A 144,179-nucleotide genomic window follows, 5' to 3' on the forward strand; every position below is an offset into this window, starting at 1 on the left:
TAAATATGGCCCCAAGTTTAAGGATACAACAGAAGCCGCTGAGTGGAATCTAAAGACACTGCCATGCCTGTATTTTTAGCTACCTGGGGCCTCATTGATGAGGCTGTGCGTCACTTTTACGCTGCCAGTGCGTCACTTTTTGTGACGCACCAGTGGCGTAAAAAATGCGCCTTCTTGGGCCATATTTACAAAGTGACGCATCTAGGTAGATGCGTCACTTTGTAAACCCCTGCGCCACATTATACCTGCGCCAGGTATAATGTATGCAAGGGGGGCGTATTGACGCAAGGAGGGGTCGTAGAAGTGACGCAGTGAAATCTATGAGATTTCACTGCATCACTTTTAGGACGCCGTTGCGTTAAAATCTTGCGCCTGCCTCACAGCAGGCGTAAGACTGATGCAGGCCCTTTCGCATGGGGCCTGCCCCATGTGAAAGGACGCATTGCTGGAGTTGCGTCACTTTTGTGACATACTCCAGCAATGCGTCACTTTTGCGCTTAAAGATACGTCAGAAATACTGACGTATCTGTAACTCCTTGCAACATGATGCGTCATACATTAAATATGACGCATCAGGAATGTCGCAAGGAGTGCGCAGTGAAAAGTGACGCATCGCTGCTTTCACGCAGCGATGCGTCATTTCTCATAAATGAGGCCCCTGGACTCTCTTTTAGGAAGATGCTGGTCTTATTGACTTGAGAAGTCCCAAAAAATCTTTCTCTGAGTCTGCGTGATAACTGTTCTTATATCCGGTTGGATCTCTGACCAGCATATTACATAGCACGATATATAAAACAATGCACAAAGATGGATATTAGTCATTAAATGAACCACTTACGTCACGAGTCGCTTCCAGTGGGTTGTGAAGTGTTTGTTGTTGGACTTCGTTTCAGCCAAAGTTGTATGACTCACAAAGTTTGCGATTAACAGCACACTAAAATAGGTTTTTCTCATGGAACACTTCGAATCCTAATCCTAACTTCACAAGCGTCACGAAATTTGTATAATTTCGACAGCACAATTTTGGTCCCGCACCCTAAATCGGATACAACTAACTTTATGCAGTGAAGAGGCTGGCAGCTTCGTCACCCCATCCGTGAGTATAACAAGGATTTGCCCACAGCAGGGCCGCTCATCGACCCCTGGAGGATGAAACTTCATTTCAGTGCTGCCCAACATGTGCATGTCATGGGCACTTGTTTGAGAGCAGGCTTAGCTTGCAATGTCCACAATCTTAAATAAAATAAATGTGTGTTCCCCAGTGGAAAGCGAAAGCGCCACTTCACCAGTACAACACGAGCTTCTTTCAATGAAGGAGACAGAAGTCAGCACTCTACAAAAAAGCATTTAAAAAATCAGGACATTTATACTAGTTCTGATTGCAGCTAATTACCAGAGAAAATGAGACTAATTCTACCAGGGCCTTAAGAGCCGGTCGCTCTGGTCCCTTACCCTGACTCTGAGATTAGCTGCGTTTTCCAAAAGCTGAGGTTTCCCCAAGTGCACCGAAAGCTCGCTCGTCAGTAACCATAATTGTGACGTTGTTAATTAGGTAGCAGAGTGCTGCGCATTACTTAAACACGTTTTATTAGGAGGAAATTGACAAACTGACTCGTAAAAGTACAAGAGACATCGTTGGTTTTATAACTTTACAAATATATTTTTGGAAGGGTTTGAAAAGCTCAAACATTCACCCAACGTTGTGTCCCCCGGCGCTGGTCGTAATGACAGATATACAAGCTGCACAGAAATAAAGAATAATGGTGAAACACTACCAAGCATGTGCAAATAACCCATTCATCCTTACATAGATGTTAGCTGCAGCATGAGCGTTCCCATGCATTCACCCATGGACGTTGGCTGTGCGTTCCCATGCCTCCACCCATGGACGTTGGCTGTGCGTTCCCATGCATCCACCCATGGACGTTGGCTGCAGCATGAGCATTCCCATGCCTCCACCCATGGACGTTGGCTGCAGCATTAGCGTTCCCATGCATCCACCCATGGACGTTGGCTGCCGCATGATCATTCCCATGCCTCCACCCATGGACGTTGGCTGCAGCATTAGCGTTCCCATGCATCCACCCATGGACGTTGGCTGCAGCATGATCATTCCCATGCCTCCACCCATGGACGTTGGCTGCAGCATAAGCGTTCCCATGCATCCACCCATGGACGTTGGCTGTGCGTTCCCATGCCTCCACCCATGGACGTTGGCTGCAGCATAAGCGTTGCCATGCATCCACCCATGGACGTTGGCTGCAGCATTAGCGTTCCCATGCCTCCACCCATGGACGTTGGCTGCAGCAGGAGCATTCCCATGCATCCACCCATGGACGTTGGCTGCAGAATGTGCGTTCCCATGCATCCACCCATGGACGTTAGCTGTGCGTTCCCATGCCTCCACCCATGGACGTTGGCTGTGCGTTCCCATGCCTCCACCCATGGACGTTGGCTGCAGCATTAGCGTTCCCATGCATCCACCCATGGACGTTGGCTGCAGCATGTGCGTTCCCATGCATCCACCCATGGACGTTGGCTGTGCGTTCTCATGCATCCACCCATGGACGTTGGCTGCAGCATGAGCGTTCCCATGCATCCACCCATGGACGTTGGCTGCCGCATGAGCGTTCCCATGCATCCACCCATGGACGTTGGCTGCAGCATGTGCGTTCCCATGCATCCACCCATGGACGTTGGCTGTGCGTTCCCATGCATCCACCCATGGACGTTGGCTGCAGCATGAGCATTCCCATGCCTCCACCCATGGACGTTGGCTGCAGCATAAGCGTTCCCATGCATCCACCCATGGACGTTGGCTGCAGCATTAGCGTAGTGGGCGGAGCCGAGCCGGGCGGTCGTGCTCCATCTCGGCTCCCGGCTCCGGCGCTGCCCGGGAGCCTGGATTGGCGGTGCCCCAGTGGCCCGGGGGCTGTATTCGGCACCCACAGGAATCGGAAGGTGCAGGACACCTTCGGGGCTGCTCCGATCGCCCCTGGCGCCACGGCAGCTAGATCGGGAGGAGACGCGAGTGGAGGACGGCCGCGGGAAAAATGGCGGCCGGAGCGCCGAGGACCTCAACTATCCACAAGAGGTACGCTGATGGGCTGACGGGCGCAATCTGAGGAACGCAGGGGCTATCTCAAGATAGTCTCCGGGGGCCTCTGAAGCGGCAAAACACCGAGGGTGGCCATGGCTGGAATCTGCCTTCCCCCGCCTGCCTGACTCTAAAATGGCGGCCCGATGTGACTCCCAGCCAAAGATCGGCGCCTTTGCCTGCTTGCTGGACTATCTGGCCCCAGCGCTTGATGCCACTCCCTGGGGCGACTCCGCATGCTCTCTCTGGGGCTCTTGCCTGTGGGGGTGAGCCCTCTTCATGGATCCCTTGGCGGTGAACATCGCCTACATCTGCCTCTGCGATCGGCCACCCGATGACAACATCCCGGGTGGTAGGATCGCTGGCTGCTCGCTGTTTCCGCCCGCAACAGACATCAGAATGGGGTCAGAAATGTGCCCCTCCCCACCCCCCCTCACTGACCACGCTGCCTCGCGCATAAGGTGCCTGACTCCAAGATGGCGCCCTGGGGGACACTCTCCCGATGACCGGCGGACACAGGAGACACTGGCTCAAGGGACACGAACGCATGCCAGGGGAAACCTTTGCCTAAACCTAACTTTGTTGCCTTCCATTTCTGCCTGGGCGCCGGGGGTCTTTCTCCCCTGACCCTCCTCTGGTCTCCGGATTGAACTCCCCTGCCCAGCTCCTCATGATCTATGTGGCTGCGACTTTGCTGCGGACTGCCTGTCCCCCCCCCTGGACCTGCTGGCTATGCTAGCCCTCTCTCTGAACCTTCGGACTCGGACCCTCACGCTCCCCCGCCATTATCTCTATAGGACGTGCCTCTTCTACCAACGTTTTTCGTCCTCCATTTTAGTGACCTCTCACTGTCCTTCTGACTTTCCTACTGTCTCTCTTATTGCCTCTGACCAGTATAGGCCTAGAGTATATCCATTTGTATCTCCCCCTCTTGTGATTCTACCGCTTGTACATTTGCAATTTTTCTCTTTCTATTTGCACCTTTCGTATGGGCCTAGAGTATATCCATTTGTATCTCCTCCTCTTGTGATTCTATCTCTTGTACATTTGCAATTTTTTTCTTTTCCATTTGCACCTTTTGTAACGCGTGTGATCCTAGGTCAGCTGAAATTCCTGGAGCCTAGTCCCGACAGCTCGACGACTTTCGGAGGGCTGGATGAGGTCCCCCGCTACACGGCGGAGGAGGGCACTGGACATCGAATGCTGTCTTATGTAAATCGCTCTGATAACATAAACGGGTCAAGATCCTGAAATGTGCAATGTAACTGATTCTATGTAAACTGCTGTGACAATATGTAACGGAACTGGTGCTATGTAAAGCGCTCTGATAACCTTATCGGTTCAAGTTCGCGCTATAGAAAACTCTAAAAATAAATAAATAAATAAATGCCTCCACCCATGGACGTTGGCTGCAGCATGAGCATTCCCATGCATCCACCCATGGACGTTGGCTGCAGCATGAGCGTTTCCATGCATCCACCCATGGACATTGGCTGTGCGTTCCCATGCATCCACCCATGGACGTTGGCTGCAGCATGAGCGTTCCCATGCATCCACCCTTGGACGTTGGCTGCAGCATGAGCGTTCCCATGCATCCACCCATGGACGTTGGCTGCAGCATGAGCGTTCCCATGCATCCACCCATGGACGTTGGCTGCAGCATGAGCGTTCCCATGCATCCACCCATGGACGTTGGCTGCAGCATGAGCGTTCCCATGCCTCCACCCATGGACATTGGCTGCAGCATAAGCGTTCCCATGCCTCCACCCATGGACATTGGCTGCAGCATGAGCGTTCCCATGCTTCCACCCGTGTATTTCAGAGCATTCCCTGATTTACTAAAGCTAGGAAAACTTGCAAATGCATAAACATGCTATGCCTTCCCAAACGATTGGGGAGAAATATAGTTATTTCTCCTTGTTATTTCCCCCTTCCACATTTTTTTATTAAGTATTTTGTATAGAGCGAACTTGACCCCGTAGGATATCAGAGCGAATCACGGTACAGGACATGATAACTTTTACAGTACAATATTCTGTATAGCATTTAATATAATAGAGTCCAGTTCAAGGTTGTCACAGCCACTTCTCTTGATAAATACTTTAGCACATTTGCAGAATATAAGACTAGAGGAACCATGTCATCGGGGGGAGCAAGAACCTGTAATGAACACATGAAATTAGTTCTTAGCAAAAAGCGCTTGTGCCTTTAAGGGAGAGGATTTAGGTGAGTCTTGTGCGGATGCTCTCTAATGGTTACCTTAAGAATTTGCTCATTACAAAGATCTTAGTTTCTTTCTTGATTCTTGCGTGTTTGGGAAAACTTCTGATGTCTGGAGGTAGCGAGATCCAAATTCTCGGTGCAGCACCTGAGAACGCGCTGTAGTAAGTTTGTTTTTGTGGAAAATTGGTGGCTCCAACACTAGGTCTCTGGCACTCCTGTATTGTCTGCTTCCTCCCAAAATCTCCAATTTCTGCGCTAGATATCTTGGTGACTTGAGGTGTAGGGCTTTGTGTGCTATACATGCCAGTTTGAGCTGAGTTCTGGCTTCATAAGGTAGCCAATTCAGTGCTTTCAGGTGAGCAGAATTATTGTGGTCGCATTTTTTTGAATCTGTTATAAGCCTTGTTGCTGCGTTGAAGCAGGCTTTTAGAGGTGCTGTTGCAATTTTGGGGAGCCCAGAAAGTATTGTGCATCAGTATTTGATCCTCGAGATTACTAATGCCTGAACTGGAATTTTGAGGTATGCAGTTTTGATGAAAGGTTTCAATTTCTTAATATAGCTCAGTTGAAAACTTGCATTTCTAGCCAACGTGTTGATGTGTGACTGCATGTTTAGGCTTTGGTCTAGAGTGATTCCTAGAGATTTGCTTAACTCTACGATGATTGGGGTGCAGTTGAGTGCGGTGATCAAGTTGGTCCATTCTTTTATAATGGGCGGGCTTTTGGTGGGGAAATTCTGTTTTTTTCCGTTTAAATTAAGCTGACTGCTTGTTAACCATTGAATCATCACCCTTAGAGCCTTGTTCATTGTTCTGATCTCCTCCAAAGAAGAAATCTTGATGTAAATCTGGGTGTCATCAGCGTACACGTGGAAAAGGATGTTGGCACGCTGGAGTATAACGGGGGAGGATGTTGACAGGTTCTTATTCACCAGAAATCTTTGTGATCTGTTCCTCAAGTAGGACTTGAACCATTCCAGAATGTTCCCTGAAAAGCCCAGCCTGTTCTGCAGTCGTTCTAGCAACATTTCGTGGTTAACTGTGTTGAACACAGATGATAAATCCAGAACGAATAATAGACATGCTTTGTTTTGGTCCAGAGCGAATAATGTGTTTTCTTCTCCGTGCAGAATTGCTGTTTCTGTACTGTGATTTGGTCTAAATCTTGATTGGCAATCGTCTAGTAGTTGGAATTTAGATTTGTGCTGACTTAGTTGTTGCTGAACACATTTTTCTATCACTTTAGCTAATAGGAGAATGTTGGATCCTGGCCGAAAATTGCTAGGTTTAGCGGGATTCTCTGTCATTTTTATGATGGGAATGACCTGTCCCATTTTTAGACAGTCTGGGAAGGATCTTTGAGATAGGGAAGCATTGACTATCGATGTCCAACTGGGGATGATCTCCTGGCCTATGTATGGCACAATCTTTGCAGGGAGTGGATCGTTGAAGTGATTGTTAGGCTTAATGGCTGATAAGGTTTTAAGGATGTCATTCTGGTCCAATAGTTTAAAAGTGGACCATTGAGCTTCGTTTTTGGGTATTGGAAGATTGGGCATTGATGAATCACTTGGTTGTGAGCCTACCATGCAGATGCTGCTGTCTTAAGCTCACATTCCAAGGACGTGGCCTTGGATGTAAAGAAATTTGCGAATTCTTCACAGCTAATTTGCAATGTTGTTGATTCTACGTTTTGTTTGATTGCGGTTTACCCAATTCAAACAGTTTCCGAGGTCTGTTTTTCGCATTCTCCAATTCAGTTCTGAAGAAATCTTTTTTTTACTTCAGAATATTTTTATTGTAGGCGCTTCTGGTTTTTCTTAGACGTTTTAGTTGTGGGGATGATGGTAGCTGTCCCATTTCCGTTCTGCTAGTCTTAGTTGACGACTTTCTTCATTTAGTGTTCCGCTAAACCAGGGTTTTTTATCTTTGTCCGACTTTCACTTTAGTTTTAATGGTGTAATAGTGTCCATTATCTCTGCCATCTTTGCATTGTAGTGCTCCGTGAGTTCACTGGTGTTTGTCACATTTCTGGGAGGGTCAAGATCCCTCCTGCACATTGATGCAAGTTTCTCAATGTCCATGTTCTTTGTGGTCCTTACCCATTGTTTGGGTTTGATTGGTTGAGTGTTTTTTTTCTTTAGGACTTCAGGAATTTGGAAGGTTATTATGTGATGATATGCCCAGTCACAAGGCAGGATTGAGGTTAAGATCACAGCTTTATCTTTGGATATGATCCAGTATAGCGTGGAGCTTTTCACGTGCGTTGGAAGTGTGCAGGCTTGTACTAGGTTTTGATCTGCTAGGAAATCTTTGATGATGTTGACCTGGCTGTCATTAGCATTGTTCAAATGTAAATTGAAGTCGCCTAGGGATATGTCATTGGAATGTGGGGAAGCGTTTGCTGTGATGATCTCCATTAAGTGGTTGATAAAAGGTTCATTCTTTCCTGGAGGGTGATAGAATGCATGGACCTTGCATAGCTGTTTCTCTGTATAAACTATGGAGAGTGCAAGGTATTCACATGAGTTAAGAGGGTCGGCTGGTGATGCAGTAACCAAGAGTGATGAATAACTGCAATCCCCCTCCCATTTCTCTTTAGCCTGTCTTACCTCACAATGAAATAGTTAGGGGGCACCAGAAGATCCAAACATGGCAAGGAAGATTCAGTGAGCCATGTTTCCATTAGGATCGCAATGTCAATCTCCTTACTCAGGATAAGGTCAGAGATGTCTGACGTGTGTTTCACTGCTGAGAGGCAGTTGATTAGTAGCCCTGTGATCTGTTTCTGAGAATCCCGGATGGGTCTTGATTTGATGTGGTTAGCGTTATTTGCTTCAGGTTATTCGTATTTAATTTTCTGTCACTCGGCTTGACTTTTCTGAATGAGTTGATTGGGACTGAGTTGATTACATTTACATTGTTCTTGTTACATGGGTTAGTTGTGGTCGGAGACGACTTGTGGGATTGCCGCAGTGCTTGCATTTTCTCGTCCGATAGGTAGCTAGGGAGTTTGTGAGGCTGATGATGTCTGTTTGATAGAGACGTTGGTGTTGCTTTTATGTTGTTATGTAGTGAGAGTACTGCCTCTTGCATATTTTTTAATTTGGAGAATGTGTTTTCTGTGAGGCACGCAATATTCTTCAGATCCAGTATAGCTTTATAAATGGTTTGTAGAAGGTTACTGGAGTTTAGATTCTGAGTATCTGGGATCATGGCAGGAGCAGGGGGGATGAAGGATGAGCTCAGGAGACTTGACGATATATTGTTTAGTAATTCACTCTCTAATGACTAATTGACCTTTATTTTAGGTACGGTGTTCATTATGCTTCATATTTTTCTTCGACCTCTGGGGGAGATGCTTTAAATTAGATTAGGAGGTGGGCTCCTACTGTCTGGTGAGAAAAATGTACGTGGAGCATTGAAAGGTGGTTGGGTCGATGTTGTAGAAAAATCCCCTTTGTTTGGTGGCATAGCAGGCTTACTCTACTTTCTTCCCACTATTTCTTGGTGAATATGGCAATGGACTCCTAGCTTGGACGCCGACATGTTCATTCATGCTGGAATTTGACTTTTGTTGAAGGATTCATCGTGAATGTAGGTGACAGGTGTGTTAATTGTGAAGAGCGTCTGTTCGGCTCTGTTGTGATTGTTGGGGAAGGGTTTGACCTCTGTGGAACAATTGTCTTCCCATGTTCCGCTTTCTGTGCTACTTTTATGTGGTGTGTAATTGAACTTGCGCAGGGGCTTTGTTGGTTTCTCGTACGAGTGGAATAAAATATTTTTTCTTTAAGCGTGGAGAAGTTTTCATCAAATTTGTCTAGACCCTCGTCCTTGCTTGAATGAGCGGGAGACGCTTCGGCACAGGAGACCATCGGGGGGAATTAGAGGGAGCACGAAGGAGTACTAGCCCCAGGACCATACGGGGCACGTATCACCTGGCCTAACCTTGCTCCGCCCTCCCTCAGCTGCACAAAAACTTCTCGCGCCTCCCGCTTCGCGGGAGACGCGTTGGCACAGGAGACCATCGCAGGGGCATTCGAGGGAGCACAAAGGACTACTAGTCCCAGGACCATACGGGGCACGTATCACCTGGCCTGACCTTGCTCCGCACTTCCTCAGCTGCACAAAAACTTCTTTGCGCCTCCCGCTTTGCGGTTGACGCTTCGGCACAGGAGACCATCGCGGGGGCATTCGAGGGAGCATGAAGGACTACTAACCCCAGGACCATACGGGGCACGTATCACTTGGCCTGACCTTGCTCCGACCTCCCTCAGCTGCACAAAAACTTCTCACACCTCCCGCTTCGCGGGAGACGCTTCGCGGGAGATGCTTCGGCACAGGAGACCATCGCGGGGGCATTTGAGGGAGCACGAAGGACTACTAGCCCCAGGACCATACGGGGCACGTATCACCTGGCCTGACCTTGCTCCACCCTCCCTCAGCTGCACAAAAACTTCTCGCGCCTCCCGCTTTGCGGGAGATGCTTCGGCACAGGAGACCATTGCGGGGGCATTCGAGGGAGCACGAAGGACTACAAGCCCCAGGACCATACGGGGCACGTATCACCTGGCCTGATCTTGCTCTCCCCACAAGTACTGGCTATTTAACTATTTGCACTTTCCGCTCCGCGGGACACGCGCGGGCACGCACTGGGCCAAGCCCGGGCCAAGGGCGGGCCCGTCTGAGCCCGTCCGAGACTGTTTGAGGCTGGGCTGGGCCTCATCTCTTGGCCTTTATTAGTAACTTGACCGGTGTGCTCTTAAGGATAAGCTGCAGAAACAGAGACAGTGAGTAGCCTTTTGTGCCCAGTATACCTAAGTTCTTAAGCATCTCCCCTTGGTATAAGACTTTTTATAGTCTTGTAGGATTTTGTTGAACTGTCCAACTGACTCTTTATCCCGGTTCGTGGGTATGCATTGTTCAATATTATTGTTTAATACGATTTTATTTCGAAAATGTCAAAGCGCAAAGGAATCAAAACTCCTGGTGAGCATGCTGATGCAACGATTGGCACTTACCTTGTCAAAGCAGTGAGTGCCATCAATGTCGAAATTGATAGGGCTTAACGCCGGCTCTCTTTAGGTTTGGGTAGTATGGTGACCACATCCCCTGCATCCCTGATTGACCCGCCTATAGAGCTTAGTCATTCCACTAGCTCAGGCCATACATCTATTAAGGTATGTGGCAAGGTTGCATCTAAACCATCGTGTATAGAGTCTGTAGATGCTTCTAGTATGTCTGCTAATGACGCACCCGCTTGTAGAGCGAAAAGAGGGTGTAGGAAGCCTCAGATAAAAAAGGGAGCGATTAGCGCTGGTAAGGGATCTAAACCTACCCCTGCTCCAATAACAGGAGAGGGATTAGTTAACATCAACTCTGGTACTTTAAATGATATACAGGTCGACCAGATTATCAACACCCTGGCCACTTAAATCGAATTTATTTTAAACCATTACATGATAAATTGGACTTACTTAATGGAGAGGTCACCAGGTTAGGTGAGGAACTAATACCCCATAAAGAGTTGCTTAAAACATTGAAAGATACCTATAAGGAATGCCCTAAAAATGTATACGTTATAACTCCACCGATAGAGGCTTTCTTTCATTGTTTGCATTCTATTCTTCCTTCGCTTTCTCACTACATTTACCTTGTGCTTCTTTTTGATTTACCATTATTATAATTTCTCATTCTGTTGCCGCGTTTGGCTATTCCGCACCCTCTGCCCCTCTGCACCCACCCCCCACACACACAGCTGCATCACAGTGAATATTCTTGCTTTATTTATTTGTTTGTTATTTTGTCCTGTGCTGATATGCGCGTCACAGAGCAAAGTTGTGAAGGGCCATGAAACACTTCTCTGAACCTGGGTGCTACCCTACTCCTTTGGCCCATTGTCATTCTTTAGGTGATATTCAGCCACATCAGAATGAAAATGGGCCTGGACAAAGACTGAGCGAGGTCAGGGAGGGGCTCCTGCAGCCTCAGAAAAGTGTGAGCTGGCTCCAATTGTCACAGGGGAACAGCACAGCTTGCTGCCAACCTCAAAATTACAGACAAAAGGCGTCCCTGAAAGAAATGCTCACGGGCAATGGACAAGGGGCCCAAATATCAGGCAGTCCGTGAAATTTATGGACAGTTGGTCACCCTAACTGGTGCAGACTTTTAGAAGTAAAGGTTGAGATAACCGACTGCCCCCTTGAACATTATTACACCTAACGTGGCTCAACAGGAGCTGTGTCTCAATCCTAATTCCCATTGTATAGATTTTTATATATTTACAATGTTTCAGTTTTGCATTTGGGTGATTCCTGAAATAACAATTGTGCATTACCTTATATTTCAATGTTGTCAGACCAAAGTAGTAGACATAGAATTTTAAAATTTAGGATTAAGGTAAACATAATATTTACCTGTACAGGGTTAGCAAATGTGATACAGGCAGCAGGAGGCCATTCAAATACAGTATGCATATGAAATGCTGCAATGTAAACATTCTACTGAATTGTCAATTTTATTGAGTGGAAAGGTGGAAAATGTTAAAACCCATTTGACTCAAGTATGATGTAAAAACATGTCTGATATTATTGAACTTTTTACTCGCTGTGTATTAATTGGAAGTAAAAAGAATCTTCAGAAAGATTATTATTTTTTTTGTTTAAGAAATTTTTATTAATCATTTTCAAGAAAGCAAACAATACATATGTCATAAGTTGAAGGAAAAAGAACAATCAATATGTAGCATATACATATGTAATAATGGATATGTGAAAATGTAGGAGAAGAAAAAGAGAGAAAAAAGAAAGAATAGGAGGAAACAAGGCGAAAAGAAATGAGAAAAGAGGAAAGAAAAGAATATGAAAGAAATAAGAAATAGAAAAAGAAATACTTAAGCATGTGGGAATAAATGCACAGCAATCAACTATGAGATTTAGAGGAAAGATAAGTAGTAAAGGGAAGCCAAAGGAGATCAGATTTGATTTTCAGGGGAACAGAGTGGGATGAAGCAATAACGATCCTGTGTTCATCACAAAAAAAGTTCCACCATGAATGAACAGAAAGCTTAGAGTTATCCTTCCAGCACTTTAAAATAACTTTAAAGGCAAGAGCAATAAATAGGTCCAATAATCTAGTAGAAGTAGCTACAACATCAATATCAGTTGCTAACGAACCTAGAAAAACATTCAATAATGATAATGAGGCGGATCAGTTAAACATTGGCATGCAAATATTCCAAACATCATTCCAAAAGGACAAAACCGAAGGGCATTCATATAACAGATGTTTAAGCGTACCCATTTCTTTGGAGCATGACCAACATAAAGGAGAGGACGTTAGTGAAAACTTATTAATGCTAATAATAATAACTCTATGATATATAAACAATAAAGATTGAGTAATACGAGCAGCAATAGAAACTTTAAACAATTTGGACAATAAACGTTCCTACGTCGAGACAGAAAGAGAAATATCAAGATCATTTTCCCAAGCAGTCTCAACATTTGATTTAGGACGATCTTTAACATTTGATAACAAAATTGCCTAAACAAAAGCAGCCTTAGGCTGTTGAGTAGAGAATAGAGGATAGAGTGGGGTGGTAGGAGAAAAGGAGGGGAGAACATCTGGTAAGGAGAGAGATGATAAGTATGTTTGAATGGCAAACGTTATGATGTTTTATTCATTCAGAAACGAAAAAGGCAAGCGAAACAAATTTTGCAGTACAGGAAAAGAAATGACAGAGTTATCTGCAAAAAATTGATAAACGAACAAAATACCCTTTTCTTTCCAATATTTGAAATAAAACGATTTGCCTTTGTATTTAAGGAATTTGTTGTACCACACCACGGAGGATAAAAAACACTGAAGAGGGGAAAGGTTGGAAGAGAAAACATTATGTAACAATGTTCGGGAGTAATTTAAAATAGGATATTTAGTCAAAAAAGAACAATTTGACATAAAGACTGTATGGTGGAATGAAAAATCCTTTAAGAGAGAGCGTTCCAGGAGAACCCATTTAGGTACAGGATTATCAGTGAAATCATAAGCTAAGGAAAAGGATTGTTTGATCAAGAAGGCGGAGTGGTATGTTTTAAAATTGTGAAATCGAACACCACCTTCAAGTTTAGGGCGAGTCAGTTTATGTAAGGCTATTTGAGGATGTTTGTCATTCCACAAAAATTTAGTACAAATAGAATTTATTCGAGAAAAATATGAATTAGGGATTTTAAAAGGAAGCATAGAAACAGTATAAAGAACATGGGGAGTAATCATCATTTTAACCGTATCTAATCTACCCCACCAGGAAAGAAACAAGGGAGACCATATTTGAAGAAGGGATTGAATTTTCTTTAAGAGGGAATCAAAAGTAAATTTTAGGGTGTCCCCCAAAGATGACGAATACCATATACCAAGATATTTCATTTTTGAACAACACCACACAAATTCACTATTACTAAACATGAATTGATAGCACACCGAATTTAGGGGAAGGACTTCCGTTTTGGTTAGATTGAGCTTGTAACCCGATATAGAGGAATACAGCCGTACTTCCTCCAAAAAATGTGGAAGGGACGCAGGAGGGTCGGCCATATAGACTAGTACATCATCCGCATAAGCAGACAATTTAATCTCCATTGATGGAAGTTTAGCCCGCAATTTTAGGATTGGAAGGAATCCGTTCTAAAAATGGCTCAAGACACAAAATAAATAATAAGGGGGATAAATGGCACCCTTGACGCGTGCCCCTAGACAAAGAAAAAAACTTAGAGAACTGGTTTTTAACAAAAATGCTGGCTCGGGGAGAAGAGTACAGGAGTTTAACCAAGGATATGAAGGAAGGACCAAAGCCAAACCATTGTAGGGTGCGAAACATAAACTGCCAATTAATTCGGTCAAAAGCTTTCTCAGCATCTAAGGACAACGCTGCCATCGGAATTTTGAGTTTTTTACTTTGAGCAATAAGATTACAAAACATGCGAGCATTGTCAGCAGCAAGTCTACCTTTCACAAACCCCACTTGGTCCGTTTTAATCAACCGGGGAATAATGGAATCAAGACGGGAGGCCAGAATTTTAGCAAACATTTTACAGTCATAATTAATTAATGATATAGGGTGGAAATATTTACACTGTGAGTGATCCTTGTCTGGTTTGGTAATAATGATAATTAGCGCATCCAAAAAGGACCCAGATGCCTTAGCATAATTTACGTGCAATGTAATCGGCAGCATTCTTGTTCTTCGGAAAAAACAAATATTTGCAATATCATACACAGAGCAGGAGAAAACAAAGCAGTGATCAAATAGCTACCAGTATTCACCAAGCCCAGGGATCTCCACACCAAGCAGGTCGAGCAGGTTGTGATCCCGGTCCAGGATGTCTGACCACCGGTGCGTCGCCTGGTTGTAGGTGCGCCGGACTCCAGACTCCCGATACATGACCCGGCACACCTTCTCCCATAGCTGGCGACGCTCCCGGAGCCCGTACCCGGTACCGGGCCTGCCGCGACGGTCTTGGGGAGGTGGCGCTGGACAAAGAAAACCAGTGCGGCCACCTCCACCGCGCTGAAGATCTCCTGGGCAGTTACTGCCTCCCCCTTTAAGCGCCCGCAAGGGAGCTGGGTACGGGGTGCGGGACCCTTCCCCTTCAGGTTCTTCCCGGCTCCCTTTGCCATAGTCCTGGACAGGAAAGGAAAATAAAATAGGAAAGAATAGGGAAAAAGTAAATAAAAGAAAAGAGTTAAAAAAAGTAGTTTTAAAGTAACCAAAAGTAGAAAAAAACACAAAATATAGATGTAGAAAAATAAAGAGATAGATAATGAGTAAAAACAATTTTTAAAAAGTTCAAAGAAACAATGTATTGCAAAGATTAAGGGAGGATTGAAAAAGCATGCCCAGAACCATAGCAATGAATGAAAAACAAGATGGCCGCGCCCATTGCGACCGCGTGGGTAATATCGCGCGATATTTCCCCCGCGAGCACACAAAAACAGACACGAACACGCATTTGCAGCCCGCACGTAGGATGTCTGACCACCGGTGCCTCGCCTGGTTGTAGGTGCGCCGGACCCCAGACTCCCGATACATGGCCCGGCACACCTTCCCCCATAGCTGGCGACGCTCCCGGAGCCCGTACCCGGTACCGGGCCTGCCGCGACAGTCTTGGGGAGGTGGCGCTGGACAAAGAAAACCAGTGCGGCCACCTCCACCACGCTGAAGATCTCCTGGGCAGTTACTGCCTCCCCCTTTAAGCGCCCGCAAGGGAGCCGGGTACGGGGTGCGGGACCCTTCCCCTTCAGGTTCTTCCCGGCTCCCTTTGCCATAGTACTGGACAGGAAAGGAAAATAAAATAGGAAAGAATAGGGAAAAAGTAAATAAAAGAAAAGAGGTTAACAAAAGTAGTTTTAAAGTAACCAAAAGTAGAAAAAAACACAAAATATAGATGTAGAAAAATAAAGAGATGGATAATGAGTAAAAACAATTTAAAAAAAGTTCAAAGAAACAAGGTATTGCAAAGATTAAGGGAGGATTGAAAAAGCATGCCCAGAACCATAACAATGAATGAAAAACAAGATGGCCGCGCCCATTGCGACCGCGTGGGTAAGTTCGCGCGATATTTCCCCCGCGAGCACACAAAAACAGACGCGAACACGCAATTGCGGCCCGCACGTAGGAAATGCACAACGCGAGCATGCAACTGGTGCCCGGAAACGGAAATACGCAACGCGAACACTGGAAACATGATGGCCGTGCCCATGTACGACCGCATGGGTAACTTCGCGGTCGCCGCGCTGAAAAAAAAACCCGCGAACACGCAAAAATAAAAAAACACCAAATTCGCACAAATTTGCGAATTTGCAAATTTCACCCATACTTATTCATAAGTACTATAATTATTAGTTAACAAAGTTGAGAATTTCCATGTTTCTTGAATATACACTATACAATGATCTCTTAGTTGCTGTTCTGGTAGACAGATGTTTTACTAAGTTGGGGACAGAAGTTTGACTTTGGAGCGGAATGGGTCACATCACCTTGTTGGCAATGGTGGCACTGTCTACATATTGGTATGCATCCGCCAGCAAGCTATTGTCAACAGATTAGAAGAATGTTTCTCTCTGAGCTATTCCAATGGCACATGAGGATGGCAACAGAAGGGTATGGACAGGTTCAGTTGGCATAGAATAGACAAGTGTCACTGAAGAAGAGGAATATTGTTGATGTTCTATCTCCACAGCAAGGATGAGTCTACCCTAGCTTTTGGATTGGAGTGACCTGTGTTGGTAATTGTAGCTTTCTACTGAATCCTCCAATTTGTTTGTAGATTTTTGCTGAACCCAAGTTTTGCAAGCTATAGAACTCTGTTCACTTTACCCATGATAAACAGTGGTAAAGTGTTCATGGCTCCCTTATTAACATGATGAACTGGCAATATTCCTGAGCGGCCTATTTCACTTACCTATACGTCTCTAGTAAATGGTTCTTCTCACGGGATACCCAGGTTCTGTAAGTTAAATGTCACAACTTCAGAACTCATTGTGCCACCAACTCAATGAAAATGCAAACATAACGGCAGGCCTGCCACCATTAGTCCGGCTGCGTCGGTTTGAACGTCAAAATGTATTGTGTAAAAGTAACCACTTTTGACAGGCCTAAACCCTCCTTTTAACATTAATGTCAACCCTAAGAATGCCATTCTTCTCAATAAGGCAGGATGCATTGTATTTACTGCAAGACCTGTAGAATATAAATGTTAACATTTTCCTAAAGTGAAAAGGCACAAAAGATTATTTTCACTGCAATAGGGTTAGCTGTTCCATAGGAAAGCATTGGGACACAATATTACATTTAAAATAAATGTTATCTCCACTCAGAAAAAGCAGCTAGGTAACTATTTCAAGGACTATTTTTAATAGCTAAACAACATCCATGCATACTTTAGAATTATACCTTTTGCCTGCCTAAACCTTCTTAGGCCTTCAGTGTCTTCCACCTGTCTCCTGGCAGCTGATGGCCCCTTTATGGTGAGGTGTAAATCACTCCCAAGGCTTAACAATAATCTGACCTAAATGGGGATCCATCTTTACCAGATACAATATCCAAGGTAGTATTGCAGGCTCTGTTTGACATTAAAGTATCGAGTCATGCTTAAATGTCACATCCTGCTTGACAGGTCTGCTTGGGCTTTTCATAAGACACTTGGAGGGTCATTAGGATGGCGGGCGGACTTTGCCTGCCCGCCATCCTCGTGGTAATAGGGACCATCCGCCATAAGGGTGGGGGTCCCGTGGGGGGCATTAGGATGTGCCCGCCACAGTGGCGGGCACATCCTGTATTTTTAGCATTGTGGCGGGCGGTGCTCTCTGCACCGCCCGCCACAATGCTAAAAATGCATTTCAGCATTTGCATTTACAAAGCGGCAGGCACCGCGCGGAGCCTGCCGCTTTGTAAATGCAAATGAAGGGGGGTACCACAGGTACCCGCCGTGTGCACCCCCCACGTCTCCTTCACTCTGGGGGCCTGCAGGGGCCCCCCAGATTGAAGACTGCATGCCTTTCCGTGGCGGCATCGACTCCGCGGAAAGGCACCTAAATACAAACATCATAATATGGCTGGCGGTGTCTGATAGACACCGCCACCATATTATTCCTTTTCCGCCCCGGCGGTCCGTCTTTCCGCCCGCCGAGGTCCCCCCGCCATACTAATATGGCGGGGGGAAAACTAGTGTGGATGTCTGACAGATTGCCTCCGCCAGGACGGCGGTGGCTACCGCCAGCCTGGCGGAGGCGATCCGCCAGACATCGTAATGACCTCCTTGGTGTACATTTCTAAGAGGACTCCCTGCCAAAGGAAAATGTTAATTGAAACTTTTGCAGGGCCCTTCTTACTCTTCTTCAAGCAAGTCAGGCCCCAATCACAGTTGGATTATGTTTGACATTGCAGCATTACAACCTGTTTCATAGGTGTGGATTTTCATACAACATTTGAGGTACACTTCAAAAGAGGAAAACAGAATGCAAAACCACTTTCTGAATATCCACTGTTTGGTTGTTGAATGCTCAGCTTAGTTTTTTCCAGTCTTCTGTCTCTGAGGTTGTTGGGAGTAGAGGGACTGCCTAAATTAGGACTGGTTTTACCTGGAATACACTAGTACACTCCCCACATATGCACTAGCCCTTAGAGCCCATGTTTAGGATAGCTAGAGGCTTCAGCCAAAAAGAAAATTCGCAAAATGGGTAGTTTTAATCCCGGGGACCTTCACTCTATTTGTTAAGGCACCCCCAGGGGTCATTTACATCAAATTTCTTGTGCCAGGCATAAATGTTGCACCTCATGGCACCCACTTCAGAAGAGTCCTGAACCTGAGAAAGTTTAGAAGTGGACTGAACCTGCTGGTGGCAAGCTGAGAAGTGTGCCAGAGGACTAAAACTGCTCTCTCTCTCTTGTACCCAGGATACAGAAGTGGACTCTTTGTGTTATTAGGCTAAGCTCCTGGGACAAAAAAAAAAGCAACAAGAGTCATTTTCCTGCAGCAGCTCAGCAGACCAGCGGCCACTGGGACTGGATTGGTCTGCTGTTGGCCTCTGCCTGCTGGCCTGTGAGTTTCTAAATGCCTCCTTGGATTTCCTGGGGATGTTTAAACGTGTACTCATGTAGAGGATTAAGATTTGAAGAATTAAAGTCAGAAGGTAAAATCTTTGATCATGATGAACCTGGTTAGTGTATTTGACCCCGACTCGAAAGCGGTCAGCATCAAATTGTACCTAAGTCCTCTTCTACTGCGACCTATACTGTCATTGCCACTTTGTTCTTCTTCACACTATTTCTAATTAAAACTTTAAAACTAGGTATCCGTATTTATTTGGATTTTTGCCACTGTGGTGCTGTTTTGTTTGTTAAATTTGACTCTATTTTTCTAATTCATTTTGGGATTTTCATTGTTTTTCATTCCAAAAATATTACTGTTTTAGACCCAAAACAAATATTGCATACACTACCTCTAAGTTAAGACTGTCTGCTGTGTTTCATAGCTACCAGGTTGAGCTCAAGCTTATTTGATACATTTTGCTGTTAACCCTGACATGAATTGCTAATATTTCCTGAGGTGGGCTCTTATCCCCTAATCTAATAACCCAGGGCCAGATGTACGACGCGCAAAATATCAACTCACAAATTGTGACCGCAATTGCGGTCGCTAAACATTTGTACATGGTGTTGCGGTCGCTATTAGTAAGGAAACGCTTCTTCCTAATAGCAACTCGCAATTCCTAAATAGCGAGTCACGAATACATTGCTTTGCTATTTAGGAATTGTACTTAGCCCTTTCACATTTTGCCTGCGCAAACCGGTCGCAAACCCATACAGCATGCAAAATAGAGTCGTACATCTGGCCCCGAATCTCTAATAAAACTGATAGACCGTGTGCATGTTTCTAGTTCTCAAACAGGGATAGTACACCAAATACTTGTGTCTGTTTTTCATGTAATAATGCTTACATGTGGTTTTACGATGAGACACTAACTGTAAAATATATAGAATTGTGCATTTAGGTGATTTTGCAATGTTATGGACCATGCATGGCAGAATACATGCATCCCTTTATAACCCGTAATTTGAAAAAGGAGCATCTTTGGTAACTGAAGATTTGTGTGCATCTGGATGTGAAATCTGTGTTTTAAAATGTGTTAGATGGGGGCGTGGCTTACGCATCCAATAAGATGGCGGCATCCTGCTGAGCTCCGTCCATCCACAGAGTTTAGAATTTAAACTTCGCCTACATTGAGACCATGCCCAGCGCACTCAAAGCAGGACTCCAACGTCTCTTCATTGTGGCAGTCTCCAGAGCCAGAGAAGCTGTAATTACACATGTGTTTTTATCGCATTCTGCATAATGCGCAACTTTCCTTCAGGTACCGAGAGGCCGCCATTTTATTCATTCCGGCGCTCGCACTGTATATCTTCCACCTGAATTACTTGACATTGGTAGTGCATATGCTAGGCATCTTGTACCGTTTGCAAACCTGAACACAGACTTTATGGAGCTTTTATTTTCATGATATAATGAGCAGTTTTCGTGAAGCTTTTATTTTCATAATACAATGCATTTTCCACAAACTTGCAGGGCAAGAAAAGTGAGTCATGATGTCCTTTGACAATGGGGCAGATTTACAAGCCCCTTGCGCCACTTTTGTGTCACTTTTCCCATGTTAAAAATGACGCTGGGGGCTTGAAAATCTGCCCCAATGTTCTTACGTGCAATATGCGAAAGGTCCCAAAATGGTCTTTGTCTGCCCTCTATTGGACTTATAAAGCATTGCGATTCTACAATATTTTAACAAATGACATTTTCAACAAACCTCTGACTTTTCTTCAACAGTACAATTATTCCTGGATCTATTTGTCACAGAAAGTAAGATTTCATTTCAGTCTCGGTTCACTTTTTGTTTGTGACTGTTAGGTCTTGGTATTTCAACGTGAAATTGCGCACTCTAGGCCCCAAGAGGTCCCAGGGCACAGAAAAATAGCCTTGCGCCACTGCGATACCAGAAAGTACCAGTTTAAATAAAAAATGCAATGTGAGGGACGTAGCCTACTCTCCCGACAAGAAGGCGGCATCTTGCTGAGCTCTGTCTGTCCGCTGAGCGAAGAATTCAAATTTCACCCAATTTGAGACCTTGCCCAGTGCACTCAAAGCTGGTCTCCAGCAATTCTTCACTGTGGCAATCTCTTGAGCGAGCAGTGCTGAAATTATTCCTGCTTTTATCACATTTCAGCACAATGCGCAAATCTCTTTGACATACCAAGCGGATGTCATCCTATGCATTTTGGAGCCCGCGCTGCATTTCCTCCACAGAATCCACATGTGACTTTGTGGGGGTTTTTTTTGGCTCTCTTCAGGACTGCAACTTTCCTTCATCCTACAGATCCCGCATTAATACCACATTATAATGCTCTAGTTTATTGTATTAAGCACCTGTCAATGGAATTTGTATCCTTTTGTCGCTTACTGCGCAAATTCTTTCAGAACTAGCTTTTTAGTGACTGCATTTACTGCTATACACTCTTCATATCTCTCAGTAACATAAAATGTAGTGGGATTATTTATACCTCTAATTTCTTCTGTGTACGTTTTTGAGGTATTAGCATATATACATTTGCAGTGTGCTTCTCTCTTACGATTCTTTCATTACACCATTTTTTATGGGCAGAATTTCTCCTACTAAAAAGCTTCTTCAGCGTCAGACACACATTTTTAAAATGTCTACTGCATCATTTAGCCTCTCTAAGGCTTCCTCCTCTGGCACCAAACCAAAAAGTGTCAAGAATGGGAGCCCGTTTTTCAACTTACCGGTTGGTGCTTGGGGACCGCAGTTCTTTACCCACTGACTCTGGGGGACACTCGACCTGTGGAGCCACAAACCTGTAGGCAGGTGCAAGGTGTCTGTGATCCGCCATTGTTGCCCACCAGCCTGCCTTGAACTACAACCCCCAGGGTCCTGTGCGGCGCGCATGCCGCGCACCGCACCGTGAGCACCATGAGGTGCTCAAAAGGGGCTTCAACTTACAGGTTGGTGCTTGGAGACTGCTGTTCTTTACCCACTGATGCTGGGGACACTCGACCTGTGGAGCCACAAACCTGCAGGCAGGCGCGAGGCGTCTGTGATCCGCCATTGTTGCCCGCCTGCCTGCCCTGGACTACAACCCCCAGCATCCTGTGTGGCACACACGCCACGCACTGCACCGTGAGCACCAGGAGGTGCTCAAAAGGGGCCAAGGGCTCCCGCAGGCAAAGCCCGAGCCAAGGGCGGGACCGTCCTTGGCTGTCATCGGCCAGAGGAGACTGGGCTGGGCCACGGCTCCTAGCTCCTTGCCATAACCAGTATACTTGAAGGTACTGTGCTTAGAACTACAAAGTGCAAGGATACTGTTTACATTGTGCAAAAGACTAACTGAATAACTGATATACATTAATAGTCACGCGGGTACTTTAGAGATTTTTTGCGGAGTCATTGCTTGATATTAACAGTGTGACTGACCTAAGTACCTGGCTAATAAGAGGTTTATCTTGAACTGCTTCCACTGCTTTTTATAGACATCCATAAAGAATCACGAATTGGAGTAATTATGGGAAAGAGGAAAACATTGACCGTATTGTACAAGAAGAAACAGAGTAAAGAGGGGGAGGGACCCTGTTTGTCATTATTGAAGTACTTGACAGGCACAATGGGTGCAATAGAAAAGGAAATGTTAACGGTAGAAGAGGCAATGAACCCAGAAAAAAATGGTACTACAGAACGTTCTCCTCAACCTGTTGCTGATAAAGGATCACTGGCTGAAAAACAGAATAGAATAGATAAAATTAATGGTTGTGTTGTGAATATTTCTGGTCACATTATTGATAGCGATCCCGAGAGTGATCCCCAACCACCATAAAAGCGCCCTGGAAATCCAGATACTGCACGTTCAGTGAGTAAGGAATCATGTACAAAGGGTATGGTAACCCCGTGTATTGCACAAAAACGAGCGCCAAAATAGGGTAAGGTCCCACCAGGGAATAAACTAACTGGTTGGGAGAAAGCGCTAGCATGCTCTGATTCCCGAATGCAGAAGAAGTTTTAAAACTAAATAATACATTGAATTCACTTGATGGCTTTCTCAGGGAATCTCTAACTAACCTGATTGAAAGAGTGGGGGCAATGGAAAAAGTTGTATCTAAATACCATAATAAATGTGAACTTAATCCATCCGATCATAATGATGTTCAGAGTAACAGTGGACCAAATATTAATCCCTTTAACCAGTCAAATGCCTTTACCCCCACTGAACCCTCGCCTGTTTGTAAAAGAGTTAGGGGGATATCTCACAAGTTAACTGCCCAGAGTGGGATTATAAATTACCAAGAGAAGGGCCCTACAGTGATGAAGGAAATGATACGTACGGTGGAACCGGTGTGCGAACATTTGAGTACATGCATAGATCTGCCCCTGGCGTCAACCCCGTACACAGTGATATTAGCCAATGTCCCTAGACTGCAACAGGGGATGACTGAAACCTGTGAGAGCCTGAGAAATAAGTTGTTATCCTGGCTCAGGAATAGGGTAGGACAAACCGATAGACTCTTTCAAGAGTTTAAAATGGCCAGAAGGGTGAGTTGGATAGGAAAAGGGAGTAAGGACCTGGCTGGTGATTGTGTTATATTAAATTTTAAAACCCCACAATTGATTGAAACGATTTTGAGTAGGGCGGGAAACTCTTTGATCTCACCACAACATATCAATATTGTCCCATTGGCTTTTTTTTTATAAACCCAGTTACTATGAACATAGTTGACAAAATAGAGAGGTTCCACTGGCAATCCAGAATTTTAAGGCTGGAGTATCTGTATATAATCGCTATAACACGTTAGCTAACTTGGAAAAAGTGGACTGACTGAAGGGAATGGATATTAGAGTAGCTAAATCGAACAATAGAAGTAGTGAGCAAGAAAATAATACAGATATAACAGCACCAGATATAGGGAGAGGGAGTGATAAAGTGAGTAAACATAGGGTTGAGAATATCATTGGTGGAAGGGGTATACTTGGTTTGTATGATTATGTGGGGCAATGTGATATGTTTACTAATAACTCTGTGAATACCCCTCATGAAGGGCTACTCTAAATGATAAAGACAAAAGATTCATTTCCCCCATATCAGTGTGGTTGCCACAATATTATGTATTACGGTGGAGGATAACCATTTGAGAGCTAATAGAGGGGAAATCCTAGACTCCAATGAAGTTGATGTTACTGAGAATGGAAATTGTAACTTTATGTTATAGAATGTAGTTGGTTTAAAATCTAAGGTGGGGAATTCGGAAAGGAACAATTTTGTGCAGAAGTTTGAAATTGTTAGTTTACAGGAAACCTGGGCAGTGGCACCCATATATATAAATGGCTATAAAACATTACATACACCAGCAATAGCCTCATTGCATGGAAGAGCGAAAGGGGGTTAATGTACCTATGTTTCAAACTTGGTAAACTTTGATAAAGTTAATATGGTGGCTGAAGATTATTTTTATAAGATCATTAGTTTGCTTGTGGATAAAACCTGCACAGTAATATTAGTAAATTACTATACTAATGTCCCTCACAATCAGAGAGGATTGTTAAAACCATACATTGCCATCTTCAAAAGCAACAGGAGTCTATATGTAGGGATTTATTAGTGATATGGGGAGGGGATTTTAATTTGGGGTTATGTCAAAACTCAGAAACCGGGAACTGTGGTATTGCATATGATATGGAGATGACTCTCCCTCATTTTCCCCACTCAATGTATGGGGACAGTTTGAATGATATAGTGTTTCAACTTGACCTGGGGTTTGCTAATACTCTGTGTCCCCCTGTCAACTTCGGTCACACTTTTAATGGTCGCGGTATATTTTCCACAATAGATTGTTTATTGGTTACCAACAGGCATTGTGCAAGAATCAATAACTTTTGTACATATAAGATCTCTATAAGTGATCACTTCCCACAGAGCGTAGGTATTTTATTATTTAGGAATGAAGTAATGAGGGCTAAAAGCCCCAACCCCATACTAGGAGACAATGCTCTATCTAGGCAAAATGGATATGTGCTACGATGGGACCAAATAGACCCACATGAATTAATGAGTAAGGTCGTAACTGAATGTAATGATAAGATTGGTCTGTCTGGATGAGAATTCCACATGCAAGGAAATTATGAGTGGTTTTATTGCCATCACAGACCATATCAAGAAAGCCCTTACTGGTAAAATGAATAATAATAAGAACATATTGAGGAAACAAGGGTGGTTTGATTCAACTGCACAAGGGCCCATAGGAATCTCAAGAATATTCTGCACGCGGGAACTAGAACAAAGGAAAAGATCAGAGACGCTCGTAAAGAGTACAATCGTGCCTTAACAGAGAGAAGACACACGTTAAAATTGGAGGCTTGGACAGCCTTACGTGAAGCATCTCTTAACAGAGACTCCAGGGCCTTTTGGAAGGCAGTTAATGCCCCTTTCTTGATAGACAAAGATAGAGCCACTATTGAGGTAACAATCACCGAGCAGGCATTGATAGAGCACTTTTCCTCCTTGTATAATGATCCACACCTAGTACCACAAATTGTTATAGATGGAGAAGCCGAGCAAGCAAAAACCTTAGAGGTTCAAGGGGAACAACTGACATTTGATCTTAACGAGATAAATCTGGCCATAGCTTCAAGTCTCAGTGGGAAGGCTGCTGGCCTGGATGGTGTCCCTGTTGATATCTTTAAAGCGAATACGGCATTATGGAGCCCATTGCTGATGCAAGTTTTTAATGCCTCTTGCTCTGCTGGCTTCTTGTCTACATGGTATGTAAATATCTTGGTACCAATTTTTAAAAAAGGAGATAGGGCTGATCTGGCTTGTTATCGGCCAATATCCTTGTTTTATTCAACGATAAAAATTGTGGGGCGAGTGATATTAAATAGATTACAAGACTGGGCGAAAATTGCAAAAAACACAGTTGATGGACAGAATGCAGAACAATGTCTTACATTCACCCCAGTACAAAGATCTGGGCCTAAATCCATCGTTTCTTTGCACTCCACACCACCCTAGGTCAGACAATGGCTATTTGCAAATCAGCCTTGACCCTGTGCCTCATGGGAACAGTCCAGCCCGAACTACCAAGCCATGTCTTTCCTGGACCGGAATCAAGCATCCAAGGACCGGTTTCTGGCTATCAGCCTTCTTCAGCCTGGATAGCTTGACTCCAGTGATGTGGAGAGCCTGGGACTCACGTCTGAGCATACCCAGCCCACTCGGGGTGAATATTGCAAAAAACACAGTTGATGGACAGAACGCAGAACAATGTCTTACATTCACCCCAGTACAAAGATCTGGGCCTAAATCCATCGTTTTTTGCACTCCAGACCACCCTAGGTCAGACAATGGCTATATGCAAATCAGCCTTGACCCTGTGCCTCATGGGAACAGTCCAGCCCGAACTACCAAGCCATGTCTTTCCTAGACCGGAATCAAGATGGCTGGAATGTCAGAAACCGGTCCTCGGAAGCTTGTTTCCGGTCCAGGGAAGGCATGGCTTGGCAGTTCGGGCTGGACTGTTCCCATAAGGCACAGGGTCAGACTGATTTGCATATAGCCATGTCTGAACTGGGGTGGCAGAGTGGGCTAAAGAACGGTGATGGATTAAACCCAGATCTTTTGACTGGGTGTGAGTGTTTGATTGGTTCAGATGCTCCGTCCATTACCACCCCCTTTTGTACCGCTTTTGACCACCATAAGTGTGGCAGGGTATGCTCAGACGTGAGTCCCTTGCTCACTTTGCTACTGGATTCAAGCAAGCCGTGCTGAAGACGGCTGGAATGTCAGAAACCGGTCCTCGGAAGCTTGTTTCCGGTCCAGGGAAGGCATGGCTTGGCAGTTTGGGCTGGACTGTTCCCATAAGGCACAGGGTCAGACTGATTTGCATATAGCCATGTCTGAACTGGGGTGGCAGAGTGGGCTAAAGAACGGTGATGGATTAAACCCAGATCTTTTGACTGGGTGTGAGTGTTTGATTGGTTCAGATGCTCCGTCCATTACCACCCCCTTTTGTACCTCTGTAAGAAGTTAGGCACTATTGAGAAGGGATTAAATCTTAATATTTTATTGAACAAGTATAGCAAAGCAAAAAAAGGTACCCTACTCATGGCATTCGTCGATTTATCATCGGCGTTTGACTGTGTAATGCATAATAAACTGTGGATCATTTTAGAAGAGATAGATGTGGAAGCGGTTTTAATTTCTTTACTGAGGTAGCTATATTTAGAGGCAAAGGTGTGGGTCCGATTTGGGAAGGGGGGAATGCACTAGACGCTTTAAGGTGAGACGTGGTGTGAGACAAGACCGTGTCCTTGCACCCTTTCTGTTTACATTGTACATAAATAGTCTAAAGATGGTTTTAGTGCAGGAATACAAGGATCTACCGGAAGCGGGTAAACGACCCATTCCTGCATTATTATACGCAGATGATGCAGTACTCATGGCTCGTACATCAATAGGCCTACAAAGGGTCGTCAACAATTTCACAACTTTTATGTTGGAGAGGGGGTTAACAATTAAATCATCCAAAACTTTTATAATGAATTGTGGGCCGGGATCTTTAAAATCTAGACCAATTTTTATTGATGAAAAGCGGATTACAATTTCTAAGACTTTTTCATACCTTGGAGTTTTATTTGAACGAACGGGATCATGGGTGGAGGCAGTTAAAACAAGGGGATTGCTGTTCATAAGGACCTTATCAGCCCTATTTAACTTCAGTAAGAAATTAGGCAGACGCCTAACGGTCGAATTATTAAATATTTATGGAGCAAAATGTGTCACCGTCGCTTCATATGGAGCTGGTATTCGGGGGCATGTGGACGGCAGCGCTATTCAGGTTGCTGATAATATGTTCCTGAGGTTTTTATTGATGGTCCCAAACAGTACTTCCTCTTTTATATGCCATACAGAACTAGGGCTGCTGTATCTGGAGGATATTATAAAAATTCAACTAGTTCTGGTATGGCATAGGGTATGGACAATAGAGGAAATTAAGTTTAATCGCTGGATTTTAACAGATTGTATGGGCCTGGATGGGGTGAAACATGTTAGCTGGCTGCTAGATGTTAAATCGTTTTTATGTAATCTAGGTCACCAAGATTTTTATGATGATCCCACGACTTTAAATAGGATAACAAGGAAAGATCTTAAAAATGAATGCTTAAGCTACTTGAGTGAACACAGGTTATGTGTGGAAATGAATAAAATAACAGTGCAAGCACATAACCACACACTAACAACTTTTAACACCTTGGCTTCTAGAGGTTTTCCCCTCCTGCGCTGAAAGTCCTAAAATCCTATTCTTCATGACAAGGTCAGCTCGTCATAAGCACAGCTCCAGTGTACTGCATGACGAGCTGACCTTGTCATGAGCACCGAACAGGTTAAAATGCAGCCGTACTTAGGGTTACAACATGTGACTTTGATAGATTTTTATTGATGCGTTTCCGCCTGGGCATTCTACATAGATCATTAAGCTTCCCTAACATAAATGATTGGTCTGAGGAATTGAGCAAATGCCCATGTGATGATAGCTCTTGTCAATCAACTATACATGTGGTATTTTTCTGTAAATTCTATTCTGTACAGAGGAAATTATGGATTTTCCCTGTTTTAAAAACTTATGGTGTGAGGCAATGTTGCCCAGCATTTATGGCCCTACAACAGTTGGAACAGAACATGTGTTAGCCTCTGTAACTACCTTTTTAAAAAATGTTTTTAAGTGTAGGAAATTGATCATGATATAACAAAATGAGAGATGAAATAATGTGTTTGGTACCTGGTCCATTATTTTACTGTAAAGATTTTTATATGCTTTTTAAATAATATTATCTTGTTTTTTTTGTTATGTACTTTTATGGTTATGTATGTAACCGAAAAAAGTGTTATTGATTGATTGAGTCCAGAATGATCCGCCTTCTCCGATTCAGTCATCCTCAAATCCAGTCCTGGATACAATTTTGGATGAATTACATGCACTTATACCCTTCATGAGTGCTACCAACAAGAAACTGCAGTTGATTGAAGACAGATGGATCAGAATGGAAGGTAAGATCACCGAAATGGAACAACGAGTGGGCCACATTCAGGACTTGATGACCAAGATTCCTATGTTGGAACAAGAAATCCAAAAGCTTAAGCTTCATACTGAGGACCTTGAAAATCCCAACAGAAGGAACAACTTACGCATTTATGGTCTGCCGCAAAATATTTAGGGCCCTGACCTCCTTTCCTTCCTGAAGAAATTTTTACCTGAACTCTTGAACCTTCAGTCTTCTGCACCTCTAAACATTCAAAGAGCACATCATCTTGGTCGCCTTGTACCTCATTCCACCAGACTGCGGGGTATCATATTGCTCTTCCTAGAATTTACTGACCTAATGCTAGTACTGAAATGTGCTAGAGAGAAGCGTCGCCTTGATTGGTCGGGTTATAACATCTTTATTTCCCACAATCTTTCTAACGTGACCAATGCTCGATGTAAGGAATTGCTGGCACTACGTCCTTGTTAGAATTGGGGGTCTCTGTTTGGCACAGGTAGGCACCTGTGACAAGCAGGGACCCTCTCTTCTACTTAGGGCAAGGGAACTACCCTTTCAGAATAACCCCTGCTCACCCTTTAGGTTGCGTGGCGCGAGCAGTCAAGGCTAATCTTCAGGGCGCTAAGTCAGTTAAGCATTTATGACCACATACAGTAAATTCAATGACCCACCACAAACGGACACCAGTCGTAGAAGTTGTATCAAAAATACATAGCTTTATATAAAAATACTTCAGTTTATGCAGAATTATCACAAGACCATATAACGTTTAGCAAATGAGGCCACCAGATTTAAATAGGCAAAAGTTCGTTAGTGTTCTTGTCAGCAAGGTACGCCGGGGGTCGATGCGCGCTTCGCGCTGGTGAAGCGACCCGTTGGTGAATGATGGACGACAGGGAAAAAAAACGTTGCAGACCCTGGATCCGATGTGAACTCGAGATCGAGTTCAAGTGTACCTTGTTGCGGGTGTCCGAGGCGTTTCAGGTGCGGCCACAGGTAAGGGCGGACCCGGGACGGGGCCGGCAGTTCTCAGAAGAATTATCCAGCTCGAAGCCCCCTCGAGGTGGGAGGCTGGTGACCGGGACGATGTGGAGGGTTGCGGGCGATCCGGGGTCTAGAGCAGCTCACGGGGCGAGGCGCCGTTCAGGCCTGCGGGGCGTACTTCTTCTTAGTACGCAGGGTCGTACCTGTGGATCTGGAGGGGGCGGTGCATTCTCGGGCATGCAGGTGCAGTACCGGGCCTCCGCTACCGGACGTACTAGAGGCTTTCTTGAGGTGCGGCATGGACCTTGGTATGCAGGAGGGCAAAGCAAGACAGTCGGGTACGTATCAGCGTACAGACAGTTCGGGGCTATCAGATGCGCTCCGTGCAGATTCCGGCGGGAGAGGGTGAGAGGCGCCCAACACTCTCCATAGCAGGCGAGGTAACAGGAGAGCGGGCGGCCCGGCCCGACGGGGAGAGAGCGACTCGAACTCGAGCAGGGCTCTCAGCGGGCAGGGGCGGCCAGGCTCCGGGCTGTCACGACCTTAAGAGGGGGCGAGGGCACCCGAGTCACGACTCTGGCGAGGGAAGAGAACGCAAGGGCCCAGCAGGAGACGGGCACAGGCAGAATTTAACCCACTGGTCCTGGGGTTCAGTTCAGGGGGCAAGCTCAGATCAAGCCCTTGGAGATAAGTTTAAGCACAATAAAGCAAAGTCCTCTTTGGTCTTTTCCTCTCCTTCCTCAGCAAGGCACCACTGCAGGCCAGTCCTTCAGTTTCTTCTTGGTCCTTCTAGTTGGGCAGAGGTTCGTTGTGGTAAAACAGGATCTGATTTGTTAGGAGCAGGGCTCCTACTTTTATACACAGTTTCTTTTGTCTTGGCAGGCCTGGGGGACCTTTGCATAGCTCATTTCAGCTCTGGATTACTTTGTTTTGGCAACTCTGGTCCATCCTTTCAGTGAGTGGGGCAGGCACATCAGACGCTCCGCAGGAGGTGGAGCCAGTATTGTGATGGCAAGTACAGTCTGGAGCACTCTGTTGACAGTCTTCCCTCTTCCTGGACCAGGTGCAGGGCAGAGTCATCAGTCGCTCCCCAGGGGGCGGATCCAGCATTGTGGTGGCAGAGCACAGCCCTATTCAGAGTCAAGGGGCACTCTTCCCGCCCATCCTAGTGAAATCCCTCCATTCACCACCTGTCATCCCTATCCATGTCACTCACAAGACCCAGACAGCAGATACACCTACGAGCAGAGGCGGGCTGAAATGGTTAGGCAAGCAAATGCTAACTTTCTAAAAGTAGCATTTGCAAACACAGGATATTAAAATAAACTTTACTAAAAGAAGTATTTTAGTATTCTGAGTTCAGGCATACTAAACTTGACTTTCTACCATGCTCTCTGAGTCTGTTGGGATTATATAGTGTAATAATTCCAGCAGCCCATTCTGGCCTATGGAGAGCAGGTAGCCTTACAATAGTGAAAAATGAAAATGGCTCTAATTCACTATTAGGACATGCCACACACATCAGGGCTTGTCCTACCTTATGCTTACAATGCACCCTGCCCTCGGGCCTACCATAGGGGTGACTCAGTAAAGGGAAGGTTTGGAGGCTGGCAAGTGTGTGCACATGCCCAGCCAGCATGACAGTACCAGAGTGCACAAATGTTCTGCAATGGCAGACCTTAGCCATGTTTTGCAAGGCTGCTTCTGTGGGTGGCACAACCAGCGATGCAGGCCCACTAGCAGTATTTGTATTTACAAGCCCTGGCACTCCTGGTGCACTTTACTGGGGACTGACAGTAAATCAAATGAGCCAATCATGCAAATCAATCACAGCTACACTTTACATTGGGAGCACTTGCACTGCGGCACGGGTTGGCCGTGACGCAGTGCCCCGAGCAGCTAACACCAGTAAAACATCTGAGGCACATCAGCAAAAAGTGGAAGGGATACTCACACCAAGGTGCCAGGTCTAACAGTCCTCAAATGAGATCTCTGAGTATTTGCTATAGTATACCACATGCCTGCCTCTGCAAAGTTACTCACAAGGGTGTTTCCCGGTCTTTTGAAGATCCGAACAAATTAAAATTGTTCCTGCAATCTATTTTCATTTTCAGATGTAGAACAAAAGGAGGAAAAACTGTGGCTGTGCTTGGGAACAAAGCCTGGAATGCATTACCAATCAATCTAAGATTGCAGAATACCAAAACGCAATTCAGGAACGTCTTGAAGACATGGATATATAATATCCCGGATGCACTTTGTCTAGCATTGATTTAGCATGTCTTAGATCTATTACATCTAGGATTTAGCATGTCTATTACATCTAGGATCCTCCCTCACCTCCAAACCACCTTGATGCATAAAAAGCATTTGATCGTGTAAATTGGCCATTCATGTTCAAAACTCTTCATTGGTTTGGTTTCGGTCCTAAATGTATTTCACTTATTAAATTATTATATCTTGAACCCCGGGCATCTGTTTCTGTCAATGGTCTTTTGACCCCATATTTTAATATACATAGAGGTACTAGACAAGGTTGTGCACTTCCCCTCTTTTATTTCTTTTATGTCTTGAACCTTTCCTTGAACGCATTATTCATAACCCCTTAATAACTGGTTTTCAACATAAATCATATGAAATCAAATTATCTGCCTATGCAGATGATATCATGTTCAATCTCTCTAACCCTCCTATCTCTCTGCCTCCTTTTTTACAAGAAATGTATTTATACTCTAAAGTTTCTGGCTATAAACAAAATTTTTCCAAAACTGAGATCTTACCTTTAAACTCCACCTCTTATCAATACATGTTTCCTGACACCAATTAATTTCAAGTGGTGTCCCTCTAAAATTAAATACCTGGGTGTATGGTTTTCCTCTAATATTCCTTACACTCTTTCACACAATTTTAATGCACTAAAACTTAAGTTTCAAAATTACTTTAATTCTTGGTCTCCTTTTTTTCTATCTTGGTGGGGTAGATTGAATGCCATTCTTTTTTTACTTTCTATGTTACCATTTAAAATTTAAAATTACTATTTTAAACAACTTGATTCTCTTTGTATTAAATTCTTGTGGAATAATAAACCATCTCGTATTGCCTTATCTAAATTAATTAAACAAAAAACTGAAGGAGGTGTACGATTTTTAAATTTTAAATTATATCATACCGCTTTTTTACTTAGACAATTCTATGCTTTTAATAAGCAGGTACTAAATAACTAAATAATTGCCAATACTGCGAACTCTATTTTATCTAAATGGCAAACCACTAATTGACACTTCTTGTTCCGTCTGAATTAATGAACTTAGGATTCTTGTTTATTCAACATCATCTTTTTCTTTCAAATTTTTGTTACTTTTAAAAAAAAATTCAAAATTGCAACAACAAAAATATACATATATATATATATATATATAAAAAAATTTCATCAATATACAATACATTCACACGCACACCAACTTTAAAACTGTGTCTCACTCTCAGTCACTCCCACTCCATACATTCACCACAAAACAACACACCATGTATTTACAATGTCAAAAATACTTTTTACAATGTTCTTTTTACAAAGCCATAGTATATTCAATCAAACAAATGAATTTAAAAAAAAAAAACGAGAGTGAGATTTCCCACCTTGGTTCGAACCACCACCAGTCATACATTCGGAAAACCCGAAAATAATTTTTACACATCAATAATGAAATCGTGCAAATTCTTAACAGACTAATTGCACATTCAAACAGCAAATCCTCAATAGAACCATGAAGTCAGGACAATAAAAATGCGTATCTAAATGCTTGAATTGACATAAAAAACGACTGGTCCCATGGTTCCTTGATAAAAAACTACAAATCCCGAGAGCCTCTGCGACGCCACCCTGTGTTCACTTAGAAAACCGGCAGTAAACAGTTAACGATACTGACACGAGGATGAAAGAGCCTCGAGGAAGAGACGGCGAATTTGATTAACACGAAGGTAAGTGCCCCTCCGCTAGCGACTGATAACAAAACCCTGCTCTCACAGCACTCCGTGCCAAATTTGCCTGATACTTAGTTTTCAATGATTTTTTTCAGAATGCCAAATCGTATGCAGCTAAACTTTTGAGAAGCTAGCCACGATAAGCCTCAAGTATGTCCTCTTCGTTCTTTAAGTAAGTCTACCAAGCCCATGGCAAAAAAACGAGTTCCTAGCCTCGTGTCTTTTCTCTTCCAGGAAGCCACAACTGCAATTAGCTCGTTCCACCACTCAAATAAGGCACAGTTCAATTCCCAAACCCCAAGTAAGCTTAAAGTTAACTGGGATGAATGAGTCATGTAAGGTTGTTTATTCAAAAGTGTGGATCGTTAAACCCAGGTTTGTTTTCCGTTTTCATTCGCAGCATTTTGCAAGTGGGTGTTTCACAAGGAAAGCCAGGTAAGAAAGACTCTTGACGCACAGAGAGGGTAGGCAGGCAGCTAAGAGACCCTTGACTAACTAGGTCATTCTTTTCCGTTCCCCACAGCTTACCTTAATGGTCCTGATGAGAACTCACTAACTTAGTTAGAATTCGAAACGCGTAGACCAATCATCAAGCCATAAGACAGTTTGACCTTAATAGCTAAAGCTTTAAATTTAAAAATTCATTTGTTTGATTGAATATACTATGGCTTTGTAAAAAGAACATTGTAAAAAGTATTTTTTGACATTGTAAATACATGGTGTGTTGTTTTGCGGTGAATGTATGGAGTGGGAGTGACAAAGAGTGAGACACAGTTTGAAAGTGGGCGTGCCTGTGAATGTATTGTATATTGATGTCAATTGTTTTGTGTATATATATATATGTATATTTTTATTGTTGCAATTTTGAAATATTTTTGAAAAGTAACAACAATTTGAAAGAAAAAGATGATGTTGAATAAACAAGAATCCTAAGTTGATTAATTCAGACGGAAAAATAAGTCTTCCACTTTTTGTTTGGCGTCAATTAGTGGTTTGCCATTTAGATAAAATAGAGTTCGCAGTATTGGCAATTATTTAGTTATTTAGTTCATGTAAGCTTGGCCTTACTGTTGGGAGCCTAGACCCAGTGGTGTGTCTTTAATAGGCAGGATCATGACTCACAGATACCCAGATGGATTGCTTTTGAGCGCTCCTTACTACATGAATTTGCCTTTTACGACATCTGCTCTATGTCCAAATGTAACTTCATTTCTCAGCACCCCATTTTAAAATACTCCCAACATTTGATACATTCACTGTTTACAGATGGTGCTACCTTTCAGCAAACATTTCTTGTCTCTTCCATTTGGAATATTAAATTCATACAATTCAGACACAAATCATTCTATTTCAAACATTGGAAAGAAAAGGGTATTTTTTATGTTCATCAATTAGTATCTAATAACTCTGTCATACTCTTACCTCATTACAAGAATGTTACAATTTACCTCTAGCCTACTTTCCCCAATACTCACAAATATCCAATGCCCTACGGCCATTTGTTTCATCCCAAACATTTTCTGATGACACCATTTTATTTACATCCTTGACCCCTTTGAACACAATTCTACCCGACTCTACTCCCAAAGCTTCTGTTATATATAAGCTTTTGCCTACTCCCATATCTGATAGACCAAAATCCACTATAGAATTAGCTTGGGAACAAGACCTCTCTATATCCCTTTCCATTAACAGATGGAATAAACTATGGCATAAAATTTTCACTAACTCAAAAGCTGCTAGCATCACTCAATCTTTGTTTTTTTCTCTACAACAGAGCGGTTTGCACTCTGGTTCATATTCATAAGATTAATCCTTCTTATTCTCCCCTTTGTTGGTTTTGTCTCTCCGTGAATGGCTCATTGTTACATTTAATGTATTACTGTCCAATGTTCTTAAATTTTGGAAATCCACTTGGTCTATATCCTCTAAGGTATTTAATTGTAATATCCCCTTATCATTTCAAAATGTATTTCTTGGGTCCATGTCCGATGATCTTTCAGACTCCTCACCAAAGTTGAAACTGTTTGACCTTTTCATTTCACTTAAAAGTTATTTTAACTTGTTGGAAAGATAATACTAAAGTTTGTACGTTAAAGTGGTGGAACCCTATTTGTAATGAACATAGAATCTCTACTGTCTAATCATCAACGTTATCTCAGAAAATCAAGTCTGACGTACTCTGAATTCCCTTTACTACTTTCCTATTTTCCAACCCTTCCATACATTAAATACTTATCTCATCCTTCCCCTTCCCCTCTTCTCTCCTTTTCATTTCTTATTTTCTTCTCTCTTCTCCCCATTTTTCTTTCTACTTACTCCTTACTTTAAAAATTTGTATTCCATTACCACCTGTTTTAATATGTACCCATAACTATTCATACTATTTTCTCATTCATAAGATGGTTTCTTTACCCCTTTTTCTCATTATCTCTGTACCAGATTGTTCCTTGCTATAATATGTTTGATGATATACGTTTTGTCACTCTACTGTTCCATCTTATGTTTTTCTGCTAACTTATACCAATAAAAAGTATTTTTTTTTAAAGTGTTAGCTGTGCAAAAGGATTTGTGAATCAGTCCTTTCCTGCACAAATATCTACCCTAGTTAAGGGAGCAAGATGGGTTCCTACAAATGTTTCTGAAACGTTGGATGATAACCTTAGACCTGAATCCATACACTAAAGGATTTACGGTTGGTGGTACACAAAAGTGTAGAGTATTGAGCAGAACTGTACTTTCAGAAGCAGCATTGTCTGAGTTTTTATTGATTGCCAGCACAATTATAAGTGAATAGAAAAATAATATAACTATAAAATGAGATATGCAAGTGCTGAGAGCCTTTTCTGTGGCTCCTTTTTCATGGAGCTTTAATGCTGCCCTGAGGATCAGGCAGTAGGACAAGAAGATCAACATTAAGTCTGACCCCATGATTAAAAAAGCCATGCCCAGCTGGTACGTCACAGTGAGCGTGATGTCACTACATGCGAGTCTGGCTACAGCCAAAGTGAAACATAAAATGTGATGAATAACATAATCAGAGCAGTAGACCAATTGGGCAGTGAAGATTGGCACAGGGATTGTAACAAAAAGTGATCTGAGGCTAATCACCACCATGACACTTACCACAAACCTGTCAGTGAGAACTGAAGTGTACTTTAGAGGAGTACAGATGGCAACATAGCGGTCAAAAGCCATAGCCACAAATATGCCTGATTCTATTCCAGCCAAGCAGTGAATAAAGTACATGTGTGTGAAGCATCCAGATAGAGTAATGGTCTTTGCATCAAACCAAAGGATGGCAAGGATATTGGGTGTGGTGACCAGACAGATAAATAGGTCCGCTACAGAAAGCATGGAGAAGAAATAGTACATGGGCTCATGAAGCCTTAGATCCTTGGAGTGAGGAAAATATTGCCCACTACAGATGAAATAGGAAGAAGAGCCAAAATAATAGAAAGCAAATTCTGCCACGCCTGTATCCATGGGAGAGCAGCAAAGACAAATTCTGTGATGTTTGTGAAGGAGGTGTTGGTGGCCACTATCATAATTAGCACTGGTACAGTTTCAACTCCCTACAAAGAAAAAAAAAGAAACAATAAATATCCACATACTATGCATGAAATCTAATGACAAAGCAATTTCTTGTACAATTGAAATAACTCAGTTTGAAACCAGTGGTTCATAAACTTTTGACTTCTGTAGAGCCCCACTTAATCACTACATAAATCGAGGGGCTCCCACTGACTCTTTATTGTAATCCAAAGAGCCGCAATAATACATTGTAGGATGCTGGAGATCCGGGATTCAGAATTTTCAAAGATTTGAACCTCAAAACAATGCACACAAATACAAACACCAGCATTCATCAAAGGAATCTGCACATTTTGAAATAATTTATCTAAATAAAAAAGCAAAATTATAATTTTTATGGGAAGGTTTGCGCTTTTTTAAATTCAACTGATGCCACCGATCATTGATAATATATCCTGTTTGATGCGCTGGTACTGAGTGCTCCAACAAATACATCTGAGCAGACCAGCACATTTTTGACTCTCTAATTTCACATTCCTTCATTTTCATGGGAATTTTTTTTTCAGATTTACATGTTGTTTCTTTATTTAGATACACTTTGCTAATCTGGTAATATTATTTTAATTTGCAAGATGTCATGGACCTGCTGGGGCGGACACGGGACACACATACAGTACACATCCACTCTTTACATAATATACTTACATACAAACATATGTTTTATAATATGTTTGTAGTTTATATATGATGCAAATGATTTTCATACACTGTAGCAATACTTTATAGTGTTGACAATACTAGGGGGTTTCTGGGGCATTGCAGACAGTGGGGCAATGGTGGTGATGTAAAATAGTAAGTACAGCTACTAGTAGATGCTTAAATGTTGCACTGCCTGATAGTTGCTTGTATAGGTGGCTCAATAACTACTGCACTTGCTTTTTGCAGTGAGTTCAGCATCTGCCCCATCTTGCAAGTGTTTTTAGAAACCTGTATAAAGCCACATTCCTTGAGACCTGAATTTAAAACTGTTTCTTTCCAAAGGCTACAATCATGGATATTATGCTATGGACAAAAATCTCTGTCATTTGCAGCCTGATTCATCAATCTCCCGTTTTGCGAGGCCCTAATAGCGATTCATAGCGAATCGCTATTGAGGACTCGCAAAACGGGATTCATGTAGGAATAGCAAAAATATTTGCGATTCCTAATGATTCCTTATTTGCGATTAGGAATTTGCTAATCGCAAATAAGGAAAAACTCCCCATTCATTCCTATGGGCCAAAAGGCCCATAGGAATGAATGGGGAGTATTCCTTATTTGCGATTAGCAAATTGCTAATCGCAAATAAGATTGCGATTGGACGGGTGCCAGGGGTGTCCAAAGGACACCCTGTAGCACCCCTCAAATGACATTTGACACAGGTGTTGCACACACACATGTCCAAAGGACATGTGTGTGTGTAACATGCAACTCAGAAAAATGCATTTAAATCCATTTTTCTGAGTTTTCGCAATTTACCGCGAGGTTTGACCTCGCGGTAAATTGCGGCCAGAAATTGCGAATTCGCAAAATTAATTTGCATGATGAATTGCATTTAAGGAATCTCAAATAGAGATTCCTTAAATGTAAGTCCTCGCAAAATTGCGAGATCGCAATCAGCGATTTTTGCATTTGGGATGATGAATCCCAAATGCAAAAATCGCACTCGCAAAGGGCCAGATTCTCAGAATCTGGCCCTTTGCGAGCCGATTTGGCCTTGAAAAATTAGGCTGTATGTCCTTAAAACTGTGCATGAAAAATTGACCTTGAAATAAACTTTTACTTTTCCTCTATTTTTTATTTCGAATGCACCTCTGCCTCAGTTCAACCTGCCTCTGCAATATGGAAACTACTCTAAATCTCATGACTGTTATGTCTTAAGCTTTTTGTTGACATTCATAACAATATTAATTCAAACAGACATTTGGTTCTCACAAAGACCCCTATATGATCACTGCTCAGTCATAAATGTACCTCAATGAAACTGAGGTAAGTGCGTGGAGTGGGCCAAGACTAACCCCAATAACCAATGGACTGGCCACTAACGTTGGACTCCTGGGTATTATGAAACTCACTCTAAAGCTCTTAAATGCCTTGGCAGGAGTAGGATGCACTCTACAAATCTAACTCCAATACATTCATATAAAATCTGTTTTTAAAGTAATTGTATTGTCCCTTCTGACATGGACGAGAAGGATGGTGGGAAAACAATACAGAGAATTATTTTTAAAAAGTAAAAAAGTAACTGTTCTCCATTTGGTTGGATGGGTACAATTTCTGAGAAGCCTCTGCTTTAACTACCCAGAGCATTTCAGTTTTGGAAAAGTGTAGCATTTGTAGAAATGAGTCTTGTAGCAGTGGTAAATGTTCATTTACTCAGTGACAGAAGAGTCCAAGATCACCAAGATGGATTGTATTGGTGAGAGGTTTACGGTACCTGTACGGAGGGACTTGTCTTAGGGTTCAGCTTGTCACCAACTAGAATGTAATACGAGATTGACATTTGCTGTCAGCAGAACTGTATTTTCCTGACACATGCCTAATGAAAATTATAGTTCAAGAGGAAGCCCCCCCAAGAGTCACAGTTTCTCTGTTTCAGCTCAATGTTCAGCACAAGGGTAATTGTGGAATGGGAAGTGTTTCTTGCCTAGGTTGAGTCATGCACTAGTATGCATTGAGAGCCTACTCTGTCATTGGATTTGATGACATAACATGCCAAATCATGCCATTGCACATGCTATTGCACTTTACAATACATTATGATATCCTGTGCTATCTTATGCACCAATTAATGCAAATATTAGAGCAGAAAATATGCTCAGGATTGATCTTGCCTTGAAGTGTCTCTTATTGTGTTTCTTATGGCAGACAACTACACAATGAAGTCAAACTGATCCTCAAAACAGACCTAGGGTTCATGAAGTATGGGACATTCACTGCAAGTGACAACCCTTCATTTACCAAACAGTATCATGTCTTGGGCAAGCCCTGTGTAAAGGTAAATGGTAAAAACAAGCTGTGAGGCTGCTCATTGAATTCAGTCTCTTTAGTTGAAGCGTGATAAATTTCCTGGAGCCTTGGCTGGAGCAGTGAAAGAAAGTTAAGGAAATGTCATGGTTGATGATGAGAACACCATAGAAAATTCAACAATTCCAAGATGTAGACACCAATGGTGCCCACTGCCCATCCTGCACGATAAGCATAATACTAGCATGGTTTCCTTTCTGCAGTCTAAGCAAAATTATTTCCTTAAAGGGATCATTTACCAGTGAGAAAGGTACACTTAAGCTAATTATACCAAAGCAAAGTTATGTAATGTACATGGGCGTTTTGACAATGGGTTGTAGCTCCCAGGACTAAGCCTTTTCAATCAGTCCACTTCTGCTCCTCCTTTGCTGAAATGCATCACACCATAGTCGTGCCCACCTCAAGATCACTCTCACATGTCACTGCCATATCACATAGACTCAGCTTCTCTGAATCACTTCATGAGGAGAGGATGTAGATGTGGAGACTGCAATGAGGGGAAGCTTAAGAAGGCTAATACCGTCTTACGTTTCATGTGTTTTGAGTCAGAGTGCTTTTTATGCCACTCAGTTCACAGGAAATTGGGACTTTTTTCTATGGCATGTGGTCAACGTAGTAGCACTGATTTGAAGAAACTGACTAGAGTTCTGGAGTTAAAGAAATCAAATGCAGGAAAAGGCTGCCGATTTGCAGCTATTTTAGGCATTTTGCGTACCCAAAAGAGCAGCAATCTTGTCTCCCTTTCTACTGAGCATTCCCTTTCCAATGGGAGCTGTTTTTTTGTGAATGTACAGCAGCACATAGGTGGTTGGATGAGCTCATATTTCTGGTGTGGAGATTGTAGCATTTTATAATCAGTTCCTTTAAGGGCATCAATGAAATCATCAAATGCATCTAACCAAGCAGTCCCTCTATTGCCAATATTTTGCTTTCTTGGCTGCATGAAAATATGGTGGTGTTTCGGGAAAGTGGAAGCTTGGTAACTAGTTATGGGAGTGGCTAACATTGAGGGTGGATCTCTTTCCATTACATTTTGCTGAGAGCCAGAGTCCTCCGCTGTATTTCTGAAGCCTTGTGATGGACCAGCGTCAAAGTACTCGCAGACATTTCTGTGAACGCTGATCTCCTTCTTGGTCTCCATTGGAGCCTTTCCCTGGAGATTTCTGGAGTTGATCTGAGCCGCCACCCAGTAGCTTTGGTGGTGGACCTCTTTAGGTATTGAACAGCTCAGTAAGCACAACCATCATGCTTCTTCTGGGGTCTCCTTGCCCGGTGCTGGGGTTTTATAGTTCCACTTATCGAGGCTCTGGTAAGTGCAATGACCATATGCCTTTTTCTTACTTATTTTGTCAACCAGTGCTCTTATGTATTTTGTCAGTATTTGACTACAGCAGTCTTTATCGCTTCTTTACTGTGTTTGTATATAACTATCTTTAGAAGTATCACTCCAAATATTATACAACTTTAGCTAGAGTAGCACCTTTGTGTAAGGTTTGATCAACAGGTACTCGACCAATGATGTGTAGATTCTTTACACGGTTTCAGTAATATTCAGTTGATTTACTGTGGCTGGAGCTGCTCTTTGACTCTACATGCATAAAGCGTTGATTCTGCACTTCAAAAGCTACACATGTGGCACACATGAGCAGTCTGCCTAGACCATAGCAAACTCGCTGAGCGATCACATTCATTATTTGGGTTACTCATCCCATCCTTGTCGCCAGTTGCAGCATCCACCCCATCCTGGGTGGCCGCCAAACACTATGACAGACACCGAGCTTAGTATTACATATCTTTATTCTTTTGCATGTAACTGCAGAAAGAAAAAGGACTCTGTAATAAAAAATGCAAGACACTACAGAAATGATTGCTCTTGCCAGCAGTCATTTCAATATAAATTGGATCAGATTGCCAAAGACTTGGTATATGGCCAATAGATTGAGGAGGCCAGTCCCATTGGCAGTGAATAGTGCTCTCAATTATGCCTTGAGTAGTATCCAACAAAGGCAATTGAAATACAGATGCTAATGTTTGTTCATAATATGTAAGTAAGGTGATCTACCACCTGTGGCCAATGGTATATTTGTTAAATTGTGAAACTGACTATGGAGAGGCTGTGGGTGGCCACAGCATTTTAACCCTTTCCATGCATCGGACGGCCCCCGGCCATCCGACGTTAAGGTGGGCGTGTGCGTTGGACATCTGTCCGAATCGCACACACGTGCAATTTGCCCGCACCATGGGTAAATTCAATGCGCGTTCAAGGGTTAATGAGTAGCTGGCAAAGGAGGTGGTAAGAGTTAGTTTTAGTTTAGTCAATGTTACTCATGTGTAATTAGGTTTAAATGTAAGCACAATTTAGCACAAAACATTTTTTCCAGAAAGACTCTCCCCGGTATTAGTTTGTATTGACAGTGTTGCATAGAAAGTGAATTATGCCAGCAGTAAGCAGTTTTTATCGGATCATCAACTGTTATGTGAAGCTAATGATAACTTGATTTGGCTGGATAGAGGTGGATGATTATCAGAGTAATATGCATCAAGTTATTCAACATAATAGCTGGTGGTAAATTTAAAACTCCAAAAATCTGAAACTCAGCAGTCAAAGAGGAGAGGTTGATAAAAGGCGGACAAATAAAAAACAATAAACAGCAATGTACCAGAATAGGGTATTATGCTAAGCGATGAGGGACACACCGGACTCGTGGTGGGCTGCTTGATAACTCCGCTTGCCTGAACTTGGAAAGGCTGCTAAAAACGCTCAAATGATCAAATTGAGAAAGTGGACAAGTCAACAACTGAAGAACATTACACAATATATCCTTTGCATTCGAAAGAAGTAATAGGAAGCAGCATTCAGTTATTTGAAATTAAAAAGAGCACAGGGAACTCCAATGAGTGTATGGGAGAAAACCTTGGAAGGTCATTATTTTCCACAACTGTTTCCTACAGGAGAAGGTGGACAGTATAATGATCAACCTGTACAGATTGCAGCTTCAGAATATCGGTCAACAAGATTCATCTTCTAAACTTATTACCTGTTCACCCACATTTACAGTTTTGGAATAAATATTGTTCTCTATAAGCTATAAGGTAGCCTTTTCAACTTCATTAACAACCACAAATTCTTGCCATATTTTCCGACTTTTTGTTACTACACCATTTCTGTTATTGTCAAACTTTCACTTTCTATAAACTGCTCCTCTGAACCAAAATATCGCATTTCAATATCATCACACTTTTTTTGAACAACTAATAAAGAAGCATATAAAAGACTTGTGCGCAGTTCATTTAAAAATAATGCAGGACTTTTTACATAGTACACTTTCCTCACAAACTTCCGCATTCCTGAATAACATACTGCTAACATCCTCGACTGATGAAAAACACTTTTACAAACTTTTCCTCAAAGGCAAGCCAGAGAATGCCATTACTTCTCTGAATATTTTCTTACATGACATGGATCTAGTCCTTGTAACAACTTAACAATCTGTTTAATACTTTCGCTTCAAAATCACAATGAATAACTTCTGTTTTAAATTGAAAGCACTATCCACTACACTTTCAATACGCTGTTTCTCTTTCAATTCTAAAACTTTCATTTTATATTTGCAGCATGTCGTCATTGATTTCTGAATCACTCTAGATCGAAAAAGTCTCTGACGAATTTCATGAAACTGCTTTTGTCTCCGAGTAACAGGTACTATTTCTTTATCATGTTTCCTTTTCCTGGCATTTGAAATTGAACTCTGCTTCACCTTACTTGAAAAATTCTTCCTTTTCCTCTTGTGTGATCCTTTTTTCATCTTGTACTTATAGTAGAACAAACTGTTTCTGTACTACTCGCATTTTTTTCTAATTTAAACTTTTGCCTTTTGCTGAAATATGTATTTTTCTTCTCTTTTCTTTCTTTTTTTACTTCTTCTTGGCGTTTCCAAATTATAATCAAAACGAAATAATTTTCTGAAAAACAAAAAATAGATTCAATTATTTTTCACATTTTTATACTATGTTTAAATAATACCATACAATTACAAAACTTCCACTAAGGACTTCCACACCCAGTGCTGAAATGTGATTAAGCACAACAGAGCAGCACTAAGATGACAAGTAGTGCCAAAGAACATACAGCAAGTATTTATTTATTTACATGCACCTTTACAATTTATATGTAACTACACTACCTCATACTTTTCACCTCTTCGCCGCACCCCACCACCCCATACCACTCTCTCTGTAACTGACCACAGACAACTTTATAGATTGTATTTTAAACATTTGTAATCTATGTACTTAAGATGATATTATCAACCAAACAGCACACACAAAAATTACCATAATTAGCCTACAATTGTGGTGGAGCAGCCAGGGTGCCCGACTCCTGACTACAGGGTTCACGGTTCGATCCCCGGCAGCAGGTTAGCCCAGCACCATGTGTCTCTGGGCAATAGCCTGCTTAATCATCCCGTCAGCCCCCAGTGCTGGGACACCTCCATTGGAAGTAGCTGTGCGCTTTACAAATGCTGGCATCTACAACTTCCCAAACATAAGACTACCCCCCTGGCTTTAAGTGGTGGGGGGGCGGTCTGAGCACCAGCACTTTATTAGGGGGTTTTGAAACAGGTCTTTATAGGGGTCTATTTTCAGGCCTCACAAACCTCATCTGTTTTTCTTTTCTTTATTGCACTGCAGTGAGACTGTGAAAGCATGCACATTACTCACTAATTAGAAGTGCTGACATCATGCCAGGTGACTCGCACTGTAGGAGAAGGGAAATCCTTTAAAAAGACACATTTTCTCTCAGAATTTCCCTTCTCTTTTTGCAATGCAGGACCAACATCATCGTGGGGTAATTAGCAAAAGACCACCAGGCGTTCATCGCCCATTGCCCCGCACTCTTTCAAACAGCTTCCCGGGCGCACACACACACAGCCACACCGAGTACTTCACAGGTCTTCAAAAGATCATTTTTTGGTAAAGAAGACACTGTTCTTTTTCACCCCTTTTTACAGCCCCTAAATCCCCACTCTGCTTATTGCTGAAACAATTAGGCTCCCCTGAAATTTCGCTCTGGTTGCACCTCTGGAAACGACCACAAGCAGGCAACTCCAGCACAAACCTACTCTGACCTTACACATTCTCTTGTTTAAGTGCTACAAAAACACAAGCTTTGCCTGCCTCACTTAGTTCTCACACCCCCTCTTTAATATGACCATAAAAGCTTTCCAATTACTTTTATATTCCTATACTGTGCTTCACATGGAACTATAGAACTCAAGGTTTTCACCACTCGAAATTACCGTTCTGGTATACTTTCTCAAATGTAAGATGTGCAGGTATTCAGTATCTGTCAGTCACGGCTACTTTAAAACAGTGTACCTACATACAACTCGACAAAACGTTATGTTTCTAAATTAACGTCTTACACTAAAAAGCTCCTTTACATTTCTTTCGCTATATGTACCTTTCTATAAAACATCACCAGAGAAGAATGGTGAAGTATGCTCCAAAAAGAGCACCTCAAAGCTTTGGTATTCTTTACATAAAAAATCTGCCTGTCAACGCTTTTCGCATGCCTTTTCGACCCCTTAAGAGTCTGGATGGATGAGTATAATACGTCATATTTAGGATCGGGGGCGGACAATGCACGAAAATAAGAATGTATAGTTGATTAAAGGGCAAGTGGATGCATGGCCAGATGCATCAATGCATAGAAACATAGATGGATGTATCAATGTATGGATGGAAGGATAAATGAATACAGGGACAGGACTTACAATAGATGGGTGGGCTTATAGATGCTTAGGATTGGTTCTGGGACAGATGTATCTATGAATATATAGGCGTATGGCTGCATGAATGGCACAGTGCTTACAATAGGCGAGTGGGCTCATAGATGCTTAAGATAAGTGCAGGAACATGTGTTTGTATGTATATAAGTAGGAATGTATACATCAATTAAAAGATGGTTGGATGGCGCAGTGCTTAGGATAGATGGATGCTGGACTTTAATTGGGCCGGGTCTGAGTACGGGCACTTATTTTCAGGGTGCCTCCAAACGGGTCTCTATTGAGCTCTATTTTCGGCCCTCGCAAACATAGTCAATTATTTTTCGGCCCTCGCAAACCTAGTCAATTTTTTTTTATTGCACTGCAGCCAGTGAGAGCATGCACATTGATGTACGCATGCTTATTTTTCTCACTACTGAGAACTGGAGACATCACGCTAGGTTACCCACATTGTAACGATAGCTGTCGTTCCAAAGAGGAATGACAGCTATCGGTGAGTGGATGGCAGGAAACTTCCTGAAGCTCAACTCCGAGAAAACGGAGGTGGTCATCTTCGGCACTCTCTCGCCATCCTGGCCAGCAACTTGGTGGCCTTCAGCATTCGGCACTCCACCTTGTCCTACCTCCAAGGTCAGAAATTTGGGAGTTACCTTTGACGACCAGCTCAACTTTATGGCACATGCCAATAAGGTAGCGTCCACGGCCCATTTTAAACTCAGAATGATAAGGAAAATCCTGCCTTTTCTGCCTGACACGGCCGCCAAGACCCTGGTCATGTCACTGGTTTTAACTTCATTAGATTATTGCAATGGACTCTTTCCGAATGTACAAACCAGAGTCACAAAAAAGCTGCAGACGGTACAGAATGCGGCCGCACGCCTGCTGTCCAAAAAACCTAAATTCGCACCCATTTCGGATACTTTGAGGACCTACCACTGGCTATCTATCCAAAACAGGATAAAGTTTAAATCAATGTGTACAGTCTACAAAGTAATGCAGGATCAAGGGCCTCGCTTCCTAAAAGATCAATTAATACCTTACACCCCAGTCAGAAAGCTCCGATCCTCATCACTTAATCAACTAGTGGTCCCACGTAGCAGAACAGTCACCTGGGGCGACCGCCGCTTCCTAGTAGCGGCTCCCAAAATCTGGAATACCCTGCCATACCACGTCAAAACCAGTACCTCACTCCTACAGTTTAGGAAAAGACTGAAGACGTGGTTATTTAACCAATAATACAGTATACCAGTCCGCATGAATTCACCTCTGAGGAGAGACATTACTGTAGTCTAGCGCCGAGACACCCACGGGTATTCGATCGAGCTCTATAAAAGTCAAAAAATAAAATAAATAAATAAATAAATTGTAGAAGGAAGAGAAATCCTTTTTTTCCGAACGTAGGATAATTGGAGAGGATTTTCTAAAGCACACAATGATACTTATCTTGATTTAGACCACAGCCCAACTTGCATAGCCCATAACCCTTTAGGAGCTTTGCCCCCCCCTTTTAGAGCACCCCCACTTTTTTTCTCCCACTTTCAACCCTAACTACACCATAGTAAGAAAGAAACAGTGTAGGCTTCCATTGAAATCTACAATGGCACCAAGTTTCATAATTTTCCATCAACGCTATCAGCCTTCTACCACAGTGCAAGAGTATCAAAAGCTATTAAAACCTGCAATTTTGCAACTCAAACATACACCATACCATAAGATGGTTTATAAATAGTCACAGTACCACTACACCACCTCAACACCTACACTGGCTTAACTTTAAGCAATAAAAGAAAGAGCCCAAGCAAAAGTAGAAGCGCCACTATAGCCATACAGAGGCTTAATTTCAACAGATGTCTCCTGAAACGCTCATCAGCAAAACGTATTAAAACATGCAAATGTGTGGGTAAAACATATACCATACCATAGGGCGCTTTATAAGTGCTCCCAGTGGTACTACATCACCTTTAGTAGCTCCACATCTCCACGTTACTATATTCTGTATTTCAAACAGAAACATAACTACCTCCCCCACACCCACCCCCGCCCTTGGTTAACCATACGAAATCAAACAGAAACCCCCACCATTCCTAGTAGCTCCACTATACCCATACACAGGGTTAATTTTAACAGGTGTCTACTGCAACACTTATCAGCAAAAACTATTCAAACATGCAAATTGGCGGGTAAAACATAAACCATCCCATAGCACTGTTTATAAATGGGCCCAGTGAAACGACATTACCTTTAGTAACTACACATGCCCACGTTACAAATATCCATCTTATAATCAGCAACATGCGCACATCCCCAACCCCACCCCCACCCATGCCCTTGCTTAACCTTAGGAAATCAAACAATGAGCCCCAGCACTCCTGTTGCCGCCACTATAACCATACATAGACTTAATGTCAATAGGTGTCTGCCGGAACGCTCATCAGCAAAAGCTAATATTCATGCAATTTTGCAACTCAAACATACACCATACCATAAGACGGTTTATAAATAGTCACAGTACCACTACACCACCTCAACAACCGCTCTTGCTTAACTTTACGCAATAAAAGAAAGAGCACAAGCAAATGTAGAAGCGCCACTATAGCCATACATAGACTTAATGTCAACAGGTGTCTGTCGGAATGCTCATCAGCAAAACATATTAAAACAAGCAAATTTGCGGGTAAAACATATACCCTGCCATAGGGTGCTTTATACGTGCTCCCAGTGGTACTACATCACCTTTAGTAGCTCTACATCTCCACGTTACTATATTCTGTGTTTCAAACAGCAACATAACTACCTCCCCCACACCCACCCCCGCCCTTGGTTAACCGTAAGAAATCAGACAGAAACCCCCACCATTCCTAGTAGCGCCACTATACTCATACACAGGCTTAATTTTAACAGGTGTCTGCCGGAACACTTATCAGCAAAGACTATTCAAACATGCAAATTGACGGGTAAAACATAAACCATCCCATAGCACAGTTTATAAATGAGCTCAGTCGAACTACCCCACCTTTACTAGCAAGACATCTATATGTTACAAAAGTCGTTTAAAAACTCTGTAGAGTGTATAGCAGGGCATGGGGAGAGTAAACAAAGTTCTAATTCCCACACTTTTGATATACCGTCCCTTTACTGTATCTATATTAAAGATATTAAATGGAATGAATAAATTGACGAGTGTCTCAAAAATGATAGTGAAGCTCAGCATCAGTAAAACACGGACCACTTCAACACCTACGTATATCCACCACAGTGACAAAGCCTAACGAATAGTATCTCTTAAAATCACATGTAGTTCTCTAATGTCAGCAAAGTCATACAGAAAATATACTGCACATTTACATTTTTTATCTCTCACACAATTATAAAACATCTCATATAAAGAAGCACTCCCTAACCACTTCTATTCCATAAGAACAGACAATAATTATTACGTTTACTACCATATATGTTAGTATATCTACCTTCTCATAATCACCAGTAAGAAACTACAAAAACTATTAACTATACCCAAATGCAAACCAGACACCATGTTCATATTACATCTCAACCTAGGATCACATTATTCAAACTATGCGTACATGTAAAAGGAATGTATCACTTTCCCTAATCTCCATCTCCTCTCCATGTAATCTCCAAACACTGTAGACGGCCCCACTGTACAACAACCTACCTTGACTTACATTCAAATCTACCTCACAGTGTCAAAAATGAGACCACAACCTGCCCAAATTTCTGGATTTCGTTTTATCGCTTTTAACTTAATAACACATACATCTCCTACCACCACCCCTCCACACCACTATTTCCACAAAAAGTATAATTTGAAAACGTAGGACATTTTGTTTGTTTCCCCGAATACATTACAAAAACAAATTAACTCTGTACCTCATTTTCAAAACCATACAGTCCCATAAAGATGACAAACTACACTTCTTCTCTGTGAAAAATTCCTAACCATATATAAAGAACTTATTTAACAACAGCTCAAATTTCATGCATATTTTATAACGAATATCAAACACCACACTTTACTAACACTAGATTACTTTGAAATAAAAATACTTTCAAAATTAAAAACGTCACCTCAAATACTTAATCACTACTACAGAACACAACACACCTTGTTCATTTCTAACTCACCTTCGTAGTTGGTATGCAGATTGCAAATATCACACATGCATGGAATTCTTTCTTTGTCACACACTACATGTAAAGCACTGCTTTCATCAAGAATGGAACCAGTAAGGGCACAATTTCTCTGTCGCTCCACACATAAATACATTTAAAGAACAAATCAGATTAGTTCATTCCTTCAATGACATTCCAATCTTATCTCCATTGGTTAATTTTGAATTTTCCATACAAAAAGCTACTTAATATTCTCTGCCACCTACAGGTCACAAGTTCAACCTATTTTATCACCAAACTTTCTGGAACATTCTACGACACCTGCAGGTTAAAAGTTCATAATTTTTTTTTGTAACCTAACGATATACTTTTGCAACATTTTATTGAACATTTAACGGCATGTGCATGTTAAAAGTTCACAATAGGGGTCAGTAGTTCATCAGCTTTATCCCCCAACTCCAGCAGCACCTCAGCTTATGCCTCCAGCGCCATCAGACCCGTAGGAGTCAGTGCTTTCCAATTTCCAAATACCAAATTATTTTCATACGCACATATTTACCTTCGCACTTCCTACATAACACCCCCTAAGCACCATACACAAGTTACAATGTTCGAAACAAAAGTTCCTCCGAGTAGCTATAACTACATGCTGACACTACTTGGACGGATGTGGCACAGCGGCCAGAGCACATGTCTTCACACCATATGATACACAGTTTGGGCTCACGCTTTCATCCCCGAGTCTGGCAGCAGCTCACCTTAGCAGCATGAGACTCTACACACTACTTCACATATTTTCCGTACCACAGGACATTCAGACCAGTACGGGTCAGTAGTTCGTCCTAGTAGTTATAAACACATGCTGACACTACTTACACAGCTGTAGTGCAGCGGCCTCGCAGGACTTCACAGCATAAGACACACAACTTGGGCTCACCCTTTAATCCCTGAGTCCCGCACCACCTTAACTTACCAGCAACAGACAATACCTCACTTAATTTCCGTAACCCACCACTTTCATACCGGTAGGGGTGAATACTTCGGTTCGCACCCCCTCTATAGCACACCCTAAACACCCCACAGAGCTTACAGTGCTCCTACCTTCCTGTTTCCCACTTTTATCGCCATTTTTTCTCCATACTCGCTTCAATGGAATCACAAAATGGCGGCCAACACGTCCTAGTTGCAACTGCTCGCACTGCTTGCAGCCAATAAGCGGTACAAAAGGGGGTGGTGATGGATGGAGCATCTGAATCAATCAAACACTCACACCCAGTCAAATGATCTGGGTTTAATCCATCACCGTTCTTTAGCCCACTCTGCCACCCCAGTTCAGACATGGCTATATGCAAATCAGTCTGATCCTGTGCCTCATGGGAACAGTCCAGCCCGAACTGCCAAGCCATGTCTTCCCTGGACCGGAAACAAGCTTCCGAGGACCGGTTTCTGGCATTCCAGCCGTCTTCAGGCCGGCTTGCTTGAATCCAGTGGCAAAGTGAGCAAGGGACTCATGTCTGAGCATACCCTGCCACACTTATGGCGGCCAAAAGCGGTACAAAAGGGGGTGGTGATGGATGGAGCATCTGAATCAATCAAACACTCACACCCAGTCAAATGATCTGGGTTTAATCCATCACCGTTCTTTAGCCCACTCTGCCACCCCAGTTCAGACATGGCTATATGCAAATCAGTCTGACCCTGTGCCTCATGGGAACAGTCCAGCCCGAACTGCCAAGCCATGTCTTCCCTGGACCGGAAACAAGCTTCCGAGGACCGGTTTCTGGCATTCCAGCCGTTTTCAGCCCGGCTTGCTTGAATCCAGTGGCAAAGTGAGCAAGGGACTCACGTCTGAGCATACCCTGCCACACTTATGGCGGCCATAAGCGGTACAAAAGGGGGTGGTGATGGATGGAGCATCTGAATCAATCAAACACTCACACCCAGTCAAATGATCTGGGTTTAATCCTTCACCGTTCTTTAGCCCACTCTGCCACCCCAGTTCACACATGGCTATATGCAAATCAGTCTGACCCTGTGCCCCATGGGAACAGTCCAGCCCGAACTGCCAAGCCATGTCTTCCCTGGACTGGAAACAAGCTTCCGAGGACCGGTTTCTGGCATTCCAGCCGTCTTCAGTCCGGCTTGCTTGAATCCAGTGGCAAAGTGAGCAAGGGACTCACGTCTGAGCATACCCTGCCACACTTATGGCGGCCAAAAGCGGTACAAAAGGGGGTGGTGATGGATGGAGCATCTGAATCAATCAAACACTCACACCCAGTCAAATGATCTGGGTTTAATCCATCACCGTTCTTTAGCCCACTCTGCCACCCCAGTTCAGACATGGCTATATGCAAATCAGTCTGACCCTATGCCTCATGGGAACAGTCCAGCCCGAACTGCCAAGCCATGTCTTCCCTGGACCGGAAACAAGCTTCCGAGGACCGGTTTCTGGCATTCCAGCCGTCTTCAGCCCGGCTTGCTTGAATCCAGTGGCAAAGTGAGCAAGGGACTCACGTCTGAGCATACCCTGCCACACTTATGGTGGCCAAAAGCGGTACAAAAGGGGGTGGTGATGGATAGAGCATCTGAATCAATCAAACACTCACACCCAGTCAAATGATCTGGGTTTAATCCATCACCGTTCTTTAGCCCACTCTGCCACCCCAGTTCAGACATGGCTATATGCAAATCAGTCTGACCCTGTGCCTCATGGGAACAGTCCAGCCCGAACTGCCAAGCCATGTCTTCCCTGGACCGGAAACAAGCTTCCGAGGACCGGTTTCTGGCATTCCAGCCGTCTTCAGCCCGGCTTGCTTGAATCCAGTGGCAAAGTGAGCAAGGGACTCACGTCTGAGCATACCCTGCCACACTTATGGCGGCCAAAAGCGGTACAAAAGGGGGTGGTGATGGATGGAGCATCTGAATCATTCAAACACTCACACCCAGTCAAATGATCTGGGTTTAATCCATCACCGTTCTTTAGCCCACTCTGCCACCCCAGTTCAGAAATGGCTATATGCAAATCAGTCTGACCCTGTGCCTCATGGGAACAGTCCAGCCCGAACTGCCAAATGTCTTCCCTGGACCGGAAACAAGCTTCCGAGGACCGGTTTCTGGCATTCCAGCCGTCTTCAGCCCGGTTTGCTTGAATCCAGTGGCAAAGTGAGCAAGGGACTCACGTCTGAGCATACCCTGCCACATGTATGGCGGCCAAAAGCGGTACAAAAGGGGGTGGTGATGGATGGAGCATCTGAATCAATCAAACACTCACACCCAGTCAAATGATCTGGGTTTAATCCATCACCGTCCTTTAGCCCACTCTGCCACCCCAGTTCAGACATGGCTATATGCAAATCAGTCTGACCCTGTGCCTCATGGGAACAGTCCAGCCTGAACTGCCAAGCCATGTCTTCCCTGGACCGGAAACAAGCTTCCGAGGACCGGTTTCTGGCATTCCAGCCGTCTTCAGCCCGGCTTGCTTGAATCCAGTGGCAAAGTGAGCAAGGGACTCACGTCTGAGCATACCCTGCCACACTTATGGCGGCCAAAAGCGGTACAAAAGGGGGTGGTGATGGATGGAGCATCTGAATCAATCAAACGCTCACACCCAGTCAAATGATCTGGGTTTAATCCATCACCGTTCTTTAGCCCACTCTGCCACCCCAGTTTTGACATGGCTATATGCAAATCAGTCTGACCCTGTGCCTCATGGGAACAGTCCAGCCCGAACTGCCAAGCCATGTCTTCCCTGGACCGGAAACAAGCTTCCGAGGACCGGTTTCTGGCATTCCAGCCGTCTTCAGCCCGGCTTGCTTGAATCCAGTGGCAAAGTGAGCAAGGAACTCACATCTGAGCATACCCTGCCACACTTAGGGCGGCCAAAAGCGTTACAAAAGGGGGTGGTGATGGAGCATCTGAATCAATCAAACACTCACACCCAGTCAAATGATCTGGGTTTAATCCATTACCGTTCTTTAGCCCACTCTGCCACCCCAGTTCAGACATGGCTATATGCAAATCAGTCTGACCCTGTGCCTCATGGGAACAGTCCAGCCCGAACTGCCAAGCCATGTCTTCCCTGGACCGGAAACAAGCTTCCGAGGACCGGTTTCTGGCATTCCAGCCATCTTCAGCCCGGCTTGCTTGAATCCAGTGGCAAAGTGAGCAAGGGACTCACGTCTGAGCATACCCTGCCACACTTATGGCGGCCAAAAGCGGTACAAAAGGGGGTGGTGATGGATGGAGCATCTGAATCAATCAAACACTCACGCCCAGTCAAATGATCTGGGTTTAATCCATCACCGTTCTTTAGCCCACTCTGCCACCCCAGTTCAGACATGGCAATATGCAAATCAGTCTGACCCTGTGCCTCATGGGAACAGTCCAGCCCGAACTGCCAAGCCATGTCTTCCCTGGACCGGAAACAAGCTTCCGAGGACCGGTTTCTGGCATTCCAGCCGTCTTCAGCCCGGCTTGCTTGAATCCAGTGGCAAAGTGAGCAAGGGACTCACGTCTGAGCATACCCTGCCACACTTATGGCGGCCAAAAGCGGTACAAAAGGGGGTGGTGATGGATGGAGCATCTGACTCAATCAAACATTCACACCCAGTCAAATGATCTGGGTTTAATCCATCACCGTTCTTTAGCCCACTCTGCCACCCCAGTTCAGACATGGCTATATGCAAATCAGTCTGACCCTGTGCCTCATGGGAACAGTCCAGCCCGAACTGCCAAGCCATGTCTTCCCTGGACCGGAAACAAGCTACCGAGGACCGGTTTCTGGCATTCCAGCCGTCTTCAGCCCGGCTTGCTTGAATCCAGGGGCAAAGTGAGCAAGGGACTCACGTCTGAGCATACCCTGCCACACTAAGGGGGTGGTGATGGATGGAGCATCAGACTCAATCAAACATTCACACCCAGTCAAATGATCTGGGTTTAATCCATCACCGTTCTTTAGCCCACTCTGCCACCCCAGTTCAGACATGGCTATATGCAAATCAGTCTGACCCTGTGCCTCATGGGAACAGTCCAGCCCGAACTGCCAAGCCATGTCTTCCCTGGACCGGGAACAAGCTACCGAGGACCGGTTTCTGGCATTCCAGCCGTCTTCAGCCCGGCTTGCTTGAATCCAGGGGCAAAGTGAGCAAGGGACTCACGTCTGAGCATACCCTGCCACACTTATGGCGGCCAAAAGCGGTACAAAAGGGGGTGGTGATGGATGGAGCATCTGAATAAATCAAACACTCACACCCAGTCAAATGATCTGGGTTTAATCCATCAGCCAATAAGCAGCAAGCTCGTGCTCGTAACTCCTCAGCCAATCAAATGGCAGAATTCCCAAATATCGATATCTGTAAATTTGGATATTTCTCAAAAACTACTGAACGGATTTACACCAAAAAATACAAAAGCGTTCTTTCTAGATCAAGACCCTTCTCCCGCCTAAATTTGGGGTAATTCCGTTCACCCGTACGACCCGTAGCCTTGTCTAAAGTTTCCTATGGAAATTAACATTGAAAAAATATGTTTTGGGACCCCCTTTTTTCTCGGCTCCCACTTGACGATTCACCCCCAATTTTTCACCATAGGAGCTGATCTCAACAAAGAATTAGTTTTTAACATTTCAAGAAGATTCGTCAATTGGCGCCAAAGTTATTGGGAATAGAATGTTGCCATTTTCCTATGGTAACTAGGTCCTAACTATAACTACCTACTGGCAACTGCCAGTAGTGAATATATACTGTTGTAACTGGTATCTCTATTTTTTTTAAAATGTTAGTTTCTATTTTTGAATATGTGTTTCAAGGGTTACATTACACTGAAAGGAGGTCTGTCACTCTGTCACAAGGATGGTGTCATCAGTGATGTCATGAGTGATGTCACTGACCATGTCATGAGTGATGTAATATGTGACGTCATCAGCAGTGCATTGCAGGCGCGCAAGTTATAGTGAGTCCAACTAACTATAACGTGGGAATTTCAATGGTTTTATGTCAGTAAAATTTCCAGCTAACTATAACTGGTGTCAAACCTATGGTTTTTTCAGTGAATTTAATAGGTTTCTTAAATGCTAATTCCTAACTATAACTGGTGTGAAACCTATGGTTTTTTCAGTGAATTTCATAGGTTTTTTAAATGCTAATTCCTAACTATATAAGGCCTGAAACCTATGTTTTTTTCAGTGAATTTCAAAGGTTTTTTAATGCTAATTCCTAACTATATAAGACCTGAAAGCCCACCTGGAATCTCCAGTATGCGCCAGGGGACTGCATTGCAGAGAGGTGTAATGAAGCCACCCCCCTTTTTACACCTCTCTGCAACGCAGCCCCCGTGCATGTTTGAAGAGGGGGAACTAATTCCCCTTGCATACTGGGGGCCCCTGGGAGATTGAGGCCCCGCTCTCTCCGTCGGTACCTCTCGGCTGAAACCTAAGCCGAAGGGGAGGCCTCTCGGCTGAAACCTAAGCCGAAGGGGAGGCCTCCCCTTCGGCTTAGGTTTCAGCCGAGAGGTACCAACGGAGAGAGCGGGGCCTCAATCTCCGAGCCGTTGCCGGGTGAGGTGAGGCTCGACTCCCACATATGGCTGGGATTACTTCCTCCAACAACTACTGATCAGGAGGATATGGTAGGATGGTCTATCAGACCTCTCCAGTAATCTGGACAACTCTTTAATTAATTCAGTTTGTCTGTCTTATGTTTTCACATTACACACCAAGTTTGAGTGTATCTTTGCAGTAGCAAGATCTTTTTGTATCTGGCCCTGAAGAATGCCGGTGTAGTTCACCTTAGGCAGAAACATGTTGGCCTAATCCACAGTACAGCAAAGCATTACAGTGATTTTTTCAACACTGTTCCACACTTCTTTTTAACCTGACGTCCTGGTGAATATCTTCAATAAAATTATTTTTCTTTGCCTTGACCGTCATTTTAGCTTCACTCTTTCTCACTCCCTGTTTTGCACTGCAATTTCTCAGCACCACTCTGTGGCATGGACACTGTAAAAACATAACCAGTTGTGTGTTATCTGGCCGATTCACCTGGGCCTAGATTCACCACCCTGGTCAGACGTCCTACATGACGAGGCTCCGCCAAATGGGTGGGCTGATAGGATATCTACTATATACCCGTGTCATGTGACCACTAGGTCTGATTTAGTGCAAGCCAAAAGGGTACTTGGATAAGGACCTATTAGACTCAGCGACCCTAGCCAACAGACCCTCCAACTCTTTTTGTTCATTGCCTCCAGTATGCGCCAGGGGGCTGCATTGCAGAGAGGTGTAATGAGGCCACACCCTTTTTTACACCTCTCTGCAACGCAGCCCCCGTGCATGTTTGAAGAGGGGGAACTAATTCCCCCTGCATACTAGGGTTCCCTGGGGGGCCAACTAGCCCCCCTGGAACCTCCAGTATGCGCCAGGGGGCTGCATTGCACAGAGGTGTAATGAGGCTATGCCCCTTTTTACACCTCTCTGCAACGCAGGCCACTGGCACGTTTGCAGAGGGGGGACTAATTCCCCTTGCATACTGGGGGTCCCTGGTCATATCTGCCCAAACACCGATATTCCAAACGATTGAAAATGACTTTTCTTGAGAAACATTTGGATTTGGATTATCATGTCCTATACTTTGGAATTTTTGAAAGACTGACTTTGAGGATGCTATAAATTACTCAAGTCTGCCCGAATTGTGTGGGTAAAATTGATACTTAGTCACTTTGAATAAGAATGTACTTACGTCTCGTCTAACATTTGGAAGAAATATCTAGTTATATGACAACAGGATACCGACATAACTTGAAGGAAATAAGAACGCCCTGAAGAAGTTCTGTTGTACAGAACGAAACGTTTCGGCTGGCTGTGGTACATAAACTTAAGGAAAATAAAAGCATTTGAATATACACCATGATTCAGCGCTTCAATAAGGACTCTAAGTGATATGATTTGATTGGACTTATTGTGCAAGTGGTGCTGTGCCAAACTTTGGAATATTCTCCACTACTCTCTACTACTTACTCTCTCCTACTCCACTACTCTCAAATACTCACTCTCTACTACTCATTCTCTACTACTCTACTACTCTTTACTACTCTCTCTCTACTACTCACTCCCTACTACTCACTATCTACTACTCTCTATTACTCACTCTCTACTACTCTCTCTCTACTACTCACTCTTTATTACTCACTCTCTACTACTCTCTACTACTCACTCTCTACTTTTCACTCTCTACTACTCTCTACTACTCACTCTCTACTACTGTCTCTCTACTACTCACTCTCTACTACTCACTCTACTACTCACTCTCTACTACTCTCTACTACTCACTCTCTACTACTCTCTCTCTACTAGTCTCTACTACTCACTCTACTACTCACTCTCTACTACTCTCTACTATTCTCTCTCTCTGCTACTCACTCTCTACTACTCTCTACTACTCACTCTCTACTACTCTCTACTACTCACTCTTTACTACTCTCTACTACTCACTCTCTACTACTCTCTCTCTACTAGTCTCTACTACTCACTCTACTACTCACTCTCTACTACTCTCTACTATTCTCTCTCTCTGCTACTCACTCTCTACTACTCTCTACTACTCACTCTCTACTACTCTCTACTACTCACTCTTTACTACTCTCTACTACTCACTCTCTACTGCTCTCTACTACTCACTCTACTACTTACTCTCTACTACTCTCTACTACTCACTCTCTACTACTCTCTACTACTCACTCTACTATTCACTCTACTACTCTCTACTACTCACTCTCTGCTACTCTCTCTACTGCTCTCTACTACTCTCTACTACTCACTCTCTACTCTCTATTACTCACTCTCTACTCTCTACCTCTCTACCTCTCTCTATTTCTCTCTCTACTAGTCTCTACCTCTCTACCGCTACCTCTCTACCTCTACCTCTCTACCTCTACCTCTCTACCTCTCTCTACACGCACACATATACACATATATATGCATATATATGCATATGCATTTATATATATGTATGTGTATGTATATATATATTCACTGAAAAAACCATAGGTTTCACACCAGTTATAGTTAGCTGAAAGTTTTACTCGCATAAAACCATTGAAATTCCCACGTTATAGTTAGTTGGACTCACTATAACTTGTGCGTGCAATGCACTGCTGATGACGTCACATATTACATCACTCATGACATGGTCAGTGACATCACTCATGACATCACTGATGACACCATCCTTGTGACTGAGTGACAGACCTCCTTTCACTGTAAGGTAACCTTTGAAACACATATTCAAAAATAGAAACTAACATTTTCAAAAAAATGGAGATACCCATACCAGTTACAACCAATTCAGTAATTCCATCATCTATATACACATCCACTCATTCACAAACAGTTCTATATAGTCACTCATACATATACTCACTCATCATATGTAGTGATACACCTATACATCCTGTTACACACCGACAGTCATCCAAAAGTTACTCTCACACATACTCACACATGCAAATAAACTATTGAACATCCATTTATTTGCATATAAAGCTATACACACACTAACACCTTATTTCTAAGGAAATTTACACATATTTATTCTCTTAAACAATCACTTATAGAAACACATACTAATTTAAACAGGAACTCTTACAATCTCTTACTCTCACATATACTCACTTATATACATCAATATTCACATATACTAGATTAAAACATATGTAGTTACTGATAAAGACACTAGTGAGACAGTCATTCACTCAGTAACACACACATATACACACTCATCCATCCAGACAGTCCTGCACATATGTTGTCTTCAAAACTCATACAGAGAGTCAGTCATTCATCCATCTATGTGCTAAGCAATACCCCCACCAAACCATACAGACACTGATACTAAGAAAAACATCAAATAACCTATATACATACACATGTACCTACTCACCAACCCATGCAGCCACTTATACACAAAGTGAAACACTAATACATATATTTAAATATTTAAACATTACTCACTAATATTTCTTTTTCAGAAAGACATACATTCACTGGATGGTGTCATCAGTGATGTCATGAGTGATGTAATATGTGACGTCATCAGCAGTGCATTGCACGCGCAAGTTATAGTGAGTCCAACTAACTATAACGTGGGAATTTCAATGGTTTTATGCGAGTAAAACTTTCAGCTAACTATAACTGGTGTGAAACCTATGGTTTTTTCAGTGAATTTAATAGGTTTTTTTAATGCTAATTCCTAACTATAATTGGTGTGAAACCTATGGTTTTTTCAGTGAATTTCAATGGTTTTTTAATAGCAAATCTTTATAGGTATATTAATATTGTATAAATATGGTAATTTTTTTTTCATGTATTTATTTTTTTTTACCCCGGGGCGCTCCCGGGGCGCGTACCGGTGAACGCACCGGTAAGCGCAATATTACGGCGCGTCCCAGGGCGCATACCGGGGAGCGTCCCGGGAGCGCTATTCCCGAGAACGAAAACAACATCGTGACGTATCGCGTACACGCGTGATGCGTCATATGACGCACAGCGTAATCGCAACCGAAAGCACGCGATCGCATACGATCGCGGAACGTCCTGATGCGCTTACGCTATGCACCCGCGGGCGCGCCCCGGAGCGCGACTACGGGTGCGCCCCGGGGCGCGTAGCGTAAGCACGTCGGGTCATGTGACCTGAAAATAACACTTTCTATTGGTGCAGAACAGTTTTGGTTTCCAAATGAGTAAAGCCTGGGTCTTGTGACCAGCCTGGGTCTTGTGACCTGAAAATAACACTTTCTATTGGTGCAGAACAGTTTTAGTTTCCAAATGAGTAAAGCCTGGGTCTTGTGACCTGAAAACAACACTTCTGATTGGTTCAGGACAGTCTTTTTTTTCCAAATGACGAAAAACCCCACCTTTCTTCCTTATTCTGACTTTGTCCTTTGACTAAGGAAGACCTGTTTCATCTACAGAGACAATTCTTTTGTACTTTGAAATGGCTACTGTAGCAGCAACAGCTGGAGCATCTGCACCACCACCACTACCACCACCACCAAGAGGACCACCACAACAATACATTGGTGGTGAAGAAGAGGAGGAGGAGGAAGAGGAAGAGGAGGAGGGGAGAAGATGGCTGCCTGAACAAAATACCCCATACAAGCCAAAAGAACACATTGTATGGGAGTTTTTTTCTCTTCCAGAGGGCAAGAAAAAAGTTAATGCGGCCAAGGTAACTTGTCTAATCTGTGGTGCAGAACTCTCAAGGGGCAATCCAGACAAAAAATATTCATTTGGTAATAATACCATGATTCGGCATATGACCCGGAAGCATCCTTGTAACTATTCTCGTGCAGAGATCAGGGAACTGGCCAGTCACCTCCCCCAGTGTTCAAGGACCAGCTCCAAAAGAAAGCAACCCACTCAATCGGGACCAGAAACATCAGAGGTGGTGCCTTGTATCCAGGAACGATTTGGTGATTTTAAAGTCACTTGTACTGGATGTGGCAAGCTTATGGCCTATGGGGAAAACAGTGTAAAGCTCATCGTCCTTGCTGGTGACAATCACGATTGCCACAAAAAAAGAAGTAATTTTTTCCGTTTTTAGTTTTTTGCTCCAGTTGAGCCAGTTTCAATTCCCTTTTTTTTGTTTCTCCCCATAAAAAATACAAAAAAAATATAAAACTGTTTAGAAAAGCCAAAAAAAGTACAAAATGTTCATAAAAACATTAAGAAAAATATAAAACAACAAAAAGAAGAAAAAAAAAGTTAGTTTTAGAACTACCTTCCATTTATAAAAATAAACCTATATTTTTAATGAATCTCTATCAATTTTTATTTTTAAGGGTACGCGTACCGGGGCGCGCCCCCCAAAAAATAGAAAAAAAAAATTTAATGAAGGAGTTAGCATGAGGGAAGAACACAAAGAGAGTAATGTTAAGAGAAAGAGAGCTACAGGATGAACACAGAGGGATTCTTTAATACATAGTAAAAAACAGAGAAGGTGTAATAGGCTGAAAGTGATAAAAGTGAAATGACTAAAGAAGCGAAAGAAGTGAAGAGAGAGGAAGAAGACTAAAGTAGAGATAGTAGGAGAATATGAGTGGGTGTTGAAAGAAAAAGAAAAGAAAAGTTACAAATTGAGAATGAAGTGTAGTGGCGTAACCGGGATAAATGAACAACGGTGAGTGAGGGTAAGAAAAGACCAGTTAGTGTAAGTAAAGAGGAGTGAAAGAGGGTGAAAAATTGAATTAGGATAAGACATGGGAAGTGACAAAGAGAAAAGACAAAGAGAGTAAAGAAAACAGTACCTGAATGGGTTTGAGTGAAACAGCGAAGAATGATAAGTAATGCAGTGTGTGTGACTTATAGGGAGTCAGTGGGTGTAGGTCAGTTGTGGGTGTGTAAGGTGTGTCTGTGGGTGTGGCTGTGTGGGGTGTTTTGGTGTGGGTGGAGGTGAGGGTGTGTGAAGTATATGTGAGGAGTGTATGGATGTGGGGTGATGTATGTGTGTGTATGGAATGTGTGTGTGTATGTGAAGAGTGTGTGTGGGGGGATTTTTTGTGTGTATGAGGTGTGTGTGTGGGGTGTATGTTAGAGGTGTGTGTATGTGTTGAGAGGGGGATGAGGTGTGTGTGTAGGAGTAAGGTAAAAAATTAAGAAAAACAAAATGAGTGAAACAGAAAAGGAAGGGAACAGAGAGTAAGTGAAGTAAAGAATAGGGATTGAAAGAAGTTGAATATGAGAGGGGAAATAGGGAAATTGGAGTACACATGGAGAATAAGAATAAGTGAGTAAAGACACAGGAGTGAGGTTGGTTGAGAAAATATTAGTAAGCTTTAAGCAAAGGGTGATGACAAACTACATTTTTTTAGTCATACTTACCATATAATAAATGTAACTTTAATTATTCTTTTTTTACTACACTTTGTATCTGTGAAAGAGAGAAGAAAAAATAAGTTATAATTAGTAAAATGTATATTTTAAATTAAAATATACAAATGAAGAGGTTAAAAATCATAACATTGTATTTAGAAATAAAGTAAGAGTGAAGGACACAGAAAGGGAAATAAAGTAAGGTAGAATGATAAAAAGAGAAAAAAACAAATAAAATGAGAGCAAATTACTAAGAGTAAGGCATATAGATTCACTGACACAGAGGAAGAGAAGAACAGAGAAATGAACTGAAGGCAAGAAAGATACTAAAACAATGTGAGTTAGCAAAACGAAATCTGGAAACAGTAGTAAGTAAAAAGATAATGACTGAGACAGAAAACAGTCTAATTAAGGATGCATTTAGAAGAATGAGAAATAGAAGATAACTGAGAGTAAGTGAAGAACAGTCATAGAGTGAAAGGATGAAGGAAGAGAGGATAATATACAACAATTGAGGGAAATGGACTGAGGAAGTTAGTAGACAGACACACTAAGAGAAAAACTGAGTGAGGTGGAGTACAATGAGTGAGAAAAGGAAATGAGTAAGGGAGCAAAAAAAGGAAAGAGAGAAGACGACTAAAACAGTGGTACTGAGAGAAAATAATTTGGTGATGAAAGTAAAGAGAAGGAAATTGAAAGAAAGGAAATGAGGGATAGTAATGGAACCAGAGTAAAAGAAATGGGATGAAGAACGATGAGAGAGTAGCAGTGAAGTTGTTGTAAAAGAAATGATAGAAGGTAGATAAACACAAGTGAACATAAGACGAGGAGAGTGAGGCACTGAGGACATAGAAGTAGTGAACGAAAAATAGAGAGAAGAGGTCAAAAGTAAGGAGCAAACAAAGATAAGCGAGGGAGAGTGGGTGATTTATAGTGATAGAGTGCAATAATACTGCTGAGTGAGTAAACAGGAATTACTAAAACAGCAAAGGAGGAAAATACGGAAAAGGGAAGTAAAGCAGAGAGACTGAAAGCTGAAAAGTTATGCAAGGGAGAGAGGGGATGCAGACAGTTGAAATGAGAATGAAGGGTTGTCAAAGAAGTGGAGTAAAGGAACGGGGGTTACAGAGAGTGAGAGAAAGACATTATAAGTGAGTAAAAATAACTGAAAGAGGATGGAAAAAGGAAAGTGAGTGTCAGAGAATGGGAATACAATTTAATGTACACAATCCAAAGTATAGAATAACTTCTACAACATGTTACATAGTTTATTTTTGCTGTTCTCAGAATATATTGAATTTCACTTAAAACAGTGAGTTCAAATTACTCATCATATGACAGCGGGAAAAAAAACCACAATCTAAAAGATTGTGTTTTAAAAAAACCCTTAGATACTGACAAATCACAAATGTACACTAATCTTTGATTGACTTACTTTTCCTTGAGGCCAAATAGTATATCATGGAGGTCCTTTTCTCGTTGCAAAGTACTTTGCTGTTCACTTAAAAATCCATTTCATCGACTTTCTAAAAGAAAAGCTCCAAGAACATCTGAAATATTTTCAATATTTTCATATACTCCTTTTTTTCAGTCATGACTCTTTACTCATTCCTGCACCTTTCCATTTGGCCAAATAGTGTCAGATGTATGAGTATATTTTCAAATTAATTCTCAGACACTCTGAAATGACCTTTTTCCCGACGTTCTGAAAGAAAGCTCTACAGCATTTTCACAATATTTAAGTATTTGTAAAACCATCTCTGACTCATGTTCATCATTTTGTATAATACTAATATCACTTACTATGAGATCCACTTACGGTACCTATATGACAAGTCAATTTTTTATATTACCTGGATCACTTTTACTCAGAATATATTTTTAAACAACAAAATAACCTTTATTAACTGCTCCCGTCTTCATAGGCCAATTACCTTTACCTAAATTTTGGCTGTAAAAACACTAGGTATGAATTTTTGAAGGCAAAAGGCAAACGTTGTTTGAAAGTCAAATGAGTGTCGTTACATTGGGTCCAACCTTTAGAAGTTTTTAAATAGCATGTGTAATGCCCTGATGTTGTAGAAGGACCGTCATGAAAAATAATAGCTACAGTTGCAAAGGTTCTTCCTGATATCGATAACTGAGAAGCCACGACATTTTTAATAGAAGTTGTCAATTTAGTTCCATCAGGTCTACATCGTTGGAATATTAAAATGACATAGTGACCATAATTTTGTAGAAATAATGTGGACAGCATTGCAGACTTACATTGGGTACACACCATATTGTGATCCGCTGCTTTAACTAGATTATTAAAAGGCACTGATTTGCAGTCTGGTAAAGTCAAATATATAAATCTTTCAGAGTCTATTCTAGTAGTACTTGATGAAGCACAGTTATCACAGTCATGTTGCCATTGATAAGAAAGCTTAAAAAGATTTTTTTTATCTACTCCTTCATCTTCCAATACATCAAACATATACATTAAAAATTCCTGACAATCCTGCTGAATTATCTGTGAAAATTGATTTTGACCTGAACATATGTCTAGAAGATTTCTAATTTCTGAAACACTTTCTATTTTTGCTCTATCACTACTACATTTCTCTAACACAGAATTCAATAAACAGCACAATGTTTGTTCCCGATTTTCGACAATCTGTTTTTGTAAATTTTGAAGAAAAAAAACAACATTAACTACTACATTAGCATAGCAGTTGACACCAGAACTGTTTTCAAACTGAAATCCAACAACATCTTCAACAGAATCCTTTTTCTTTCTCTTTACAATTACACTTTTATCTACTTTTTGCCTTTTTGCTGATACCTCACTGCAATTAATCTCATTTCTTCTTTTTCGGCCTACCACACGTTTTTCAAACAGAGGATATTGAGGCAAATGTGGAACATACTCTCTTCTTAACCTATTGTATTCTTTAACACAATCTAGATCAGCACACATCTTTGTTTCATCACACTCAATCAAGTACAATCCTGATAAAGTTCTCACTCGTGATAATGCCACATATGCCATACCCTCTTTAAACACAGAACTTCCAATGTTCACCAAAGCACTATCTACACTTAAACCTTGAGATTTATGAATTGTCACTGCATATGCCAAACAAATAGGAAACTGTTTTCGGCGAACATATAAGTCTTTCACGAGCAAAAATCTAGCTGAACAACGACAAATTTGTTCTATTTCATCAATGCCATCAAATTTAATTTTTTAAATTTCAATTTCATCTCTATTTTTGTAATTCACAAAACCAACAACATGACCCATTGCTCCATTTACCAGACCTCTTTCAACATTTAAATTCCTTCTCAAAATGATACGACAATTCAAACACACATTCAGAGTCTTTTCAAAACCAGCAGTTTTAGATATAGTCTTCTCTAATGAATCCAATTTTGATTTCAAATTTTCAGACAAAACAATTGTTGCTCCCATATGCTCTATTTCATCTGTAGCTTCCAGTTTCACTATCTCTTCATTTTCTAAATTTAACATTTTGTTGTTGAACATGGAACATTCTTTCAGAGTAGGCATCAAACATATGCCAGATTTCTTCTCGTTAATTTTCTTAAAAATATTCTCTGGAAGAATGTTTTCATTTGGGTACAAATTTGAAATTAACCGTCCATGTAAAGCTTCTTTCCCTTGCTGACTTATTTTTCCGACTCTTACATCTTGTAAAATATTTTTATAATCTTCATCCTTTGCCTGCCGCATATTTTGAAGCAGTTCTGCATATTTGAAGTTTAACCATATATTAACGTTTCCAATGCTTCCTAGGCACTTCCTGGTATCTTCATGCGTGAGCATTTTGAACACAGGTTGTCCTTTCACTGGAGTCAACTGCAGAAGATCTCCAAAAACAATAATATGTTTTCCTCCAAATAAAACATCATAGTCTGTTCTAAGAATTTCTTGCATTCTCAAACGCACAAAAGCAAGCATTATATTTGACACCATGCTTACTTCATCAATGATAAGAAGTTTCATTTTCTTCAGGACTCTCGAAACTTTGGAACACGCATCTCCAGATAGCTTGTGATATTGCAATTTGTTATCATGCTCCACTGGCAGCATCAGTAAACGATGTAAAGTAATCCCTTTAATATTATGTGCTGCCAGCCCAGTTGGAGCGGTAACAACACAAGACAGCAGTGATTCAGTCCTTTTCTGCAGATAAGATGCAATTGCTTTAATCAGAAAACTTTTTCCAGTTCCTGCTTCTCCACTCACGTACAGTCGGACAGGCTTAAATGATGTTCATGAGCACTCTTTCTTCTCATGACTCAATCCATGTTCAACCTGTTCTGTGACTTCGTCATATATCTGTTTCTGCTCAAGGTTTAATTGTTTCACCAAATCTTCTAAATTAATTACATCCTCTTGAGCTTTCTCCATAGCTCTTTCCACCTCATCCATGGCAGTGGCAGCTTCATTTTGGATAATTGGCCCTCCTAGTGGATCCAGACTCAATGAAGCAGAACTCTGACTGCCTTGAGAACTGTCTCTCGCAATCTCTGCAGCAATTGTTGCTTCTTGCTCTATTTCTTCATTCAACATTTGCAGATAATTTGGAAAAACAGTACATTCTATGGTATCCTTTGTTGCATTAAAAGAGTCTTCATAACAGAGAAAATCTCCAAGTAGTTCCTCTTCTTCACGCCATGGTTTAAAGAGTTGCAAAAGAGCCAAATAATAAAATTCTCTTTTATCTGGATTATCACAACTCAATTTTCGATGATTAATCAAATGACCTTTTTTCTGTTTCACTAGACATCCTTCACATCCAATGACAGCATATATTCCATTATTGATATCTTCTCTGATGTTCCTCTTATAAATATATCTTTGCAGAACTTCATAGAGACAAGCGTTCTCAAGATGAGGACTTCTATTTGGATAGTATGTATCCAACATGTTTGTCTTCAAAATATCTGTACTTTCTGGTTCTTTCTCCGCCAAATACTCTATCTCTTGTACAGATTTCAAAACTCAATTTCGTGTTGCAGCAAGACCTAGACTCACCCAAATGATGGTTCGAGATTTGGCATAGAGACTTGCTGACAACAATCGATCAGAACATTCATATGCTCCAATTTCTCGATGCGACAACATCTTCAGACTGTAACTATAAATTCTTGCTTAGGCTCTTTTCATGTAAAATGTCCTCCCACATTTCCTTCAGTTCTGTCTTTTCTTTTTTTGTGATGTAAGACGTCACATATCGAGCCACAGCAATAGAGTTGTCAGCAACGAATTGAATATCCATGTTAACATTCCACATGGACAAAATCACTGGGTTGTAGTCGTTGATGTACTTGGACTCTTCGTTTCTTTTTGAATTGTATGTATTTTTTGGTGATTTCCTTGTCACAGCATGTCGCAGAGAAGACATCAAATTATTTACTCTTCCTTTAGAAATCACTGGTCGTGGAAAGCCGAAACGACATTTTGTGTAGAACTTGTCCTTGTTTCTGAATTTTCGACGACAGTACTTTCCACAACGATGGGATTGAAAGCGTAAAACTTGTTGCCTTAAACTGTTTTCTTCAATAGTTTTCGGAACAGCACATGTTGAATACTCTTCAATAAAGCTCATCACTGTCTCATCCGAATCTGTTCCAAATTTGGGTGCATCTTTAATCCACAACAACATATGTATATGAGGAGCACCTCTTGCTTAATACTCTTTTCTCCAAAAGAAATCCAAAACCTCTCCAAGGGGAGGATTTTTTTTGTTGGTAATAAAAGACATCATAGCTTCAAATCTATGATTGAAATATCTGCATACATTCACTGGATCCAAAGAACACAGTTCTCCAGCAGTTTTGAATTCTATATTTTGAATATTTGCATTTGCCTCTCGTAGAAATTGAAGTAAGTCGTCCCATGCATACTCGGCACAGCTAAGAGTGAGGAACCATGTAGGACTTCCTAAGTTTCTTAGCATACATTTCAATTCCCCATGACGACGGAACCAATACTCATTTGTACCACGCTGACAAGCCATGAGATTGATTAAATGGGATTCCAAATTTTTTTCTTGCAGATTCACTTTCTCCATAAAGTCCCTCGCCGAAACATTTTGCAGATGTGCTCCACTTTTCAGTATATGGTTTACTGCATAAGAAAGCCCAGACAAGTCACTTTCATACAGTAGATGAAACAAATAGGGAATGCATTGACGAAACCTTGGATCTTCAGCATATAATCTTACAGTTCGGTATTCAGATGCAGGAATTTGTAGTGGTCGATCGTCATATCGTCCACCTCGACCTATTGGAAATAAATGTGGAAAACAACGAGCTTCCAAACTTTCTTCCCATACACTAATGGGACTTCCTTTTGATGCTTTCATTTGAAACAAGTCAATTGCATTCCCCATCACTTCTTTGGAATGCAAAGGATGAACAGTATAATGTTCATATATTTCTTCACTTCTTGATCCATCAACTTTTTCAATTTGGCCAGCTGAACAATCACTGTCTTCATCTGCAGCTGTTTCCTCTGCTTCAACACATACATGTTTGTAGTACTCATTGTTTTTGACCAAATACAACGTTGCCTTTTTGACTTTCCTAACATCCACTAAATCTTGCCAGATTTTCTTACTCTTAGTCGGAACCCCATTTACTAGAATAACCAGAGGTTCCTTTTCCACTTTCTCTACACCAATGGTATCAATATTTTTCTTGAAATCTAGAGGCAAAAAAACAACTCTTCCCTTTAATCCTCTCTGTAAATCTGAAGGAGGCAATTTCCCAATCTTAGGCTCCATGCGAACAATAGCCTGAAAAGGATGGACACATTGAATCAAAATAGACTCATATGTATTTAAATCCATCAATTCAGGAGGAATGTCTACCAACTCCAGATTATTATGAACAGCTCTAGCAGGCATTCCATTTTGATTTAATTTATCATAACAATATTTACAAATACGCTGATCAGAACTCAAATCAAAACAATTCTCCACCCACAAATAAGTAGCAAAATCCTTCCACTCATAATTATTTATCTTTTCACTTTTTACGTATAAATCAACTAATCTAGTTTGATGCTTATAATGAGTTCATCGACAACACACACAAGTAAAATTCGGCCTTTCACTTGATTTCACCTTAAACCTGTTAATTTCCTGGTCAAACTTTTCTGTACTTGAAATCTGTACATTGTCTTCCACGTTACCTTGAATTTCTGTGTCAATTTCTACACTGTCCTCTTTTTCACCAAAATAAGAAATCTCAATTTCTTCACAAATCTTCTTCACATCTAATTCAGTTCCATACAAAAGAGCACTATTTAACTGTTTAAGCTTAAGTGCTGGACTTTTTGCATAATACAACATTCTCACTAATTTCCTCATTTTTGTATGATGCACTGCTAACATCCTAAAATGATGAAAAACACTTTGACAGACTTTTCTAGAAAGACAAGCCAGTGAATGGCCTTGCAAACCTGTCTTTTCTCTCAGTCTGCAAGGATCTAAATCTTGCAACAACTTCATTTTCTGCTTCAGACTTTTCTTACTATATGTACGTAAGAAATTACAAAACAAATCAATTGATTCCTGTCGCACACTACAAATACAACTACACTTCCAAGTGTACACTGGACCCTTAGTACGTTTCCCTAAAACTTCATCAGTTAACACCTCTTCTGGTTCTCTACGCACAAGTTTCTCTTTTTCAATCGGACAACCGTCTTTCACCTCATATGCTCGACCACTGGTGTCAACTGCATGCACTAAATCATTCTCCTGAAAGTAACTCTCCTCATTAAAAAATGGCTCACAACTTGAACTGTGCATCCATTCTCCTGAAAAAACTTTACAAAAATTAGTCCGATTAATTACTCTTTTCCATCTACTGTTTGATTTAAAAACATCAATTGTCTTGTTAAGTGTCCTAATTCTATTGATGATTAAAATAAATAATTTTTTCTTAATTTCAAAAGCCTGATCCACAATCTTCTCTACATTTTTCTTTTTCTTATAAAAAGCAGCTCTCTGTTTGCCTTTCCTAATGTTTTTTAACAAATTTAAAACCACCCTATTGCGAAACATTCGTTTACGAATGTCTCTAAAATGATTCTGCCTCTATTATTCTCTACTGCTCCAGTACTAACATTTTTTGAAGGCCTCTTCTTCCTTTTCAAAATTACTCTCTCCTTCTTTTTTTCTACATGCTGTCCAACATTTTGTTTTGTTATACATATGTTCCATAAGAAAGACTTAGTTATCTTACCAGGAGCTTCTTTCCTGTTTTTTGAAGTCTTTGTTGTGGAGGACTGCTGTAATTCCGATGCTGTTTTTGTTTTAAAACGTACTTCAAATGTTTTTGTTCCTTGCCTTGAGGGCATCGTTCCTTACTCTTGAAATCTTGTTTTCAATCTGTGTTAAAGAAAAAAATAGCACATTATAGACCACTATTATCAAACAACAAAGCAATGTCAAAAAGCAAACAATCTATTCAGGGTTACAGATCAAGTGAGGATTATCCAGGGGTGCAGAAGAAGTGAGACATGCATTGAAGAGTGTAGTGGAAGAGAGGTATGTCCACAAGTACAAAGAAAGTGAGACCTGTATCTACGAGTGCAGTAGGAGATAAACTTCATAAAGTCTAGTCCACTGCACTCTTACACACAGGCTTCACCACTTATGTTCTCCAGGAAAGGCCTCTCTCCCACTACAGTCATATAGATCATTTATCATATATATATATTCAAAGCAATCTGATTATATAACCTTTTCTCTGTTTTTCAAATGTTATTCTTAAAAAAGATTATGAGGCCTAAGCAGGAGTGCAGATGTAATGAAGCCTGTGCAGGGGAGCACAACAAGTGAGGCTTGTGTCCAAGAGTGCAGTGGACAGGACTAAACTGGAGAAGTGTGCAAAAAAAAGATGAACCTCATTTATGAAGCCCTGCATCAGTTTTGCACTGCTGATGCGTCACTTTTTGTGACACATCACCGGCATAAAACATGTGCCTTGTTGTGCCCTATTTTAAAAGTGACGCATGTAAGTAGATGCGTCACTTTTTAAACCTCTGCGCCACATTATACCTCTGTCAGGTGTAATGTACACAGAGGGGACATTCCTCCGCAAAAAGCCTCGTAATAGTGACGCAGTAAAATCTATGAGATGTCACTGCGTCACTTTTAGGACACTGTTACGTCAAAATCTTGCACCTGCCTCACAGGAGGCATAAGATTGAGGCAAAGGCTTTCACATGGGGCTTTCCCCATGTGAAAGGAAATGTAAAAGCCATGGATTTGCACTAAAATCGTTTTTCAATTACCATTTTAGGAACAGAACACAGGTCCTATGTACAACCATTCAACTTCACTACTGAAACCTCACTATTTCACAAAATACAAATCCTCTATTTTACAAACATAGAAACCATACATTTTCAAAAAGCATCACACAAACCAACAGCAAAGAAAATCAATGTGCTTCTTAATCTGAACTCTCTATCTAAATGAATCATAACTCACCTTTACAAATGCTCTGTCCAGGAGAGCACAAAAGGTGAGGCTTGTGTCCAAGAGTGCAGTGGACAGGACTAAACTGGAGTAGTGTGCAAAAAAGATGGGCATCATTTATGAGGCCCTGCGTCAGTTTTGCACTGCTGATGCGTCACTTTTTGTGACACATCACCAGCATAAAACATGTGCCTTGTTGCGCCCTATTTTAAAAGTGACGCATGTAAGTAGATGCGTCACTTTTTAAACCTCTGCGCCACATTATACCTCTGTCAGGTGTAATGTACACAGAGGGGGCATTCTTCCGCAAAAAGCCTCGTAATAGTGACGCAGTAAAATCTATGAGATGTCACTGCGTCACTTTTAGGACACTGTTACGTCAAAATCTTGCACCTACCTCACAGGAGGCATAAGACTGAGGCAAAGGCTTTCACATGGGGCTTTCCCCATGTGAAAGGAAATGTAAAAACAATGGATTTGCACTAAAATCGTTTTTCAATTACCATTTTAGGAACAGAACACAAGTCCTATGTACAACCATTCAACTTCACTACTGAAACATCACTATTTCACAAAATACAAATCCTCTATTTTACAAACATAGAAACCATACATTTTCAAAAAGCATCACACAAACCAACAGCAAAGAAAATCAATGTGCTTCTCAATCTGAACTCTCTATCTAAATGAATCATAACTCACCTTTACAAATGTTCTGTCCAGGGGAGCACAAAAGGTGAGGCTTGTGTCCAAGAGTGCAGTGGACAGGACTAAACTGGAGTAGTGTGCAAAAAAAGATGGGCATCATTTATGAGGCCCTGCGTCAGTTTTGCACTGCTGATGCGTCACTTTTTGTGACACATCACCGGCATAAAACATGTGCCTTGTTGCGCCCTATTTTAAAAGTGACGCATGTAAGTAGATGCGTCACTTTTTAAACCTCAGCACCACATTATACCTCTGTCAGGTGTAATGTACACAGAGGGGGCATTCCTCCGCAAAAAGCCTCGTAATAGTGACGCAGTAAATCTATGAGATGTCACTGCGTCACTTTTAGGACACTGTTACGTCAAAATCTTGCACCTGCCTCACAGGAGGCATAAGACTGAGGCAAAGGCTTTCACATGGGGCTTTCCCCATGTGAAAGGAAATGTAAAAGCCATGAATTTGCACTAAAATCGTTTTTCAATTACCATTTTAGGAACAGAACACAAGTCCTATGTACAACCATTCAACTTCACTACTGAAACATCACTATTTCACAAAATACAAATCCTCTATTTTACAAACATAGAAACCATACATTTTCAAAAAGCATCACACAAACCAACAGCAAAGAAAATCAATGTGCTTCTTAATCTGAACTCTCTATCTAAATGAATCATAACTCACCTTTACAAATGCTCTGTCCAGGGGAGCACAAAAGGTGAGGCTTGTGTCCAAGAGTGCAGTGGACAGGACTAAAATGGAGTAGTGTGCAAAAAAAGATGGGCATCATTTATGAGGCCCTGCGTCAGTTTTGCACTGCTGATGCGTCACTTTTTGTGACACATCACCGGCATAAAACATGTGCCTTGTTGCGCCCTATTTTAAAAGTGACGCATGTAAGTAGAGGTGTGTAACACTTACAACGCATCTTTTACGTCGCATTCCGTTACAACGCAGATTTTACAACGCGGGATCCATTACAACGCATGTCATTACAATGCATGGCATTACATCGCAGATGCTATTACAACGCATACCATTACATCGTAAGTATTGGTAAGTATTTTTTATTTTTTTTAATTTTATTTATTATTTTATAATTTATTTAATTATTATTAATTATAAAAAAATATTTATTTCGTTTTAAAATATTATAAATTAAATATATTAATTTAAGTAATTTTTTAAATAAGTATGAGTATAGGAGTATATGTTTAGGGGTGTTTTTAGGTTTTAGGGCAGTGTTTGGGTTTTGGGGTACAGGGGTGTTTTTAGGTTTTAGGGTAGGGTTTGGGTTTTGGGGTACAGGGGTGTTTTTAGGTTTTAGGGTAGGGTTTGGGTTTTGGGGTACAGGGGTGTTTTTAGGGTTTAGGGCAGGGTTTGGGTTTTGGGGTACAGGGGTGTTTTTAGGTTTTAGGGTAGGGTTTGGGTTTTGGGGTACAGGGGTGTTTTTAGGTTTTAGGGCAGTGTTTTGGTTTTGGGGTACAGGGGTGTTTTTAGGTTTTAGGGCAGGGTTTGGGTTTTGGGGTACAGGGGTGTTTTTAGGTTTTAGGGCAGTGTTTGGGTTTTGGGGTACAGGGGTGTTTTTAGGTTTTAGGGTAGGGTTTGGGTTTTGGGGTACAGGGGTGTTTTTAGGTTTTAGGGCAGTGTTTGGGTTTTGGGGTACAGGGGTGTTTTTAGGTTTTAGGGCAGGGTTTGGGTTTTGGGGTACAGGGGTGTTTTTAGGTTTTAGGGCAGTGTTTGGGTTTTGGGGTACAGGGGTGTTTTTAGGTTTTAGGGCAGTGTTGGGGTTTTGGGGTACAGGGGTGTTTTTAGGTTTTAGGGTAGGGTTTGGGTTTTGGGGTACAGGGGTGCTTTTAGGTTTTAGGGTAGGGTTTGGGTTTTGGGGTACAGGGGTGTTTTTAGGTTTTAGGGCAGTGTTTGGGTTTTGGGGTACAGGGGTGTTTTTAGGTTTTAGGGTAGGGTTTGGGTTTTGGGGTACAGGGGTGCTTTTAGGTTTTATGGTAGGGTTTGGGTTTTGGGGTACAGGGGTGTTTTTAGGTTTTAGGGCAGGGTTTGTGTTTAGGGATAATTAAATTAATTATATTTACCATTTTAAAATAGATTAAAATATATTTATTTAAATTAAATTAATAATTTAACACTAATTACATTTTTAAATTAAATTAATTAAATTAAATAAAAAATTATTATTAATTTTATTTAATTTCATTATAAAAAATATGTACTTTAAACTAATTATTTTTTAATTAAATTAAATTAATTACTATTTTAAAAAAATTACATTTATTAAATATATAATATTTATTAAATAGATATTATTTAATTAAATTAATTTAATGACAATTTTACAATGTCTTTTAATTAAATTATTTTAAATAAATTAATTACAATAAACTAAATAACATTTTTTAAAAAAGGTATACTTACCTATACTTACGATGTAATGCCATGCGTTGTAATAGCATTTGCGATGTAATGCCATGCATTGTAATGACATGCGTTGTAATGGATCCCGCGTTGTAAAATCTGCGTTGTAACGGAACGCGTTGTAATACAACGCGTTGTACTGACACCAATCCGTAAGTAGATGCATCACCTTTTAAACCTCTGCGCCACATTATACCTCTGTCAGGTGTAATGTACACAGAGGGGGCATTCCTCCGCAAAAAGCCTCGTAATAGTGACGCAGTAAAATCTATGAGATGTCACTGCGTCACTTTTAGGACACTGATACGTCAAAATCTTGCACCTGCCTCACAGGAGGCATAAGACTGAGGCAAAGGCTTTCCCATGGGGCTTTCCCCATGTGAAAGGAAATGTAAAAGCCATGGATTTGCACTAAAATCGTTTTTCAATTACCATTTTAGGAACAGAACACAGGTCCTATGTACAACCATTCAACTTCACTACTGAAACATCACTATTTCACAAAATACAAATCCTCTATTTTACAAACATAGAAACCATACATTTTCAAAAAGTTTCACACAAACCAACAGCAAAGAAAAACAATGTGCTTCTTAATCTGAACTCTCTATCTAAATGAATCATAACTCACCTTTACAAATGCTTTGGGAGATTCAGAACAGTGTCAGATACACACACCAATATTTCTTTAGCAGAGCAAAAGGTATGTTCACCAGGCACTGCAACCATTAATGGCACAGAAAACCTGTAATTCTACACACATATTGCTCATGGCAACCAATCAAAACTCTTCCCTCTGTATTTTCAAACCAACACCCTCCCCCCCCTCAGCCCTTTCTACCTGTTACCATAGCAACTCCCTCCTCACTGAGCTCTCAGGTTTAATTGTTTATTCTACAATGTTGCAAATCACCTCAGCAAGGATGTTTGACCTGTGAATACACCAGCTTATCTGTGGCAATGTTTCTTTAAATTACTTTTTTTTTAACCATTCAAATTACTTCTTACACAGAACACAACCATGCATCCTAACTTACAGTTTTCAACTATCTCAATCTACCAATCATTGCTTATGATTCAAAAGCACTGAAAGTCCATAGTTTTTTGTTGTTGCAAACTCCTATTGTTCCAACTTCCATTTCATTCCCACACTTCATCTGACTGCACCAGAATCTCCTCTCACCATGTATTCTGTCTGGATTATTGGACACAGCTACATCCATTGGGCTCAAAGGTATGCAGCTACCAGACATTTTCACAACCTTGATTTATCAAATGTGAACATCAAATGGATTGGTCAGAGAGGATTGAGATGTCACCAATTGATTCCATTGGTGAAAACCTTTTTGCATTTGCCACACCCTGACCTCTTAATTGTGCACTGTGGAGGAAATGACTTGGGCACTTTGACTGGGGTAGGTCTGGAAATGCTTTTAAAGGAGACCTTTGATAAATTGATGACACTTTTTCCACAAACTGCCTTGGTATATTCCAATATATGCCAAAGACAGAAATGGAAGTGGTCCAACCAATTTTGTCCACAATTTGAGAAAGCACGGAAACATGTGAATAAATCTGTTTCTGCTTACATGAGAGACTATGGAATGGGTTCAATATACAACAACAACTTGCGTTACAACATGCAAGATATCTACAGAGCAGATGGTGTGCACTTCTCAGATGAGGGGAATAGAATATTCCTCCTGAATTTAAGACTGTGCATTGGAATCTCCTTATAGGTACCTAAATCAGCCACAGAACCCAAAAGCTCTTTTCAGAGCTACCCTACCTCTGATCACTCCAAATGATTATCTTTTTGTAACTTTTTTCACTATTTTTCACCAAAGTACGCTCCCCGGTACGCTCCCCGGTGCACGTACAGGGCACTTCCCCCGCGAAAATGTAAAAATATATATATTTTTTTGCCTATATGGGCCTCCTAAGACCCCCTCAGAAAACCTAGGGGGTCAGGGGGTGCCTACCGTGGCCCCTTCTACCCATTCCCAATGTTGTTTGTCCTCCATTTTCTGTCTCAATTGTACCGAAACACAAAATGGCGGACTCCCGTAACGCTGCCGGTTCGCGTACAGGGGCGCGCACCGTTAAGCGCTCCCTAAAAAAATGTGGGAAGTTAATTTTCATAAAACCCACTGGAGACACTTTCACCAAATATCCAAATGTAGAATAGGCCCAACTACATAGCAATCCCTACCATTTACCCAAATTTGGTGGTATTCCATTGAGCCATTTAGGCTGTAGCCCTGTCTAAATATCCTGAGGTAAATTACATGACAAAAACACATATGAAACTGTTTGAATTTACAACCAATTAAAATGTTACTTACATTTTGTACTTTTATGTGCTGACATTTGATTGGTTAAGTACATGAATATATATGAAAAATGAGAGGGAAACACAGCCATTTTGACTAATACTACCTGAGGTACATTTGGAAAGAATTTTGACAGGAAACTTAAACAACTTTGAAAAAGGTAAGTTGTTAATTTGAAAGGAGAACTATGTTATGCACTTTAAGTTAATTTGGGAAAACGTTTTCTGATACTTATATACTGTCCCTCTGTAAGAGTTAGAGATTGAGATAGACTACTCTGTTATAATTATGGATTGAGTTAGGCTTCTCTGCTATAATTATAAATTTACTTAGGCTTCATCACATGCACTTTTTAATAGTTCTACTTCCTGCCTAAAACCATACACTGCCCAAAAATTACTTCACTGTTAAAAACTCAGAAGTACCTTTCTAAACTTAAACCCAACAGTACCCTAACTCTACTGATATAGTTATTTTTTATGCAATTTACAGAAAGAAAATGAAGGAGAAAAACAATCAACTGGTATTTCTTTTGAAGTAAAGGTGGAAAATCCAGAAGAACAAAAAGATGAATTTAATTTCATGGATGACTCTTTCGACCAACAGTTACTAGAATCTTTGGAACAAATAGAATCATGTACTAATGATTATGAGGAAATTCCGGACAATATTATGTTAGAAGTTTTATTAAATTTTGAAAAAGAATCAGAAGAATAAATGTATATTTAATAATTTTAAATTGTTTGAGACATTAGTCATTTTAATATGTAATTCATGAAGTAGTACCAAAGTGATTATATTATAAAGTGAGACTTATACTATACTATGCAACTTTTTTGTGTTACATAGTAAGTTTACTCATAGTTACTACCTTTCTCCCACTATATTATCTCCAATGTGTATTTTACATCTCTTTTTCATCATAAGGGAGCAGGATAGATTACCCATGATCCCCTAGGACTTCTCAGGGAGTGCTTAAACGATCTGTGTCTGCTTCCCTGACAGACTATGGTATGAATTCCATATACCACAATAACTTCTATAACAACATGCAAGATATCTACAGAGGAGACGGTGTACATTAAATTTAAGTCTCTGCATTCGTACCTACATGTGGCTACTTCTTTTAAAAACTGTCATTCTTTTTCCCCATGGTACGCTCCCCGGTACGCTCCCCGGTGCGCGTACCTGGCGCTCCCCCCGCGGGTCCCTTTTATGGCCCCCACATCAAACCTAGGAGGTCAGGGGGGTCTACCCTGCCCCCTTTTGCTCATTTCCCCCTTTGTTTTTTGCCACCTCTTGTGTCTCAATCCTACCGAGACACAAGATGGCGGCCGCTCTGGACTGTTTCGAATGTTTACAGACACCCGAGAGCCAATCAACTTTCCGTGCGCAAGTCGCGTAGCGCGCCCGGTGCGCTCCCCGGAGCGCTTTCCGGGGCGCGGCTATAGATATATATGTTTTTTTGAACCCAAATTACTCAAAACCCTCTGGAGCACATATCTTGAGACATAGCAAAGGCACATCGGGCTACCAGTCCCTACAATTTTGCCAAGTTTGGTTAAAATCCATTCAGCCGTTCGGGCTAAAATTGAGTTTGACCGCCCTATGGAAATTAACAAGGGGAAAACACGTTTTGGGACCCCCTTTTATCTCGGCCCCCGCTTGACGAATCCCCCCCAAACTTTCAGGGAAGGAGCGGAGAGCCGCGAGGCAAATTTGCTGAAAAATTCAGGCAGATTCCTTAACGGGCGTCAAAGTTATTCCCAATAGAATGTTGCGATTTCCCTATGGAAATCAATCCTAACTATAACTACCTACTGGCGACTGCCAGTAGGTAATATATACATACATATATAAACATATATAATCTGTATATCTATATAAATACAAATATAAATGCATGCATACATATACATATATGCATACAGATGCATGTTATTTACATGAAAGTTTAAAAAACACTAATAAAAGCAAAGCTAAAAAGCCACCTCATTACAAACAGAATGGCTTTAACTTAAACGAGGGCGAGATCTATTGCATTTTCAATGCTTGTTTACTTTGGTTCCATCAAGAAGGCATTCAGATGTGTCACACATTTGCCATAAATTCTGAATGTTAGCACTCTAGTTGCTCATTAGATCACTCTAGTAAAGCTACTGCTCACCAGGGAAGTCTGCTGCTGGTATTCAAAGTGCATGTTTCAGTCTGCATGTCAGAATTTGTTTAATGAAATAGAAGAGGATTTGAGAAGTCACTCAAAATGATCCCTAATTTTTTTTTCTGAAGCACTATTCATACTTTCTATAGCAAAATGAACCCCCTCATTTTGTTCCTTTTTAAATTAAATGTTTTCAGACTTACCACTTCATTCCAATCAAGATGGCTTCTGGTGTGCCATACTTTTGTCATAAGTAAGACTGTTAGCGCTCTAGTTGTTCTTTAGAACACTCTGGGACATTCTGTCATTGGGCTATACTTGGGCTACATCTGGGTGATATTTGGGCTACATTTGGGCTCTTTTGTCTCTGGTGGCCATCTTGGGAGACTGCATGTCAGAAGTTTTTAATGAAATAGAAGAGGATTTGAGAAGTCACTCAAAATGTGCCCTAATTTTTCTTTCTGCAGCACTAATAATACTTTCTATGGCATAATATACCCCCTCATTTTGGTTCTTTTTAAATTAAATGTTTTAAGAGTTACCACTTTATTCCCATCCCGATGGCTTCAGGTGTGCTATACCTTTGTAATAAGTAGGACTGTTAGCACTCTAGTTGTTCTTTAGAACACTCTAGGAGGCTGCAGTAGAACACAAAGGAATCAACTGACAGTCTCTGTCCTTGTTGGATGTACATGTTTTACTGAGAATGTCAGACTTCATTCTCACATGACTGATAAAGATAATGTGAATTTACAGAAAATATGCTTTCAGTTTAGCTTATAGATCCCCTTCCAAACCACTGTGGGAAAATCATGAGATATTAGATTTGAGTAGTAGAGAGAGAGTAGTAGAGTGTGAGTAGTTGAGAGTAGTAGAGAGTGAGAAGTAGAGAGTGAGTAGTAGAGAGTAGTAGAGAGTGAGTAGTAGAGAGTGAGTAGTAAAGAGTGAGTAGTAGAGAGAGAGAGTAGTAGAGAGTGAGTAGTAGAGAGTAGTAGATAGTGAGTAGTAGGGAGTGAGTAGTAGAGAGAGAGTAGTAGAGAGTAGTAGAGTAGTTGAGAATGAGTAGTAGAGAGTGAGTATTTGAGAGTAGTGGAGTAGGAGAGAGTAAGTAGTAGAGAGTAGTGGAGAATATTCCAAAGTTTGGCACAGCACCACTTGCACAATAAGTCCAATCAAATCATATAACTTAGAGTCCTTATTGAAGCACTGAATCTTGGTGTATATTCAAATGCTTTTATTTTCCTTAAGTTTATGAACCACAGCCAGCCGAAACGTTTCGTTCTGTACAACAGAACTTCTTCAGGGCGTTCTTATTTCCTTCAAGTTATGTCGGTATCCTGTTGTCATATAACTAGATAATTCTTCCAAATGTTAGACGAGACGTAAGTACATTCTTATTCAAAGTGACTAGGTATCAATTTTACCCACACAATTCGGGCAGACTTGAGTAATTTATAGCATCCTCAAAGTCAGTCTTTCAAAAATTCCAAAGTATAGGACTTTATAATCCAAATCCGAATGTTTCTCAAGAAAAGTCATTTTCAATCGTTCGGAATATCGGTGTTTGGGCAGATATGACCCAGGGACCCCCAGTATGCAAGGGGAATTAGTCCCCCTCTGCAAACGCGCCAGTGGCCTGCGTTGCAGAGAGGTGTAAAAAGGGGCATAGCCTCATTATACCTTTGTGCAATGCAGCCCCCTGGCGCATACTGGAGGTTCCAGGTGGGCTAGTTGGCCCCCAGGGACCCCTAGTATGCAAGGGGAATTAGTTCCCCCTCTTCAAACATGCACGGGGGCTGCGTTGCAGAGAGGTGTAAAAAAGGGTGTGGCCTCATTACACCTCCCTGCAATGCAGCCCCCTGGCGCATACTGGAGGCTCCTGGTGGGCTAGTTGGCCCCCAGGGGCCCCCAGTATGCAAGGGGAATTAGTTCCCCCTCTTCAAACATGCACGGGGCTGCGTTGCAGAGAGGTGTAAAAAGGGGCGTGGTTAATCAGTTTAATACTTTGCTCTCCATAGCAAATTGTCCTTCCACAAAATTTGCAAACAATTTTGAAATCTCCAAACTGGGTTTGGATGTCTGGGACCATCTCACTTGTCTCTGGACCCGATGGAGTGGGTTGCTTACTTTGGGAGGTGCTGGGTGAAGATTGGGGAGGGTTTCTGGTCAGTTCTCTGACCTCTGCCGCAGCATAGTTGTTTGGGTACCGGCGTTGCATGTGGCGAATCATGGTGTTGTTGCCAAAAGAATACTTTTTGGCAGGGTTCCCCCTGGAAAGTACAGTGCCACAGATCAGACAAGTAACCTTTGGCGCATTAACTTTCTTGAGGCCCCTTGGGATTTAAAAAAAACTCCCAGACAATGTGCTCCTTTGGCTTATAGGTGGTAGTATCTTCAGGCAGGTACCGCCTCTCCTCCTCCTCCTCCTCCTCCTCCTCTTCTTCTTCTCCACCACTGTGGTGTTGTGGTGGTCCTTGTGGTGGTTGTGGTGGTGGTGGTGGTGGTTGAGATGCTTCTGCTGCTGCTGCTACTGTAGCCATTTCTCAGTACAAATAGGTACAAATAGGTCTGCAAACAGGTCTTTCTCAGTCAAAGTAAAAAGTGAAAATGAGGAAAAAAGGTGGGGGCTTTCATCTTTTGGAAAAAAAAACCTTCCTGAACCAATGAAAAGTGTTATTTTCAGGTCACGTGACACTGGCTTTATCATTTGGAAACCAAAACTGTCCTGAACCAATGAAAAGTGTTATTTTCAGGTCACATGACCCGACGCGCTTACGCTACGCGCCCCGGGGCTCGCCCGGGGGCGCTTACGTAGCGCGATCGTATGCGCTCGAGTGCTTCCGGGTGTGCTTACGCCGTGCGTATCACGCGGACGCGGCTACGCGATACGTCACGATGATGTTTTCGTTCGCGGCAATAGCGCTAACGGGACGCTCACCGGTACGCGCACCGGGAGCGCTCCAGGGCAAAAAACAAAACAAAATATGAACAATATACATAAAAAAAATAGTATTACATAAATATACAATATAGGATTCATTATAAAAAATATTACATTTCATAGCTATATATAGTTAGGAATTAGCATTTAAAAAACCTATGAAATTCACTGAAAAAACCATAGGTTTCACACCAGTTATAGTTAGGAATTAGCATTTAAAAAACCTTCGAAATTCACTGAAAAAACCATAGGTTTCACACCAGTTATAGTTAGGAATTAGCATTTAAAAAACCTATTAAATTCACTGAAAAAACCATAGGTTTGACACAGTTATAGTTAGCTGGAAATTTTACTGACATAAAACCATTGAAATTCCCACGTTATAGTTAGTTGGACTCACTATAACTTGCGCGCCTGCAATGCACCGCTGGTGACGTCACATATTACATCACTCATGACATGGTCAGTGACATCACTCATGACATCACTGATGATACCATCCAGTGAATGTGTGTCTTTCTGAAAAATAAATATGTTTTATATATGTATATGTAAATGTCGATGGAAGAATAAATGTTTAAATAAGTGTCTAAAAGGATGTTTTTAAAAAAAAAATTGATTGGTTAACTGGCTTATGGTTTTTTCAGTGAATATATATATATATATATAGACACACACACACACACACACACACATAAAAAACACACAAAAAGGTAAATACAATTAAATTATAATCGGCAGTAGTGTTAAGCATGCACATTCTTGTGTATTTCAAAAATTGTTGTCATGTCTATGAGGTAGTCTGCATAAGGTAGTCTACATGAGGTATTGGGGGTGGGGGGATCCCTGCCGTCACATTTTAAGAGAACAAAAAACACACCAAAGTGCAAGGGAGGACAATGTCCCTTGGTGTAGTAAGTGCTGGGGGAAACAGGATAATTGAGCCCTTTCTTTAGGAACCCCTCCCTTTTTGTTAAAGCAAAAGGTATACACTCTGTTTTCTATTCTCTAACATCCGTGGAGCCTAAAGTTTTAGGAGTCATGTAGGTGTCATAGACATGCCCAAAATGTTTTAAAATACACTAGCATGTGGGCTTCTTTCTAGCATTATTCAAGGTCTGTTATATTTCTTTTGGTTGTGTCTAGGCAGCTTTGGTAAACTCCCAAGGCCAAACATAGGGATTTTAATTCACTGGATTATTTTGGTGTCCTCATGGACAAAAACCATAATTATTTTATAGTAGGTGAGTTCTCTTATCAGGATTTGGACTATATCACCAATGTTGTGTCTTCACAGGTTCAGCCATCTAGCCTCTACTTTATTGGAGAGAAGTGGCGTGTGCTCTTGCCTCTGGGCATTCTAAGTAAAAGTGGAGGCATGAATTTTGGTACAATACGATCCTTTAATAAAATTGTTAGTATATATTCAGTAGTTGTTTTACCTTTATTGCTTGTGATATGAAGTTGGTTGCTAATCATTGTCGGAAACTCCCTGCTAGGTCTCCCCAGGTGATATTTCCTAGTAAATACTTCATAAGTAGTATAAGTATGAGTTAACAAAGTTGACAATGTCCATGTTTCTTGTATACACACTATACAATGATCTCTTGGTTGCTGTTCTGGTAGACAAATGTTTTACTAAGTTGGGGACAGAAGTTTGCCTTAGGAGCAGAATGGGTCACATCACCTTGTTGGCAATGGTGGCACTGTCTTGGAAAACCCTGTTTTCCAAATAAGTATTTTTCCTGTCAGGGTTGTGTATCCTATCTACAGGGGTCCATTCGTTTTCCAAAAAAGGTGGCACTGTCTACATATCGGTATGCATCTGTGAGCATGCTATTGTCAGCAGATGAGAAGAAAGTTTCTCTCTGGGCTATTCCAATGGCACAGGAGGATGGCAACTGAAGGGTATAGACAGGTTCAGTTGGCATAGAATAGACAAGTGTCTCTGAAGAAGAGGAAAATTGTTGATGTTCTATCACCAGAGCAGGAATGGCCAACAGGGTATTGATGAGTTTACCCTAGCTTTCGGATGGGAGTGACCTGTGTTGGAAATTGTAGCTTTCTACTGGATCCCTCCAATTTGGTTGGAGATTTTTGCTGAACCCAAGTTTTGCAAGCTATAGAACTCTGTTTACTTTACCCATGATAACCAGTGGTAAAGTGATCCTGGCTCCCCTTTCAACATGATGAACTTGCAATATCCCTGAGTGGCCTATTTCACTTACCTTTATTTCTCTAGTAAATGGTACTCGCAGGATACCCAGGTCCTGTAAGTTAAATGTCACAACTTCAGAACTCATTGTGCCATCAACTCAATGAAAATGGAAACATAACGGCAGGCATGCCACCATTAGCCCGGCTGCGTCGATTTGAATGTCAAAATTTAGTGTGCCAAAATAACCACTTTTGACAGGCCTAAACCCTCCTTTTAACATTAATGTCAACCCTAAGAAGGCCATTCTTCTCAATAAGGCAGGATGCATTGTATTTACTGCAGGACCTGTAGAATATTAATGTCAACATTTTCCTAAATTGAAAAGGCCCAAAATATTATTTTCACTGCAATAGGCTTACCTGTTCCATAGGAAATCATTGGGATACAATATAAATGTTATCTCCACTCAAGGACTCTTTTTAATAGGTAAACAAAATCCAATTGTAATGGTAAATATGTATTTTATCCCACTATTACAGAAACCATGCATACTTTAGAATTATACCTTTTGCCTGCCTAAACCTTTTAAGGCCTTCAGTGTCTTCTGCATGTCTCCTGGCAGCTGATAGCCCCTTTATGGTGAGGTGTAAATTACTCCCAAGCCTTAAAAATAATCTGACCTAAATGGGGATCCATCTTTACCAGATACAATATCCATGGGAGTCTGGGAGGCTCTGTGTGGGTGTGCTTACGCCGTGCGTATCACGCGGACGCGGCTACGCGATACGTCACGATGATGTTTTCGTTCGCGGTAATAGCGCTAACGGGACGCTCACCGGTATGCGCACCGGGGCGCGCCGCATGACTGTGCTTACCGGTGCGCTCACCGGTACGCGCACCGGGAGCGCTCCAGGGCAAAAAAAAACATGAACAATATACATAAAAAAAATAGTATTACATAAATATACAATATAGGATTCATTATAAAAAATATTACATTTCATAGCTATATATAGTTAGGAATTAGCATTTAAAAAACCTATGAAATTCACTGAAAAAACCATAGGTTTCACACCAGTTATAGTTAGGAATTAGCATTTAAAAAACCTTCGAAATTCACTGAAAAAACCATAGGTTTCACACCAGTTATAGTTAGGAATTAGCATTTAAAAAACCTATTAAATTCACTGAAAAAACCATAGGTTTGACACCAGTTATAGTTAGCTGGAAATTTTACTGACATAAAACCATTGAAATTCCCACGTTATAGTTAGTTGGACTCACTATAACTTGCGCGCCTGCAATGCACCGCTGGTGACGTCACATATTACATCACTCATGACATGGTCAGTGACATCACTCATGACATCACTGATGATACCATCCAGTGAATGTGTGTCTTTCTGAAAAATAAATATGTTTTTTATATGTATATGTAAATGTCGATGGAAGAATAAATGTTTAAATAAGTGTCTAAAAGGATGTTTTTTTAAAAAAAATTGATTGGTTAACTGGCTTATGGTTTTTTCAGTGAATATATATATATATATAGACACACACACACACACATAAAAAACACACAAAAAGGTAAATACAATTAAATTATATTAGGCAGTAGTGTTAAGCATGCACATTCTTGTGTATTTCAAAAATTGTTGTCATATCTATGAGGTAGTCTACATAAGGTAGTCTACATGAGGTATTGGGGGTGGGGGGATCCCTGCCGTCACATTTTAAGAGAACAAAAAACACACCAAAGTGCAAGGGAGGACAATGTCCCTTGGTGTAGTAAGTGCTGGGGGAAACAGGATAGTTGAGCCCTTTCTTTAGGAACCCCTCCCTTTTTGTTAAAGCAAAAGGTATACACTCTGTTTTCTATTCTCTAACATCCGTGGAGCCTAACGTTTTAGGAGTCATGTAGGTGTCATAGACATGCCCAAAATGTTTTAAAATACGCTAGCATGTGGGCTTCTTTCTAGCATTATTCAAGGTCTGTTATATTTCTTTTGGCTGTGTCTAGGCAGCTTTGGTAAACTCCCAAGGCCAAACATAGGGATTTTAATTCACTGGATCATTTTGGTGTCCTCATGGCCAAAAACCATAATTATCTTATAGTAGGTGAGTTCTCTTATCAGGATTTGGAGTATATCACCAATGTTGTGTCTTCACAGGTTCAGTGATCTAGCTTCTACTTTCTTGGAGAGAAGTGGCGTGTGCTCTTGCCTCTGGGCATTCTAAGTAAAAGTGGAGGCATGAATTTTGGTACAATACGATCCTTTAATAAAATTGTTAGTATATATTCAGTAGTTGTTTTACCTTTATTGCTTGTGATATGAAGTTGGTTGCTAATCATTGTCGGAAACTCCCTGCTAGGTCTCCCCAGGTGATATTTCCTAGTAAATACTTCATAAGTAGTATAAGTATGAGTTAACAAAGTTGACAATGTCCATGTTTCTTGTATACACACTATACAATTATCTCTTGGTTGCTGTTCTGGTAGACAAATGTTTTACTAAGTTGGGGACATAAGTTTGCCTTAGGAGCATAATGGGTCACATCACCTTGTTGGCAATGGTGGCACTGTCTTGGAAAACCCTGTTTTCCAAATAAGTATTTTCCCTGTCAGGGTTGTGTATCCTATCTACAGGGGTCCATTCGTTTTCCAAAAAAGGTGGCACTGTCTACATATTGGTATGCATCTGTGAGCATGCTATTGTCAGCAGATGAGAAGAAAGTTTCTCTCTGGGCTATTCCAATGGCACAGGAGGATGGCAACTGAAGGGTATAGACAGGTTCAGTTGGCATAGAAAAGACAAGTGTCACTGAAGAAGAGGAAAATTGTTGATGTTCTATCACCAGAGCAGGAATGGCCAACAGGGTATTGATGAGTTTACCCTAGCTTTCGGATGGGAGTGACCTGTGTTGGAAATTGTAGCTTTCTACTGGATCCCTCCAATTTGGTTGGAGATTTTTGCTGAACCCAAGTTTTGCAAGCTATAGAACTCTGTTTACTTTACCCATGATAACCAGTGGTAAAGTGATCCTGGCTCCCCTTTCAACATGATGAACTTGCAATATCCCTGAGTGGCCTATTTCACTTACCTTTATTTCTCTAGTAAATGGTACTCACAGGATACCCAGGTCCTGTAAGTTAAATGTCACAACTTCAGAACTCATTGTGCCATCAACTCAATGAAAATGGAAACATAACGGCAGGCATGCCACCATTAGCCCGGCTGCGTCGATTTGAATGTCAAAATTTAGTGTGCCAAAATAACCACTTTTGACAGACCTAAACCCTCCTTTTAACATTAATGTCAACCCTAAGAAGGCCATTCTTCTCAATAAGGCAGGATGCATTGTATTTACTGCAGGACCTGTAGAATATTAATGTTAACATTTTCCTAAATTGAAAAGGCCCAAAATATTATTTTTACTGCAATAGGCTTACCTGTTCCATAGGAAAGCATTGGGATACAATATAAATGTTATCTCCACTCAAGGACTCTTTTTAATAGGTAAACAAAATCCAATTGTAATGGTAAATATGTGTTTTATCCCACTATTACAGAAACCATGCATACCTTAGAATTATACCTTTTGCCTGCCTAAACCTTTTAAGGCCTTCAGTGTCTTCTGCATGTCTCCTGGCAGCTGATAGCCCCTTTATGGTGAGGTGTAAATTACTCCCAAGCCTTAAAAATAATCTGACCTAAATGGGGATCCATCTTTACCAGATACAATATCCATGGGAGTCTGGGAGGCTCTGTTTGACATTAAAGTATCGAGTCATGCTTAAATGTCACATCTTGCTTGACAGGTCTGCTTGGGTTTTTCATAAGACACTTGGTGTACATTTCTAAGAGGACTCCCTGCCAAAGGAAAATGTTAGCTGACACTTTTGCAGGGCCCTTCTTACTCTTCTTCCAGCAAGTCAGGCCCCAATCACTGTTGGATTATGTTTGACATTGCAGTGATACAACCTGTTTCATAGGTGTGGATTTTCATAAAACATTTGAGGTACACTTCAAAAGAGAAAAACACAATGCAAAACCACTTTCTGAATATCCACTGTTTGGTTGTTGAAAGCTCAGCCTTGTTTATTCCAGTCTTCTGTCTCTGAGGTTGTTGGGAGTAGAGAGACGGCCTAAAATAGGACTGGTTTTACCAGGATTACCCTAGTACACGTCCCACATATGCACCCGCCCTTAGAGCCCATGTTTAGGATAGCTAGAGGCTTCAGCCAAAAGGAAAAGTCACAAAATGGGTAGTTTTAAATCTGGGGACCTTCACTCTGTTTGTTAAGGCATCCTCAGGGGTCATTTACATCAAATTTCTTGTGCCAGGCATAAATGTTGCACCTCATGGCACTCACTTCAGAAGAGTCCTGAACCTGAGAAAGTTTAGAAGTGGGCTGAACCTGCTGGTGGCAAGCTGAGAAGTGCCACAAAGGACTTGAACTGCTCTCTCTCTTGTACCCAGGATACAGAAGTGGACTCTATGTGTTATTAGGCTAAGCTCCTGGGACAAAAAAGCAACAAGAGTCCTTTTCCTGCAGCAGCTCAGCAGACCAGCGGCCACTGGGACTGGATTGGTCTGCTGTTGGCCTCTGCCTGCTGGCCTGTGAGTTTCTAAATGCCTCCTTGGATTTCCTGGGGAGATTTAGACTTGTACTTATGTAGAGGATTAGGATTTGAAGAACTAAAGTCAGAAGGTAAAATTATTGATCATGAGGAACCTGGTTAGTGTATTTGACCCCGACTCGAACGCGGTCAGCATCAAATTGTACCGAAGTCCTCTTCTACTTCATATCCCTAATTATTCATTTTGATTTTTGCCATTGTGGTGCTGTTTTGCTTGTTAAATTTTACTCTATTTTTCTAATTCATTTTGGGATTTTCATTGTTTTTCATTCCGACATTATTACTGTTTTAGACCCGAAACAAATACTTCACACACTACCTCTAAGTTAAGACTGTCTGCTCTGTTTCATACCTACCAGAGGGTTGAGCTCAGGTTATTTGATATATTTTGCTGTTAACCCTGACATGAATTGCTAATATTTCCTGAGGTGGGTGCTTATCCCTCATCTAATAACCCAGGGCCAAATGCACAACGTGCAAAATAGCACCACGCAAATTGTGAGCGCATTTGTGGTTGCAAAACATTTATACATAAGGGTTGCAGTCGCTATTAGGGAGGGAACGCCCCTTCCTAATAGAGACTCGCAATTCCTAAATAGCAAGTCGCGAATAAATTGCAACTTGCTATTTAGGAATAGTACATAGCCCTTTCACATTTTGCCTGCGCAAATGGGTCGCAAACCCGTACGGCATGCAAAATAGGGCCGTACATTTGGCCCCCAATCTCTTACAAAAACTGATAGACCGTGTGCATGTTTCTGGTTCTCATACAGGGATAGTACACCACATACTTGTGTCTGTTTTTCATGTAATAATGCTTACATGTGTTTTTACGATGGGTCACTAACTGTAAAATATACAGAATTGTGCATTTAGGTGTTTTTGCAATGTGATTGTCCTTTCCTGGCAGAATACCCTCATTCCTTTGTAACCCGTAATTTGAAAAAGGATCACCTTGGTAACTGAAGATTTGTGTGAATCTGGATGTGAAATCTGTGTTTTAAAATGTGTTAGATGTGCAAAAGGTTTTGTGAATCAGTCCTTTCCTGCACAAATATCTTCCCTAGGTAGGGGAGCTAGATGGGTTCCTACAAATGTTTCTGAAATGTTGGATAATAACCTTAGACCTGAATCCATACACTAAAGGATTTAAGGTTGGTGGTACACAAAAGTGTAGAAAATTGAGTGGAACTGTACTTTCAGAAGCAGCATTGTCTGAATTTGTATTGATTGCCAGCACAATTATTAGTGAATAGAAAAATATTATAATTATAAAATGAGATATGCAAGTGCTGAGAGCCTTTCCTGTGGCTCCTTTTTCATGGAGCTTCAATGCTTCCCTGAGGATCAGGCAGTAGGAAAGGAAAATCAATATTAAGTCTGACCCCATGATGGAAAAAGCAATGCCCAGCTGGTACGTCACAGTGAGCCTGATGTCACTGCATGCGAGTCTGGATACAGCCAAAGTGGAACATAAAATGTGATGAATAACATAATCAGAGCAGAAGATCAATTGGGCTGTGAAGATTGGCACAGGTATTGTAACAAAAATTGATCGGAGGATAATCACCACCATGATGCCTACAACAAACCTGTCAGTGAGAATTGAAGTGTACCTTAGTGGACTACAGATGGCAACATAGCGGTCAAACGCCATAGCCACAAATATGCCTGATTCCATTGCAGCCAAGCAGTGAATAAAGTACATTTGTGTGAAGCATCCAGATAGAGTAATGGTCTTTGCATCAAACCAAAGGATGGAAAGGATTTTGGGTGTGGTGACCAGACACATAATTAGGTCCACTACAGAGAGCATGGAGAAGAAATAGCACATGGGCTCATGAAGCCTTAGATCCCTGTATATTATTAGAGTGGGGAAAATATTGCCCACTACAGATGAAATAAGAAGAAGAGCCAAAATAATAGAAAGCAAATTCTGCCACGCCTGTATCCATGGGAGAGAAGCAAAGACACATTCTGTGATCTTTGTGAAGGAGGAGTTGGTGGCCACTATCATAATTAGCACTGGTACAGTTTCAAACCCCTACAAATAAAATAGAGAAACCATAAATATCCACATACTATACATGAAATCTAATGAGAAAGCAATTTCTTGTACAATTGAAATAACTCAGTTTGAAACCAGCGGTTCTTAAACTTTTGACTTCTGTAGAGCCCCACTTAATCACTACATAAATCGCGGGGCTCCCACTGAATCATTATTGTAATCCAAGGAGCCTCAATGATTCATTATAGGATGCTGGGGAACCAGGATTCAGAATTTTCCAAGATTTGAACCTCAAAACAATGCACAAAAATACAAACACCAGCATTCATCAAAGGATTCTGCAAATTTTGAAATAATTTATCTAAATAAAAAAGAAAAATTCTAATTTTTATGGGAAGGTTTGCGCTTTTCTAAATTCAACCGATGCCACCCATCATTCATAATATATCCTGTTTGATGCACTTGTACTGAGTGCTCCCACAAATCAATCTGAGCAGACCAGCACATTTTTAACTCTCTAATTTGACATTTCTTCACTTTCATGGGACATTTTTTTCAGATTTACATGTTGCTTCTTTAATTAGATACACTTTACTAATCTGTTAATATTATTTTAATTTGCAAGAAGTCATGGACCTGCTGGGTAGGACATGGGACACACGTTAGGAACCACTACTCTAACCAATACTGTACACATCCACTCTTTACATAATATACATACATACACACATATGTTTTATAATATATATGTAGTTTATATATAATGCAAAGGATTTTTATACACTGTAGCAATACGTTATTGTGTTGACAATACTAGGGTTTTTTGGGGCATTGCAGACAGTGGGGCAATGGTGGTGCTGTAAAATAGTAAGTACAGGTACTAGTAGATGCTTAAATGTTGCACTGCTTGATAGTTGCTTGTATAGGTGGCTCAATAACTACTGCACCTGCTTTTTGCAGTGAGTTCAGCATCTGCCCCATCTTGCAAGTGTTTAAAAAAAACCTGTATGAACCCACATTCCTTGAGTCATGAATTTAAAACTGTTTCTTTCCAGAAGGCTATAATCATGGATATTATGCTTTGGCCAAAAATCTCTGTCATATAGTCCTTAAAACTGTGCATGAAATATTGATCTTGAAATAAACTTTTACTTTTCCTCTATTGTTTATTTCGAATGCACCTCTGCCTCAGTTCAACCTGCCTCTACAATATAGAAACTCCTCTAAATCTCATGACTGTCTTGTCTTAAGCTTTTTGTTGGAATTCATAACAATATTATTTCAAGCAGACATTTGGTTCTGACATAGACCCCTATATGATCACTGCTCAGTCATACATGTACCTCAATGAAACTGAGGTAGGTGCATGGAGTGGGCCAAGACTAACCCCAATAACCAATGGACTGGCCACTAACATTGGGCTCCTGGGCATTGTGAAACTAACTGTAAAGTTCTTAAATGCCTTGGCAGGAGTAGGATGCACTCTACTAATGCAAATCCAATACAATCATATAAAATCTGTTTTTAAAGAAACTGTGTTGGCCCTTCTGACATAGGTGTTTCTAACTAACTGAGAAGCATGTAAACACTTTGGATGGTGGGAAAACAAAAGAGAGAATTATTTAAAAAAAGTAAAAAAGTAACTGTTCTCCATTTGGTTGGATGGGTAGAATTTCTGAGAAGCCTCTTCTTAAACAATCCAAACCATTTCAGTTTTGGAAAAGTGTAGCATTTGTAGAAATGAGTCTTGTAGCAGTGGTAAATGTTCATTTACTCAAGGACAGAAGAGTCCAAGATCACCAAGATGGATTGTATTGATAAGAGGATTGTGTTACCTGTTCGGAGGGACTTGTTTTCAGCAGTGTTCAGCTTCACACCACCTGGAATGTAATATGAGATTGATATTTGCTATCAGTAGAACTGTATTTTCATGACAAATGCCTTATGAAAATTATAGCTCAAGAGTAAGCACCCCATGAGTCACAGTTTCTCTGTTTCTGCTCAATGTTCAGCACAAGGGTAATTGTGGAATGGGAAGTGTTTCTTGCCTCAGATGAGTCATGCACTAGTATGGATTGAGAGCCTATAACAATCATAACCATAACATGCCAAATCCTGCTATTCCACATGCTATTGCACTTTACAATACGTTATGATATCATGTGCTATGTTATGGACCAATTGATGGAAATATTAGAGCAAAAAATATGCTCAGGATTGGTCTTGTCTTGAAGTGTCTCTTATTGTGTTTCTTATGGCAGACAACTACACAATGAAGGAAAACTGATCTTCAAAACAGGCCTTGGGTTCATGAAGTATGGGACATTCATTGCAAGTGACACCCCTTCATTTACACCCCTTCAGTACCATGTCTTGGGCAAGGCCTGTGCAAAGGTAAATGTTAAAAACAAACTGTGAGGCTGCTCGTTGAATTGACTTGCTTTAGTTAAAGCATACTAAAATGGCTGGAGCCTTGGATGGAGCAGTAAAACTAAATTAAGGAAAGTTCATGGTTGATGATGAAAACACCATAGAAAATTCAACAATTCCAAGGTGTTGACACCATCCCACATGATAAGCATAATACTAGCATGGTTTCCCTTCTGCAGTCTAAGCAACATTATTTCTTAAAGGGATCATTTACCAGTGAGAAAGGTACACACAAGCAAACCTAATTATACCAAAGCAAAATTATGTATTGTACATGGACGTTTTGACAATGGATTGTAGCTCCCAGGACCAAGCCTTTTCAATCAGTCCACTTGGGCTCCTTGCTGAATTGCATCACACCATAGTCATGCCTCCCCAAGATCACTATTACATGTCACTGCCATATCAAATAGACTCAGCTTCTCTGAGCCTCTTCATGAGGAGAGGATGCAGATGTGGAGAATGCACTGAGGAGAAGCTTAAGAAGGCTAATACCGTCCTACATTTCATGTGTTTTGAGTCAGAGTGCTTTTTTATGCCACTCAGTTCACAGGAAATTGGGACTTTTTTCTATGGATTGTGGTCAACGTAGTCTCACTGATTTTAAGAAACTGACTAGAGTTCTGGAGTTAAGGAAATCGATGCAGGAAAAGGCTGCAGATTTGCAGCTATTTAAGGCATTTTGTGTACCCAAAAGAGCAGCAATCTTGTCTCCCTTTCTACTGAGCATTCCCTTTCCAATGGGAGCTGGGTTTTTGTGAATGTACAGCAGCACATAGGTCGTTGAATGAGCTCATATTTCTGGTGTGGAGATTGTAGCGTTTTATAATCAGTTCCTTTAAGGGCATCTATGAAATCATCAAATGCATCTAACCAAGCAGTCCATTTATCGCCAATATTTTGCTTTCTTGGCTGCATCAAAATATGGTGTTGGTTTGGGGAAAGTGGAAGCTTGGTAACTAGTTATTAGAATCGCTAACATTGAGGGTGGAGCTCTTTCCATTACATTGTGCTGTCCATGAGAGCCAGAGTAATTTGCTCTATTTCTGAAGCCTTGTGATGGACCAGTGTCAAAGTACTCGCAGACATTTCAGTGAACACTGATCTCCTCCTTGGTCTCCATTGGAGCCTTCCTTGGAGATCGCTGGAGTGTTCTGAGCCGTCTCCCAGTAGCTTTGGTGGTGGGCCTCTTTAGGTATTGAACAGCTCAGTAAACACAACCATCATGCTTCTTCTGGGGTCTCCTCGCCCGGTGCTGAGGTTTTATAGTTCCACTTATCGAGGCTCTGGTAAGTGCAATGACCATATGCCTTTTTCTTACTTATTTTGTCAACCAGTGCTCTTATGTATTTTGTCAGTATTTGACTACAGCAGTCTTTATCGCTTCTTTACTGCGTCTGTGTTAGAACTGGGATTCCTGGTTCGCTAAGGCTGACTCCAAAGCCAGGCAGAAACCACCATTCTAGTCAGGGTAAGGGAGTCACACGCCAAGATAACCCCTGCTCACCCCCTTGGTAGCTCGGCACGAGCAGACAGGCTTATCCCGGAGGCAATGTGTAAAGCATTTGCGCACGCACACAACAGCAACAACATCCTAGGCACACCACAAAAGGAACTCCAAACAAGGTTATATAAAAATTACTTTTGTATTGTCAAAACACATCAGATAGTAATCACACAATATACATTGTGCCAACTGGCAAGGGCAATATTCACAAGGGATTATTTACAGGACAGGGCCACATGGGCCACTGTCGGAATCAATACTTTTAGAACTAGAAATACTGTTAGAAATAGCACTTTTGAACATATAACAATCAGAAGTTTCACACATGATGCATAGAACATTCAGAGGTGTAGGAAAGACACATGGGCCTAGATGTATCAAGCATTTTGCGATTCGTTATGGCCGAAATTCGCAGAATTTTGACCATAACGAATCGTTAATGAATATTTTGCATATTTCGGGATGTATGTGTTTTTTCGCAGCGCAAAGTAAGAAATCGCTATTTTTTGCGTTTCGTTATTTGCGTTTTCATGTTTATGCGAATATTTCTTAGCGATTCTCTATTTTGCATGATCGCATTTTAAGAAGTCGCTATGAAATGTATCAAAGAATCGCAAATAGCGAAAAACGGCAAATCGCAAAATAAGAATTCGCAATTAACACTAACTCAAACCAGGTGTAATTTTTTTTGAATCTTTAAAAGACAGCCCCAACTGATTTTTTCAACAGAACCATGGCTGGACTTTACCTGATAGCTAGAAGACTGCGCATCCAAGCTCTTGCACAGATGAGACAGAGGCAGGAAAGGATTTTCAAACTGAGGATTACCTTATTTCAACAGACTGAAGAAGACATTTTTGAGAAATATAGACTGCATCCACATACCATTTTGGACTTAATTGAGGAGTTAAAGCCTTTTTTGGAGCATGAGACACACAGGACACATTCTATACCAACTCATGTGCAGGTCTTATGTTCCCTGCACCTTCTTGCCTCAGGATCTTTTCAAAGGGTGATTGCAGAGGTGGGAGGAGTATCTCAGAGTGCCTTTTCAAGGTTTTTTAGGGTATTTTTGGATGCAATGATGAACAGGTTGCAACATCATATTTACTTCTCCAGCACACCTCAAGATATCCAAATTTCTAAATTTGATTTTTATCAAATTGCCCATTTTCCACATGTAATTGGATGTATAGATGGGACACATATTGCCATTACACCTCCAGCTGCAACTGAGCATGTTTACAGGAATTGGAAAAGTTACCACTCTTTAAACATTCAAATGGTGTGTAATGCTAAATATATTATTACTGACATTGTTGCAAAATTTCCAGGAAGCACTCATGATTCATATATATTTAGACACAGTGGATTACATGGACGTTTGAGTGCTGGTGAATTTGGAGATGGATTTCTGCTTGGTAAGTGCTACTTAAAAACACAAAATCAATTTTAAAACTTTTGTCAATCTATTTTTAAAACTGTCACATTTCTGAAATTACAATTTAGGAGACAGCGCCTATGCAGTTCGTGATTTCATTTTGACACCTTATCTAAATGTAAATGTAAATGTAAATGTAAATGTAAGGTGTTTTGTAGCACGCTCAATTACTACCGGAGTATCCTGGCGCGAATGACCGCTGGGGAACCCGTCCTGGCTTTCCCTGTGAGATGGTCCCATGCTGGGTATCTTCAAGGTGAAGCCAGGCATCCCCGGCGTCTGTGGGGGGCCGTTGTAGCGATGAGGCAAGCTTAATGCCCAGAGTTACCGAGTGCGATCACTGACCAAAGTGGGCACCGAGGCGAGAATTATCAGTCCGCTGACCCTGGTCCTCGACCCTGCCGCGTCGGGAATCGAACCCTGGTCCCGGGCCGTTCTCAGCCTCCGGGTCTGCCGCCTCTAACCAGTGAGCCACACCTCGCCACCTCGACACCTCTAAATCCAAGTAACATTCATGAAAGGAGATACAATAAGGCACACCGTTCTACACGTGGAGTTATTGAAAGAACTTTTGGAATTTTGAAAAGCAGGTTCAGAAGAATCCATAAAAGTGGAGGATCCTTGCAATATAAGCCATCATTGTGTTGCAAAATAATTACAAGTTGTGCTATGCTACATAACATGGCTATTAGAAAGGGAACAGAATGTGAAGTGAGTGACCCTGAATCTTCAGACAATGATGATGTCCCTCCACCAAGAAGATGTGCTACAGGTTTAGGAGCTGTGGCTGGGCGACAAAGGCGTGCAGAAATTACTAACAATTATTTCTAGGTAAGAAATAAAAACACAACATCTTTGTTTTCATTATGTAAACCTTTAATTTTTCAAAATTAGATGGGTAACAAAAACCTGGAACCTGTTAATCCACAGGACATACATCTGAGAATGTTTGCTCACAGTGTCATTCTCTTTTATTAATATATATGTTGAATTTTCTTTTTAATTTTTTCCCCTTCTGCTACTCCTGCGTTGGCCTGGGCCACTTCTCCTCACAGATGTATGTTGGCTACCAAGGCTTCCACTCCTCATGTCAGGGGTGTCCAAAGTGGGCGTAGGGTTACTGCTGGTTCTACTGGCAGTGTCCTCAGACTCAATGGCCTCAAAGAACGCACTTGCCCCTTTCTGACAAGTTTTTAATAATTCAAAAGAATGGGATACTTTATCCAGCCCTTTGGCAACATTTCTACTGCATTCACCAACCATGCGTTGCATGGCAATGCTTCGCCTATTACTCTGTGCTGTCACAGTGCACAGTCTATTTATAGCTGCATAGTACTTCTGTAGTCTGATGTTATGACTGCGAGAATCCCTCACTCTGTTTGACTCTGATCTTTCAAATGCTACACAAAGTCTGTCCATGGAGTCAGCCATCCGCCTCATACCATCACCCACCTTATTGTTACTCTTGTTTAATTTATTTAGTTGGGCATTAATTGACCTTAATGCTTTATGTTGTTTTTGTTGCACTGAAAGCATGTTGTTTTCCAAACCAGCAAAAACATTTGCTGTTTCTGTGACTTCTCCCCTGCTTCTCCTGGTATTATTATTAGAATATGATCTTCTTGAAGCAGAATCACTAACTGTGTCAAGATGTATAACTTCCTGCTCTGACACATTTATGTTATTTGTTGATCCCTCAGGTTCATCATCTGATTCTTCAAAAGGTTGCAGTTGTGCAACTGCTTTTCTTTTTCTTCTCAAAAAAGACAATGATTCATGCTCATCACTGACATTTACTTCTTCTGGGGCTGTAATATGTTCCTGTGAGGATTGCCCCCCATCACCATCATGTGAATCTACAACATGATCTGGGAATAAAGAAAGAGTCACATGAGATGCTTGCCTGTCTGTGTGCTTCATAACTATTAAATTAAGCTAACTAAAGAGGTAGTATTGTGTACTTATTCAGATGCATGTATGTTGGTGCAGCTTAAATGTACTGCATATCATAAGTATGCAGTAATGTAAAACAAAAAAGGGGATCAATTTTCACATTTAAGTGCTGTTATTTATTAAACACATGGAATAATGCTCACACACTCATACACTCATGCTTCTAACTTATGCAATGAAAAAGTCAAGCATCCTGCTTACCATGTTCAGCAACTGTGTGATCAGAACTGTCAATGGCTGAGACTCCGGAAACGCTTTCAAGCTGAATTGTAGATTCAATGAGCTCCTCATGTGGGGTTGGTTGGTCTACATTTCCAGATCCTCCACCAGTTTTATTGGCATCCTTTAGTCTCTCAGCAAGTTTTTCCTTTGCCCTCAGCCTCATGTCGTACCAACGCTTTTTAATTTCATCAATTGATCTTGGGATAACACCAACTGCATTGACTTTTTCCTGGATTTCCAGCCATAACTTCCTCTTCCTGACTTCAGGAACATATTTGGCTTGCTTTGCAAACAAAAGTTCATGATTGCAGGCCATTTCCTCCACCAGTGTCTCCACCTCCCTCTCAGAAAACCTTTGCTTCCTTTTCCTTTTCTCTGCTGAGGGGCCTCCTTCTGAATTTGCAGCCTCCATCCTGAAGTCAAGCAGCTCCTCTCTCCAGCCAAACAGGTTTCCAACTGCCACTGGGTGTGGCTCAGGCATGCAGGTGAAACTAATCAAGCCCATTTCCTGAGTATGACTCAGCTATTTTGTAGTTGGCAGCAGCAGATTCATGCTTTTTTGAGATTTCTTAATTTGCGAAATTCGCAAATTAAGAAGTCGCATAAAATTCTGAAAATAAAATTGCGACTTTTAAGGAATCGCAAGAAAGTCGCAGAAACATACATACATCGCATTTAACGATTTCTTAATAGCGATTCGCAACGACTCGCTATTAAGAAATCGCTAACGAAAATCTTGATACATCTACCCCATGATGTATAAACATACATTCAGCGGTGTAAGGAACAAGGCACATGACGCATCAAAACACATTCAGAGGTGCAGCACAGGAAAACACATGATGCATAAAAACATTCAGAGGTGTAGGTAAGACACATGATGCATAAAACACATTCAGCGGTGTCACAGGCTTAATGGCATAGCACATTACGCATAACTCACATTTGGGCCTAACCGGTAAAAATACAGTAGGCATTCTCCTCACTAGTCTAAACACATTAGACTCTGCCTCCTAAGAATAAATCACCTTTAGGGGCGTGACTCACAGTGAAGTAAACTCTCACCAACATAAACCTACACAGGTAAAGTAACCTCAAAATCACAGTAACTTCACACGGCGCAAAAATCACATTAGGCAATTACCATTATAAACATAGTAAAATCGTATTGCGCAGAAATCACAAACCAGCCCCCTGGCCAACTGGCCATCTCAAGAAGGGGACTCAGAAAGCCCTGTGTCCACAATGTCAGGGCGCGCTGCCAATGCAGCGCCAGTCAGGGGTGCGCCACCGGCGCAAACCTAAACGTAGCAGCTGCCCACTACTTGCTGGGCAGCTGAGAACAGTAACAGGGCCTAAACGTTGCAGCTGGCACTAAGTGCTGCACAGCTGTAGAAGGCCTGGCACCACTGTGCCATCTCCGTCCCACACAGGGACTCTCTCTCCCTTGGCGCCTAAACGGTGCAGCTGCCCACTAATTGCTGGGCAGCTGGGAATCAGCAACTGCGGCCTGGGCTCTCAGAAGCCCTGAAAATAGCTTACCAATGTTAAAAGCCCACTAGGCTCTCGGGGTGAATAATGCACAGCGCAGGAACCACCTAGGCTCTGTTAATCAATACTGTGCCTCTGGGAGCCATCTAGGCTCTGTAAATAATTGGGGCCTCGTTGGAGCCCTCAGGCTCTGAGAACAAATCGGGCCAATGTGGGTCGTTGGGGCCAACATGGGCTCGAAAACAAACATGCCCCCAACAACGTGGCAGCTGCCCTCTAGCCAGCGGGGCAGCTGAGGAAGGAGATCGGGGCCCTATAAACAATATGCCACTACCGTTGGAGCGGCCCGCTGCCAAGTGGGGCCGCTCAGTGAATGACCCGGGACAATCCCCCATCCTTACCGGCTCTTCTACGCGGCCGGTCTCTGCTTGCTTCATCACTGGCGGCGGGGGCAGGCACCGGCAATGTGCCTCGCGCTCCCTCCACCTCTCGCCAAGACTGGCTGGCGCCTGCGGGGCTCTCCCTCAGCAATGGGAGCCCCGCACCGGCAGGCGCCAGCATCAATCTCTCAGGCGGCTTCTCTGGCGGCAGCGGCGTGCGCGGGACTTCCTCCACGAAACCGGAAGTCCCGCCCGCCGTCAGGTGTGTCGTTGCCTGACTTCCACCCGTTACGACTCGGGCCGCCGTGGTGATTGTTGATGGTGAAAAGCGAGGGGTAGGCTCCCTCGGGGACAAAAGTAAAGGGCAAAGCGGGGTTGGCACCCGCGCTAGAGGCTGCCAAGCGGGGTAGGCACACGTGATTAATTTAAATAAACACATGGGCAAAGTCGTGGGGTAGCCACCCACGTAACTGAAATAAACGGGATTACGGCAGCCATACTGCAGGGTCGGCTCCTGCGAAGGCACAAAGAGGAGAATCCCCAGCCCACGATGCAGCCCAGCATTGCAGGGCAGAAACAAAGGCTCCTTTTAGGGGAAACAAACACCTACTAGGTTCTGGGGCACAGCAACCATCCAGCCCCAAAGGAAAGTCTCCCAGTGCAAAGGGGTCCCAGCATCAAGCAGGGGATCCCAGGAAAAAGGTCTCCAGAGCAAAGAGAAAGTCCCCCAGCCATCCTCAGGCAGGCAGAAGGGTCCAAAAGAAGTCCTCCAGCAATCCAGGGGCTGGGCAGGGTGGCAAGCCCTCCCCTGGGCCCAAGCAGAGCATGCCCCTGGCAGGATTTAAGTCAGAAACAAGAACATTTTGGAAGGGGACACAACCCCTTTTTATACAGTGAATTCCTTTGTCTAGCAGGGAGCAGGCAATGTAAGAACCAGCTACAATTGGTTATAGTGAACTCCTTTCACTGGCCAGGCTAGGGACATCAGACGCACCACAGGGGGTGGAGCAAGCATTGTGGAGGGAAACCCAGCCCTATTCAGGCCCAGGTGCACCCCTCCCCTCACATCAGCATGCTAATCTCAACACTCACCACTTTGCAGACCCATCCAGACTCCTGGAGCCAGGCTCCAGTCAATCACACGCCAGGCACAAATTACACAAATATGCCAACTTCTAGAAGTGGCACTTCCACACTAGACACATTCGTGCCGCATACATCATTACGCAGCATTCAATCTCACGAGTTCGCACATACCAAACTCGGTTACGGAAACAGGCTAGGCAAAAGCAAAAAGTTTCGGGGTGAACCTGCCAAAAAGGTCCAGGTCCAACAGTCTGTATATAACTGCCTTTAGCAGCATCACTCCAAATAATATACAACTTTTGCTAGAGTAGCACCTTTGTGTAAGGTTTGATCAACAGGTACTTGACCAATGATGTGTAGATTCTTTACACCGTTTTAGTAATCTTCAGTTGCTTTACTGTGGCTGGAGCTGCTCTTTGACTCTACATGCATAAAGTGTTGATTCTGTACTTCAAAAGCTACACATGTTGAACACATGAGCAGTCTGCCTAGACCATAGCAAACTCGCTGAGCGATCACATTCATTATTTGGGTTACTTATCTCATCCTTGTCGCCAGTTGTAGCATCCACCCCAGCCTGGGTACCCACCAATAACTATGACACACATCGAGCTTAATATTACATGTCTTTATTCTTCCTCGTCTAACTGCAAAAAGAAAAAGGGCTTTGTAATAAAAAAATGCAATACACTACGGAAATGATTGCTCTTGTCAACAGTCATTTAAATATAAATTGGATCAGATAGCCACAGACTTGGTATAAGGCCAATCAATTGAGGAGGCCAGTCCTATAGGCAGTGAATAGTGCTCTGAAAAATGCTTTGAGTAGTATCCAACAAAGACAATTACAATACAGATGCTAATGTTTGTTCATAATATGTGAGTAAGGTGATCTACCACCTGAAGCCAATGGTATATTTGTTAAATTGTGAAACTGACTATTGAGAGGCTGTGGGTGGCCTTTCCATGTGTCGGACGGCCCCCGGCCTTCCGTTGTCACGGTGGGCGTGTGCGTCGGATGGCCAGGGGCCAGCCTAATCGCTCACACGTGGAATTTGCCCGCACCACAGGTGAATTCCACGCATGTTCAAGCGGTTAATGAGTAGCTGTCAAAGGAGGTGGTAAGAGTTAGTTTAGTTTAGTCAATGTTACTTACGTTTAATTAGGTTTAAAAGTAAGCAGAATTTGGCACAAAACTTTTTTTTCCAGAAAGACTCTCCCCAGTATTAGTTTGTATTGTGTTGCAAAGAAAGTGAATTATGCCAGCAGTAAGCAGTTTTTATCCGATCATCAACTTTTATGTGAAGCTAATGATAACTTGATTTGGCTGGATAGAGGTGGAGGATTATCAGAGTAATATGCATCAATTTATTCAACATAATAGCTTGTGGTAAATTTAAAACTCCAAAAGTCAGAAACCTCAGCAGTCAAAGAGGAGAGGGTGATAGAAAGCGGACAAATGAAAAACAATAAACAGCAAACTAACAGAATAGGGTATTATGCTGAGGATCACAAAATCTGAATATTGAATTAACACTAACAAGAGACCTAATCCGACCACTAGGTCAGGAGTGAATATAACTATGACCTCAAATATGTTGCCTTTGAAGAAATGTATGAAAGACTTTGAGGAGAAATATTTTTAAAGCAAGCATAGTGAATTATTAAGAGTAGTTACATCTAATAAACATAATAAAGTAAGTGAAGTAATTGATAAAAATTACGCAGATTCAACACCCGGTTTTAATAAAGCAATTTTTGGGGGGATATAGTAAAATATAAAACAAAACAGACTTTCATCTTCTCCTTGATCCAATTTCCCCCTCTTCAGAGGCAGTCTACCGGTTGAGGAGATATGTATAGGATAAAGGACCCGTGCCATACGGTATAAGGATATTGCAAGTAACAGAGGAGTTCCATGACCATCTAGAGGAACGAGGCTGAGTTCCTTTATAAGGTTAGTGAACTCCAAGAGGACTTGTAATACATGCATAATGCATGTCAGGGGTACTTTATTCCATATAATACATAGTCAAACTACCATGTTTCCTACAAACCACTTAAATTATTAGTGCATGCTTCTTTCCTGTAATAGAGTGCATGCTTCCAAATATAAAGAATACAAATACAATCATATAATTTCTAGTGCAAAAAAACAGTTGGCCAATTGTTGCAAAAAGATATTAGAATCAGCTTACGTCATGTGATTAAAAAAACACGTATAGAAAAAATCAAAAATTTCTATTACTACCATAGTAGTGTAAAAAATAAACATATTGCCATAAATCTCTTCACATTGTCTGTGTACAACTAGAAAAACAGAGCAGAAGGAAGAAAAGCAACATTTTATTTACATTGCTTTACACAGCTGCTCCATGACCTGACCTGCCTTTCACCTTAGCTGCAGACTTTTTCAGCAGGTAGTGTGATGTAGGAACTTGACTGCAATAAGGTATAAGTAATAACACTTAGTAAATGATTGTCAAGTCTGTGCTTTTTCTTCTGAATACGGATAAAGTATAGTTATTACACACACACACTACTCAATACAATGCAGCAACTTACAAACATACACAAGCTGATGGAAATACTTTTGGACGACATTGCGTAATCATTCTTATCCCTCCTAAAGGGAGGTCTAGATCCACAAATCACATGTCAATACATTAACTTGTATTAAAATGCAAAAATTGAATACCACCTTAAATTAATGCAACTACTATTGGCAATAAAGTATGTGTACGGGGCCTATGAGTGGTTGTCAGCACCATTACTTTTTGTAAACATTCACAAGGAAAAATGTGTAGGCATGTCTAGGTGATCTGGGTTATCACAATTACCTCTAGCATTAAATACTCACTTTAAACATAGTCCCTAAAGGACATCACTTTTCTAAATACACACTGGTGCAATTAAAACTTTTCTCACCTAGAGGGTGATTTTCAACAGTGAAACTCATTTTAAACATTTTCAGGCCACAACTTGTTGCAGCCATAATCTTCTGTCCCAGAGGGTGCAGTCTTCCCAATGGTAAAACAAAAGTTTCAGCTGGGAAAAAGCTTGATAAAAACTTGGGAAACCTTGAGGGGTAATTTTCCAGAGTCCCCCAAACTCAGGGAGGGGACCCTGGCATTTTCTTTATAGAGAGGCTGCACTGCTCCTGCAGTTCTCCCTGCACTTTGACATCCTTTTGGTGGTGACCCCACTCTCATGAGATCACCACAAGCCACAAATGAGTGGTTTTCATTTTAACATTTGGGCAAACTTGATGAGCCCCACAGGGCGAAATGGGGCCCTCCTCATGCTGTCTGTTGAATTATTAAGTAGCAGCTCTCCCACTGCAGTAGGGAGAACAGCAACGCTTTCCTTCCTTTGTTTTTCTTTCTTTTTTGTGTCTCTGCGCCTTGTTCTTGGTGTCTCAGGGTGGCCAGTCCCACTCAGGCACCGAGCACATTTGCCACATCGGAGTTCAGCTTGGGAAGCCCAACCTCGGCTGCACTCTCCAGCTCACCCCACATGGACTGCACATTCACGTGATGCCGCAGGAGCTGGCACTTCACTCACGTCTGCCCACACTAGCAGGCAGACCCATGTTGTGCTGCTGGTCTTTTTTGCCACAGCGTGGAGTGCAATGGCACTCTCCCTCCTTGCTCTGGCCATCGGGCTTAGGGATGGGGTCAGGTGACTCCTCTCACCTTTGCAGGGGGGGCGCAATGTCACTACCCTATTCTTTACTCCTCTAAGATCCCTGGGATGGGGTGCTGTGCACCCTTCCGACACTCATCGGGGGGAGCTTAATGGTGCTCTTTTGCCATTATTCTTCCTGGGCCAGTAATGGGGTCCTGGGCCTCTCACTCGCATCACAAAGAGGCACAACGCCACTCCCTTGAACAGTTTCTTCTCAGGCCCATTGATGGGGCCCTGGGCCCCCTTTCAGCTTCTTGACGGAAAGCGCAGTGGTGCTTCTTGAATTTCTTTTGCTAAGGGCAGCCTTTGGGCCCTGGCCCACCCCAGAGGCAAGATTACTCATGGAGGCAGAGCCCCCCGCGCCCCATTGCCAGCTGGAGGGAGGTCAAAGGTTGCGCGAACATTAGATTGGGATATCTGATTTTGATGATGCTACTCTCCTTTTTCTCCTGGTGGTGAGCCCTTGCCTCCTCGAGCACTTTCTTCATGCCTCCTGGCCTCCAAGATAACAAACGTTCTAGGAGCAAGTTTCACTGACTCCCTGCACCAGCCTTTCAATTGGTTGTCTCTCTGGGCAGTGCATCCTCATTGTGAAGAAACTCAGTTTTTTCCCCTAATTAGTACTCAGGCGGTCCTTGAAGCAGAGGGCTGTCAGAAGGTTCCGCCTTCCAAATTGTCCATGGCATCAGCCTCCAGCCTCTGTTGGTTGTGCCTTTCTGCGGAACACTGTGGACCATTCTATGCATAGGCAGGCAACTATTCATTCCTAGTTCAAAAAAGGAAAATAATTCCTTGTAATTAATGAAGAGTTGGAAGGCATGATGTCTAAAAGCAATTTTAGATCCAAAATTAAAAGAAATTGTTAGAGAAGGTGTTGCTCTAGAGAAATTGTAAATGTTTTACATAACATAGGGATTGCTAGGTTTAAACAAACTCCTCATCTGATTGCTTGCACCCCAAAAAATACTAGAGTTTAAAAAGATTAACAAGTTGAAAAAAGCATCGAAAACTGATGACGATCCAACTTATGATAAGCAAGCAGAACTAAGCAGAAAACAGAAAAAGAATCCAGCCGAGACTAATCAAAAACCGTTAAAGTTTTAGCAGCAGTCATAGATCAATTCAGCGGTACAAAAGGGGGTGGTGATGGACGGAGCATCTGAACCAATCAAACACTCACACCCAGTCAACTGATCTGGGTTTAAACCATCACCGTTCTTTAGCCCACTCTGCCACCCCATTTCAGACATGGCCATATGCAAATCAGTCTGACCCTGTGCCTCATGGGAACAGTCCAGCCCGAACTGCCAAGCCATGCCTCCCCTGGACCGGAAACAAGCTTCCGAGGACCGGTTTCTGGCATTTCAGCCGTCTTCAGCCCGGCTTGCTTGAATCCAGTGGCAAAGTGAGCAAGGGACTCACTTATGGCAAACAAAGCGGTACAAAAGGGGGTGGTGATGGACGGAGCATCTGAACCAATCAAACACCCAGTCAACAGATCTGGGTTTAATCCATCACCGTTCTTTAGCCCACTCTGCCACCCCAGTTTAGACATCAATTCAGGCAGTTTCCATGTTAAAGATGTTAGAAGAAATCATTTGCACAGTAGCCATTATATAGTCCACCCGCTCCGACCAACTAAAATGTCACCCAAAATAGCCATCAACATGGCCCACCTTACTTCTAAAATAGAAGCGGTTGCACTGTCATTGGAACCAATGTACAATGTGCAGACAGCAAAGTTTAAAAATGATCTCCACTTATTTTAAGAAAGTGTATCTTTTTGCATGATTACCCCATTTGTTTAAACAGGTGATGCTGTTTATTTTTACCCTGTGCATTGTGATTCTGCTAACAAGTCCCCAGTACTTGTTATCTGACCACTATGTGATATGCTACTAATTAGAAAGTGTTATCTTACCTGTTGGTCCCAAGTATATGGTGCAAAGTGTATCAATGGTCTATACGTTAAATATCACTAGTGGTCTACATCATTTATTGTGCCACCACTAAAGTGACAAAACCCTGGCAGGAGGCCTACCATCTGTAACCTGGTTGTGCAGGTTTAAACAGCAATTTAACATCTCAAAATGGGCCATATGTATTAACACATTTCCCCATAGACAAAGAATGGGCAAAATCCTTTGATATATCTTGCCCAATAAGTCCTTTTGAGAGGCCTACACCTTCTTTTTAAATTGTAATATGTCACCCTTAAGTAAGCCTTAGTGCATAATGAAGGAGGGTGCATGGTGTTTGAAAGCATATAAAAAGTGACTTTAAAATATGTCCTGACAGTGACGAAGCCCAAAACGCTATTTGCACTGAAGCAGGGTTAGCTGCTCTATAGGAAATCATTGGTAGTTAATTGTACAATTAAATAATCATCTCTCTACCTATTTACCAGCTAAAAAGGTAATTCCTCAACTTTTTAAAACTATTTATTACAAATCCAATTCATTGGTAAAGTCAGATATGTCCTCATTATTTTCCAAACAAGATTTCTAAAAGTCACTTTTTGCTGCCAAAAACATCTAGAAATCCATTTGCATGAGTGTCTAATGAGCACCTCACCTTGGTGTGAACTTGCTCACAGAGTTGAGACAGATATCTTGTGTGGGGGTGGGGGTGTTCGGTTCCTCCAAAAGGATAAAGATCTGGGCAGTGCTGAGGAACTTAATTATCTTCAAAGAGCCCCCTGCCACAGGCAGAAGTAGCTTACGCCTGGGCCTGCCCCCTACTTTGTCCTCCTATCTAAGGAGGCAACCAGGCCAAATGGAAGAGGAGCTGCCTCCAAAACTGGTTGTGAGTGACATAGAGAAGGAGTTGCTAATTTCCCTCACCAAAATGCAAGGAAGAGCACAGGACCTCTGTAGAGGGTAAGTAGGTTCTAGCATCATGGTAGTAGGTAGACATGGGCAATGAGGATTGAATGTGGTAGGACACACAGGACTGTTGAAAAAGTAGGTAGTGTTACCTATTTGAACCTTTTCCCTATTGGTTAGGGAGGGACAAGGAGTCACCCAAACCCACAATCTAATTCAAGGTGCACACATATGGCATCCATAGGCACCCTCTTCAGAACACCGCTGAACCTGCAGAAGACAAAAGGACTGTACCTGCTATTGAGCCCTGTGAGGAGAACCATAATAACTGGCCCTGCTCCCACTTGACCCCTAGGCTGAGAAGAAAACTCCAAGGGTCATTCGACAGACTTCCTGTTAAGAAAAAAGGTGCTAGAATCCACTTTTCTTAAAGATCCTGGATAATCAGTTTCTACTGGACCCACCCTCGACCCTACTGGTATCTTCTGTTGGAGTGAATCCTGTTAAGCCTGTTATTGAGGTCCTGGAACCCTGGCTGGTGTCATCAGGTACTGTGGGTCTCCAAACCTAAAAAGCTAGGACACATAACAGTTTTGCTAACTCTTGCCCAGAGAGCTGTTATATTACCAGGACAAAACTGCAGCTGATCCGCCGAGGGTGTATCACCCATGGGTCTGACTTTACCGCAGCTCTTGCTACATTCATCTTACAGTACAAAATACAATTTATCAGACCCGATGTCAACTGGCTTCTGTTACATTGAACCCTCTTCTGCTATGCCCTGCTGCCTTGCTCCACTGAGGACATTCAACTTCACTGGGTGTGATGCCAAGCAGCAGTGAAGTTGATTGTCATTGACAGCTTCCTGGGCACAGACTCTGGACTTTTCCTACTCAGAGGTTTTCCAGCCATTTCATCACCTTCACTGAGATCTAATTCTTAACTTGAGCATTGGCGATGAGCTTGTGTTTGGACCCAGCCTGCATCCTTGCCGCTGAGGACTTTATCTTCCTGAAAGTTTTCTAAGTTTAAATTAGACTTTCTGACTGAGACCAACATTTTTATTTCTTACCCTTGTCCCAGTCTAACACAGTCAGCTGCCTGAAGTTGGCATTTTGCACTTTTTGTGTTATTTTTATGTAATACTTATTTTATTTTGAAGGTTTTGTATAGCGCGGACAAGACCTTTGCGGGTATCAGAGCGCATTACAACAAATAAAGGAAATAGAGGGACTAGACAGAGGAAAATAGGCATATACATAAGAACATATTATTGCTTATATTAGGTCAAACAAACGGTAACTGTTCCAACATAGCACATATCTACAATCCTGCATCAAATAGATAAAGGTAATTTTGTCAGGAGAATCGATATAACTTCCTTTCTAAAGGATGCCACATGAGGGTTATGTCTTGATTTTGGATGTAAGGCATTCAAAATTCTAGGGGCCCTTCCTGAGAAGGAGCGGTTATAAGTTTTATTTTTTTTAAAACGTTGTGATTTCAAAAGACGATTATATGAACTCCTGTTCGTTCTCTTGCTGCCTGATGGTTCTAGTGTCTCTGCAAGGTACTGTGGTGTTTTGTGATGCAATGCCTTGTGTGTCATGCAGGCGATTTTCAAATGGATTCTGGCCTCAAGGGGAAGCCATTTAAGGGCACGCAAGTCCGGGGAGATGTGACAGTTTCTTTTGGAACCTGTGATTAGTCTGACAGCTGCTTTGATTGATGCTCTTAGTGGGGCTGTCATTGTTCTGAGAAGGCCGCAGAGACCGACACTCCCATATTCCACTCTGGGGATTACTAGAGTTTGGACTGCCTGTTTAAAGTCATTTGCGGGTATGAAGGGTTTCAGTGCTCTTAGGGTGTTCATTTGAAATGTTGCTCCTTTTGTTGCTGCACTGATGTGCTTCTGCATATTTAGCTTATTGTCCAGCGTTATACCTAGCGATTTGGCAGAATCGATCATGAGCGGTTAGCCATCTAGTGCTTTTTAGGTGCTTCATCCCTTCCATGATGGTGGTTGTTTGGTTGTAATGCACTATCAGGAGGAATTCAGTTTTTAGGGTGTTTGATTTTAAATGGTTATTTGCCAGCCGTTTGGCCCCGCCCACACACTCGCGGTGTGCACCGTCTTCCCGCCATTTACCCACTATGATGGACAGCTCACTTGAGTTTGCCAGCCAGGTCTGCATTTTTTGGAGTGTAGAGTTGAGGGACTTGATGTCCTCAAGTGAGTGTAACCTAATGTAGAGTTGTGTGTCGTCTGCGTACATGTGATATTGGGCCTTTGCAGAGCTGATAAGCTCTGTGAGTAGTTCCATGAACAAGTTGAAGAGGGTCCGGGAGAGGGGGGAACCGTGGGTTATTCCTAAAGTGACAGGAGTTCGTTTGTTGTGTTTTTGACTTTTTTGGTTCTGCTAAATGCTTTACACATTTTTGTAATTCAAGACTGTCGGCTCTGTGCCAATGTTACCAGGGTATGGACTCAGGGTCAAATTGCTGAAACCTTTGTTGGATTTTAGTGGCAATACTAATTGTGGTGCAATACTAATTGTGGTGGATGACTATCTACCCAAACTACTAATCCATGTTCTCCTACTTGCTCCATAAAACATGAATACCACAGTTTAAAAATATTAACAGGTTTTTAGACAAGCCTACAGCTGTCCTACTGTAATCAATAATACCACTTGATTCCTGCCTGCTGCTCACCATTGGTTCAGTCCGCTGGCACTCTTCTTTGGTCCCTCTTAGGCAGCAAAACCTCCCTTCCTTACTTCCTGTAATGGCGGACTCCGCTCGCGTTGCCGTCTTCTCGTGGGTTTGGCTCGTGGGTTCGATCCCTGTCCACCTCACGAGCCAAAGCCCGAGCCTAGTGTGTTTACTTTTAAGTAGATGTATACACGCGCCACGGCCGTGTATACTCCTGTTGTATTTTGAATTATTTCCCTCGCGCATGGACGGCTGAGTCTTTCCGTTTGCCATTGTAACCACCGGCTTCACGGAGACCAGACGTCCATGACGGGTGGAGTCATCTTTGAGAAGAATAAATTCTCTTACCTAAATCCACTGCCTCATCCATTCTTATTACATATTTTGGCGACGATGACCAGACGTCCATGACGGGTGGAGTCATCTTTGAGAAGAATAAATTCTCTTACCTAAATCCACTGCCTCATCCATTCTTATTACACTTCCCCAGAGGAGCCCCTGCCAAGTACAGATTCCATACGCTGTGATTTCTTATTTGTGGTTTGGGGGAACGCTTTGTAATTGTTTCATGCTCGTGTTATGCGCGTTCAGCTTCTGAGCCCTTTGCCATTGTTTATTCTTACTTTGTGTGTTTATGTCCAGTGCCCATTGCCTTGGCATGGTCTTATTTCTTCCAATTGGTATTGTTCAATTGTATTTCTTCCTATCTGTATTTTTTTCGAACCTACAAGAGCCAACGCCAAGACTCAAAACTGGTTCGCCAATCCCAAAGTGTGCAGCTCTGTAGGTTATGCCACATCTTCTCAGACATTAACTTGTTTGCTCAGGCTACACCTCTACAACGTTGCACTGGTGAAAGGGCCACACATGGAGCCAGTGCTGCTGCTGTAGATCCGATTGTAACAGCTCACAGGTGGTACTATCTTCACAAGCAGTATTCTGTTCCCTGGCTTGACCCTTCCCTGGACAGCTCCACAGGCCTCTGCCATTAAAACAGAGGACGCGAATAGCCCTGCAGAGGGATGGTGGGCATGAGACCACTTGAGAGGTGAGAAGACATGTGCAGCTGTGGTAGGGGAGTGTGAGGGCCATAGAGTTTTTAATTAAATTTTGTTGCTGTTTCCTTTTTATTCACTCTCTGTTGTTGGTTTTCTTTCTTCAATGAGCTCCGGCTGCCGCACTTCATGCATGTTTGCCATACATCACCTCATCTCCCCCTAGCATCCCCCACCTCCTCCTGCAAGTCGCTGCTGCTCCGACAGAAGAAATCAGACTATATGTGCTCCTTTGCAAAGTGAATCACGTCCATAAAATGCAACGCGAAAGTTTATTGGAAATAGGACCCTTTTGGAAGTGCTGCTGGATAAGAAAAGAGGTCGATTCCATTGCAATGCAACATGCATATGTGCAGGCCCTGTTTCAACGTCATTCAATGCCAGGCACATAAGTGCCTCCATTTTGCAGTCTGTATTTTATCAGTTCAGATCTGTCAGACGTTAGCGAGCGTGGCCGAGCAGTCTAACCCGCAGCGTTAAATCTTCACTCTCCTCAGAGTCGTGGGATCCTCCCTAGAGTCGTGGGATCGGATCCTACATCTACCGATATTTTTATTCTATTGCAATGGCTATCATATTTTGTTGATGTGTAGGAAATTAGAATTTTGAAAATATTATGATCTGGTCTCTTTTTATCACAAAGCAACATTACAAAAACATTGCTACTATTGTTAACAGTGGATGACAACATCTGGTTTTGGTGTGCAGATTTAATGACATTTGACTAACAGGAAGCTCTCTTTCCACTTTGGATTAGATGCTATTTTGCAATCTTTCTATTTAACGCAAGGAGGAAGTGATGAGTCTGACGTTGTTTTTTTTATCCTACCAGAAGCAAGGTTTAAGTATGAAGTACATATAGTAAATGTGAACGCCAGTGCAGTATAATTTGTAAAATATTTGTAAAATATTAAGTCCAGGTGCTCAATTTCTTTTAAGAGTGTACACCGACTCCCCCCCCCCCCCCCCACTCCACCCACTTCATCCACTGGCCCCATCCACTTACTCTATTGGCTTCACACACATCCTCAACTGGCACTGCTAAAAGCCAGGTGTAATACCACTGCAGGATACAGCGGGTCCCAGTCTGTCTGATGAACAGTAAGTAACACTTCACAACACTCTAAACCCACTTTTACCCAATGGCACCATGCAGGACAAGGGAGACCTTTTATCCAAATGAACATTTTTCACATGGAAGGAACCTATGTATCACACATGACATTTTTATGACACATACTCAGCTGTTTAACACACAATCATGATGCAGGATCATCTTAACCCAGTGACATGGGGGCAGATGTATCAAGCCTTTTGCGACTCGCAAAGGTCTTTTTGCATGTTTTGGCATGCATCAAAAATTTGCAAAATAAGAAATAGCAAAAATTTGCGATTCCTTATTTTGCCATAGCATTTAAGGAATCTCAATTTTGGGATTCCTTAAATGCTATGTATGTAGCATTTTTGAATTGCGATTTTTGTTTGAGAATTCGCAAATTACCACCAACTTGTAGTTGATAGTAATTTGCTAAGTCTTTTAAAAATGCACAATTTAGCATTTTTCATGGTGGCATGTGACGCACACACATGCCCATAGGGCATGTATGTGTGCCATATGCACACACATGTACATTTCAGGGGTGCAGCAAGGTGTCTTTGAGACACCCCTGCACCCTTGAAATATTTCTCAAATTGCGATTAGCAAATTGCGAATTCGCAATTTGAGAATTACTTCACAATCATTCCTATGGGCCTCCGGGCCATAGGAATGCATAGGAAATTATTCCTTATTTGCGAATTCGCAAAATGCGAATTCGCAAATAAGGAAGATTAAGGAATCACAAAAAAATAGCGATTTTTTTCATACATTCATTTTTGCGAATTCTAAATAGCGATTCCTTAAAAATCGCTATTTAGGAATCGCAAAATGGAATCTTGATACATCTGCCCCTTAATCTACAACACAGACATTTGTCACACATCAGCCTCTTTACCACAGGTATAGAATGTAATCCTTCTATTGGGACCTTTACCACACTGGCATTTATAATCTTTTCCCACATGTGTGTGTCTTACCACAAAACCTTTACCAGAAGAATTAATCACACAGTCCTTGGCCCTGTGGGACTTTGATCATACACACCATGTAACATCCATAAAGCTTCTTTTAGATCGAAACAAAACCTCACATATTCAAAACAGGAAATGGTCACCTAGAATATTTATAATAATTTTAGTCAGCTGCTGTATTACAATATTGAAAACACACATCACTATCCCTGAATATTTGATGAAAACACGTTTATAATTTGGAGGATATGCCTGTGCAGTGTCAGTGACTTGGCCAAGAAGGGCATGAATGAGGTGGAACTGGATCATGAATGCAAACCTGTTCTAAACAGTGTCCCACAAAATAATTTGGGCCCGGGGTTTGCAATATCCTTATAATGTCCCTGATCTGTCCTTCTTTAATCTCAAGCCTTATCTTATCATTTGTATAAGTATTAAAGGCGAGTGTCCAGTTCAATGCAGCTGGGAGGCTCGGTGTTTTTTTTCTGACACTTTGTATCAGGGGGCTTGTAGTTTTGTGCTATACACATGAGCTTAAAAATAACAACACAAAAAGGCATGCTGATTACAAAGCTTGATAGTACTGTCTGATGCTACAACTTGCTACCTACCCCAAAGGTCTTTATAACACCTGCCACAAACCTTAAACAAGGAAAATATGCAGACTTTTGTCATTTAGGTAACCTGGACGTCATAAAACAGCAGCTCCTTGCAACCATGGATTACATTCAGGACTGAGATGCATAGGAATATAACATATGCATGGAGTTTTGACACATTTTAACATTACAAATAAAAACAGTTTTGACATTAAAATACACTTGGCATGAAAAAGAAATAATATGTACTGCCTTTAAAAAAATCAGTGATGGATTATGGTCACATACAGATTAAATACAGGAAAGAATTAGGGCGTTCAGAGCCTTCTTAAAAAGTATGTGAACGGTAAAAATGTTCACAATGGTCGTATGTTGTTGGAAGAAGTGCCATTCTCGTTTTACCTTACATTTTGTGATAATATCTTCATTTTCAGATACACCTGTATTGATAGCAATAACTAACTGTGCAGTGAATGTGGCCTAAAGGGCAGCGCTGCCTTCTTTTGAACTGGGGAACCAGGTTTTGGTGTTGGCTCAACCAGGTCGGACTGACTATCGGGGAGTTTGGAATGCTGCCGAGCTGGGGACTAATTTAATTGCATTGGGGGCTGATTTCGTTCATGGAGACCTGCGTGTGCTTCGAAATAATGAAAGGAAAACAAATTTTATTTAGTACACGCAGGTCCCCTTCAACGAAATCAGCCCCCAGCTCAGCAGCATTCCAAACTGCCCAGTAGCCAGTCCGGCCCTGGGCTCAACAACCTGTGAAGCTAGGCATATCACTTAGGGTCATATGTATCAACATATTTCCCCATAGACACAGAATGGGCAAAACCCTTTGATACATCTGGCCCTTAATCTCCCCTTTCCTACCAAAAAATGGGTGTGTCCTTGTGTAAACGTAACCTTCAGATCGTAGAGTTTGTGCTACAAAAATCTGCAAAAAAACGATATTCTCCGACCCTGTCAGCTGTATTGATGACGGCTGCAGCAGGACAAGAAAGGAAACTTTGATTATGACAAGTTTTTGCACAGATTGCAGCATTGGTGCAGATATAAGGACGCTGCGCCTCACTTCACAAAGGCGTAACCTCGAGGATTCAATGGGCGAAAGTGAAGACAGCTCCACTTTCTGCGGGAGCATCTTTCTATGGACCATGACGTCATCAAACGATTCTCTCCCCTCTCTGCAGGACGCATGGACGATCTTGGCCACTGGATGTCCTGGGCTGTTACAAAGCAGTGCAAGTGAGCAACCTCTGACAAAAAACAATCTCCGGTGGGGCGGCTGATCTCACCACGTGTGGCATCGCAGGCGCTGACAAAAAATTGGTCCTACCCTACGCATGATCCACATGCAGTTTGCATTGACAGCACATGACACAATCTAGTGTCACACCTCGATTGTTCCTGGACCTGGGTGGGCCACTATCTGGGCCTCCCAGCAGACATGCAACAATAGCAGAACAGTAGGTACATTTATTTGTAATAATAATTACTGGGCCCATCCCACACAGGAGCATAATTCAATAGCCCTGTCCCTGTCAAATAAGTGCCGGTGCTAAGCACTGGAAACCACTGTCACAAATTAAGCACTGCGCCAGTGACTTATGAATAAGTTACGCTTTCTAATAGGCCATTAGAAAATGATCCTGGAAAACCTGATAACACTCATTACATTCATTAGCTAGGCAGTCATATTTCACTTAGGATAATGAGACACTTTTTCACAGTGTTGTGTTTCATTTTTTTTCTTTTTTTTGTTTAATACATTAACAGCAGGGTTGGACAAAGCAAAACATAATCAAAAGACAAAGAAAAAACAATTAGCTAACAAACACATATATCAAACTGTAGAGGTTAATACATATTGTAAGGGCAAGGGGAAAATGAGTTTCCGATAGCAGAGTAAAAAGCCATTTCACGCGAGTATAGCTTAATATAACCAGCCTGGTCTGATTTTTATACAAATACCTAAACAAATTCTCCCCAGATTTTTCCAAATGTATGTAATGCCCTTACACCCGAGTTTTAGCTAAGGCATGTTCCATATTATATGTATCCTTAACTATGGCCCACCATTCTGCCGTCGATGGTGGATCTCGTGCAATCCATGCGCGAGCAATAGTTAGCCTAGCACAAGCCACTATAACACTTATAAGTTCTCTCAGGCTATGGTCGCATACTTGTGGCCCCAGTAAAATGTCTATAGCCGTAAATGAGATAGATCTTTTAAGATTCTGAAACATAATCCTTTCTATTCCACCCCAAAATAATAATAATGATGGGCATGTATAAAACATATGCTCTAAATCAGCTGCGTATAGGTCACATTTCGGGTATCTGGTCCTGTCACTACTTGAATTGGTTGAGTAAATTGCTGCCCATTTTGAAATACGTTCAAGGGTGTAATAAAGAAAGCAGATAGTTCTATATGATTGTAACCTTAAGCTGGAGGAGTGAACTGATTTTCTAATAGTATCAGGTGCAAGAAGTATTGAGTTAGCAGTATTAGTAGACCCCCGTTTCTGGCTCCAATGTGTAGCTAATTTCCCACAGTCACCTTCCTTTTGAGAATTAAATCTTTTATATACAAAGCTAATCAGTGATCTATCTTTTGCTGAGTAAATGCATTCCCACATACTAGAGTCAGTCGGTTCAGTAAGTTTAAGGTTACGTTAAAAGTAGTCTTGAATTTGATAATATTTTAAACGCATGCTCTTGGTGACATTATACAGAAGTTGAAGTTTGACAAACGTTGAAAAACCCATGTTATCATATAGACTACCTAGGTCTTTGATCCTACAATGTGCCCATTGCCTCCCTCCCCTATCATGAAAAATTCCTGGGAGCATTGAATTATCCCATAAAGGTAGGTTAGGGTGATATATCGGTATTTGAAATTTACTGACAATAGCCTTCCAGATATACACTATATCTCGTGCAGTCTTAAATTTGACCCGCTTGAAGTAGTTTGGATCATTGATTCGGTATTAGAACATTTTAAACTCTGTTCCCAACATAAATGTATAATAAAAAAGAGGTTCTTTATCGGGATGTATCAGACTACGGATACGCCCTAAGAATGCTGACCAGAAAAATCAGGGAAATCCAAACCACCATTTACATAAGGTAGTTTAAGTACTTCTATTGCACGACATGCTTTTTATAACCCCAGATAAAGCTACTTAATGTGCCGTCTAAGCGCTTAAAGAAAAGGTTGTTAATGCGCAGTGGGATAGATCGGAATAAATGAAATAAACTTGGGCAGAATCTTCATTTTAATTAAATTAACTTTGCCAATTAAGCTATGTGGAACCTTGTGCCATTTTTTTAGAGTAATAGCTGTTTCCTTTAGCAGTAATTCGTAGTTCAGCATGGCTATCTCTTCTGGACATGCAGAGATTTTAACTCCCAGGTAAATAGCATTTTTACATACCCCCTGAATTAAGTCCTTTGGTTTGTAATTCATTATTATTTGAGTTTTATTAGTATTCAACCTGTAGCCAGATATTGTACTGAACGTCCTACCCTCCGTGATAATCCCTGTCATTGCCTTGTCTATATTTGTAGAGTAAACCGCGATATCATCTGCGTATACCGTCATCTTGAGAGTATCTAAACCAGATGAGAACGGTATTATGTTTCTGATATTTTGTAATGCCACTAAAAAAGGCTCAATAGACAGAGCAAATAATAAAGGTGATAGTGGACACCCTTGCCGTGTGCCACGCTGAACAGAGAATGTATCTGATTGTGCCCCTGCCTAGCAAAATTTGCCTCGAGAATTATGGAAAGGGGCGACCATTCGGTCCCCCCGAACGTATGGCGGAGTACCACGATCCCCCCGGGAAGCCATCTTGGGCGGGAGGCGAGTCTCGGCTGGTATGCCCGAAGCGGCGTAGCCGGGGCGCGCCTTTTTCCCGCCCTGGAGTGGGCTGGCCTAGACACTGACTCGGCCGACCACGCCTTCCGGGGCAGGCGGGGGCGGGTTTTCTCCCGCCCTGAAGATGGATAAAAGGAGCAACAAGCCAAGAAAGCATCCTCTTGTTCCTGTGCTCTGAAGCTGCACCTCCTCGCTGCACGTGAGCTCGAGACGGAACGAAGAGCCATTTTTTGAACGTGGTAATCTTTCTCTTTGTCTTATAGGAACTCTGCTGGAGAATGCCTGGGAGAGCCGGAAAACGAATGACTACCGATCAGATGCTGCGGGCACTAATGAAGGAAGTGACCGATATGAAGAAGCGGATGGTGGATAGAGAAGGGGAAGAGGGACCGAAACGGCCTTTGGCAGGAGCAGCTCCGGGAGGAAAGGACAAGAGGCCCAGAAGGGGAGCAGCCGGGGGGGACATCCCGGTTCCCTGTCCTCCGCTTGAGGAGCCAACTCCGGTCCCGACAGAGGGAACTCCGATTCCCGTAGTGGTCACCCCCGTGTCCGCGGAGGATATGCCTCCTGAGCTGGCAGCCCAACTAGCAGCGTGGTTGGGAAAAGATGGTGAGGGCACCACGGCTGACGACGCACGGGCCTTTGCTAAGCAGGTGCGTGAATCAAAGGAGGCGGCGAAGGCAGCATCGCCAGTTACCGCGCCGGTTGCGGCAGTAGAGAAGCCACCAGGAACAGACGCAACCACAGTTACAGCCTCGGGTTCAGGTAAGCGGCCATTGCCGATTGCGAGGGATGAGTCTGCACCTTCACGAAGGGAAAAGTTGGGTCAACATGTCCCTCTGGCGATCAAAGAGAAAATATGGGCAGAGGAGTATATAAACATCTTCTCGTTGCTTACCGACCATTATGAGATGGAGCATGTTAAGAGCCAGAAGGAGCTCATGCATCCGGGTGTATGGCGCGCAAAGATGGCCGCCTTTAAGGTCGATGAACATATTGGCAATTGGGGTAAGGCATGGGGGATTTTTACATCCATTTTGGGTGAACGTAGACCCGAATTACTGTCCGAATTGCCGATTTATCAGACACGGATCATGGAATATTCCGTAGCGTTTGGGGGCACTCAGTGGTTCTGTTACGATAACATTTTTAGGAAAGCAAAAGAGCACGATAGAAGCTTAACTTGGGATTGTTACGATTCTGTGTCATGGTCGAAAATGGAAAGTACTGGTATGTTAAAGGTGCCATAAGTAGGGAGCGGGGGGGGGGGGAATCCTCCCGCCAAAATGCCGGGACGCCCTTTCGATCAGGTTCAGGTAACGAATACCACTCGAGGCCGAACGGCAACACAGGTAAAAGGGGGGTTTGTTGGAACTTCAACAGGGGTAAATGTTCGAGGCCCCAGGGGACATGCAAATTCCGCCACGAATGTGGAGGATGCGGGCAGTCATCACATCCGGAGTCCATGTGCAGAGCCAAAACGGGTGATAACGGGGGTAAAGGAGGCGCCAAACAGGTCTGAAATAGTCCGAGGGGCGCCTTTACCTACCCCGGTTGATACCATGGCAATGATTCCTTGGCTCAGTGAATACCCGGATCATGCTTCCGCTGGGGTGCTGCGGAACGGGTTTTCATATGGTTTCCGCATCCCAGTGGGGAAGTTCCAGGGTGTAAGACAATGTAAAAATCAAATATCGGTCTTGAAACATACGACCGTAGTACAGAAAAAGAGTGCAAAGGAGGTTGCTCGAGGTCGTGTGGCCGGTCCATTTGTCGAGCCACCATGTGATAACTTTGTTTGTTCTCCTTTGGGGGTGGTCCCTAAGAAGGACCCGGGTGAGTTCAGACTGATACATAATTTATCAGCCCCACATGCTCGGTCTGTGAATGATGCAATAGACCAGGATGTATGTTCGGTGCGGTACGCATCTTTCGATGAGGCCGTCGCCATGTTGAATCGCCTAGGGCCCGGGGCGCTGATGGCGAAGTCAGATATCGAGTCAGCGTTCCGGTTGCTCCCGGTACACCTGGACGATCAGCGTCTCCTTGGTTTCATGTTTCAGGGTCACTATTACATGGACAGATGTATGCCAATGGGTTGCTCTATTTCTTGTGCCTATTTTGAGAAGTTCAGCTGTTTTCTGCAATGGGTCTTCACAAAGAAGACGGGTTTCCAACATGTCATGCACTACCTCGATGACTTTTTGTTTTTGGGGGCGGCTGGGGTTCCGGAATGTGGACAGGCTTTGAATGAGTTTTGTACCTTAATGACGCATTTCGGTGTGCCATTGGCACCAGGTAAGACTGTGGGACCCTCGACTTGCCTCGAGTTTCTAGGGATCGAGCTCGATTCCGTGGAAGGTTGTTTTAGGTTACCTAGAGAGAAAGTGGTAAAATTCAGGGGAACATTAGAAGCATGTATTAGGGAGTCCAAGGTCAGATTGCATCAGTTGCAACAATTGGTTGGACAGCTGAATTTTGCCCTGAGAGTCATGCCGATGGCCCGGCCCTTTTCCCGCTCGATCTCTCAAGCCATGGTCGGCCTGAAGGAGGGTCATCACCGCACAAGGTTATCGGCAGAGGTTCGTCAGGACATGCGCATTTGGTTGGCATTTCTGGCGGATTTCAATGGTCGAGTGGTCTGGAATAAACCGGCGGTGTCCTCCGAGGAGCTGGGGCTGTGGACAGATTCGGCAGGGAGCACTGGTTTTGGTGCCATATTTGGCACACAATGGTCGGCCCAGAAATGGCCGTTATGGAGGCATGAGGGTGGACTGACGAGTAACATTGCCTTTTTGGAATTGTTTCCCATTCTGGTGGCCTTGAAAACTTGGCCCGAGGGGTTTAGAGATCACTCTGTGGTGTTTTGGTCTGACAACATGACCGTGGTTGAGTGTATCAACAGCCAGGCAGCACGATGCAAATGGATTCTGAGATTGCTCAAGGAAATTGTGTTATTGTGTATGCAGTTGAATGTCCTATTCAAAGCGCGACATGTGCCAGGGGTAATGAACAAAGCGGCTGATGCACTTTCTCGTTTTCGTATGCAGGCCTTCTGGGGTTTTCTGCCCACAGCGGACCCGGTGGCGGCACCCTTCCCCGAAGCTCTCTGGTCGCTCGGTGCCCCGAGTTACAGCACCTCGTGGGAGAGAGTTTAGCCCCCAGGACGAGGAAGGCATATCAAGGGGCGTTCCGATCCTACTGGGCCTTTGTGGGGGAGGCTAGAAGAGAGCTTTGGGGTCAGGAGGAATTAGTAGTTGATTTTCTGTTGTCCTTACATCAGGCAGGCAAATCAGTGGCTACGGCCCATAGGCATCGGGCCGCCATTTCTTTTATGGCGAGGGCTCATGGGATCCAGGACCCGACTACATCTTTCATTGTCCAAAAAGCGCTACGTGGGTGGCAACGCCTTGAGGGTCGCAGAGTAGACGAAAGGCGCCCGATAGGTCTGGATAGGTTGGCCTTATTGTTGTCTGTACTGCCTGCAACATGTTCATCTCAGTATGAAACAGTCTTATTCCGGGCCGCTTTCATGTTAGCATTCTATGGGGCAATGCGGGTAAGCGAGCTAGTGGCAAGGAATAAACAGGATACCCTGGGGGGATTGTGCCGAGAGCACGTTCAGGTCAGGGGGGAGACAATGATTGTCTCGTTTGTCAGGTCCAAGACGGACCAGGGATCGGTGGGGGACTGCACCCTGATACAAAGGATTCCCGGGTCATCCATGTGCCCGGTGAGGTGCGTTGAGGAATATTTAGCACAAAGAGTGGCATCATGGGGGGGGGACCTTGTTGAGACACGCTGACGCCACCCCACTGACGAGGTTTCAGTTCCCGCGGGTGTTTGCGATGTCGATTTCAGCCGCGGGCTTAAACCCCAGCGAGTTTGGGACCCATTCCTTTCGGATAGGGGCTGCTACAGAAGCTACAGCCAGGGGTCTGAATGTCGAACAGATTAAACGTGTGGGGCGTTGGTCCTCCAATTGTTATAAAAGGTATGTGCGGTTGCACATGTTGTGAAGCTGTATGGATGTACTCACGCTTCTTGTTTTTCTTTGGTTTTCAGTTGCGCAAGCCTACGAGGCGGGGCGGACTGTGCGGTCGACCCAACACGGGGCCAGCGGTCAGACATCACCGGCTGTGAAAAAGGAGGTGTGGGTCGTGGGCCACTCATACGTGAGGCGTGCCGCGGACGTATTCAAAGCAGGTGATATGATTCACGTGGCTGGGGAATACGGGTACAGGGTGTCCTTCTATGGTAAGGGCGGGCTCTGTATTGACCAGTTTCGATCATTTTTCGAGGGTTTGTTAGGGCGGACGAGGTCACCGCCGTCTGTAGTAATAGTGCATCTGGGGGGCAACGATTTAGTGACCACTGGTAGACGACTTCTTCTGGAGGCGATGCTTTCCACTGTAAGTTGGTTAGCGAGAAGAGTTCCAGGGTGCACAATTGCTTGGTCCCATATGATCCCACGAAAAGTGTGGCGAGGTGCTCTTTCGGTTTCTGCTCTGAACCATTCTGTTAGAAAAATTAATAATAAAGTGAGTAGATTGTTCCGTTCAAATACACTGCATTCGATTTCGCATGGTTGTATTAAAGGGGACGGTATGTATTTGGGGGATGGTGTTCATTTGTCCCGGGAGGGGAATGAGTTACTCATAGGAGACATGATAGCTTGGCTGAGGACTTTATGACATGACCTTTAGGCAGGAGTATTGTGGGGGGTCCGGATAGCCGGTCAACTATCCGGGCCTGTGGCGGTAAGGTCATGATCGGTGAGCAGTAATTGGAAGATCCCTAGGGGTGGGCGTCACCTAGTACGGATGGGAGCGCTCGAAGGAGGTGGCCATTGGCCCCTCAACTGGGGGCGGTCCCGTCTAAGGACGGGCTGCCGAAAGGTAAGGAAAGGCGGTCCAAGGCCCCTTCCTTGGGTAGGAGGGGTTACAGCCCCCTCCTGGGTAATTTCCTGGGGCCAGGTCATCTGCGACAGCAGATGTGGTAAGTTGTGTGGGGTTTGGGAGGGGGTCCACGCTACCTTCTAGATACCTCACACGAGTCCTCGGACGACCTTTAAATGGCGTCGAGTTTATTGGGGCCCCCGTCAAGTCAAGGGAAATTGGTAAATGCACTTGAGGTATGCCTCGGTGCGGTCGCCCCTCACAAGTGAGGGGGACATGTCGGGTTTGGGGATCTTGACACCGGTTATGACCTTGCCGTTGGCCCTTAAACGTTAGGATGTACAATTTCAATTTAAAGTTTGTAGGATGTTAGATCGGCTAGGAGAACCTTTGTATTAGAGAATATGTTAAGGTTAGCCAATTATCCAATGTGGAAATGAAATTGTACATTTAATATGAAACTGTTATTTTAACGTTTTAATTGTGTTTCATATTTTAATAAATACGGCCGGTGAGGGTCACTCCCTCACCGTCTTCCAAAAGTTCAGAACGTTTCCAGTTTCCCATCATTGGGGTTGTGTTGAGAGGGGGTGGCGGGTATCTCGGCCATATCATAAAGAGCCTTTTTCCATTGCATGAATAAGCCCTTGATGCCAAACCTGTTCAGAACAGCCCATAGATAGTCCTACCCCACTTGGTCAAATACTTTCTCAGCATCTAGTAGTATCATACCGAGTGGGGTGGATCTAACCTTAGCAGCATCAAAGGCTATAAAAGCCGTATTTATATGAGTTGTAGTGTCCTTACCAGGTACAAATCCATGCTGTTGTGGAGATACCAAAATAGAGATTATTGGGGCAAGTCGATTTGCCACTATTTTAGCAAATATCTTTGCATCAGTGTTTATTAATGAATTTGGTCGGTACGATCCACACTCATCCGACGCTTTACCCTTCTTTAGGAAGAATATAATTTGGGTAATAGTCCATGACTCGGGGGCGTTTCCCCCTTGTCCCGTAAGTCCAATCACCTGCCTAAGTATAGAGGCTAATTCCTCAATACAGTGTTTATAAAGTTATAACGGAATCGAACCTTCCCCGATGAGAGAGTATAATGGGGTTGTGGTCTGATATGACCCGCAGGCAGATCTCCATATTGCTTGTTTCCAAATTATTACCTGATGCCCAGGCCATATCTATGCGGGAGCATAGTTTATGCGCGGCCAAATAGAAGGTGTAACCAGCAACATCAGGGTATAATACCCTCCAAGCATCTTTGATGTTGTGGATTTCCCCTATTTCTCTAATAGCAGCACGTGTTTTGTGCATCCTCCTAAATGCCCCCCCCGTCTGGTAGTATCAATATCTTAGTTCATAATACAGTTAAAATCACCGAATATCAGACGCTCTCCCCCCCATTCCAGAAGTTCCATATTATTTTGTCCATACCGGTGGGGTCATCTATATTTTGGCCATAAACCACGCAGAACGTATATTTCCTGCCTTCTATAATAAATTGGGCAATAGCCTATCTGCCACTTTTATCTGTGAAAGTTTTAGTAATCTCAGCTTTAAAAAATGTATTTTGTAATATAGCGACCCAACGAATTGACACATTTAAATCTGAGCTTATGATAACATTGTACTCTAATTCTTTAAGGACTTTCCGGTCCTTATAACATATATGTGTCTCAGTCAATAGAACTATATGCGGGTTATACATCCTTAACTCCTCAAAAACTAAACACCGTTAATTACTGCTATTAGTCCTGCCACATTCTATGCTAAACACCTTCCTCTATCCAATAGTTTTCTCTTTTTTCCTTGCCCCTACACATAAAAGAAGTGGAAAATAAGATTGTGAAGAAAAAACCTTGCGACTTGTTGTCTTTCTAAAAACTTGCCTCATGTCAGTTTTACTATTTTTACCCCCCAGAACCCCCAAACCCCATAACCCACCACCCAACCCATTCCTTACCATCCCCACCAGCTCCACCCACCCTCGCTTCTTCCTAGAGGAGGATTCCTCTCTTTAACCAGCTGCCATTGGTTTAGGCAGCAAAAAGAGTCGCAGCAGTGACTCTCCCCCCCAAGTACCAGTAATTCCGACACCACCATATGAAATACAAAAAGAATGAGTCAGTGAATCATTACTTCCTTAGTCCTATAAGCAGTTTTTCTTTCATTTAAAATAATTAAAAAAAGGAAGGCCAAGGAAAGCAGGGGGAGTAGGAGAAGGAAGTAAAAAGCATGTAGTCAGAGAGCAGTTTCCTACTAAAAATACATTTTTAAGTAAAAAGAGGGAAAGGAGAGAAAAAAAAAGAAAAAGAGGCAAAAAGATGTTTCTTCTCTTTTGTTTCCCTCCCTTTATAAGGGAGATTCTTGCACCTCTGCCTACATCAGGTTAAACGTTTTAAAGTCACTTTATATATTTGTTCACTGTATTACTGTTCTATGGATTATTCCATGGATTCTCTCCGCCATTTATTCAGCATTTTCTCCACTTCGGGGTGATCAAAAAAAAGAAATGCATGACCATTCTTAAACACTTTAAGGCGCGCCGGCTCTTGTAAAAAAGCTTGGCCCCCCAGAGCCTTAATTGGGTCAATATATTGCTTCAGCTTCCATCGTTTCTCCATGGTGATTTACTTAGATCTGACCTCCCAAAGAAAGTTATTGACTCTATGGTGACTGGTTTGTTAGGTCGAGCCTTTAGTGACACTGCTTGTCTTAATAGAAAGTTACCCATATAGATCAAAATGGCCTAGGATACTGATTATCCTTGTTCCGCTCGGCTTGGGGTAATCTATGCACCCTTTGCAACTGCGAATCCCAGTCCCAGTCTGATAAATCTGGGAATGCCTTCTGAAAAAGCTGAACCCTGAATGCCCGCGGGTCACCTCCATCAGCCCCTTCTGGAATGCCAAAGACACAGAGATTTTGTCTTCTTTTACGGTTCTCCATATCCTCGACTTTAGTTAGCAGCTTTGCAATCTGAGTCTCATGTTTGTTAACACACACCTCTGAGTAGGTATATAGTTCCTCTGTATCTGCAACTCTTTGTTGTAGCTCTATCATCTCTGACGTGAGGCCACCAAGTTTATTTTCTAGGGTGGTTAAGGACCGTTGCAGTTTATCATTGTCTTCACGCATTTCTGTATAATGTTGCTGGGACTCCTGTCTCTGTTTGTTAAGAAGTTGAACAATCAGATTAAGTGATACATCCTCATTATTAGCACCGTTCTTCAGCCCATTCTCAATCTGCGGCAGGGCAATTGCTTGATTCATACCCATGCTCTCGCCCTCCATATTGTGAGTCACTTCATTTACAGCCTGAGAGCTGGGTATGGCCAGGGGAAGACTTCGACCAGGCATGATTAATGTGCAGTCGTCAGGTGCGCTCACATTTTTTATCTGATTTTCGGTGGTAGCTCCCTCCCCTGGGCTACTTCCAGACAGACTTAATACCATCGTCTTAACACCACCTTTGGCTTGTACCCATTTTCTTAAGGGGCTGTTATCAGCAATTGTTTTGACTTTTATCCCGCTTTTACCGGATGTAGGTTTCTCAGTTTTATTGTTGATTTTCCTCTGGCTTTCTTTAAAGCAGGGCCCTTATTTGTTCTGTGAGTTTTCCTAGATATATCCTCCTCTATTTCTTCAAAATCGTCATCGTTGAGTTCGGAGTCAATTTGAGAATCATCACCAGCTATAGTGCCATCTGTAGCTGCCCCCATCTCTTCCCCCACCTTTGACGTTGAGTTTTTTTCACAATTGTCAGGAGGGGGTTGCTCAAAATTATTGCAGGCGGGTGCTATTGCAGAGTCCTGGTCGTTGAGCGAGGCATCCCCGCCTGATATGACTCTACCTGCATCTGCGTGTGCCTCAATACTGATCACCAGTACCTTAATCGCCTCCTCACTTCCCCTTGCAGTCTCTTTAGCAATTTCTTTAGCAGGAGTTTGAGTTGGTGCTAAAGCAGAGAACGCAGATACCCCGCTATGAGATGGGTCTTTAGATGTCTTAGATGTCCCATTATTACCCTGTTGCTCTGTTGAAATTGCAGCATTACTGATGTTGGGTCCCCGCTGTTCTACAGCCAGCCCGTGTCCTCCTCTTCCATTTTTGCTACCTGATGACAAAGCTATTTTTGGAGGTTGTAGTATTGGGGGCTTAATTAAAGGCAGACCTGTTTTTTCATACACAGCCTTTCCATATACAGCCCCCTGACTCCCGGGGTTATTAACCTCTCCGTTTACTATAATCTTGCCAGCTCATGTAGCTCTAGCCGGATTTTTAGGTGCCATCTTCCAGTGCTGAGGATCCTGTCCCCTTATCTCTGCGATAGTTTCCGCAGAAGTCATAATCTGGGCTGCGAAGGTAGAGATAAAACTCCACTCCAATCAGCCTGGGTCTCTTGGTAAAGACCCGCATTTCACTCGTATTAGTAACCACACACGGGTCTCTCTGAATAAAAGCATCCGCTGCTTTATGTTTTCCAGATTTACCCCTAGATTCTAATCAGCCTGCCCCTGCCGCCATTTAGCCCGATCCTAGCCCAAAACGCTGCCTCAAGCTGCCTCTATGTCATTTCAGATTAGCAAATCCTAGCCAAATCCCAAGTTTATAGCTTAGAAGTCCATATTTAGTCAGTATTTAGCCAATATTTAGCCAGCAGAGGAGAGAAGGTTCCTCAGTTATCAGCCTGAAGAGCCCCCCTATGCCACGCCTGTTGCGAGTGTTGCTGGCAGGAATGTAACAATTGTAGCAAAATGTGGCGAGAAGGGAAGTCCGTCACCCGCACTGCCTCGCACAGCTTCCTTGCTACGCGGTCCCACTCAGCCTCGCTCTCTCGCTCTCTCACCACGCCCGCTGCCGGAGCTGCCAGAGCCCGGAGACTTCTGCCGCTCCAACTTCCGCGCCTACCACACCGCCTTCTTCGTGTTCCAGTTCTGATTCCAGGCAGATCCGCGGTCTCTCCGCCTCCGCCTCCGTCTCTGTGTGCTCCATGTTGTTCACGGTTCTCACCGCTCTCGCGGCTCCTGATCCTGCCTCAGCTGCCGATTTTAAAACGCCGGCTTCAGACGCTTCAGCTGCCGATAGACCTCAGAGCCTGGGTGTTCCGCGGTAAGGAATGTCCTTTTTTTTTACTGAGTTACTGGTTTACTGGTAACGCTATTCAAAGCATCGCCTTCTCAGTGTCAGTAGAGGAGAGGATCTCCTGCTGCTACTCCCCCGTGGCGGCTTCAGTCCGCCATCTTGCTCCTCCTCCTGACAGTGTTGTGTTTCAAATATGTCTGTGAGAACACTTATCAGCAAGGCTATTCTGTATTTAATGGGCGGAATCTGCACTTCTCAATAAGATTGCTGAACTTTCAGTGGGACAGCTGCATCTCTTCTCAGCAGGCAATGTCATTCCATAATGAGACAGTTTTAAAACAACTAAGCATTGTTACTATTGTTTTAGTGTAGCATTACTATAAGTTCTGCTGTAGATTAAATAGAACAGTACATGTATTTTTAATGCATGCTAAATATGTAACAAGACAATATCAGAACGTAGTCTGCCTTGAATCCACCCACTACCTCAGTATACTCTAACCCATTCCACCCTATTCCACTCCACCCCACTCCAAGTCACTCTACAAGACTGCACTCCATGACACTCTATGCCACTAAACTCCACTCATCTTTACTCATCTCTACCGCACTATACTCCCCCCTACTCCACTCTTCGACACTCAACTCCAACACGTTATGTGTATGACACTCCACTCTAGAACACTGCCAACTGCCACATAGCAACAATCCACATAAATACACTTTACGTCATGCCACATTATTCTAATCAGTCTAAATTCACTGAACACCACACAGATCGCGCAACTCAGTTCCGCTCCACACATTTCCATTCCGCACCACGTAATTTGGCCCAAAAAAACATGCAACTCAACAACACATTTACCCAACAAACCACATACATATAATCCACGCTACAAATAGCACATCATACCACAAATTTCAGAAAAACACTACATAAGTAAATTCCACAACATACCTCTAAATGACACAAAATACCATTCCACATATTTACACTCCATTAAACACAATCACACTCCAAATAATTTCAACTGCTCACAAAACCACATAATTACTATTGTTATATTTACACTCGATAAAACATAATCCCACTCCATATAATTCCAACTACACTCAAACCACATAATTACTATCACATAATTCCACTGCACATCATGTCACATAATTCTACTATATACATCCACTGCACACCACACAATTCCACATCAAACAATAATACTCTCTCATATGGTTGACTTCAGGTCTTCAAGCACAGCTTCTTTCTTGTACCTTTTCAAAGTTTTCAAACATCAAACCCATGCTATCCTTCTCTTCTTAGAGTGTATTCTGCATACATGGGTGCTCCCCCTATATAAGTCAGTAGCCTGATCTCCCTGTCGTATTCTCTTTCTCACAGACTTTCTGCTCCTCCTTCTCGAGTTCATTCTCCACTTTCATCACAAACTACCTATCCCTCTCTATCTTCCTTTCTATCTCATATATGCAGCTCTCACTTGTATCTATTCAGCATTCCACATACTTCCACTACACAAATACACTCAACACCATCCACAACTAACAATTCCAATACAAACCACATAATTTCACTCACACGACATACACCCACTACACCCCAAATCAAAACACACAGTTAAAATACATTTTCATTTACAACACCAATAGCTCTAACTCTTACAAATGCGAGACCTATTGCATTGCAAATGTTTGTTAAAAAAGTGCTGAACATTCACTGTGATCCACCTGCACATCAGCAAATTTCTATGAGCAGAAAGCAGAAAAATAATTCAGAAGCATCTAATCATGAAATTAATTGTACAACACCAGTCATAAATCAATTCAAGCTATTTTAAATATAAAATGCTTGGAATCATTTTGGTTTACCTGAGCTTAATAGGATGTTTCTTTGGAAGAAGCCTGTAGCCTGTTTTTGGAGAATTGGCCACATGAGTGGAGTATATTCAAATGGCCTCTTGGCTAAAGGTTTACCAGAAGCAGGACTTAGTACTGTGGGAAACGTTTGTCAGAGAACTGCATCACAAGGAATGGCAATTGGCCCCCTTGTGATGCATTTAAAAGATGTTCTCAGTCTTTCAATTGGTAGAAAATCCCCTCTTCTCTTTTTCATCATCATGGAAACTTTAGGGATGTCCTCACTTTCAGTGGCCCTTGGGAGAATGTCCAATCTGGGGATGTCAGAGGCAAACCATCGTAACTGGGCCCCATTGCCCTTAGTTTGCATTTGCTTACCACTAATTAGAAAAAAAGGCATTGGCCTACTTATATATATGAACATCCTAATTCAGGACAATTATTATTTTGTGTTCAACCCAGATGCAATATAACCAATTGTTGCATACATTAGTGAATGATTGTTGTTGCCCTCCAAAGCATCATGATCTGAGATTGACTAGAGGTAAAATAAAGCAGATACCAAACATTGGACTGACTTCATACACTCCCCTTTCAGAATGGATCTTGGTAAAATGATGAGGCAATTATTTCAACAGAGTGGATACATCTGCTAGCTGACTTATACCAGGATTTGTTACTTTGATTGGATTGCCTTTTAATCAGTCATACTGGCCCTAAGACCCTTGTAAGTATTATTTGTGTTTTGTTAAGCTGATGCCCTCTGTCCCTCCCAAATCTAGGGCAAGTGAAGGACCTGTCAGCACACTCCCCGGCATAGGCGTCAGTTCTGCATAATGGTTTAAATTCTTCCCGACAGCAGAGAAATGGGATCTGTAGCTGCTGTCTTGTTCAGCAGTCATACACCACATTAATGTTTCATTTATATAGCTCAGGTAACTAATTGAAATTTGAAAGATAGTCATAGATTGCAATAAAATACAAAGCCAAATGTTCACTTTCACATTAGATTTCAAAAGCAGATTTTATTGCATTGAAAAAACATCTTCAGTAAATTTTTTGGTATCGGTCTGATTTTTCCCAAGTCTGGGCCTTTCGGGTTTTTTTTTCAAAAGAGGTCTAGCTTTGTGCTGACAGAGCAGAGTTAAACTGAACAGCCACTTTGTTTAGCTATAATATATTTGAAAACCCAAGCAGGCGTCATAAACAAAAGAGCATTATGGAATGGATATTTTTGGTGATTGGTAGGGATGGTGGACTGGTAACAAGAATTGCTTTTCGTTCTTAAGACATGAGCACCTCCCACTGTAACTTTAGTTAGCCATGTTTTTCTAAAAGGAAAGGTAAAGACAAGTCAATACCTTTAACGTTTAAACTCACTTCCTTCATTTACAGGGTGGTCCATTTCAAATATACATTGCCATTGTTCTCAGTAAGGTTTAGAAATTTCATAATTGATGTTGGCAGTAATGCTAACTAATGCCAACCCGTGGGTCATATCATTTGACCCCGGTAAGGTGGTGCATTTTGCCACAACCAGTCCAACAGCTACTTTGCGTGATTAGTCCTATTAGAGAAGACATTTTTTCTAGATACTGAAGTTGTTGTCTCCTCCTAAGGGGGTTGAGAGTTTCCTTGGATTAAAAGATTCTTGAGAAGCTGCATGGTGACATTTTAATAGGCCTATTGAATAAAGGGAATGCCAGTCCAGAGTTACAGATCCCTAAGAATATAGACCCCTTAAAGTAACTTGTAATTAGACTATTTCATACATTTCTGTCCATCAACTTTGAGCTGCAGGGGTGAGAAAGTATTGGTGGCATAGGTGTGCCTGAATATGAGTTGTGATGGTGAAGTTCCATGTTCATAAGCGTGCGGGGCAAGGAGGTTCCCAATAGTAAGTAAGTTCTCTCACGTCCTTACCAGCTGGCTAACATCTGAAGCAGTAAGCTGCCAATAATGGCACACAGGAAAATGGCAGTTAGGTCACATAAGCTAGAGGTCCAGCATTTACTCAATAGGTTATACCTCTCTTCCTGTATCAAAAATGCCTGCCTTCCAAGTCAGGAATGGAATTGAATTCCAAGAGAGTAGGGCAACTGTGCATCTTTCCATATTGTCATTGCTGTAGTGTGAGCGAGAAACAAAGGCATCTCTTCATCAGGTCTATTGTTTCTCTTGCCTATGCATGGGCAGGACTGACATTGGTTCCTTCAAAGGTAATGACTTTCCTGGGTCCTTCTCAGCTGTCCTTTTAGAGCTGAGAGCAGTTACATACCACCCACCAAGTTCTCCCTGACAAAAGACTCAAGCCATTTTCCTACTCTGTGGTAGGTGATGTGGGTACATATCGGTAGTTGTAGGCCTCCTGCTTGCATGTCTGCGTGTAGCGTTGCACATTTTAGCCTTGGTTTCCTTCTTGCCCATGCAAATGTCTTAATGCTTTTATTCATTATGTGTATCTTTGTTTTAGTTATCAGTATCGGCATCAGGCTGAAGACATAGTGAATCCGGGAGCTGTCACCATTTTCTCCACCAATATTCTATCCCAAAGCAATAACTGCAGAGAGGACTACCTAAAAAGGTCGTTGTGAGTTTTTGTCATCAGAGGTTGCGGATTGTCAATTAAAGTGGTTTCCAGACCACTCTTTACTGGTGTGTCCAGGTATTTCAGATTACAAGCCTTCAAAATGAAACTGTGACTTTTATTGGCATGCCTGGCTGGGCATTTCCAAATGAGTAGAGCTTCACTGTTACTGTTCTTCTGTAGCTTGCAAAGAAAACATCAATTAATGAGATTAGAGGTGGTATCAAAGCATCGGGGTCGCTTCGTGTAAGCAGAAAGTTGTGAGCAAACAAAGGTATTTTCGTTTCCCCCATTACATCCCCAGTGCCCCCAATTACGTTATTTTTCCTTATGATAACTTCCAAGAGCTTCAGGGCTAAGAGAAACAAAAATGGATACAACAGGCACTCCTGTTGTGTTTCTCTGTGAATGGCAAATGTCAGCCAAATATGCCCTCCACAGTCAATTTTCTGTAATAGAATCTGAATAGCGTCACCTTACTTTGGCCATGAGGTATAGGCCTGCATCTGCCCTTTCCACAGTATGGAACAAATACCCCCATTCTACCCATTCAAAAGCCTTTTTCGGGATTGAGTGCAGCAATATTTTGTACTCCAGCTCTGCCCTCACCTGCCACAGCATGTTGGGTAATGTTTTCATAAGATTTTTAAAAGACTTGCCAGGTAAAAAGTCTACCTGGTACTCGTGCCCTGCACTTGTGACAGCTGTCTTTAGCAACCTGATGAAGTATTCTCATGTATACCACTAAGCCACCCAGCTAAGTATTCTTATGTATATCACTAAGCCACGTGACTAAGTATGTTCATGTTTGTGTTTATTTACAAAATTGTACAGTAACTGGCAGAGAATGGCTTTTTACTAAACCATTTGTCTGAATAAAAATGTCAAGACTGCAATATTTTGATACATATAATCCAATATCCCGGCACTCAGTTGTAACAATTTAGTTCCTTATTTATTAAAGAATAAGACTTGTTCTATGCGTAGATCCTAAATATTCATCCACAAGTAACAATTTTGGTTCTTATCGGTAACAAGATTTTATTAACACACATTGGTGAGCATAATCAAAATAATATATACATCAGACAAAGGATAATACAAGACTGGTCAGGAGAGGATGGTAAACAAAGTATACGGGACAATTGGAATTTTGTATGTCCTCCTCTTCTTGATCCACAAGAGACAACAGCCGACACGTGTTTCGTCACGTCATGTGACTTCCTCAAGGCTTCTGAATATTTATAGGACGAAGTTAGGTGTCTATTATTAGTCTCAAGGGCACGAATCCAAGGTGACGCAAAAGTTATGTTAGTATTTTTATCAGAGTGCGTCAAAAAGACCACTGTAAGATATGGGAAACTTGGGTCTAAGTTCGCAAGTTAAGTATATCCCTCTGAGTTCGTTATCCCTTAAAAGACTCTAATGTTTATTTAATTTTGTCCTTAGTTTCTCTTTTCTTTGGTACATGGGATGACTGAGTGCCGGGATATTGGATTATATAGCTTGATTTACTTAGGGACTATCTTTGATATCCCTCTGTATATGTGCACCTAGGTAGTAGGGTGTTTTTTTCCCGAGAGGCACCAACCCCAAATGTAATTTTGTTGATGACCCATACTTTTTTAATCCCTAAATATATGGCCTAATCTGATTGTACTGTTAAACGAGGTGCGCCCCAGTAGCATTACTGCCAGTGAAAGTACATATTTTGATACATGTTTGTTCCTGTCCTGCAATTATTGTTTTCCAGTCATTGACTCTAGAAAAAGATGAGTAAATAACAGGGGAGGACTAAAAAAATACTTTTAGAAGCATATACTCTTGATAAAAATCCAACAGTGTTGTGAAAAAATATAGAATAAAAAATATTGCGATTCCAAAATATTGTGTCAAGTACTTTGTTTTGCTAACCACATTAGTAGCCAGATCGCCCTCCATCATGTTTTTTGGGAGGTAAAATGTATTATTGTACAGATTGCAGGTGATGTCTGGGACATAGAGGAAGAAGTAGAACTGGGCTAAAAAACAACCCTTTTTGAGGCCTATTTGTTGCAATCTTTTTACTTAATGACTTGCCTTTTCCCTGTATAACTTGGTCTGTGCATAGCGCCTATAGGGCACTTAACAAGATGTTTTCAATTCCATATCCTTTTACTTTAAGCCAAAGTAAATTCTGGGACCATATTATATATACTGCACATTTTACTTGTTTGTGCAGGGCGCACCTTTTAAAAGGTGTGCCTGGTGCATACAAGGAAAATGCACCATATTAGGATGAATGTGCTGTTCCCAGGACAGCCGAGAATATGTGAAATACAGAGCGGCTACTTTGAAGCCACTCTGTGTTTCACAGTGCAGGCAGCAAGCCACCTGCACTTTTAAGGGAGGATTAGATATCCCCTTGCAGTCGGTGACTACACCCGCCTGCAAGGGGATGTCTGTGGGGTCAATGGGACCCCCTTTTACCCCTCCGGAGAGCTGCCTTCTGGGGGCACACTGACAGTGCACCTCCTGACAGCTCCTTCGCCTCTGCACCTGTGTCTGTAATATGGCGCAGGTGCAGAGGCAAAGGGATTCCCTCATTCGCATGGGGCCACACCCCCATGCAATGAGGGAACGCCCTCTGATGGTAGCGCTGGCGCTTTATGTGCTGCCGCTATATCTGTATTACAGAAGGGGATGCACAAGCCCGGGCCATGTGACTTCTGCTAGTGTAGAGTCACTTTATATTCCACACAGTGTGCTTTCCAGGACGCCAGAGCTATTGGATACACTGCCACAAAATAGAAAGTGATGTGGCAATGCATGGTTTTCACAGTTATCAAAGTAGATAGTTTCATCCCTATAGTGTTTATTCTAATGAGTATCTCTGGTGTATGAGGTCTGAACCTACAGAAGTAGTATAATGAATCCCACCAACGATAAGCACGTCCTGCCCTCCGAAGGCTCAATAGACATTAAGCTGTTTTACATCAGAATGAAAATCAGAGACAGTGATGAGCATAAGTGATGATCCAGGATTCACATCATCTTCAGAGATGTGGGTCACTACTTGGGCAGCACCTCTGCCAGGCTAACATTTGCATAGGTTTGCAACCATATTAAACAATTGGGTGGGAGAAGAAAACAAACAAAACAGTCCCTTACCCTCCTGGAGCTGCAAACAGAGGGTTCTGCCCCCCCTCAACTCTTTCGACCCAACAACTCGCTCCTGCCTCAAATATTCATCCTGAAGGAGATTTCCAATTTATAACATCAACGCAAATTCATCCCATACATGAAAAGCAGCTCCCTCCAATCTGTAACTCAATCAGTCACTTATATTCAAACCAGTATATAAAGGAGAAGGCATAGTTGTGCAAAACATAGATCAATCTAAGACCAAAATTGTTAGACAACTTGGGAATGACAAACACCATATAAAACTTAATGCAGACCCTACCAAAGAACTCCAAGTCCTTATTTTGGACATTACCGAAGAAGGCGAAATACAAGGCTTTCTAAGTCAGAAGGAATTTCTGTTCATCCGTACCAGAAAACCCTGGATGGCAGCTCTATTGGACTGACTGCTGAAACCAACCCAAGCTATATCTATCAATTACAAATCAATAAGGACACTCAGTCAGGAGCAACACACAATAATAGCAGACACAATTTATCTTTAACAGAGCATTAACGTGGATACCTGTAAAAGCAATGATAGTTGTACATTTGCAGAATGGTTATATGTATTTATAATGCAAAATCAGTACAATAATAGAGCAAGAAAGAAACACGCTGAAAACACTCACAATGCAGTGGGTCAAAGCACTAAAGTCATGTTGTAACTGTGAGCAGCACAGGAAAGCCAATGGAAAAACAATCACAGAACTATGATAATACTGCATAATGCTATTGCACTAATGGTGACATACTTTAGCAAAATAGTTGCATGTGCATTTGCAATTTAATGGGGCAAATAAGGGACAGGTAACAATGGAGCAAACCAAAAGCCCAAGAGTAATTCTGTAGTGCAGGAGAATAGTACCAACAATAGTAGTCAGCACAATCCTGGCACAGAGATAGAATTCTAAACGGAGGCTATGCCGGAGAGCTACACCTCCGGGTAGTCGTAGGTAACCACGCCCCCCCGTGATGGCGATTATTTGCGTCTACCTGGTTAGCGTTTAGCGTGTATGCCGGGTCTGCTCCTGCGATTGCCGCGAATGCTGCAATTTGAAAATTAAAACCGCAGTTGAGGAAGAAGAGAGGAGGTGGTTACCTTCGGTCGAAAGAATGCTTCTTTTTCTGCTATGATCCAGCTGGATACAGCGTTGCGGACATAAGTGTGGCTGCTGCAGAGAGGTCAGGGCCAGGGAAAGAAAAAAAACGACAAAAACAAACAACACGAATTTCGGAAAAGGCCTACACAGTAGCGGGGCTTTAAACACATGGGCCTAGATGTATCAAGATTCCATTTTGCGAATCTTAAATAGCGATTTTTTGCGAATCGCTATTTAGAATTCGCAAAATGGAATGTATGTAAAAAATCGCTTTTTTTTGCGATTCCTTATTTATCTTTATTTGCGAAATCGCATTTTGCGAATTCGCAAATAAAGAATAATTCCCCATGCATTCCTATGGGCCAGGAGGCCCATAGGAATGATTGTGAAGTAATTCTCAAATTGCGAATTCGCAATTTGCTAATCGCAATTTGAGAATTTTTTCAAGGGTGCAGGGGTGTCTCATGGACACCCTGCTGCACCCCTGAAACTTACATGTGTATGCATATGGCACACATACATGCCCTATGGGCATGTATGTGTGTCACATGCCACCTTCAAAATAGTCATATTTTGGTTTTTGAAAGGATTTCGCAAATTAACATGAACCTCAAATTGGTGTTAATTTGCGATTCCTTAACCTGAATTCGCAATTTTAAAAAGTTTCATACATGGCTTTAAGGAATCGCACAATTGCGATTCCTTAAATGCTTAAGTAAAATAAGGAATCGCAATTTTTTGCGATTCCTTATTTTGCGAATTTCTGATACATCCCAAAAGATGCAAAATGTCCGTTTGAGATTCGTTAAGGCCAAAATTCTGCGAATTTCGGCCTTAACGAATTGCAAAAGGCTTGATACATCTAGGCCATGGTGAGAGTTGGCGAGAGGCTACCAGGGACCTGCGGTGGAGGAGGAGGAGGACGGGGCTCTGGCGGTCCGTGGTCTTGAAAAGCAGAGAAAACGGAAAGAATGGGGAGAGACAACCAGGTGAGGAGGGGCTGGAGAATAGAGAGGAGGAAACGCAACCTCTCCAAAGAGATATAAAAGGGGAGTAAAGTGCTGTAATATAACGTGCAACATAATAGCAGTAATATAGCAGCAAGAAATGAACAATTTGTGTGTCTAGAAGAAGAGAAGTTTCTGCTGGTGGCAACATAAGGTTTTTGGACATTAGACATTGGACATTGGAGTGCTGCCACTGTGAGTCTGTTGGCTTTTCTTACGATTACAGTCTGATTAATCAGGTTAACATGGGGAGACGTGACAAATTGGGTCGGTTGGTATCCGGAGGGGATACGACCATTGCCTTAAAAGTTAAAACACGGTTGGCCAAGGCACAGAAAAATTTGACAGCGGGAGCCAGTAAGTCAGTAGTAGCGGGGGAGTCTCATCTGCATAATTCCAGCTTTGAGAGCTCATAAGAGGAGGAGCTACCATTAGAAGCAACAACAGAGTCTCCTGTGACACTTATGGAAGCCAGAACTCTCCCTACAATTTCTGCTAGTAAATCAGGAGACACTGTGAATCAGTCAGAAGTATGCCCAAAAGGGAAAATCGGCAAAAAAGGAGGAAGGGGGAGAAAGGAGTTCCCCCTGTTTGTGAAAAAAATGATACAGCCTACACCCCAGATGTCCATTCTTTCTCCATCTCAGAATACAGCTCCTAATCCTGATCTTGCCTCTCCTGGCCCACTCCCGTTGGACCTAAGTTTGTCAACTTCAACATCTCTAGAAAAGTCCATGGTGGCGTCAGCTACCCCAGATAACCAAATCTCGCTACCTTCACCCTCAAGTTTAACCTTTATTACTCTGACGCAAGAACCAGAGTCGAACTTATCAAATCCGGCCTCTCCGGCCTCTCCGGCCTCTTCACCTTGCAGTAACTCGGTGCAAGCTTCGGCTCAGCCTTCAGCTCCATTTATCCAGGCAAATCAAGCGCAGATTTCAGACGGAAGCAATCTGACCCCTTCTTCACAAATACAGGCCATACAAAGCCAGCAAGTGCTTATCCCTGAGCACGATATGGAAATGTTGAATGCATTTATTGAGGGCCCAGAAGCAGTGACTGGGGTTAATAAACAACTGGAAATCAAAACGCTGCTCAACCTTATCCTCGAAGAGATTAAGGATATGAAGAAGTCCCAAGAAAATGAAATCGCTTCCCTACATTCCAGAATAAATAAAATAGAGGAGGCAGTCACATGTCTTCCAGGTAGAGTACAGGAAGCAGAGTCACGGATCTCTCAGTTGGAAGATCAGATGTCAGGATTGCTCACTAAAGTGCGTGATGTTAATAAGGATAAACTTGTACTGGAAAACAAACTTGAGGAGTGGAGAACCACTCTCGGCGATCAAACCTTCGCATTGTGGGTGTGCCAGAGAGGGTGGAGGGAGCTCAGGCACTGCAATGGGTGGAGTCCTTCATTAAAGAAAAGTTCCTTCCGGATTTCAGTGGAGACTTGACTATTACAAGGGCCCATAGAATTCCGTTTCATCCTTTGCCAAGTTCAAGTGGTCCACGTACGATATTAGTTAACTTTTCAGATTATCGGACCAAGGAGAAGATCCTTACTAGGGCCATACAGCAAAAGCAGTTTCCAGTAAACGAAACTTCAAATTGTAGGTTTTTTCCAGATATGTCGGCAGCTGCTGCCCGGAAACGGAAGGAATTTGTTAAATTGCTTTTCCTGTTTACGGCACAAGGAGCGCAGGCATCTATTGCCCAACAATCTAAATTGCCCGTCCTTGTTAAAGGGAAGTTCCACATGTTTACTAATGTAGATGATGCACAGGAGCTCCTCAAGGAAATAACAATCAGAACTATACGAAGATAGTATCCCTCTTGACCTATATTTCTTTTATTTGTGGCTTTCAAAGAGCTCACATAAGTGGGACATCAAAGGATGCTCTGCTACACATAAGACAAATGTTTCATATAAAACTATTTTATTTTGTATATTTATTTTTTTTGTAGAAAAATATTTTTGTTTATGTATTACAAAACATTGATAAATCGGTCCTAAATTACATAATACATTATTTACAAAGAGAGACTGTATAGATCATTCTACATAATACAGTGTATACTAATCATAAGGAACAAACCAATTTATACATTATTTACAAAAAACAATCTTTTGGAAAAATCCAGACTCATACATGCCTCTTATTCTTCTACATACACATCACTTTCACTCACTACAAACATACTACACACACCATAATCACACTGCATACACAGATGGAACCATAGGGGTGAAGAACTCAACCCTCTGATGCTGTGCTGAGGACTAGGGTGTTACACACACACTGGTCAAAGCGCGTTTCGATGGCTTATTATTCTTTCCTTGCCGTCTTCTTCAGGACCTATGACTCCGAAGATATATTGCGGGCTGGATGAAGGAGAAGAGCGAAAGGGATTCTTAATCTTCTAAGGGGGGACTACTTGGGTTGCAACTCAGCAAGCCGATGTTGTTTCCTAGCTCCAAAAACCGTGTAGTATGTTTGTAGTGAGTGAAAGTGATGTGTCAAAAAGGGGAAGGATGAGAAAGATGTCAATTCGTATAGGCCAATCAGCCTTCTTAATGCTGATTTTAAAATTCTTATGAAAATATGGGCCCAGCGCTTCTCCCCGATTGCCCAGGCATTAATTCATGCTGACCAGTCTGGTTTTGTTCAGGGAAGATCGATGGCTTCAAATACCGGGTATCAGGCGTTAGACTATGTATCTAATAATAAAATTCCAACTTTAATCTCAATGGTCGACGCCGAAAAAGCTTTCGACCTGGTAAATTGGGAAGCTTTATTCATTGGTCTGTTAATGTTTGGGTTTTCTGAGGGAATAGTAAATATGTTAAAAAACATTTATCATAATGCACAGGCAAGGGTGGTAGTTAACGGTAACTCGATAGGGACAGTAAATATTAATAGAGGTACCAGGCAAGGGTAACCGATGTCCCCTATCCTGTTCAGTTTTTTTATTGAGCCACTCGCAATAAGAATACTGTGGTTCTGAAAATTCTGGACTCATGGTTCTGAAGATTCTGGACTCGTGCAATAAACTTTGCCGTAGCATGACGATTTTTATATCAAAAGACCGATAATGGCTAGTACACTATGTACAAGCATTTGCGTCGTGTTCGAGTGACGATTTCACCTCTAAATCATCATTCTCGTCCTGAACCCTTGGCTTCCATTTTAGGTACGGCAGCCATTTTGTGAGTTGCCCTTTACATAGGCTTATGACTTCAGCTGAATTCGATATCAAAGGACACATGCACCTTGATTGACTTTTCTGTGACCCAGGCAAGCTGGAACCATTGCCCCAGGCCAAACCTGTTCGGTCAGTTTCTCTCCCAGTGGCCGAGTGAGATAGCATCAACGCACAACAGGCCATAAACCCTTTTCATCGCACACACACCCTGCCAAATCTTGCTCACACCTGGCTCTGCTCTTTTCTCTTTCTTGCTTTATGATGAGGAGGAGCCCGGTTTTATTGGGGGTACACCGATATCTGATGGAAATGTTGGGCCTTGCCGGGTAATTTGTCATGGTCTGGACAAACTAGAATGTGGGATGGTCGTCATGACTCTGCTTTTCCTTTGTAGCGAAAACATGTGAATAGCCTACTGTAAATCTAAGAATGTTTGCCTGAAGCTTAATATTCTGTATAAAAAGAGAAGCCTGGCTTTGTAAGTTTGAGCAGTCTCCTGAGAATCTACACACCGTGTTGTTGTACTTCTAGGACGCCTGTTACTTGGTTGCAGCCAATAAATTCGATCTTTGACTTCACCTAGAAGACTCTGGTTTCTGTGTCTGAATCAGGAAAGTACCCGAGGTCTGTGGGTGTTGTCCCTGGCACCGCTGGGTTACCGGATCAGTACCGGTTCCGAAAAACCCAGTACCTCAGTTGGCGCCCACGTGGGGCGATACCAGTGGTACCGGTCCAAGCCAGAGGTTCGTGAGGAGCTTCGTGTGAAAATTCCGGAGGACGGCCAGCCACTTCAGCGACCCCTGTATGTCGACGTGGTTCCGAAGGTCTTTGCTGCGAGGTTCCCCGCGTCCCGACGGCTACAAAGGACTGCTGCCCTGACTATCGCCCTGATTTGGACCCTTGATGTTTGGTAGAGTGAAATGATAGACAAGTCTTCTGGTGAAGCCATCGATACCTCAGTTAAGTATAAGTGGAGCGCCTCCCAGTTAGTCCTTAGTTTTGCTTTGTTTGGAACTTGCAAGCTCCAAAACCGAAGGGCTCGTGTATTCACAAGAATATCGTAATCGATAATCCTTTGAAGTTTGAAGCTAGACTAGTGAGCGAAGATGCCTGGTCTTAGCAGACTTGGAAACTTGTTTTGTCTTGGTTGTAATAATAGGGACTCCCGACTGGAGGACTCGTGTCCGGTTCCTCCTGTTGGAACTCCAACCTATGAATTATACGTGAAACATGGCGTAGGTCCCATCGCCTATAACGAAGTATGGATCGGATACACCAGAAAAGATGGTGTTTTAAAATGGCCCCAATATGGTAGTTTCGACACCGAAATCTTAGATAATTTGGAGATCAAACTGTTTAAGAAGAAAGCCCAGCCGGCAATGTTTGACTCTTTCCGCCTATGGCAGAAGGAAGCCAAACAGAAGGAAATAAAATTAGCGAAGAAAAATAAACTAGGTATGTCAATGGTACAAGCTGCTGTTGCGTTTAGGGATAACGAGGAAGAACAGGAGAGCGAACAAATGGTGAGAATAAAGAAGTTAGCAGTAGATAAGTGTTACCCAGTTTTGCCGCGTAAAGGACAGGAAACAGAGAAAGACCCTGAAAGGGACCCTTTAATGTCCCACTTATTGAGTTCACCACCCCCCTATGGACAAAATGCTACTGCACCTCCACAACGATTTGTTACACCA

The 144,179-nt window shown here is 42.3% G+C and overlaps 1 protein-coding gene across 1 annotated transcript; it reads right to left on the reverse strand.

Moving 5' to 3' along the window:
- Positions 1 to 7,259: 7,259 nt before the first annotated feature.
- Positions 7,260 to 100,078, reverse strand: LOC147662032 (uncharacterized). The gene is made up of 3 exons (XM_086951170.1): positions 99,742 to 100,078; positions 98,658 to 99,455; positions 7,260 to 7,819 (listed from the first exon to the last, which is right to left on the reverse strand). Exons 1-3 carry the CDS (start codon positions 100,076 to 100,078, stop codon positions 7,260 to 7,262), a joined length of 1,695 nt encoding a protein of 564 aa, XP_086807296.1.
- Between the last annotated feature and the right edge of the window lie 44,101 nt (positions 100,079 to 144,179).

The sequence above is a fragment of the Lissotriton vulgaris genome, unplaced genomic scaffold (assembly GCF_964263255.1).
Source record: "Lissotriton vulgaris unplaced genomic scaffold, aLisVul1.2 SCAFFOLD_3110, whole genome shotgun sequence".
Taxonomy (NCBI): Eukaryota; Metazoa; Chordata; class Amphibia; order Caudata; family Salamandridae; genus Lissotriton; species Lissotriton vulgaris.

Excerpts from the sequence above, each read along its gene's own strand:
- LOC147662032 (XM_086951170.1), bottom strand. The coding sequence starts at position 100,078 with ATGGCCTGCAATCATGAACTTTTGTTTGCAAAGCAAGCCAAATATGTT. Across the intron at positions 99,456-99,741 it reads TCACACAGTTGCTGAACATG|ATCATGTTGTAGATTCACAT; the intron begins GTAAGCAGGATG and ends CTTTATTCCCAG. Across the intron at positions 7,820-98,657 it reads CATGAGGAGTGGAAGCCTTG|TTTATACAGAGAAACAGCTA; the intron begins GTAGCCAACATA and ends CACTCTCCATAG.